Source organism: Oncorhynchus kisutch, linkage group LG12 (assembly GCF_002021735.2).
Source record: "Oncorhynchus kisutch isolate 150728-3 linkage group LG12, Okis_V2, whole genome shotgun sequence".
In the NCBI taxonomy this organism is placed as follows: Eukaryota; Metazoa; Chordata; class Actinopteri; order Salmoniformes; family Salmonidae; genus Oncorhynchus; species Oncorhynchus kisutch.
The window spans coordinates 16,062,925-16,187,685 of NC_034185.2; the positions used below are offsets into that span (position 1 = coordinate 16,062,925).

At 43.8% G+C, this 124,761-nt stretch overlaps 1 protein-coding gene across 4 annotated transcripts; it reads left to right on the forward strand.

The window, feature by feature from the left end:
• The first annotated feature begins 70,506 nt into the window (after positions 1-70,506).
• LOC109900595 (probable E3 ubiquitin-protein ligase RNF144A-A) lies at positions 70,507-115,519 on the forward strand. 4 transcript variants are annotated; one of them, XM_020496293.2, is made up of 9 exons: positions 70,522-70,895; positions 95,334-95,496; positions 100,173-100,277; positions 100,556-100,616; positions 101,749-101,959; positions 103,518-103,665; positions 106,147-106,236; positions 112,494-112,582; positions 115,270-115,519. In XM_020496293.2, exons 2-9 carry the CDS (start codon positions 95,353-95,355, stop codon positions 115,403-115,405), a joined length of 984 nt encoding a protein of 327 aa, XP_020351882.1. In that variant the 5' UTR covers positions 70,522-70,895; positions 95,334-95,352; the 3' UTR covers positions 115,406-115,519. The 4 variants fall into 4 exon arrangements, with proteins under 4 accessions (XP_031692832.1, XP_020351882.1, XP_031692833.1 ...); XM_031836972.1 differs by lacking the exons at positions 112,494-112,582; positions 115,270-115,519 and adding an exon at positions 108,346-111,044 and having other exon boundaries at positions 70,507-70,895; XM_031836973.1 differs by lacking the exons at positions 112,494-112,582; positions 115,270-115,519 and adding an exon at positions 108,217-111,044.
• The last annotated feature ends 9,242 nt before the right edge of the window (positions 115,520-124,761 follow it).

The window sequence follows — 124,761 nt, forward strand, 5'->3', positions numbered from 1 at the left end:
TTTTTCTGAAGCACATTCAGATTGGCTTAAATCAAAATCAAATCAAATTTATTTATATAGCCCTTCGTACATCAGCTGATATCTCAAAGTGCTGTACAGAAACCCAGCCTAAAACCCCAAACAGCAAGCAATGCAGGTGTAGAAGCACGGTGGCTAGGAAAAACTCCCTAGAAAGGCCAATACCTAGGAAGAAACCTAGAGAGGAACCAGGCTATGTGGGGTGGCCAGTCCTCTTCTGGCTGTGCCGGGTGGAGATTATAACAGAACATGGCCAAGATGTTCAAATGTTCATAAATGACCAGCATGGTCGAATAATAATAAGGCAGAACAGTTGAAACTGGAGCAGCAGCACAGTCAGGCTTATCATCCTGGGGGCCAGATGCAAATTCCTATTTGCTCTCTTGCACTAGAAATATAAGTCCTCTGTACAACACACTCTCTGATCAGGCAATACCGCAGGTGTTCGGCGCTAACCATTGAATCTAGGCCTAAGGCCTTTTTACCATCCATTCTTCTATCAGAGGTGTCATTGACTCCCTGAGTTATCTCCCAGTACCCCCCTGTTCATGTAATCATATTGGCCCTGATTCCGACCCAAGTTAAGAGCGCGTAAATGGAATTTAATTCCCTTTTTTATGCACTTTTCTCTCTATGCGTACTCTGACCTTGAACTTAAGCATGAGAATAGCATGCTATTCACCTGCTATTCGTTCAAGGTGGAGATTTAAGATGTGAATACAGGGTATGTGGCAGAGGTGTGTCTACAGATACGCTGTTTTCTGACATTGACTTAACTCCATTATAATTCCACCACCTTCACGCGCGAGGAAACCATGAATAAGGTCGAGTGAACCTACAGGTTCCAAGTGGAAATAGCGTCTCCTTTCTTTTTTCTAATAGAAATAACAGCATTCTCCATTCACTGTAATTTATACACTGATAAGCTATTTATAATAGCTAGGTAAATTAGTAATCTGTCTTGGAGAAGGGGATTGTAAATACACATAATTGTTTTAGATGATTTTTCCTTATGATCCCAGGAGACGAATGTGAAACCAGTCATATGGAAGTGAAAATCATATCAACATGACATCAAATCAAATGTTATTTGTCACATGCGTCGAATACCACGTTTTGACCTTACAAATAGTCCAGGTGGCCATTTGATGAATTGTTCAGCAGTCTTATGGCTTGGGGGTAGAAGCTATTATGGAGCCTTTTGTTCCTAGACTTGGCATTCAAATACTGCTTGCCGTGAGATCAGTCTATGACTTGAATGACTGAAGTCTTGACATAACTTGGGCATTCCTCTGACAACACCTAGTATAGAGGTCCTGGATGGTGATGTGGACACCAAGGAACTTAAAACTCGATCCGATCTACTTCTGCCGCATCAATGTTAACGGGACCTTGTTCAGCCCTCCTTTTCCTATATTCCACAATCAGCTCCTTTGTCTTGCTCCCACTGAGGGAGTGGTTGTTGTCCTGGCACCAAACTGCCAGGTCTCTGACCTCCTCCCGATATGCTGTCTCATCGTTGTCGGTGATCAGGCCTACTACTGTTGTGTAATCAGCAAACTTAATGATGGTGTTGGAGTTGTGCTTGGCCACGCAGTCGTGGGTGAACAGTGAGTACAGGAGGGGACTGAGCACGCACCCCAGTGTTGAAGATCAGCATGTCAGATGTGTTGTTGCCTACCCTTTCCACCAGGGGGCAACCCATCAGGAAGTCCAGGATCCAGTTGCAGAGGGAGGTGTTTAGTCCCAGGTTCCTTAGCTTAGTGATGAGCTTTGTGGGTACTATAGTGGTGAATGCTGAGCTGTAGGCAATGTACTGCATTCTCACATAGATGTTCCTTTTGTCGAGGTGGGAAAGCGTAGTGACCCAAGCTATAGGTTTCTGTAGGGCTGAATCTGCTGAGTTGATGAAATCTGGAGACCCAAGCTATAGGTTTCTGTAGGGCTGAATCTGCTGAGTTTATGAAATCTGGAGACCCAAGCTATAGGCTTCTGTAGGGCTGAATCTGCTGAGTTGATGAAATCTGGAGACCCAAGCTATAGGTTTCTGTAGGGCTGAATCTGCTGAGTTGATGAAATCTGGAGACCCAAGCTATAGGTTTCTGTAGGGCTGAATCTGCTGAGTTGATGAAATCTGGAGACCCAAGCTATAGGTTTCTGTAGGGCTGAATCTGCTGAGTTGATGAAATCTGGAGACCCAAGCTATAGGTTTCTGTAGGGCTGAATCTGCTGAGTTGATGAAATCTGGAGACCCAAGCTATAGGTTTCTGTAGGGCTGAATCTGCTGAGTTGATGAAATCTGGAGACCCAAGCTATAGGTTTCTGTAGGGCTGAATCTGCTGAGTTGATGAAATCTGGAGACCCAAGCTATAGGTTTCTGTAGGGCTGAATCTGCTGAGTTTATGAAATCTGGAGACCCAAGCTATAGGCTTCTGTAGGGCTGAATCTGCTGAGTTGATGAAATCTGGAGACCCAAGCTATAGGCTTCTGTAGGGCTGAATCTGCTGAGTTGATGAAATCTGGAGACCCAAGCTATAGGCTTCTGTAGGGCTGAATCTGCTGAGTTGATGAAATCTGGAGACCCAAGCTTATAGGCTTCTGTAGGGCTGAATCTGCTGAGTTGATGAAATCTGGAGACCCAAGCTATAGGTTTCTGTAGGGTTGAATCTGCTGAGTTGATGAAATCTGGAGACCCAAGCTATAGGTTTCTGTAGGGCTGAATCTGCTGAGTTGATGAAATCTGGAGACCCAAGCTATAGGCTTCTGTAGGGTTGAATCTGCTGAGTTGATGAAATCGCTTTAGAATGTTTTAATTATATATTTTATTTTACAATTTGTATCATGTTAAATAGTAGCCACTATCAGGAGCCACCTTCAGTAATACCCATACATTTATAACTGTCACTTTAGTGTTAGTTTTCTTCAATTCGTAGCTTACATTTTGCATCATTCAATTCCGTTTACCTTTCTTTTCTCTGTCAAGTCCGCGTAAGCTGTTCCTGGAGGTTGCTAGCATTAGCAGATCATGTTAGCCTAACGTTGTGCAATAATTAGGGACATTTGAATCATTATAAAACTCAAACCACACTAGCAGGTTAAACGTGGAGCCTAGTGCACGGTTCACCACGACTGGACCGTTGTCATACAGTTCCATGATTAGTTAGAATCAGGGCTGATATAGAAGGATTATTAGCCGCTTTTGAACTTGAATTTGAATCAAACCACACTTTTCTGTATTCATCAATATACAGTATTTCTTGTGTAAAGGCTCTCCAAATTTTTTTTTATTGATTCATACTTTCATAACCTTAAAATATCCCTAAATAATCTACAAGATCAGAGTATTATTAAATCTACCAGTTGGTGCTGAAACGCAGACGAATACGCATAGAGGGCTTTCTTTCATTGATCCCTATATTCTGAACCCGATCTCTCGATGTATTCTATTGAGTCTGTCGAAAATGATAATTAAAGGTACTGAAAGCTCTATTGAATGAAGTCTCCACGAGAGAATCTGTTGGCCAGCAAGTGGGAGGGCTTTCAGTGGTTGAATGAGATTTATTCAGAAAGCGTAAGGTAGCCACACCTGCAGAGCACCTCATGCAAATGAATAAGGTAAGTCCGAATACCAACTACTGAGAAGTGCATAGGAAAGGCGTGCGTGGTGAAGGCATGAATTCCTATGTCGGAATCAACCCCATTGTGATCTTTTAAAGGCAAAACTGAATCAAGGTTCCGCACTCCTACTCTGAAAAACATGATACAAATGGCCGCTGGTGCTAGATCTGTTTGTGAGTATAGGAGTTGTCAACTCAAGACAGAACAAAGAGATCTGGGACCAGGCTATAACCCATTCAATGAGATACTTTGATAATCATCTCCCAAATATCACTATTTTTAAACAAGCCATAGAATGTTGGTTGAAATGTCTATTTAATCCACCAGAAAAAGCAGAACAAATAATAAAACAAATATTATGGTTAAACTCAAATATACTAATACATTTCTAAAAACGTTATTTATAGATTTTATAAATATTTTTAAGTATAATCTCTGTAAACGATATCATGAATAGGACTGGGGGAGTTATATCACACATGCAGCTAACACAGACCTATGGGAATGTCTGCTCTACCCAAAATTACAACCAACTAATTGCAGCATTATCACAAAAATGGAAGAGGAAAGTGGAAGGGGGAAAAGTAGGGAACTTGTCTGTCGGCATTAAAGACCATCATTGGTTAAAGAAAATGGTGATGAATAGAAAAGTATACCAGTTTCATTTAAAGACCAATACATTTACAGCTGTGCCATATAGATTGCAAAATAGTTGGGAAGAGATTTTCAGCACATGGATAATGAACAGATATGCAAAACTACTCCGGAATCAAAACTTGGAAATTGTAGACCTCCACAAGTCTGGTTCATCCTTGGGAGCAATTTCCAAATGCCTGAAGGTACCATGTTCATCTGTACAAACAATAGTACGCAAATATAAACACCATGGGACCACGCAGCCGTCTCCTAGAGATGAACTTACTTTGGTGCGAGAAGTGCAAATCAATCCCAGAACAACAGCAAAGGACCATGTGAAGATGCTGGAGGAAACAGGTACAAAAGTTTCTATATCCTCAGTAAAACAGGTCCTATATCGATATAACCTGAAAGGCTGCTCAGCAAGGAAGTAACCACTGCTCCAAAAGAGCCATAAAAGCTCCAGACTATGGTTTGCAGCTGCACATGGGGTCAAAGATCATACTCACAAATGGGTCTTCCAAATGGACAATGACCCCAAGCATACTTCCAAAGTTGTGGCAAAATAGCTTAAGGACAATAAAGTTAAGGTATTGGAGTGGCCATCACAAAGCCCTGACCTCAATCCTATAGAAAATGTGTGGGCAGAACTGAAAAAGTGTGTGCGAGCAAGGAGACCTACAAACCTGACTCAGTTACACCAGCTCTGTCAGGAGGAATGGGCCAAAATTCACCCAACTTATTGTGGGAAGCTTGTGGAAGGCTAGCCAAAACGTTTTTCCCAAGTTAAACATTTTAAAGACAATGCTACCAAATACTAATTGAGTGTATGTAAACTTCTGACCCACTGGGAATGCGATGAATTAAATAAAATCTGAAATAAATCATTCTCTCTACTATTATTCTGACATTTCATATTCTTAAAATAAAATGGTGATCCTAACTGAACTATGACAGGAAATTTTTACTAGGATTAAATGTCAGGAATTGTGAAAAACTGAGTTTAAGTGTATTTGGCTAAGGTGTATGTAAACTTCTGACTTCAACTGTATGTATAAGCTGGAAGTAGAAGCCTAAGCGTTCTTGTTCACTTGTTTATGCCAATTGGGGGAGGGGTGGTAGGGTTAGAAGTTAATAAAGGAAAGTATTTTTTTTAAATGTGCGTATGTATATATGTATGTATGTATGTATGTATGTATGTATACAGTAGAGTAGATGGTCTCAGTAGAGTACCAGCTGGTTGAGAGAATGCCAAGAGAGTGCAAAGCTGTCAAGGCAAAGGGTGGCTATTTTGAAGAATCTCAAATATTAAAAATATTTAGATTTTTTTGGAACACTTTTTTGCTTACCACATGATTCAATATGTGTTATTTCATAGTTTTGACATCTTCACCATTCTATAAAGTAGAAAATACAACAACAACAAAAACTTGAATGAGTAGGTGTGTCCAAACTTGACAGGTACTGTATATATATTTGCAAACAAATATATGGGGGATTGGAAGTGATGCAAGCAATTACATTGATGGCAGCTACAATCTATCTGCAATATTAAAGCTGATATTCCCCTAAAGACATAATAATAATCAAGGTACTTGTAACGGCTGTTGGAAAGAGAGGACCAAGGTGCAGCGTGGATGTGTTCATAGTTTCATTTGAACTGAACACTGAAATAACAACGAGAACGAACGAAACCGAAACAGTTCTGTCTGGTGCAGACACAAAAACAGAAAACAACTACCCACAAAACACAGGTGGGAAAAGGCTACCTAAGTATGGTTCTCAATCAGAGACAATGATAGACAGCTGCCTCTGATTGAGAACCACACCCGGCCAAACACACAAAAATACAAAACATAGAATTCCCACCCCAACTCACGCCCTGACCAAACCAAAATAGAGACATAAAACGGATCTGAGGTCAGGGCGTGACAATACTTCTATATGATTTACAGTGTCAGAGGGTCAGTTGGTCTACAAAAGATCATCTGAGTATCTGAGTAAAATCACCTACAACATGTTTTTGTTGACCTGTAAATCAGTGGTGTGATTTTGTTGACCTGTAAATCATGGTGTGTTTTTGTTGACCTGTAAATCAGTGGTGTTTTTTGTTGACCTGTAAATCATGGTGTATTTTTGTTGACCTGTAAATCATGGTGTGTTATTGTTGACCTGTAAATCATGGTGTATTTTTGTTGACCTGTAAATCATGGTGTGTTATTGTTGACCTGTAAATCATGGTGTGTTATTGTTGACCTGTAAATCATGGTGTGGTTTTGTTGACCTGTAAATCAGTGGTGTGGTTTTGTTGAACATTCATGTCAACAATTAGAATGGATAATCACTTGGTTATAATTGGCTAGACTTTCTGGTTAATTGGGCTGTGTGATGGGTGGCTCTAGATTTGGTCCATGTGAGTCATTTGATAAGGTCCATTTGACGCTGGCTGAGGCACACACACACACACACACACACACACAAACACCCTCTCAGGCTGCTCAGGGAGACCTCTGGGACAGTCTTGTTATTGATTGGAGAGCCATAAGTGGGTCAATGAGAATGAGTCTGTGTTCTAAATGGCACACTATTCCCTACATAGTGTACTACCCTATGGGTCCTGGTCAAAAGTAGTGCACTCTAAGCCTATGGAGAATAGGGTGCCATTTGGGACACAGCATCATTCTCATTCTTGGTCAGCAGCCAGAGAGAGAGAGAGAAACTCTTTCCCGCTACAGAGACCATCTACTCTAATGGCTGGGCTTCATCCTCAGCATGCACCAACTGATGGCCCCTCCCCTCCCGGTTGGGGGGGGGGGGGGGGGGGGGGGGGGGCGGTTACCCAGCTCTCCTTTAGAGTGGCAGACCTTTAACAAGAAATACATTGCCATCAACCACTCATTACCAGCACAGATATATTACCTTCAAAAATATATGCCAAGTGTATGACCCCGAGGTTACAGGGAAGTTTGGCTCAGAGTACTCCTGCTTGCATTCCAAATGGCACCCTATTCCCTATTCCCTTTTGACCAGAGCCCAGGGAGGTTGAATAGGCCCTAAGAGAGGTAGGATAGGCCCTGAGAGAGGTAGGATAGGCCTGAGAGAGGTAGGATAGGCCATCTGCCCTGATCAAAAGAAGTGCACTATATAGGAAATAGGGTGTCATTTGGGATGCAACCATGTACAGAACCTACAGTCTCTCTCTCTCTCTGGTGTCTTTGAACTGACCCAGATTAGAGAAAATGAAATATTTCCAGACCTGAGAGTTGAGAGTGATTACAGGACAGGTAATCAACTATCCCTAATGACTGAAATTTAATTGCAGCACTCAGTTAATACCCATCCCTGGCTGTGTTCCCCTTTGGCCTCCTATCTTTGATCCAGCCTCTCTGCCTCCCCTTTTCTCACAGTGTTTGCATATTTTCAGTGTACGGCGAGAACTCTTCTTATCTTAACTACTGAGATGTAAAAGACAGCAGAGCAGCTGGCAGGCAGGCTCAGAGTGTATGTGAGAGAGGGAAGTGTGTGTGTGTGTGTGTGTGTGTGTGTGTGTGTGTGTGTGTGTGTGTGTGGCCTGCTACAGAAATATGTGCAGGGCCCAGTTTATTTAAAGTTATCTATCTGCACCCTTTTTTAACTACCGTATTGACATTTTTAACAGGTTGACTATCATGCAACAGCATATACTGCATTGCTAAGAAGAATCATGTTTATTGAAAGATCCAGGTTAATAAATCATGAGTTGTAAATCACCAGGGGCCAGTTTTTCGAAAGTTATCTATTTTGATTTTGTCTATCGGTTAGGATTAAATGCATAGAAATATAATGAATATAAACGGAGCCCCCATTCAAGTCAATGATTTGTCCGTTCTATTCATTCTATTTCTAATGCTGTTGCTGTCACGCCTTGGTCTTAGTGTTTTGTGTTTTCGTTATATATTTGGTCAGGCCAGGGTGTGACAGTGGTTTCTGTTGTTGTAATTTGTATTGGGGTTTGTAGTATTTGGGATCGCGGCTGATTAGGGGTGTTGTATAGGCTTGGCTGCCTGAGGCGGTTCTCAATCAGCAGTCAGGTGATTCTCGTTGCCTCTGATTGGGAACCGTATTTAGGTAGCCTGAGTTTCACTTTGTATTTCGTGGGTGATTGTTCCTGTCTCTGTGTAGTGTTCACCAGATAGGCTGTAATAGGTTTCACGTTCCGTTTGTTGTTTTCGTATTTATTTAGTTATTTCATGTATCGCCGTTTTCTTTATTAAAGATCATGATTAACCACCACGCTGCATTTTGGTCCGACTCTCTTTCGACAAACGAAGAACGCCGTTACAGTTGCATGATACAGTCAACCTATTAAAAATGTGAATAAAGTGCTGTAGTTAAAAAAGAGTGCATCTCAGGGTGATTCCCAAATGGAACCCTATTGACTTCATAGGAAGCCGATTCTAGATTTAGTTTTGGATTGGAAATGCTTAACGTGAGTCTGGAAGGAGAGTTTCCAGTCTAACCAGACACCTAGGTATTTGTAGTTGTCCACGTATTCTAAGTCAGAACCGTCCAGAGTAGTGATGCTGGACGGGCGAGCAGGTGGGGGCAGTGATCGATTGAGTAGCATGCATTTAGTTTTACTTGCATTTAAGAGCAGTTGGAGTCCATGGAAGGAGGGTTGTATGGCATTGAAGCTTGTCTGGAGGTTAGTTAACACAGTGTCCAAAGAGCAGTTGTGCACATAAGGCTCTGGTCAAAGGCTATGCACTATATAGGCAACAAAGCATCCTTCACTCATGCTGCCAAACATACCCTCGTAAAACTGACCATCCTACCGATCCTCGACTTCGGCGATGTCATCTATAAAATAGCTTCCAACACTCTACTCAACAAATTGGATGCAGTCTATCACAGTGCCATCCGTTTTGTCACCAAAGCCCCATACACTACCCACCATTGCGACCTGTATGCTCTCGTTGGTTGGCCCTCACTTCATACTCATCGCCAAACCCACTGGCTACAGGTTATCTACAAGTCTCTGCTAGGTAAAGCCCTGCCTTATCTCAGCTCACTGGTCACCATAGCAGCACCCACTCGTAGCACGCGCTCCAGCTGGATATCTCACTGGTCACCCCCAAAGCCAATTCCTACTTTGGTCGCCTTTCCTTCTTGTTCTATGCTGCCAATGACTGGAACGACCTGCAAAAATCACTCAAGCTGGAGACACATATCTCCCTCACTAGCTTTAAGCACCAGCTGTCAGAGCAGCTCACAGATCACTGCACCTGTACATAGCCCATCTGTAAACAGCCAATCTATCTACCTCATCCCTATACTGTATTTATTTACTGCACCCCAGTATCTCTACTTGCACATGTATCTTCTGCACATCTACCATTCCAGTGTTTAATTGCTATATTGCTATATTGCCACCATGGCCTATTTATTGCCTTAACTCCCTTATCTTACCTCATTTGCACTCACTGTATATATACTTTTTTTCCTACTGTATCATTGAGTCTATGTTCTGTTTATTCCATGTGTAACTCTGTGTTGTTGTATGTGTCGAATTGCTATGCTTTATCTTGGCCAGGTCGCAGTTGCAAATGAGAACTTGTTCTCAACTAGCCTACCTGGCTAAATAAAGGTTAAATAAATGTAAACATTTTTAAAAAATCACACTGCACACTCCCCTATCCCATCTGGACAAGAGGAATACCTATGTAAGAATGCTGTTCATTGACTACAGCTCAGCATTTCACCCTCCAGACCCTGGGTCTCGACCCCACCATGTGCAACTGGGTCCTGGACTGTCTGACAGGCCACCCCCAGGTGGTGAGGGTAGGAAACAACATCTCCACCCCGCTTATCCACATCAATGGGGCCCCACAAGGGTGCGTTCTCAGCCCTCTCCTGTACTACCTCTTCACCCATGATTGCGTGGCCTTGCACGCCTCCAACTCAATGATCAATATTGTAAATGACACTACAGTGGTAGGCTTGATTACCAACAACAACGAGATGGCCTACAGGGAAGAGGTGAGGGTCCTCGGAGTGTGGTGTCAGGAAAATAACCTCTCACTCAACGTCAACAAAACAAAGGAGATGATTGTGGACTTCAGGAAACAGCAGAGGGAGCATCCCTCCATCCCATCGACGGGACAGTAGTGGAGATTGTAGAACGTTTTAAGCTCCTTGGCGTACACATCACGCAACAGCACCTCTTCAACCTCAGGAGGCTGAAGAAATTTGGCCTGTCACCGAAAACAAACTTTTACAGATGCACAATCGAGAGTATCCTGTCAGGCTGTATCACCGCCTGGTATGGCAACTTCTCCGCCCACAACCGCAAGGCTCTCCAGAGGGTAGTGCGGTCTGCACAACACAAACTACCTGCCCTCCAGGACACCTACTGCACCCGATGTCACAGGAAGGCCAAAAAGATTAAGGACAACAACCACCCTGCCTGTTCACCCCGCTACCATCCAGAAGGCGAGGTCAGTACAGGTGCATCAAAGCTGGGACCGAGAGACTGAATAACAGCTTCTGTCTCAAGGCCATTAGACTGTTAAACAGCCATCACTAACATAGAGTGGCTGCTGCCAACATACAGACTCACATCTTTTGCCACTTTAATACATTACATAAATGGATTTAATAAAGGTATCACTAGTCACTTTAAATGATGCCACTTTAATGACTACATATCCTACATTACTCATCTCATATGTGTATACTGTATTCTATACCATCTACTACATCTTGCCTATGTCGCATGGCCATCGCTCATCCATATATTTAGATATACATATTCTTATTCATCCCTTTACATTTGTGTGTTTAAGGTAGTCATTGTGAATTTGTTAGATTACTTGTTAGATATCACACTGTCGGAACTAGAAGCACAAGCATTTCGCTACACTCGCATTAACATCTGCTAACCATGTGTACGTGACCAATAACATTTGATTTGATTTGAGGTTTGGATGTTTCTTCACATCGTAATTTCTGTCTGCTGGATACTCATTGTGAATATAATGCCTCACACGTTTCTCCGGTAATGTACTGTGCTGTGACCTCTTGGTGACATTGTTTTCCTATTCCCTAAAAGTCTGTGGTTGACTCCAGCAGCTCCACAGCCTCCCTCAATTATTCTGATCAGAATCAACTGCTTTATCTGGGAATCAGCACCACAATGACTGAGACTGGAAATGATTAAATGAATTGTTTATGCATGCGTGATCTACGAACAGGATTTTTGATTTTATAGACAACTATATGAACCATATTAAATGAAAACGGCGAGACAATAATTTGTATTTCCGACTGATAGCACTGATTGTAAGTATATGTTAGCCTACAGACGCAAAGAATGAATTTGAGTACAATTGCATAGTGTTGTCTGTAAAGAAATCATACAAGTTCTTCCTATCTCATATCTTAGAGGCAGAGAGAGTAGATGTTGTAGTTTGGTTGAATTGTTGCTTGTCCAACCATTTGAATCCCCAGGTGGATGTGGTCTCCTACAGACAGGTCCCCTCTCTCCCCAAGTCCCCAGGGACAGCTTTCCCATGGCACGCATAGATGGGAAGAAGAAAGAACCATACAGCTTCACCTTCTCCATACTACTAACTAACATGCCAACCTAGTCCCTATTTATACACAAGGACACCAGCCAGGCGACTAATAAAATTTGAAACTTAAAAAATGCATAGTCATATGTACAGGATACACATGGTATACACAGAAATGCTTACTTGCAGGTTCCTTCTTAGACAATGCAACAGCAATAAGAATATGAACATAAAGTTAATGTCTCAGTAGAATAGAATAAAATGTTTAGCATCAGTATAATACAGGAAGGCACAATTTATAGTCCAGTGTTTACATGTGTTTTGGGGATTGGGAGTCAAGTGTTTAAATTGGGATTATCAAAAAATAATGATAAGGGAACATATATGCTATACATGGCCAGACAACACAGTCACAAATAAATGAACACTGTCACAAATAAATGAACACAGTCAAACACATTAACACAGTCACAAATAAATTAAATCAGTCACAAATAAATGAACCCAGGCAGAAATAAATTACTCGAAAGAGGAGTGAATTTCAAACAACCCAGGCCTACATACAGCTATAGATTGCATATGTCTGCACAGGGTCTTAGTCATTGGTCCACATGCAGGGTCAGAGAGAGGGAGAGGGAGACGTGAGGGGTATTGAGGACAGGAGAGGGGGATGGGCGAAGGAGGCGGATAGAGGAGAGGAGGGGGGGGGTGAGGGAGGGGGGTGGATGGAGGAGAGGGGGATGGGGGAGGCGGACAGAGAAGATGAGAGGGGGATGGGGAGGGAGGCGGACGGAGGAGAGGGGGATGGAGGTGGATGGAGGAGAAGGGGATGGGGGAGGGAGGGAGGCGGACAGAGAAGAGGAGAGGGGGATGGGGGGAGGGAGGCGGACGGAGGAGAGGGGGATGGAGGTGGATGGAGGAAAGGTGAGGGGATGGGGAGGGAGGGAGGAGAGGGGGATGGGGGAGGGAGGTGGATGGAGGAAAGGTGAGGGGATGGGGAGGAGAGGGGGATGGGGGAGGGAGGTGGATGGAGGAAAGGTGAGGGGATGGGGAGGGAGGTGGATGGGGCAGGGAGGGAGGCGGACAAAGAAGAGGAGAGGGGGATGGGGAGGGAGGCGGACGGAGAGGGGGAGGGGGTGAGGGAGGTGGATGGAGGAGAGGAAAGGGGGATGGGGAGGGATGTGTAAGTAAGGTGGACAGGAGAGGGGGATGGGGGAGGCAGACGGAGGAAAGGAGAGGGGGATGGGGGAGGGAGGTAGATGGAGGAAAGGAGAGGGGGATGGGGATGGGGAGGGAGGTGGACGAAGGATAGGAAAGGGGGATGGGGAGGGATGTGTAAGTAAGGTGGACAGGAGAGGGGGATGGGGGAGGCAGACGGAGGAAAGGAGAGGGGGATGGGGAGGGAGATGTGAGGTGGACAGAGCAGAGGGATGGGGGAGGCCTGCATATAGATCCATGTCTGGGATGGAGCGTCACATGATCAAAGCCCCAGACTGCTCTTACGTTGCTAGAGAACTCTCAATAAGACAGGCAGAGATGACAGAGAAAGAAGATAAGGAACGAGGGAAGACCTAGAAGGAGAGGAATAGAGGAAGATAGAGGCGGTTGTGATCAGGAACAAGCTTATCAGTGGCATTGATTAGGCCGTTCGTGGTCAATGTGCGACGGATTAACAGATCACCTCCAAGTCCTGTGGTGTCTGTCTCACACACACACACACAGAGAGAGACACATACACACATGCAGATGCACACAAACAAACACAGCCCAGCACTCCAGCTCTCCCCATGTCCAAACAGCAGATGGACAGCTGATATTTGCCATTGATGTTCATTACCTAGCGTGCCACTGGGGGACATTGTAAAGTCAATGGTGTAGGAGAGGCAGTATCCATGAAATACATATTATAGATATTGGTGGCTCTGGTCAAAAGTAGTGCACTATATAGTGAATAGTGTTCCCTTATCTCCGTCTAGCTTCATAAACAACCACTTCTTCACAGATTAGCACAGTGTCTCCTGACCCCTCCTGTCTCAGCCTCCAGTATTTATGCTGCAGTAGTTTATGTGTCGGGGGGCTGGGGTCAGTTTGTTATATCTGGAGTACTTCTCCTGTCCTATTCGGTGTCCTGTGTGAATCTAAGTGTGCGTTCTCTAATTCTCTCCTTCTCTCTTTCTTTCTCTCTCTCAGAGGACCTGAGCCCTAGGACCATGCCCCAGGACTACCTGACATGATGACTCCTTGCTGTCCCCAGTCCACCTGGCCATGCTGCTGTTCCAGTTTCAACTGACCTGAGCCCTAGGACCATGCCCCAGGACTACCTGACATGATGACTCCTTGCTGTCCCCAGTCTACCTGGCCATGCTGCTGCTCCAGTTTCAACTTCCACCTGACTGTGCTGCTGCTCTAGTTTCAACTGTTCTGCCTTATTATTATTCGACCATGCTGGTCATTTATGAACATTGAACATCTTGACCATGTTCTGTTATAATCTCCACCCGGCACAGCCAGAAGAGGACTGGCCACCCCACATAGCCTGGTTCCTCTCTAGGTTTCTTCCTAGGTATTGGCCTTTCTAGGGAGTTTTTCCTAGCCACCGTGCTTCTACACCTGCATTGCTTGCTGTTTGGGGTTTTAGGCTGGGTTTCTGTACAGCACTTTGGGATATCAGCTGATGTACGAAGGGCTATATAAATAAATTTGATTAGCCCCAGATTAACACGTCCGCTGGGAGATTGTCCCATGGTTGGGGAGGATATTTAGTCTTTATTGATGTCGTTAAATCCCATGGACTAGCATCATAGTAAACAATAGGGGAGGGATTTTTCACTCTCAGAGTTGACAGGCGAAGAGATATGGTATGAATCATGGCCAGTCTACTCTGTGACTGTGTGTGGAGAGACTGTATGGAGATTGTATCAACTGCTCATGCAAAACTATTCAGAGAACACATAACACCTTCACATCGTCACTCATGTCACCATAGAAACCTGATAACGACAGCATAACATTACTTAAATAATGTTGGAACACTGTGTAAGCTGGGAGGCGGTCTACTCTAACAAGGCTGTAATATAAACATACTTCTAAACAGTGAAGACAGACAGACAACCCTTCTGTCAGTTATTGTTTTCCCTCCATCTTATTCATTGTATTGAGATTGAGGAACAGAAATGACATGAACAACACATTTGGCCAATTAGTAGATTAGGTAAGCATTTTCCCATCCATTTTCCTTCTCTAAGCAGCAACAGGACAGTACGTGGTGATACTGAGAGCTGAAACTGGTCTCCCTGGTTTCTCCTCTCCTGTCTGGCTGTTGCCTGAGGTTTATGAGAGCTGGGTTTCCAGACGTTTGAATTTGAAGCGCTTGGCTAAACGCCTCCAGAGCGGCACTACAGCTAGATGACTTGAGCGCCACCTACTGATTGTATTATCAGCATCCATGTCATCTCGGTTTTGGTCCATTCACATTTCCTTATACCTCTTCTATTTTTCTAGACAGACAGAATATTGACTTTTCCACTGGGCAGGTTAGTGTTAGCAGTCTCAGTTTCTGCTGTGGTGTCCACAATGTCTCTTACTAGTCCATTCCTCTCTCCAATGTTGCCAAATAGGGGTGGAGGTCAAACGTCCCACAGCTCCCTGAGGTCAGTAGTATAAAGCAGCTCCATCACATCAGAGCTTAGTGATAGAGCGTCTTACATCTTAACCTGCTGAAGAACAGCATGTACTTAGCATCCACTCAACATACCCCAAACAAACACACAGAGAGAGACAGAGACAGAGAGACAGAGACAGAGAGACAGAGACAGAGAGACAGAGAGAGAGAAAGATAAAGCCCCATTTGAATTGAGAGAGAGAGAAGGAGGGAGAGAGAGGCAACAACAAATTCAATCCCTTTTAGACAACTCCCTGGACAAAACGTTCCACTGTATTAGTGAAGGTGTAAACTTGGCAGTAGAAAACCTAAACAGTATTTTTGATCTCTCAGCTTCCCTATCAAATCAAACATTTCTAACAGAAAACCGAAGAAAATTAACAACAATGGCAAATGGTTTGATGAAGAATGCAAAAACCTAAGAAAATAAATTGAGAAACCTATCCAACCAAAAACACAGAGACTCAGAAAACCCGAGCCTACACCTTCACTATGGTGAATCACTAAAACAATACAGAAATACACTATGGAAAAAGAAGGAACAGCACGTCAGAAATCAGCTCAATGTATTTGAAGAATCCATAGACTTAACCTCTGAGAAAATTGGAAAACAAACAGCATGAAGAGTTATCAATCTAAAATGGAGATGAACGGGTAAACCACTTCTCCAATATTTTTGTCCTTACATCAAAGAATAAACCGCAAAAACATATACATGATCAAATACAAATCTTAGAATCAACTATTAAAGACTCCAGAACCCACTGGATTCTCCAATTACATTGAATGAACTACAGGACAAAATACAAATCCTCCAACCCAAAAATGCCTGGTGTGTTGATGTTATCCTCAATGAAATTATAAAATATAAAGACAACAAATTCCAATTGACTATACTTAAACTCTTTAACATCATCCTTGGCTCTGGCATCTTCCCCAATATTTGGAACCAAGGACTGATCACCCCAATCCACAAAAGTGGAGACACATTTGACCCCAATAACTACCGTGGGATATGCATCAACAGCAACCTTTGGAAAATCCTCTGCGTTTTCATTAACAGCAGACTCATACATTTCCTAGGTGAAAACAATGCACTGAGCAAATGCCAAATTGGATTTTTACCAAATTACTGTACGACAGATCACGTATTCACCCTGCACACCCTAAAAAAATAAAAACAAAGGCAAATTCTTCTCATGCTTTGTTGAATTCAAAAAATCTACTTTCTACTCAATTTGGCATGAGGGTCTGCTATACAAATGGATGGAAAGTGGTGTTAGGGGAAGAACATACGACATTATAAAATCCATGTACACAAACAACAAGTGTGCAGTTAAAATGGGGGGGTGGGAAACACATTTCTTTCCACAGGGCCGTGGGGTGAGACAGGGATGAAACTTAAGCCCCACCCTCATAAACGTGTACGTATATCAACGAATTGGCGAGGGCACTAGAACAGTCTGCAGCACCCTTCCTCACACTACTAGAATCTGAAGTCAAATCTCTACTATTTGCTGATGATCTGGTTGTTCTGTCACCAACCAAGGAGGGCCTACAACAGCACCCAGATTCTGCACAGATTCTGTCAAACCTGGGACTTGACAGTAAATTTCAGTAAGACAAAAATAATGGTGTTCCAAAAAAGGTCCATCTGCCAGGACTACAAATAGAAATTCCATTTACACACCATTGGCCTAGAGCACACAAAAAACTATACATACCTCGGCCTAAACATCAGCACCACAGGTAACTTCCACAAAGCTGTGAACGTGTAACGTCTGTTGTCGGGAGAAGGAGAAGACCAAGGTGCAGCGTGGTAAGTATTCATAATACATTTTATTCAATGCGAATACTTGAACAAAAAAAACGACAAACGAACAGTTCTGCAAGGTGCAATACACAAAACAGAAAGCAACTACCCACAAACCCATAGTGGGAAAACAGGCTGCCTAAGTATGGTTCTCAATCAGAGACAAGGATTGACAGCTGCCTCTGATTGGGAACCATACCAGGCCAAACACCTAACACAGAACAAAACATAGAACGCCCACCCCAACTCACGCCCTGACCAAACTAAAATAGAGACATAAAAAGGAACTAGGGTCAGGATGTGACAGAACGATCTGAAAGACAAGACAAGAAGGGTCTTCTATGCCATCAAAAGGAACATAAAATTCAACATACCAATTAGGATCTGGCTAAAAATACTTGAATCAGTTATAGAACCCATTTCCCTTTATGGCTGTGAGGTCTGGGGTCCACTCACCAACCAAGAATTCACAAAATGGGACAAAAAACAAATTGAGACTCTGCATGCAGAATTGTGCATAAGTATCCTCTGTGTACAACATAAAACACAAAATAATGCATGCAGGGCAGAATTAGGCCAATACCCACTAATTATCAAAATCCAGAAAAGAGAATTTAAATTCTACAACCACCTAAAAGGAAGCAATTCTCAAACCTTCCATAACAAAGCCATCACCTACAGAGAGATGAACCTGAAGAAGAGTCCCCTAAGCAAGCTGGTCCTGGAGCTCTGTTCACAAACACAAACAGACCCCACAGAGCCCCAGGACAGCAGCACAATTAGACCCAACCAAATCATGAGAAAGCAAAATGATAATTACTTGACACATTGGAATTAATTAACAAATCAAATGAGTAAACTAGAATGCTATTTGGCCCTAAACAGAGTAGAGAGTGGCAGAATACCTGACCACTGTGAATGACCCAAAATTAAGGAAATCTTTGACTATGTGTAGACTCAGTGAGCATAGCCTTGCTTTTGAGAAAGGCCTGTCTCTCAAGGGAAGACTTCCTAACCTCCTGCCAAATGTATGGCCATATTTAAGAAACATATTTGTAAATACAACACATACTTATTCTTTATGTATTTTCCCTTTTGTACTTTAACTATTTGCACATAATATGACATTTGTAATGTCTTTATTATTTTGGAACTTTTGTGAGTGTAATGTTTACTGTTAATTTGTTTTGTTTATTTCCTTTTTGTTTATTGTCTAGTTCACTTGCTTTGGCAATGTTAACATATGTTTCCCATGCCTATAAAGCCCTTAAATTGAAATTGAATTGAAACTGAGAGAGAAGGGAGAGAGAGAAAGAAAGAGAGAGAGAGAGAGAGAGAGAGAGAGAGAGAGAGATGAGAAACTCCAACAAGTGACTTTGCAGTCTCTCTGTAAACTCATTGGTTTCACTCAGTGGGGAGTGGGCTCAGGGCTGTGGTTTATTTGACTGTTTACTCCCCCAGCAGGCCACAGTGTTCAGTCAGAAGACCGCAGGTCAGTCTAGCCACAATTGGTCACAGTGGATTGATTCAGACTGTTTGTCTGCTTCTCCCTCTGGTTCGCTCTTTTAATCTCCAATCTCTCTCTCTCTCAATTCAATTCAAAGGGCTTTATTGGCATGGGAAACATATAATTACTTTACCAAAGCAAGTGAAATAGATAATAAACCAAAGTTAAATTAATAATTCAAAATTATCAGTAAACTTTACACTCAAAAGTTTCAAAGGAATATAAACATTTTTAATGTCATATTATGGTTATGTACAGTGTTATAATGATGTGCAATAGTTAAAGTACATAATGGGAAAGTTAATAAACATAAGTATTTACAATGGTGTTTGTTCTTCACTGGCTGCCATTTTCTTGTGGCAAGAGGTCACAAATCTTGCTGCTGTGATGGCACACTGTGGTATTTCACCTAGTAGATATGGGAGTTTATCAAAATTAGATTGTTCTGGAATTCTTTGTGGGTCTGTGCAATCTAAGTGTAATGTGTCTCTAAATGGTCATACATTTGGCAGGAGGTTAGGAAGTGCAGCTCAGTTTCTACCTCATTTTGTGGGCATTGTGCACATAGTCAGACCTGACTCTCAAGAGAAGACAGGCTATGTCGGCCTCTCTCAATAACAAGGCTATGCTCACTGAGTCTGTACATACAAAGCTTTCCTTCATTTTCGGTCAGTCACAGTGGTCAGATATTCTGTCAATGTGTACTCTCTGTTTAGGGCCAAATAGCATTCCAGTTTGCTCTGTTTTTTGTTAATTCTTTCCAATGTTCCAAGTAATTATCTTTTTGTTTTCTCATGATTTGGTTGGGTCTAATTGTGTTGCTGTTGCTTTCCTGGGGCTCTGTGGGGTCTGGTTGTGTTTGTGAACAGAGCCCCAGGACCAGCTTGCTTAGGGGACTTTTCTCTAGGTTAATATCTCTGTAGGTGATGGCTTTGTTATAGAAGGTTTGGGAATCGCTTCCTTTTAGGAGGTTGTAGAATTTGACGGCTCTTTTCTAGATTTTGATCATTAGCGGGTATCGGCCTAACTCTGAGTAATATACTCCTCTACAGTGTGGTATTGGATTCCAAGAGCATATCGCTCTCTCTCTCTCTCTCTCTCTCTCTCTCTCTCTCTCTCTCTCTCTCTCTCTCTCTCTCTCACTCTCTCTCGCTCTCGCTCTCGCTCTCGCTCTCTTGCTAGCCCCTCTATCATTTTTTAACTCTTTGTCCTTTACATTGTCTGTTGCTGTTTTCTGTTTCCTGTTTCCATGTCCTCACTCCCTACCATTTCTCTTTTTCTCCCTCCATCTCACCCTCTCTCTCTCTCTCCCTCCCTATCCATTGATATGCATGGCAGGAGCCCTGGGCAGGAGGTGGGGGAGGAGATGAGGAGGCTGGGTTTGTATAAAGTGTTTGTGCATCACCACAGGAAATTCCTGCTGGTGTGTCGGCAGGCTTTATCACAGCCTGACAGAAGCCAGTGCCCGGGGTGAAAGCGGGCAGGCACCCCTGCCGTGGGGCTCAGCGGCATCCCTCCCTTCAAGGCCCCATGGGTTGCAGTGAGTCACAAATTAATCGGGCACCAGGCTGGGGCACCTCTAGAGAAGGCAGGACCCGAGAGTAGGGGAGCAGTGGATGGATGAAAGATTTGGGTTGGAGCAATGAGCTGAAGGTATGTGACTAATGGCTTGTATAAGCAAAGTTAAATAGAATACTGTTAGAAAGGAAATGTGTGATGTGTCAGCATTTGAATTTATAGAGGACCTTGAAGTGCATGAAGAACATCTCATTGTCTAACATTGAAATCAAATGTATTAACTTCTAAGGCATACCACCATTAAATACTATTGCAATAGAATTACAGTATATTTCCCTCTCTGTTTGGTTATCTCACCTCTCTCACTCGACATATTAGCGAAAGTCTTTTTCAAGTTGTCGTTATCAAACACACCGACTTCTTTCCTTTTAGAACTCTGTTGCTGCTGCGTGTCCCAGTGGTTCCCCTCCCCTGGTGTTGGCTTCTGCAATCACAGTCCCTGCCTGAGTCCCACATGGCACCCTATTCCCTACATAGTGCACTACTTTTGACCAAAGCCCTATGGCACTATATAGGTAATAGGGTGCCATTGGTGACGCATACCCAGCCTCCCTCTAATCTGGCTCCTGTGTTGCCAGGCACCAGGGGCCCCAGGAGCCCCTCTCTCGCTGCCCAGGGCTTCCCCTCTTACTCCGGAGCTCCTTTGGGGGCCAGGGAGGGGAGGCTGTTGCTGAGGCTTATCTGCTCCCTCTCAGCAAGCCCCCCCCCCGCCCCTGTAACCTAGCTAGTCCCAGCCTCAAGAACTCTGTATTTCAGTCACAGATCAAACATCAGCCCCAGCAATAGTCCCAACCCAATAGCCTCAGTCCCTGCCAGTCTTAGCCCCAGCCAATCTTAGCCCCAACCTCAGCACTAGCTCAAGCCCTAGCCTAATCTATACCCAGCCTTAGCCCCAGCCAACCCCAACCTTTCCCCTCTAAACCATGTCTAGCCCCAGCCCCAGTCCCAACCCCAGCCCCAGCCCCAGCCCCAGCCCCAGCCCCAGCCCCAGCCCCAGCCCCAGGACTATAAACTGCCCCACAGCCCTTTCCCCAGTACCAGCCTGGTAACACAACCCCAGCCCCCAGCCTGGCCCACAGACCCAGCTCCCCATGCAGCTCTAGCCTGAGCCCCATCTGTACAGCTCGTCACTGAGCCAGGCTCCAGCTCTGTCTGTGGCTGGTCCCATCTTAAATGGCACCCTATTTCCTATATAGTGTACTACTTCTGAACATAGCACTGTGGGCCCGGGGGTCAAAAGTGGTACACTATATAGGTAACAGGGTGCCATTTGGGACACAGGTGCTGTGTCTGCTCTGTCTCCACCCAGACTGGCACCAGGACCAGTCAGGCAGGGCACTCCTCTCAGACACACCCTGCTGCTGCCTCCCTCCATTACCCCGGACAAGGCCTGGACGACGGGCAAGCAGAGGAGTTGGCACCTCCAGCTGCCCCAGCCTGTCTGGGCTAGTCAGACCACAGAGCCAAACCACAGAGGCAGCAGTAGGTGCACTTCCATTCCCAAACAATGTGAGAACAGAGAGAGAGAGAGAGAGAGAGAGAGGGTAGAGAGAGAGGGTAGAGAGGAGACAAATCAGAGAGGGAGGAGAGAGGAGGAGAGAAAGGGGGTAGAGAGGAGACAAATGAGAAAGGGAGGAGAGAGGAGGAGAGAGAGAGCAAGTGAGAGAGGTGAGAGGAGGGAGAGAGGAGGAGAGAGAAAGCAAGTGAGAGAGGAGAGAGAAAGAGAGAGGAGGGAGAGAGAGGGAGGGAGAGAGGAGAGAGAAAGAGAGAGGAGGGAGCAAAAGGAGGTGAGAGAGTAGAGAGAAAGGAATGAGTGAGGAAGAGAGAGGGAGAAAAAGGCAGAGCAGAAAGAGAGAGAGATTATCAGTGACCTCATCTATGTCGTAGTGTAGTTTAGAGGAAATAACAGTAATCAGTGTGTTTGGTTTTGTTGTGTTTACTCTTCAGCCTTGTGTTGGATATATTTTTCAACACTACTGCTCTAATTACAACCCAGAGGATCAGAGGTCTTCAAGGAGAGACTCATCTCTCGTATACTGTACTCTCTGTACCATTAGAAAGTACACTCTTTGAATTTTTTCCCCCGAAAGGGTTCTTCGGCTGTCCGCATAATCCTTTTTGGTTCCAGGTAGAACTCGCTGTGGAAAGGGTTTTACATGGAACCAAAAGGGTTCTACCAGAAAGTAAAAATTGTTCTTCAAAGGGTTCTCCTATGGGGACAGTACAATAATTATTTCAGGTAGTAGATACCATTTTTTCAAAGAGTGTACTGTAGTTGTCAGGCCTGGTACTGTTGTGTTGTTGATTATCTCAATCTCATCTCTTACCATTACGTTTACTAATCTCTTTATCACTAATATTATCTCAATCTATGCTGCACTTTCAATCTATACTTCCCTCAATCTAACTACTGCATAACTAACTGTATATATAGTGGGTTACAGAAGCAGGAGAGATTGATAGATTTACCCACAACTTGTGACATTTACTTGTATTTGGTCAATGACAAGGTAATGCTTTCGTAACCTACATTCATCTGCAATATTCTGTAGATTTGTGACTCCGCTTTTGTAGATAATAAGTCTATGTCAAGGCCATGGTCCCAGCTGGGGGTCTCTCTAATGGTCATTCATGAACCAAAGATAGTCATTGAAGTATGGTTAGCACTGCCCGTCTGTGAACTTTAAGACATAATTATACATTATATCTCCCTAATGAGAGTCATTCAAGACCCGTATCGTTTCACATACGACTGGCATACACTTCTTCATAGTCTGCATCCCAAATGACACCCTATAGGTGCCCATTGGGCTCTGGTCAAAAGTAGTGCACTATGTAGGGAATATGGTGCCATTTGGGATGCACCCATACTGAAAGAACTGGACCATTTTATCCATACTGAATTTTAAAAGGACTACAACCTCCATGAGTCATCGACTACCTTCTGCCACTTAGCAACTGTAGGTCCGATCCCAACCAGTTAAACAGGCCATCCATAGGTTAGGAGCAACCTATTAAGAGGAATCATGCAAGCATTACAGGTTCCATTAAAGAGCTGTCTCCTTATCGCAGTGTCCCTGGGGCAGCATCCCAAGTGGCTCACTATTGCCTATATAGTGCACTATTTTTGACAAGAGCCCTATGACCATCTCTAATACTTCTGACCATCTCTAATACTACTGACCATCTCTAATACTTCTGACCATCTCTAATACTACTGATCATCTCTAATACTACTGACCATCTCTAATACTACTGACCATCTCTAATACTACTGACCACCTCTAAAACTACTGACCATCTCTAAAACTACTGACCATCTCTAATACTACTGACCATCTCTAATACTACTGACCACCTCTAAAACTACTGACCATCTCTAATACTACTGACCACCTCTAAAACTACTGACCATCTCTAAAACTACTGACCATCTCTAATACTACTGACCATCTCTAATACTACTGACCACCTCTAATACTACTGACCATCTCTAATACTACTGACCATCTCTAATACTACTGACCACCTCTAATACTGACCACCTCTAATACTACTGACCATCTCTAATACTACTGACCATCTCTAATACTACTGACCATATCTAATACTGACCATCTCTAATACTACTGACCATCTCTAATACTACTGACCATCTCTAATACTGACCATCTCTAATACTACTGATCATCTCTAATACTACTGACCATCTCTAATACTACTGACCATCTCTAATACTACTGACCACCTCTAAAACTACTGACCATCTCTAAAACTACTGACCATCTCTAATACTACTGACCACCTCTAATACTACTGACCATCTCTAATACTACTGACCACCTCTAAAACTACTGACCATCTCTAAAACTACTGACCATCTCTAATACTACTGACCATCTCTAATACTACTGACCACCTCTAAAACTACTGACCATCTCTAATACATCTCTAATACTGACCATCTCTAATACTACTGACCATCTCTAATACTACTGACCATCTCTAATGCTAGTGACCATCTCTAATACTACTGACCACCTCTAATACTGACCATATCTAATACTGACCATCTCTAATACTACTGACCATCTCTAATACAACTGACCATCTCTAATGCTAATGACCGTCTCTAATACTGACGACCTATAATATTGTAATTGTAATTGTAATGCAGACCACTCATTTACTAACTAGATTTATCTCTCCAGGCCCTGCTCTATTAGCAGTACGTCTTTTCAAATTGTGTGTAGTCAACAGGATTGCAGTTTACTCCCAGTGTGTGAGTGCGTGCTCCTCTCTGAGTCAGTGTGGATAAAGTTTTTCAGACACACTCAGTTACCCTGGGGGCCAGGCTTTTTATGCGCTGCAATTACCCCCCCCCCCCCCCCCCCCCCCCCCCCCGCTCTTTCTCTCTCTCTCTCTTGCATGCTGCTCTAATCGTGTGAATGGTCTCGGCTGTAGGGCAGTGGGTGACTGACTGCAACCTATAGTCTTCATAAATACACAAATAATTTGAGCACAAAGGAGAGAAAAAGAGGAAAGTCCCTCTTGTGGCTTTTGGGAGAATCAAAGGTACAGCTGGCCTATTCTATCCTGAAGCATGGCCTGTGTTAGCCTGGCCTGTGTTAGCCTGGCCTGTGTTAGTATGGCCTGTGTTAGCATGGCCTGTGTTAGCCTGGCCTGTGTTAGCATGGCCTGTGTTAGTATGGCCTGTGTTAGCATGGCCTGTGTTAGTATGGCCTGTGTTAGTATGGCCTGTGTTAGCATGGCCTGTGTTAGCCTGGCCTGTGTTAGTATGGCCTGTGTTAGCATGGCCTGTGTTAGTATGGCCTGTGTTAGTATGGCCTGTGTTAGTATGGCCTGTGTTAGCCTGGCCTGTGTTAGTATGGCCTGTGTTAGCCTGGCCTGTGTTAGCATGGCCTGTGTTAGCATGGCCTGTGTTAGTATGGCCTGTGTTAGTATGGCCTGTGTTAGCATGGCCTGTGTTAGCATGGCCTGTGTTAGCATGGCCTGTGTTAGCATGGCCTGTGTTAGTATGGCCTGTGTTAGTATGGCCTGTGTTAGCATGGCCTGTGTTAGTATGGCCTGTGTTAGTATGGCCTGTGTTAGCATGGCCTGTGTTAGCATGGCCTGTGTTAGCATGGCCTGTGTTAGCATGGCCTGTGTTAGTATGGCCTGTGTTAGCATGGCCTGTGTTAGCATGGCCTGTGTTAGCATGGCCTGTGTTAGCCTGGCCTGTGTTAGTATGGCCTGTGTTAGTATGGCCTGTGTTAGCCTGGCCTGTGTTAGTATGGCCTGTGTTAGCATGGCCTGTGTTAGCATGGCCTGTGTTAGCATGGCCTGTGTTAGCCTGGCCTGTGTTAGTATGGCCTGTGTTAGTATGGCCTGTGTTAGCCTGGCCTGTGTTAGTATGGCCTGTGTTAGCATGGCCTGTGTTAGTATGGCCTGTGTTAGCCTGGCCTGTGTTAGCATGGCCTGTGTTAGCCTGGCCTGTGTTAGCATGGCCTGTGTTAGCCTGGCCTGTGTTAGCATGGCCTGTGTTAGCCTGGCCTGTGTTAGCATGGCCTGTGTTAGTATGGCCTGTGTTAGCATGGCCTGTGTTAGTATGGCCTGTGTTAGCATGGCCTGTGTTAGTATGGCCTGTGTTAGCCTGGCTGTGACACACTGGTCTGGGCAGGAGTCCGTTGTTATTGCAGTATTTGCGCAGAAGTTAACTTGAGCTTTGATCTCTCAAATGTTAGTAAAAAAGCACATCCCCTTCATTATCCACCGTGTGCCGTGTGCCGACAACAGCAAAATAGCCTTTCCAGACTCTAAAGTCAGGAGGACTCTGGGTAAAGTGCCAAAGACACCCACAAGTCAGGCTAGGGTACCAGATAGGTGGGAGGGTACCAGATAGGTGGGGGGGTACCAGATAGGTGGGAGGGTACCAGATAGGTGGGGGGGTACCAGATAGGTGGGAGGGTACCAGATAGGTGGGGGGGTACTAGATAGGTGGGAGGGTACCAGATAGGTGGGAGGGTACCAGATAGGTGGGAGGGTACCAGATAGGTGGGGGGGTACCAGATAGGTCGGAGGGTACCAGATAGGTGGGAGGGTACCAGATAGGTGGGGGGGTACCAGATAGGTGGGGGCCGAGTTTGGGAAACCCTTAAGGTAAAAAAGGAATAAGCAGAAATTCTCAGCTTTCCGCAGACACCCTGCTTTTGCAGATAGGGGCTACCAGTCTCATACCAGACTGCTTTGAATAAAACACATCTAATAGGGCCCACAAATATGAGGACTTTACGTTTAAGAGGTTAAATCACAGAAGAAATAAACAGGCTTAAGATTAATGTGACTAGGTTTCAACACACATTTTGCCCTTCTCTCTCTAGCCCGCAACTTTGTTTTCAATGAGTAATAATTTCAGGTAGTCTCAGTGTTAAATTACAGTTGCTAGTGAAAGTCTACACACCCCTTGTGCAGTCTTTACATTTTACTGCCTTAAAAAAAATCTAAAAAGCGATTGCATTAGATGTTTTTACTATCGATCTACACAACCCTCCTCCACATTTTCAAAGTGACAGAAAAATGATAGAACATTTTCCAAATGACTACAAAATAGAAAATGAGGATACATTGATAGTGTATGTCTTCACAGCCTAGAGTTAATACCTGGTGGAGGCACCTTTGGCAGCCATTCATAATATTCTACCACAACTCTACAATGTAGAGGAAAACCTGCCTCAGTATTCTGAAAACCTAACCCTGGGACAGAGCGGCACAACTACCCACATTTTAATGCCAAAGACACACTAAAATGGCTTTCCAGCAGTTGTGTAAATTATTTAAGTATAAATCCTTTAAAGTATTTAAGTCCATTTTTGAGGTATCTGTACTTTACTTTACTATTTGTATTTTTTGACAACTTTTACTTTTACTTCACTACGTTTCTAAATAAAATAATGTACTTTTTACTTCATACATTCTCCCTGAAACCCAAAAGTACTCCTTACATTTTGAATGCTTAGCAGGACAGGAAAATGGTCTAATTCACGCACTTATCCAGAGAACATCCCTGGTCATCCCTACTGCCTCTGATCTGGTGGACTCACTAAACAGAGAACATCCCTGATAGTCCCTACTGCCTCTGATCTGGTGGACTCACTAAACAGAGAACATCCCTGGTCATCCCTACTGCCTCTGATCTGGTGGACTCACTAAACAGAGAACATCCCTGGTCATCCCTACTGCCTCTGATCTGGTGGACTCACTAAACAGAGAACATCCCTGGTCATCCCTACTGCCTCTGATCTGGTGGACTCACTAAACAGAGAACATCCCTGGTCATCCCTACTGCCTCTGATCTGGTGGACTCACTAAAAAGAGAACATCCCTGGTCATCCCTACTGCCTCTGATCTGGAGGACTCACTAAACAGAGAACATCCCTGGTCATCCCTACTGCCTCTGATCTGGCAGATTCACTAAACAGAGAACATCCCTGGTCATCCCTACTGCCTCTGATCTGGCAGACTCACTAAACAGAGAACATCCCTGGTCATCCCTACTGCCTCTGATCTGGTGGACTCACTAAACAGATAACATCCCTGGTCATCCCTACTGCCTCTGATCTGGAGGACTCACTAAACAGAGAACATCCCTGGTCATCCCTACTGCCTCGGATCTGGAGGACTCACTAAACAGAGAACATCCCTGGTCATCCCTACTGCCTCTGATCTGGAGGACTCATTAAACAGAGAACATCCCTGATAGTCCCTACTGCCTCTGATCTAGCGGACTCACTAAACACATGCTTCATTTGTAAATGATGTCTGAGTGTTGGAGTGTGACCCTGTAAATAAAAAAAAACAAGAAAAAGTCTGCTTTGTTTAATATAATTAATTGAAATTATTTATACTTTTACTTTTACTTTTAATACTTAAGTATATTTGGGCAATTACATTTACTTTTGATACTTAAGTAAATTTAAAATCTAATTATTTCAGACATTTACTCAAGTAGGATTTTACTGGGTGACTTTTACTTTTACTTTAGTCATTTTCAATTAAGGTATCTTTACTTTTACTCAAGTATGACAATTGGGCACATTTTCCACCACTGCTTTCCAGGAGGTGTTGAGTGTTCTTAAATTGAAATACAGAAATATCTTATTTACATAAATATTCACAGCCCTGAGTCAGTACTTTGTAGAAGCACATTTGGCAGCGATTACAGATGTGTCTTTCTGGGTACAGTCTCTAAGAGCTTTCCACACCTGGATTCTATGACATTTGCATATTATTCTTTTCAAAATTCTTCAAGCTCTGTCAAATTGGTTGTTGATCATTGCTAGACAGCCATTTTCACGTCTTGCCAGAGATTTTTCAAGTAGATTTAAGTCAAAACTGTGATCCGTCCAGTGTAAATCTGTAAATGTAAAGACTGTGCAAGGGGTGTGTCGTCTTTCACTAGGCACTGTCAATATGGATAGGGGAAAAGAAAGGTATTTCAACGTGTGGAGAGCAACGGATGACCGTTGGCACCTTAATTGGGCAGGACGGCTCATTTTATTTTTGATTTATTAAACTAGGCATGGCAGTTACAAACAAATTCTTATTTTCAATGACAGCCTAGGAACAGTGGGTTAACTGCCTTGTTCAGGAACAGAACTACAGATTTTTACCTTGTCAGCACAGAGATTCAATCTTGCAACCTTTTTAATTTGATTTCACCTTCATTTAACCAGGTAGGCAAGTTCTCATCTGCAACTGCGACCTGGCCAAGATAAAGCATAGCAATTCGACACATACAACAACACAACACATGGAATAAACAAAACGCAGTCAATAATACAGCAGAACAAAACAAAACAAAACGTCTATATACAGTGAGTGCAAATGAGGTAAGATAAGGGAGTTAATGCAATAAATAGGCCATGGTGGCAATATAGCAATTACACACTGGAATGGTAGATGTGCAGAAGATGAATGTGCAAGTAGAGGTACTGGGGTGCAAAGGAGCAAGATAAATAAATAAATACAGTATGGGGATGAGGTAGGTAGATAGATTGGCTGTTTACAGATGGGCTATGTACAGGTGCAGTGATCTGTGAGCTACTCTGACAGCTGGTGCTTAAAGCTAGTGAGGGAGTTATGAGTCTCCAGCTTCAGCGATTTTTGCAGTTCGTTCCAGTCATTGGCAGCAGAGAACTGGAATGAAAGACGACCAAAGGAGGAATGGGCTTTGGGGGTGACCAGTGAGATATACCTGCTGGAGCGCGTGCTACGAGTGGGTGCTGCTATGGTGACCAGTGAGCTGAGATAAGGTGGGGCTTTACCTAGCATAGACTTGTAGATGACCTGTAGCCAGTGGGTTTAGCGACAAGTAAGAAGCGAGGGCCAACCAACGAGAGCATACAGGTCGCAATGGTGGGTAGTGTATGGGGCTTTGGTGACAAAACGGATGGCACTGTGTTGGAGGCTATTTTATAGATGCCATCACTGAAGTCGAGGATCGGTAGGATGGTCAGTTTTACGAGGGTATGTTTGGCAGCATGAGTGAAGGATGCTTTTTTTGCGAAATAGGAAGCCAGTTATAGATTTAATTTTGGATTGGAGATGCTTAATGTGAGTCTGGAAGGAGAGTTTACAGTCTAACCAGACACCTAGGTATTTGTAGTTGTCCACGTATTCTAAGTCAGAGCCGTCCAGAGTAGTGATGCTGGACGGGCGAGCAGGTGCGGGCAGTGATCGGTTGAATAGCATGCATTTAGTTTTACTTGCATTTAAGAGCAGTTGGAGGCCACGGAAGGAGAGTTGTATGGCATTGAAGCTCGTCTGGAGGTTAGTTATCAGTGTCCAAAGCGGGGCCAGAAGTATACAGAATGGTGTCGTCTGCGTAGAGGTGTCTCAGAGAATCACCAGCAGCAAGAGCAACATCATTGATGTATACAGAGAAGAGAGTCGGCCCAAGGATGGAACCCTGTGGCACCCCCATAGAGACTGCCAGAGGTCTGGACAACAGGCCCTCCGATTTGACACACTGAACTCTGTCTGAGAAGTAGTTGGTAAACCAGGCGAGGCAATCATTTGAGAAACCAAGGCTGTCGAGTCTGCCAATAAGAATGTGGTGATTGACAGAGTCGAAAGCCTTGGCCAGGTCGATGAATACGGCTAAACAGTAATGTCTCTTATCGATGGCGGTTATGATGTCGTTTAGAACCTTGGGCGTGGCTGAGGTGCACCCATGACCAGCTCTGAAACCAGATTGCATAGCGGAGAAGGTACGGTGGGATTTGAAATGGTCGGTAATCTGTTTGTTAACTTGGTTTCGAAGACCTTAGAAAGACAGGGTAGGATAGATATAGGTCTGTAGCAGTTTGGGTCTAGAGTGTCACCCCCTTTGAAGAGGGGGATGACCACGGCAGCTTTCCAATCTCTGGGAATCTCAGACGATACAAAAGAGAGGTTGAACAGGCTAGTAATAGGGGTTGCAACAATTTCAGCAGATAATTTTAGAAAGAGAGGGTCCAAATTGTTTAGCCAGGCTGATTTGTAGGGTTCCAGATTTTGCAGCTCTTTCAGAACATCAACTATCTGGATTCGGGTGAAGGGGAAGTGGTGGGGGATTTGGCGGATTGCTGTGGAGGGTACCGGGCAATTGACCGGGGTAGGGGTAGCGGTGGTGACAGTGTCTCCTAGCCTCAGAGCAGTGGGCAGCTGGAAGGAGGTGCTTTTTTGAGTTAGTACTACAGGATGCAAATTTCTGTTTTAAAAAGCTAGCCTTAGCTTTCCTAACTGCCCGTGTAGATTTGTTTCTAACTTCCCTGAAAAGTTGCATACATTTTTTGAATGGGGGATGCTTATTTAAGCATCATCTACTGACGGGATGAGGTCAATGTCATTCCAGAATACCCCGGCCAGGTCAATTAGAAAGGCCTGCTCGCAGAAGTGTTTTAGGGAGCGTTTGACAGTGATGAGGGGTGGTCGTTTGGTCGCAGACCCATTGCGAATGCAAGCAATGAGGCAGTGATCGCTGAGATTTTGATTTTAAACAGCAGAGGTGTATTTGGAGGGTGAGTTAGTTAGGATGACATCTAAGAGGGTGCCCTTGTTTACGGATTTGGAGTTGTACCTGGTAGGTTCATTGATCATTTGTGTGAGATTGAGGGTATCAAGCTTGGATTGTAGGATGGCTGGGGTGTAAAGCATGTCCCAGTTTAGGTCACCGTGTAGCATGAGCTCTGAAGATAGATGGGGGGCAATCAATTCACATATGGTACTAAGGGCACAGCTGTGGGCAGAGGGAGGTCTATAGCAAGCGGCAACAGTGAGAGACTTGTTTCTGGAAAGGTACATTTTTAGAAGTAGAAGCTCAAATTGTTGGGTGCAGACTTGGATAGTAATACAGAACTCTGCAGGCTATCTTTGCAGTAGATTGCAACACCGCCCCCTTTGGCAGCTCTATCTTGGCGGAAAATGTTATAGTTAGTGATTGAGATTTCAGGGTTTTTGGTGGTTTTCCTAAACCAGGATTCAGACACGGCTAAGACATCCAGGTTGGCAGAGTGTGCTAAAGTAGTGAGTAAAACAAACTTAGGGAGTAGGCTTCTAATGTTAACATGCATAAAACCAAGGCTTTTACGGTTACAGAAGTCAACAAATGAGAGCACCTGGGGAGTGGGAGTGGAGCTAGGCACTGCAGGACCTGGATTAACCTCTACATCACCAGAGGGACAGAGGAGAAGTAGGATAAGGGTACGTCTAAATGCTATACGAACTGGCCGTCTAGCACGTTCGGAACAGAGAGTTAAAGGAGAAGGTTTCTGGGCACGATAGCATAGATTCAAGGCATAGTGTACAGACAAAGGTACGGTAGGATGTGAGTACATTGGAGGTAAACCTAGGCATTGAGTAATGATGCGAGAGATATGGTCTCTAGAGACATTTAAACCAGGTGATTTCATCGCATATGTAGGAGGTGGGACAACATGGTTGGTTAAGGCATATTGAGCAGGGCTAGAGGCTCTACAGTGAAATAAGACAGTAATCATTAACCAGGACAGTAATGGACGAGGCATATTGATATTAGAGAGATGCATGCGTAGCCAAGTGAACATATGTATCCAGTGAGTGGTTGGGCTGACTGGGAATACATGGCGATTCAGACAGTTAGTAGGCCGATGCTAACATGCTAACAGTTAGTAGGCCGGGGCTAAACAAGCTAGCAGTTAGCAGACTGGTGCTGTCAAGCTAGCAGTTAGCAGACAGGGTTAGCAAGCAAGCAGTTAGCAGGGGCTAGCAGTTAGCAGACCAGGGCAGGCAAGCTTGCAGTTAGTAGATCGGGGATAGCAAGTTAGCCTTTGGGGGACGTCGAGATGGTGGTAAGTCTGTTTTTGCCTCTTCGTGCTTGCTCTGGGGTGGAAACGCCAGGAGTGGTCACCCAGGATTGCGGTTAGCTAGTTGCGAAGATCCAGATGAAAATGTTCAGAGTTTGCAGTAGGAATCCGGGGATATGGAGAGAAATAGGTCCGTTATGCTCTGGTTTGAGTCACGTTGTTTGAACTGGCGAGAGCTTTCCGAGCTAAAGGTTAGCTGATGACCGCTATCAATGGTTTGCTAACTGTTAGCTGGTAGGTAGTTAGCTGGCTAACTTCAGTTGAGGGATTCCAGATCCGAAGTAAATAGAAATACTTTATAAAAAAGCAGATCCAGGCCACATTGGGTGAGGCGGGTTGCAGGAGAGTATTTAGAAGTTGAGGTTTAGGAAAATATTTTTAAAAGATACGTGAAGAAAAATATGTAAAAAGATATACACAAGGGACACGACAGGAGAAAGACGTCTGACTGCTATGCCATCTTGGCTAATGGTTACTAGTGCAATGCTCTAACCACTAGACTACCTGCCACCCTCATAGTAATGGCTGGAACAGAATAAATGGAATTGTATTGAACACATCAAACACATGGCTTCCATGTGTTTGACACCATTCCATTTTCTCCGTTCCAGCCATTACTCTGAGCCATCCTCCCCTCAACAGCCTCCTGTGGTGGAGAGTACATTTTGAGCTCAGAGCTGTTCATCATCAGTGGACCTCCCACAGAGGGAGATTATTAAAGTGTGTGTGTGTCTCTTCATCAATTGCAATCAAGACCCGGGAGAGTCGCCGAGCTGGAGCATGCATCAAATATATGGCGGTAATCGGTGGCACCGCATTACTTATTTTAATATGCCAGCAGCAGTCAACACCCTAATGACATTGTAGAAGGGGGAATATGGAAATTAGGCTTTTGTGTGAGGGATTATGCAAAAAACGGTCATATTTAACACGGTGTAATTTACAAAACATTTGTAATTTGTTCAGAAATGTTTTACAAGTGTATTTTTCTCTCCCTGACACCTTATACAGTGTGGAGGTGAAAGTATGGACCACCACTCACACTGTATCATAGTTCCCCTATGCTTTCATTAAACTGCTGTTTCAATGTTCAGTCAAATCTCATTTCCTAAATCCAATCCAACCCTTCCTACTAAAGTCCACTCAGCAAGGTCCCCCTGCTCAAGCCAGCGCATGTCCATGCCCGTCTGAAGTTTGCCAATGACCATCTGGATGATCCAGAGGAGGAATGGGAGAAGGTAATTTTTTTATTTCACCGTCATGTGGTCTGATGAGACAAAAATAGAGCTTTTCGGTCTAAACTCCACTCGCCGTGTTTGGAGGAAGAAGAAGGATGAGTACAACCCCAAGAACACCATCCCAACTGTGAAGCATGAAGGTGGAAACATCATTCTTTGGGGATGCTTTTCTGCAAAGGGGACAGGACGACTGCACCGTATTGAGGGCAGGATGGATGGGGCCATGTATTGCGAGATCTTGGCCAACAACCTCCTTCCCTCAGTAAGAGCATTGAAGATGGGTCGTGGCTGCATCTTCCAGCATGACAACGGACCGAAACACACAGCCAGGGCAACTAAGGAGCATCTCAAGGTCCTGGAGTGTCCTAGCCAGTTTCCAGACCTGAACCCAATAGAAAATCTTTGGAGGGAGCTGAATGTCCAAATTGTCCAGCGACAGCCCGAAACCTGAAGGATCTGTATGAAGGAGTGGGCCAAAATCCCTGCTGCAGTGTGTGCAAACCTGGTCAAGAACTACAGGAAACGTATGATCTCTGTAATTGCAAACAAAGGTTTCTGTACCAAATATTAAGTTCTGCTTTTCTGATGTATCAAATACTTATGTCATGCAATAAAATGCAAATTAATTACTTAAAAATCTATGTGATTTTCTGGATTTTTGTTTTAGATTCCGTCTCTCACAGTTGAAGTGTACCTATGATAAAAAATTACAGACCTCTACATGCTTTGTAAGTAGGAAAACCTGCAAAATCAGCAGTGTATCAAATACTTGTTCTCCACACTGTATCTCTATCTCTATAACCTCCTCACCCAGACTACAAGAGCCCCTGATTGTAGCTGATTGGTGGTTGACTACAGACTGGCTGTCTGCAGCAGCTGTGGGAGATGCATGGATAGTACTCAGACACAAAGTAATTTCAATCCAGTTGATGTTCCAATCAGACTAGCTTTTATTTTTAATTGCCTCACAGCCTCCTCCAGTCCTATAGCAGGCTGCATCCCAAATGGCACGCTATATCCTAAGTAGTACATTAAATAGGGAATAGGGTGCCATTTTGGAGGCAGACTTAGAGATGGAGTGCAGACCAAAGAGAGAAATCTCAGAGAGAAATATCAGCTCCTAAAAACATGACACTTCTAGCTACGACTTTTCATAGCAGGTTAGGAGAACTTGTGCAGGTGGTGAGGTGGTGGCCTGTATTCATGGATGTCAAGGGAAGCCAGGCTTCCCCCAAAAATTACCAAGAAAAATATATAGTGCCTTCGGAAAGTATTCAGACCCTTTGACTTTTTCCCCAAAAAATCTGTTACTGCCTTATTCTAAAATGGATAAAATATATTTTTTATCTCATCAATCTACACACAATACCCCATAATGGCAAAGCAAAAACTGTTTTTTATAAATTCACATTTACTTAAGTATTCAGACCCTTTACTCAGTACTTGAAGCACCTTTGGCAGTGATTACAGCCTCAAGTCTTCATTGGTACACCGGTATTTGGGAATTTTCCCATTCTTCACTGCAGATCATTTCTGTTAGGTTGGATGTGGAAGAAGAATGATGGTTCCAAGAATGATGGATGCCACTGTGTTCTTGGGGACCTTCAATGCTGCAGACATTTTTTGGTACCATTTCCCAGATATGTGCATCGACACAATCCTGTCTCTGAGCTCGATGGACAATACCTTCGACCTCATGGCTTGGTTTTTGCTCTGACATGCACTGTCTCCTGTGGTCCCTTATTTAGACAGGTGTGTGCTATTCCAAATCATGTCCAATCAGTTTAATTAATCACAGGTGGACTCCAATGAAGTTGTAGAAACATCTCAATTCACTTGATGCATTGTTGTCTCTACCTTCTTGCCCTTTGTGCTGTTGTCTGTGCCCAATCATGTTTGTACCATGTCTTGTGCTGCTACCATATGCTGCTGCCATGTTATGTCACTACCATGTTGTTGTCATGTTGTGTTGCTACCATGTTGTTGTCATGTTGTGTTGCTACCATGTTGTTGTCATGTTGTGTTGCTACCATGTTGTTGTCATGTTGTGTTACTACCATGCTGAGTTTTCATGTGTTGCTGCCATACTATGTTGTTGTCTTAGGTCTCTCTTTATGTAGTGTTGTGGTGTCTCTCTTCTCTATTTTTATTTCATTTTTAATCTCAGCCCGCTGTCCCTGCAGGAGGCCGCTTGCCTTCTGGTAGGCCATCGTTGTAAATAATAATTTGTTCTTAGCTGACTTGCCTAGTTAAATAAAGGTTCAATTAAAAATGTAAAAAACAAAATGGATGATCATTGGAAAACGGATGCTCCTGGTCTCATAGCAAAGGTTCTGAATACTTATGATAATAAGGTCTTTTTTAAATGTATTTTTATACATTTGCAAACATTTCTAAAAACCTGTTTTTGCTTGATTGATGAGGAAAAAAATAAATATTAATTTGATCCATTTTACAATAAGGCTGCAACATAACAAAATGTGGAAACAGTCAAGGGGTCTGAATACTTTCCGAATACACCGTATATAAAATTATGTATCTTTCATCTCTCTGTGTTTCATTATTTTCCTTCAATTCGCAAGAAGCTGAACACGTCTCTCCGGAGAAAGCAACTGCGCACCTCTGTCCGTGTTTGTCTAGCCCATCTATCTCATCCTGTTGGGTCAAAAAGAGGATGACATTGTTGCCGCCCGTAGATTTGAATTCAAGGGAAAACCACGAGCAAATCATAGGTGATTTGATGATGTTGAAATGGTGAAGTGTAAATGGTGCTGGAATAGTGGAGGCAGTTCCTGTTTTCTTTGCGACTTGCGGTAACTCTCCCTGGTTCTGAATCAATAGTTGTTCAGTAGCCCGAAAATCTCGGAAACATTAACTTGCTTGACCGTGCTGTAGGTCGTGTGACTGTTTGCTACATGCGATATGCTTTGTGGACTCCACCGGACAGAGGTTGCTCTCCAGTTCTGTTGTTGAATATATCTGGTCTATATATATCACAGTGGCATATGAACTGACAGGTTATAGAGCAAACAAGGCCGTTACCACAACACATAGGTTGTAATATGACATTTTCTTCTGGCTTGGATTCCCCAGTGATTTTACCCATGCACAGCTACTGAGGTAATGAGAATTAATGTAGCAGGTTAGGATAATTAGGTTAAGTTTAGGAAAAGGGTTATGGTTTGTGAAAATGCTCTCCTAACCTGCTATGAAAAGTCACAGCTCTTAGTATGCAGACGTCCCTTCTCTCTATTCACGTCCTGGCTGCAGATGATTTCTGGACAAGACTGCTCTCTGAGTGTGATTTACCTTTTATTATCTTCAATGCCATATTTTTAAATCCGTTATCAGAAGAAAGGCTAAATATCACCCTGGTGTTTCTGTCTGTAAATACAGACATTATGAAAAATATGTTTACAGTTTACTCTGTACTACCTGTTTGCCCTGCTGTGGATTGGCTGAGCCTACTGTAAATCAAATCCTACCCCGTAACAGACAGTAACCAGGCAGAATTGAAGCCAAGCCATCCATGACAACTACCCACCACCACCACCACCACTACTACTGCTGTCCTACCCCATCCACATGCTGTTCTGTTCACACCTGTCATATCAGTAGGAGTATGAACACACTCTTCATAGTGACATCATGTGACAGATAACCTACATTATTCACTGGCACGCTGCCTGCCCTACATGTCCTCTGAGCCTGCCTGCCTGCCTGCCTGCCTGCCTGCCTGCCTGGCTGAGCTACGTGCCACATCTTTGACCCAGGCCAGACTGGTTGCGTGACACTGTCACTGTTTATCCCCTGCTCCCCTCTGGGCTACATAGTATTGAGATATACACAGAGGGAGCCAGCCAGAGGCCCAACTGGTGTCTTCCCCGTCCCCCATCTTAGCCTTCAGGTGAGCCCAGGGTCCATTGACATTAACCCAATACCCCTCCCTCCCACCCTCTCCTCCCTGACGGTGACAACAGACATTCAGGCCAGGGACGTCAACCGTGTCAGAGAGAATTACCGCGGCAATGGTTTGAACTCCATGCCGTGATTCCTATAACTCCTGTATGAGTGAGGGTGTGCTGCATTGTTGTTGTTCGCCATACCTCCTCCTCCTCGTGCCTGGCGGCTGTTTATGGTAGTGCCTCGGAGGGGGGAGCAGTAAGTCGTGGTGTGTCAGTGTTGAAAGGCTGTGATCAGAAGCGAGGGCCTGTCTCATGTGCTTACAGACAGAACTAAGTAGGAGTGAGACTTGTCAGCGTTTAAATATTAATGTTGGGGTCCGGGAGGTTCCATTAGATAGACTGTAGGGAAAAGGCATTAGCGCTCATCTGATTGCTCAACGCTCCACCACTTCACTAAAAGAGCTTTCCATTCCATCTATGTGTCTAATAACAGGTGTGCTGTGATGCAAAAGACAGAATGACAGCGTAAGAGACGATTACTAGCTACTCTACTGCTACGTCTCAAATGGCACCCTATTCCCTATATAGTGCACTACTTTTAATCAGAGTCCTATGGGCCCTAGTCAAAAGTGGTGCACTAAATAGGGAATAGGGCGCCATTTAGGATGAACACAGTAGTGTATTACAGTATAATGCAGTAAAGGCCTGAGATGGCTGACCAATGAAGTGAGGAAGTTATTACAGTAAAAAATACATATCTACATTTTCATTCAATTGATTGGATGCTCTGAACCGCATCCGTATAATGAGCCAACATGTATTTTAGTCCTGTCGGTCTACTGTCTAACCACAGCCCCAACAGATGAATTAATCATGGAACCTGCTAATCACATATTTCCCCCTATGCATTTATACTGTATGTACTGTACTGTACAGCTTGCATAAATTAATCATTATTTATGTTTTTACTCCTATATGCTGAAAGCCTTGGGTTTCATCCCAAACGGCACCCTATTCTATACATAGTGTACTACTTCTGAATATAACCCTGGCCCTGGTCAAAAGTAGTGCATAACATAGGGAATAGGGTGCCATTTAGAATGCAGATTCAACTTACCTGGTCAAAAAATAAGGGAGAGAATAAAATAAATAAAAAAGAAGGGATGATGGAACACCTGGGTGAATAGTGCACCTGTGGACAGCTGTCTGACCACTAGGAAAAGAACAGGATCCCTGTGCTCAGCTACCAGCCTTCAGCCTTAGTACTGTGATAGTGAAAGCAGAATACACTGCGTATGGATTCACTCTTACTCCTCTCACTATCTAGTAAGGTATCAGTCTCAAGAGCAACAACCCTCAGTAACTAACCGCCTGATGCTTCAGCTCAGTAGAAAAGCCTGTAATTCACTGTGACTAACCCCACTGGGCAGCCTAAAGTCATCCTATGCATAGAATACATAAGATATCAGCTTATCCCTCAGCATTTCTCCTGACGGAGATTCTGGTGTCAGTCCAAGTTTTGCTCCCCTTTCTTCTCCTCCCCCCTGGATGGCGTGCCAACCCCCCCACCCCCGCCTCCCACTATGTTGTCTCAGGGTCTACACACACATGCATGCATAGACACACACACACACACACACAATGCTGACGGTGTGTGGTGGGTTGATGGGTGTTTGCCTCAGGGCAGGGGTCTGTCAGTACTGTTCTGCTTCTGTCACACTACTGTAATTGGCGCAAGTTTGAAAGCACGCACACACCCACACACACATGCACATAAACACACACACAAATGACTAAAATGTAAATATATACTGTATGTACACACAAACACACACATATACACATACTCTGAAACTCACACACACCCTCACAGACACACACACACACACTCAAGCACATACTCTGACACACACACACACATACATAATCTGACACACTCAAACACACCCTCACAGACACACAAACACACTCACGCACATATTCTGACACACACACACACACCCTCACAGACACACACATACACACCCTCACCGACACACACACTTACTCTGACACACACACACATCAGGTGGCTGCCTATGCTCCATTCTCCTGGGCCCGTTCTCTCTCTTCCCCCTCCACGGGTCCCAAGGGTCCGTGTCTCTCAGGGGCCATGCTACTGATGGCCCCTGCCTGTCTAACAGACCCCATTTGAGCTTCAGACATGTACACTGAGGTATCGTCCCAAATGACACCCCCTTCCCTTTATAGTGCACCACTATTTATGCAGTCTGTACACTTCATCTTAGGGACAGATCAAAATTTACTGAGGAGGTGGTCCAAAGTAGGGGAGGGTTGATTGTGTTTTTTGGGGCACAGGGGAGGGTAGTGGGTTTTTTCTCTTGTTGTCACGATCGTCATATGGAGTAGACCAAAGCGCATGGTTAGAATACATTCTTTGTTAATGAAGAACACGAAGAACACTTAAACAAAAACAACAAAAACGAATAAGACGAACGTGACCGCTATATAAACAATGTGCTAACATGCAACATAACATAGACAATAACCCACGAAATACCCAAAGAAGATGACTGCCTAAATATGGTTCCCAATCAGAGACAACGATAAACACCTGCCTCTAATTGAGAACCAATCTAGGCAACCATAGACCAACATAAACACCTAGATGAAAACAACCCCATAAATCTACAAAAAACCCTAGACAGTACAAACACCCTAGAATAAGACAAAAACACACATATCACCCATGTCACACCCTGACCTAACCAAAATAATTAAGAAAAGAAAGAATACTAAGGTCAGGGCGTGACAGTACCCCCCCACAAAGGTGCGGACTCCGGCCACAAAAACCTAATCTAAAGGGGAGGGTCCGGGTGGGCCTCTTTCACAGACTGGCGGCTCAGGTGCTGGACGTGGACCCCACTCCACCATAGTCTTAGTCCGCTTTGTGGCCTCCTAGGAACGGTGACCCTCGCCGCCAACCTAGGACTGGCAACCCTACTAAAGGGCCCCACTGGACTGAGCGGCAGCTCCGAACTGAGGGGCAGCTCAGGACTGAAGGGCAGCTCAGGACTGAAGGGTAGCTCAGGACTGAAGGGTAGCTCAGGACTGAAGGGTAGCTCAGGACTGAAGGGTAGCTCAGGAATGAGGGGTAGCACAGGACTGAAGGGTAGCTCCTGGCTGGCTGACGGCTCTGGCAGCTCCTGGCTGGCTGACGGCTCTGGCAGCTCCTGGCTGGCTAGACGGCTCTGGCAGCTCCTGGCTGGCGACTCTGGTGGATCCTGGCTGACTGACGGCTCTGGCAGCTCCTTGCTGGCTGACTGCTCTGGACAGACTGATGGCTCTGACGGCTCAGGACAGACTGGCGGCTCTGGCGGCTCAGGACAGACTGGCGGCTCTGACGGCTCAGGACAGACTGGTGGCTCTGACGGCTCAGGACAGACTGGCGGCTCTAGCAGCTTAGGACAGACGGGAGACTCTAGCAGCTCAGGACAGACGGGAGACTCTAGCAGCTCAGGACAGACGGGAGACTCTAGCAGCTCAGGACAGACGGGAGACTCCGGCAGCTCAGGACAGACGGGAGACTCCGGCAGCTCAGGACATACGGGAGACTCCGGCAGCTCAGGACAGACGGGAGACTCCGGCAGCTCAGGACAGACGGGAGACTCCGGCAGCTCAGGACAGACGAGGCGCACTGTAGGCCTGGTGCGTGGTGCCGGCACTGGTGGTACTGGGCCGAGGACACGCACCTCAGGGCGAGTGCGGGGAGGAGGAACAGGGAGAACTGGGCTCTGGCAACGCACAGGAAGCCCGACAGGGGGCTGCCACCGGGGGGCTGGTGCGTGGAGACGGCACCGGATAGACCGGACCGAGAAGGCACACTGGAGATCTGGAGCACCGAGCCTGCCCAACCTTACCTGGTTGAATGCTCCCCGTAGCCAGGCTAGTGCAGCGAGGTGGAATAGCCCGCACTGGGCTGTGCTGGCAAACCGGGGACACCATGCTTAAGGCTGGTGCCATGTACGCCGGCCCGAGGAGACGCACTTGAGCCCAGATGCGTAGAGCCGGCTTCATGGCACCTGGCTCGATGCCCACTCTAGCCCGGCCGATACGAGCAGCTGGAATGTACCGCACTGGGCTATGCACACGCACCGGGGACACTGTGCGCCTCACAGCATAACACGGTGCCTGCCCGGTTCCTCTCTCTCCACGGTAAGCACGGGGAGTAGGCGCAGGTCTCCTACCTGACTTCGCCACACTCCCCGTGGGCCCTCCCCCAATACATTTTTGGGGCTGCCACTCGGGCATCCAGCCGCGCCGCCGTGCTGCCTCCTCATACCGGCGCCTCTCTGCTTTCGCTGCCTCCAGCTCTGCTTTGGGGCGGCAATATTCCCCTGGCTGTGCCCAGGGTCCTTTGCCGTCCAGAATCTCCTCCCAAGTCCAGAAGTCCTGCGATTGCTGCTGCTGTCCATTACCACGCTGCTTGGTCCTTGGTTGGTGGGTTATTCTGTCACGATCATCATATGGAGTAGAATACATTCTTCTTTATTAATGAAGAACACGAAAAACACTGAAACAAAAACAACAAAAACAACAAAAACGAATAAGACGAACGTGACCGCTATATAAACAATGTGCTAACGTGTAACATAACATAGACAATAACCCACGAAATACCCAAAGAAGATGGCTGCCTAAATATGGTTCCCAATCAGAGACAACGATAAACACCTGCCTCTAATTGAGAACCAATCTAGGCAACCATATACCAACATAAACACCTAGATGAAAACAACCCCATAAATTTACAAAAAACCCTAGACAGTACAAACACCCTAGAATAAGACAAAAACACACATATCACCCATGTCACACCCTGACCTAACCAAAATAATAAAGAAAAGAAAGAATACTAAGGTCAGGGCGTGACACTTGTTTACATCCGCTCTTCTGCTTGTATTTTCACTATGAACTATGGCTTGACTTACTTTCGATATTAGCCTAATAAAGTTTAGAAACGTTTATGAAGGTTTGTTAGCTACTGCAGGCCTATGATATGAAGGCAGAGTGCCCCGGTGCTCCAACTGATTCTGACAATTGAAATTGAGGTGAGGAAGACTGTTTCAGGCCTACCAGAGTTACTCCTATAATCTAACAATATAATGTTTATCTTCATACAAAATACTTGAATGGAAAATGTATGAATTCCTCCTTACATCTATATCTGTACAGCAGACGCAGTAGCCATCTGACATAAAGAAATGCTTGTCTGTGTTGTACCAAGCCACCGTTCCAAGATATCTCTCCTTCTGGGGTTAGGCCGAAGCTTCTCTTCCTTTATATAGGCTATATATATTTATTAAAATGTTCATATCACACAGTGGACACCAACTGTGAGCCTTAAGGCCTTTGCATGCAGTGCCCTGATACATTTAGTGCTCAAATCTCTGACAGCTGAACTGTGAGTTGGACAATTATAGTTTTAGGAAAGTAGCCACAAAATCTACAAAGAAATGGCCAATAACGTTTTGCGTATTCTACACATAGAAACACAAGGGATAGTGTTTATGTCATTTGTTATAGACTGTTTTTAAGGACACGTAAATATGGCTGATTTGGCCAACATCCCTCGATTTTTGATGGTGCCTAGTTGGATCTGAATGCATATGGATGTCCATTAAATGTCTCAAATGCCTGGTAAATTAGAATCTTCCCTGTCATGTTGTCCACATTTTCCTAAAGGAAACTCTAAAATGGCCTATTGTTTTTATGAAGATTTTAGAATATTCACATGAAAATCTGTCGCCAATTGGATTGAAACCTAGCTAGAGACCACCTAAAGACTCTGGCAAGTGCGCTAGACTCGTGTCTCTTTGATTATGCTGCACATCATGGTTCACCAGCAGCCCCAAACATCTATAGAATAAGCTACAGACCAGCCAAAACAGGCTTGTAAGAATTGTACTTAAACTCCCCCCTCATTCTCATCTGGATGATGAGCATTTTTTTTCCCGTCTCAATCTCTGCAATGTGTCTGTATCTATGTAATTGTATATGTATTTATGTCCCCAAAAAATTGGAACCAAAATGGAAATAAGTCCCTGACTTTATTGTGCAATCTTGGTCACTTTAAATAATCATTGTGAATGTATTTTTTAAATTGATGAATGGAAAGAGACTTCGTGAATGACATTTGGATACTGGGTGAACCTACAAGGTAGGGAGGGATGTATTTTCTGTTTGTTGAGATTGACAGTCTATTTATTGTTCTGTTGAAAACTCAAACCATGATATTGAAGTACCCAAAGTCAGTGTGCTTTGTTTATTGGTTGTGTGGTGCATCGGCACAGAACCCTGTTGGTGGAAAATCTCTGATCGTAGCGTAATGACACAGTCAAGGAGAGTGAGCTCGCCTGTGGTGGTCGGCAAACCCTCAACCTTCTAGCCCATGATGTGTGGCATCAACTGTGCCACAAAAGCATGCTGAAGTGGCACAGTCAATATCCATGTTTATAAAAACAGGGTCGCTACAGTTATTGTTATTTGTGGTTGTAAACATTATTTAGAGTTCATTCTGTGAGGGGGAGTTTGGTCAATTTATTTTACAGTACAACGGGAGAGTCATGTGAAAATATTTGCAACTTTGGGGAGGGCGATGCATTTTTTTTTATAACACCTTGAGTTGGACCAGCCCCTCCCCCCAGTAAAGGTCAATCTGTTCTTTACATCTTCCACTGGCTCTGGGTGGATTTGGAGGGGTTTACTCGTACTACTTAGGGGAGTTTAGTGGTCTGTTTATTTGTATGTGTGTTTGTTTAGTACAGTGACCAGAGCCCTGGTCAACAGTTGTGATGAAGGGAATAGGGTGCCATTTGAGATGAAATCAAATCAAATGTATTTACATCAGCAGATCTCACAAAGTGCTTATACAGAAGCCCAACATAAAACCCCAATCATCAAGCAATACAGATGTAGATGTACAGCGGCTAGGAAAAACTCCCTAGAAAGGCAGGAACCTATGAAGGGGTGGCCAGTCCTCTTCTGGCTGTGCCAGGTGGGGATTGAGAGTACATGGCCATTAAGGACAGATCGTTCTTCAAGATGTTCAAACATTCATAGATGACCAGCAGGGTCAAATAATAATCACAGTGGTTGTAGAGGGTGCAACAGGTCAGCACCTCAGGAGTAAATGTCAGTTCGCTTTTCATAGTCGAGCACTCAGAGGTCAAGACAGCAGGTGCAGTAGAGTGGGTGGGAGAGAGAGAGAGAGAGAGAGAGAGAGGGGGAGAGGGAAGGTCGAAAACAGCAGGTCTGGGACAGGTAGCACGTCCGGTGAACACGTCAGGGTTCCATAGCCACAGGCAGAACAGTTGAAACTTGAGCAGCAGCACGACAAGGTAGCACGTCTAGTGAACAGGTCAGGGATCCATAGCCACAGGCAAAACTGCAGCACGACCAGATGGATTGGGGACAACCAGGAGTCGTCAGGCCAGGTAGTCCTGAGGCATGGTCCTAGGGCTCAGGTCCTCCAGGAGAGAGAGAGATGAGAGAATTAGAGGGAGCATTTATTTATTTTTTACCTTTATTTAACTAGGCAGGTCAGTTAAGAACAAATTCTTATTTTCAATGTTGGCCTAGGAACAGTGGGTTAACTGCCTGTTCAAGGGCAGAACAACAGATTTGTACCTTGTCAGCTCGGGGATTTGAACTTGCAACCTTCCGCTAACTAGTCCAACGCTCTAACCACTAGGCTACCCTGCCGCCCCTCCAAGCAGGAGGGGCGGCAGGACACCATATAAGACAGGGGAATTTCACCAGATATAACAGACTGACCCTAGCCCCCCGGCACATAGACTATTGGAGCATAGATACTGGAGGCTGAGACAGGGGGGGTTGGGAGACACTGTTGCCCTGTCCGACGATACCCCAGGACAGGAACAACCAGGCAGGATATAACCCCACCCACTTTGACAAAGCACAGACCCCCCCCCCCCCACCACCACCACCACTAGAGGGATATCAACAAGCCAACAAATTACTACCCTGAGACAAGGCGGAGTATAGCCCACGAAAGATCTCCTCCCCCGCGTAAGCCCGAGGGGGAGCAAAACCCGGGCAGGAAGATCACGTCAGAGACTCAACCCACTCAAGTCAATTATAGCGAAAAAAGCCTGGCACGACGTGACGCACCCCTCCTAGGAACGGCATGGAAGAGCACTAGTAAGCCAGTGACTCAGCCCCTGTTGTAGAGTCAGAGACAGAGAATCCCAGTGGAGAGAGGGATTCCGGCCAAACAGAGACAGCAAGGGTGGTTTGTTACTCCAGTGCCTCATCGTTCACCTTTCACACCCCTGGGCCAGACTACACTCAATCATATGACCCACTGAAGAGATGAGTCTTTAGTAAAGACTTAAAGGTCGAGACACAGTCTGCATCTCTCACATGGGTAGGCAGACCATTCCATAACAATGGAGCTCTATAGGAGAAAGCCCTCCTCCAGCTGTTTGCTTAGAAATTCTAGGGACAATTAGGAGGCCTGCGTCTTGTGACCATAGCGTACGTGTAGGTATGTATTGAAAAAACAAAATGTGTACAATAGAGGGTTAGAAAACTTATAGTACACTTTTAGTACAACACTCTTTATCAAGCCAACTATGCTTTGAAATATACATTAATCCTATAGTTACGTGTATGTTGGGCTATGAATCCACCTGTTATGCTCTCTGCTGTAACACACTACAGTATCGTATGTCCTCAGGCAGACTAGGCGTATTGCATTTCCTTGGTTAAGCCGATGCCACATTCCTCTTCGTCTTCTCTATTTTTATGTCACACTCTTGGATCATATTCCTTCTTTAATGGATCCATCTATCCTCTGCCTAGCCCTCGACACATTGGCCTTGTGCAGGGGAGAAGGAAGGGACAAGGGAGGGAGAGGAAAGGGAACATGGCATCCACTCTCCTCCTAGCCAGGAAACCAGATCTCTAGCCCAGCTCGGCTGCATGGGGCTACGCCAGGGGCTGTGCGTTAATAATTTAATAGGAAACTCGACAATCCCTCCATTTCTTTTAAGAGCAAGATGGGACATCTCAATTACCCGTTGTTCAGCAAAACGTAGCTCCCTCTGACAGCCTGCCTGATTTGAGAAGAGAAGTGGAGGATGGATGGATGGAGGAGAGGAATGGAGGATGGATGGATAGAGGAGAGGAGTGGAGGAGAATCAGGCCGAAGAGGGGACAATGAAAGAAAGAGAGTACCCTGAAGTCAAGAGTTTGAACACTGAGCATTTATCTTCTGTCACATTGTTTTTTAGGGCCATATCCTATGCCTCGGGGGGTTGGCTGAGTGCCTGGATCTTAATCAGATTGTATCTTAGTGCACATCCCAAATGGCACTCTATTCCCCACTAAATGCACTACACTGGTCAAAGTAGTGCACTATGTAGGGAATAGGGTGGTCACGCCTGCTCCCGATCCTACTCTCTGGTGATCGAGGGCGCAAGGCTGCCCTTCATTACGCACACCTGTCACCATCACTACGCGCAGCTGCGCAATATTGGACTCACCTGGACTCCATTACTTTGTTGATTACCCCCTCTATATCTGTCTTCCTCAGTTTGTTCCCTGTGTCAGCATTGACGTCGTTATTTTTCCCCTGTCCAGACGCTGTTCCTGTTTTGTTTCATGTCCATTGTTTTATAAATGTTCTCCCTGTTCCTGCTTCTCGTCTCCAGGGTCGATCCTCATAAGGGTGCAATTTGGGATACAACCTCAGAGGCTCTATTCAATCCATATAGTGGAAGTTCAGCATTATTGCGTGATTGAAATGTAAAGACAATGTTCCCGCGTTAGTGGAGCCTGCACTCACCGTAAACGCTGCATATGTTGTCTCAATCGGGAAATTACCTTTAAGTTTCTATTGCGCAATCTGTAACCCTTAGCTGTATTCTTTACACACCTCTAAAGTCACCTGATTCACACGCTAATAATAACGGCCTCCTACTGTGATAAGAATCCTATCGGCAGTGAGATTCTCGGTGGGTTTCATGAAAAAATCTCACTGCCGATATGTTCTTATCAGTGGGAGGCCATTCCTTCTCTTGCTAGAAGAAAAGTGGTACCTGCTGTGTGCCGACACAGTAGTGACGAACCTGCCATTTTCTACATATGGAATCGCAATGCAGTGGCCAACAACTTGTCTTTGAGCCAATCAGAGAGCACGAGCCAACAGGAGTGACAACAAAAATAAAAATAATAGGGCATTCTCTGTACATCCACGGTTAAATCCATCCATGCAGCTGAGTAGCCTAGTGGTTAGAGCATTGGACTAGTAACCGGAAGGTTGCAAGGTACAAATCTGTCGTTTCGCCCCTGAACAGGCAGTTAACCCACTGTTCCTAGGCCGTCATTGAAAATAAGAATTTGTTATTAATCTGACTTGCCTCGTTAAATAAAGGTAAAATATGAGCCTGTCACACTGCATATCCGATGTGGGATGCTAGCTAAGTGCACAGACGCCACAGATGCAATGCACACAACACGAAATACTTCCTCCAAGCTAGCTCACCACTGTAGCTAGTATTGACATAATAATTAAATCAAAATGGATTAGCTAGTTTCCATGAAACAGCTGCCTGTGTTAGCTGCTGAGTTAGTGCAGTGCCCTTAGCAAGCTAGCGAATATGCTAACATTAGCTAGCTATCTAAACATTTGGTTATGGGCTGGCACTGGCAGTACGGGATTATGGAGAGTGAATTAAATTAGTAAATCTAGCTGAGGTCGGTGAGTATCAACAAGGGAATTCTATAGCAATATTAGAGCAGCTAGCTAACATTGGAATCTAGACCATAAACTAAGGAACACACAAGCATTGCCAAACAACGCTACTTTCTGGTTTGGAGTATTTGAACAAGGCTGAGTGGCTGACGACTTCAAGGTCTTTGCTGTGAGAACACAGACGAGATTGACTGCCGACACTCTGTTCAGAGGTGCTAAGTATTGTCGGCAGGCAAATGTTTGACAATCCCACCAGTGTGTCTGAGCTTTAACTTTCTACACCATGACACCATGGGCAGAGCTAGCATAGACACAATTAACATAATACAGACAGGCATACTGCACATACACAGACACAATATACATGAACTAGCACACACACACACACACACACAAGCACATACATTTCGAAGACACAAACACATAAACAAAAGATGTAACAGTCACCTTGCTGCTGGCTTGTCCTGCTTCACAATATTACTCCATTCCTCTCCTCTATAAAAGAGAGATAGATTGATAAAGACCTTAAATGACCCTCTTTGACTCCCTCTCCCTCTCTCTCTCCACTCCATCCAGTAGCCGGACAGTAAGGCCCAGTGATGTGAAGTAGAAGCGACACACTATTCACTTTATATTTGCATTGGGAGCTTAGCAGCTCTTTGACAAAGGAAGGCATCAGCCCCGCAGACACAGTGGTGTTGCTGCTCTAAAGCCCTGGGAGTTTAAAGGGATCCGTCTGCAGAGCTCACCGTCACGCCTGTGGATCTGTCACTGGTTACTACTCACGGCTGCGTCCCAAATGACACCCTATTCCCTATAGTGCACTAAAAGTATGGGAATAGAGTGCCATTTGGGATCTAGGCATGGAGCACAATGCCCTGTTACTCCTTAAGCCTGGTTCTAGTTGGCTGAACCATGTAGACCATAAGCCATAAGCTGTCTGTCACGGACTGAGAAACATTATAGACATACAGAACCAGTCAAACGTTTGGACACACTTACTCATTCCAGGGTTTTTCATAATTTTTACCATTTTCATCACTGTGGAATAATAGTGAAGACATCAAAACTATGAAATAACATGGAGTAACAAAAAAACATATCAAAATACATTTTAGATTGTAGATTCTTCAAAGTAGTCACCCTTTGCCTTGACGACAGCTTTGCACACTCTTGGCATTCTCTCAACCAGCTTCATGAGGAATGCTTCCTTGAAGGAGTTCCCACATGTGCTGAGCACTTGTTGGCTGCTTTTCTTTCACTCTGCGGTCCAACTCATCCCAAATCATCTCAATTGGGTTGAGGTCAAGAGATTGTGAAGACCAGGTCATCTGATGCAGCACTCCATCACTCTCCTTCTTGGTCAAATTGCCCTTACACAGCCTGGAGGTGTGTTGGGTCATTGTCCTGTTGAAAAACAAATGATATCGCTGCAGAATGCTGTGGTAGCCATCCTGGTTAAGTGTGCCTTGAATTCTAAATAAATCACTCACAGTGTCACCAGCAAACCACCCCCACACCATCACACCTCCTCCATGCTTCACGGTGGGAACCACACATGCGGAGATCATCTGTTCACCTACTCTGCGTCTCACAAAGACATGGCGGTTGGAATCAAAAATGAAACATTTGGACTCATCCGACCAAAGGACAGATTTACACTGGTCTAATATCCATTGCACATGTTTCTTGGCCCAAGCAAGTCTATTCTTCTTATTGGTGTCCTTTAGTTGTGGTTTCTTTGCAGCAATTTGACCATGAAGGCCTGATTCACGCAGTCTCCTCTGAACAGTTGATGTTGAGATGTGTCTGTTTGACTGACCTTCATGTCTTAAAGTAATTTCTTATTTGAGCTGTTCTTGCCATAATATGGACTTGGTCTTTTACCAAATAGGCTATCTTCTGTATACCACTGTGCCTTGTCATAACACAACCGATTGGCTCAAATGCATTAAAAGGAAAGAAATTCAACAAATCTCTTTCAAAAAAAGAAAATACAATATATGTAAATATATATGTATATACTGCTGATTTTGTACGTTTGCCCACTGACAAATAAATTATCAGTCTATCATTTTAATGGTAGGTTTATTTGAACAGTGAGAGACAGAATAACAACAAAAGAATCCAGAAAAACGAAGGTCAAAAATGTTATAAAATTGATTTGCATTTTAATGAGGGAAATAAGTATTTGACCCCCTCTCAATCAGAAAGATTTCTGGCTCCCAAGTGTCTTTTATACTGGTAACGAGCTGAGATTAGGAGCACACTCCTAATCTCAGCTTGTTACCTCTATAAAAGACACCTGTCCATAGAAGCAATCAATCAATCAGATTCCAAACTCTCTACCATGGCCAAGACCAAAGAGCTCTCCAAGGATGTCAGGGACAAGATGTAGACCTACACAAGGCTGGAATGGGCTACAAGACCATCGCCAAGCAGCGTGGTGAGAAGGTGACAACAGTTGGTGCGATTATTCGCAAATGGAAGAAACACAAAATAACTGTCCATCTCCCACGGCCTGGAACTCCATGCAAGATTTCACCTCGTGGAATTGCAATGATCATGAGAACGGTGAGGAATCAGCCCAGAACTACACAGGAGGATCTTGTCAATGATCTTAAGGCAGTTGGGACCACAGTCACCAAGAAAACATTTGGTTACACACTACGCCGTGAAGGACTGAAATCCTGCAGCGCCTGCAAGGTCCCCCTGCTCAAGAAAGCACATATACATGCCCGTCTGAAGTTTGCCAATGAACATCTGAACGATTGGGACAACTAGGTGAAAGTGTTGTGGTCATATGAGACCAAAATGGAGCTCCATCCCCACCGTCAAACATGGAACTGGAAACATTACGCTTTGGGGGTGTTTTTCTGCTAAGGGGACAGGACAACTTCATCGCATCAAAGGGACGATGGACGGGGCCATGTATCGTCAAATCTTGGTTGAGAACCTTCCCTCAGCCAGGGCATTGAAAATGGTTCGTGGATGGGTATTCCAGCATGACAATGACCCAAAACACACGGCCAAGGCAACAGAGGAGTGGCTCAAAAAGAAGCACATTAAGGTCCTGGAGTGGCCTAGCCAGTCTCCAGACCTTAATCCAATAGAAAATCTGCGGAGGGAGCTGAAGGTTCGAGTTGCCAAACGTCAGCCTCGAAACCTTAATGACTTGGAGAAGATCTGCAAAGAGGAGCGGGACAAAATCCCTCCTGAGATGTGTGCAAACCTGGTGGCCAACTACAAGAAACGTCTGACCTCTGTGATTGCCAACAAGGGTTTTGCCACCAAGTACTAAGTCATGTTTTGCAGAGGGGTCAAATACTTATTTCCCTCATTAAAATGCAAATCACTTTATAACATTTTTGACATGCGTTTTTCTGGATTTTGTTGTTGTTATTCTGTCTCTCACTGTTCAAATAAACCTACCATTAAAATTATAGACGGATCATTTCTTTGTCAGTGGGCAAATGTTCAAAATCAGCAGGGGATCAAATACTTTTTTCCCTCACTGTATATATATATATATTTATATATACACATATATAAACACTTTTTTGGTTACTACATGATTGTGATGTGTTATTTCATAGTTTTGATGTCTTCACTATTATTGTACAATGCAGAAAATAGTACAAATAAAGAAAAACCCTTGAATGAGTAGGTGTGGCCAAACTTTGACAGGTTCTGTACACTACACAATATACAAAAGTATGTGGACACCCCTTCAAAAGAGTGGATTTGGCTATTTCAACCACACCCGTTGCTTAGAAGTGTATAAAATTGAGCACACCGCCATGCAATCTCCATAGACAAACATTGACAGTAGAATGGCCTTACTGAAGAGCTCAGTGATTATGAAGTGGAAACGTCTAGGCGCAACAACAACTCAGCTACGAAGTGATAGGCCAAAAAAGCTCACAGAACGGGACTGCCGAGTGTTGAAACACGTAGCCCGTAAAAATCGCCTTTCCTCAGTTGCAACACTCACTACTGAGTTCCAAACTGCCTCTGGAAGCAATGTCAGCACAATAACTGTTGGTCAGGAGCTTCATGAAATGGATTTCCATGGCCAAGCAGCCGCACACAAGCGTAAGAGAACCATTCGCAATGCCAAGTGTCGGCTGAAGTGGTGTAAAGCTCGCCGCCATTGGGCTCTGGAGCAGTGGAAACATGTTCTCTGGAGTTTTTTAAATTTTATTTATCCGTTATTTTACCAGGTAAGTTGACTGAGAACACATTCTCATTTACAGCAACAACCTGGGGAATAGTTACAGGGGAGAGGAGGGGGATGACTGAGCCAATTGTAAACTGGGGATTATTAGGTGACTGCGATGGTTTGAGGGTCAGATTGGGAATTTAGCCAGGACACCGGGGTTAACACCCCTACTCTTACGATAAGTGCCATGGGCTCTTTAATGACCTCAGAGAGTCAGGACACCCGTTTAACGTCCCATCCGAGAGACGGCACCCTACACAGGGCAGTGTCCCCAATCACTGCCCTGGGGCATTGGGATATTTTTTAGACCAGTGGAAAGAGTGCCTCCTACTGGCCCTCCAACACCACTTCCAGCAGCATCTGGTCTCCCATCCAAGGACTGACCAGGACCAACCCTGCTTAGCTTCAGAAGCAAGCCAGCAGTGGTATGCAGGGTGGTATGCTGATGAATCATGCTTCACAATCTGGTAGTCCGACGGACTAATCTGTGTTTGGCGGATGCCAGGAGAATGCTACGGGCCCCAATGCATAGTGACAACTCTAAAGTTTGGTGGAGGATGAAGAATGGTCTGGGGCTGTTTTTCATGGTTTGGGATAGGACCTTCAGTTCCAGTGAAGTGAAACTGTGGCAACAGTTTGGGGAATGCCCTTCCCTGTTTCAGCATGAAAATGCCCCCATGACCAAAGGGAGGTCCATACTGAAATGGTTTGTCAAGATCTGTGTGGAAGAACTTGACTGGCCTGCACAGAGTCCTGACTTCAACCCCATCGAACAGCTTTGGGATGAACGCTGACTGCGAGCCAGAACTAAACACCCAACATCAGTGCCGAAACTCACTAACGCTCGTGGTTGAATGGAAGCAAGTCCCCGCAGCAATGTTCCAACACCTAGTAGAACGCCATCCCAGAAGATTGGAGGCTGTTATTGCAGCAAAGGGGGGCATACTCCATATTAATGCCCATGATTTTGGAATGAGATGTTCCACGAGCAGGTGTCCACATACTTTTGGTCATGTAGTGTGTCTATCAAAAGAGAACCAAGTTTCTTTATAAAAAAAAAGACAGTTTTGCCAGTTTGCTCAGTCAGACTAGTAATAAGTACAAGAAAACTGAACCTCATTAGATGAATACCATAGTACCAACATAAAGGGTTGGACAATTCCAGAAATGTTGCAACCCTACACATGTACTTACAGTAGTCCAAAACCTTAGAGTTAGACTTCATGGACATGCCTGCATATTGCTTTTAGACAAAATATGTTAGGCACAGTCAAGAATCACCTAAATCCAATAATGGAATCAATCACCTAGGGTTATTTGCTTTCCTAACTAGACATATCTTTACTAAGCTGCCAAGTAGACATATGTTTGTTTGCAGTGGGCTCGGTAGATGTATTCCCTTTCATTGGCAATCACTGCTGTTCTGAAAATGTGTGTGTGTGTGTGTGTGTGTGTGTGTGTGCCCGCGGGCCAAACTGAAGTCAGGTGTGACAACCTGGTCATTAAACATTCAAATAATCACTGAAAGGGATATAAAGAATCACACCCTTACTTCTATATATAGGCCACTTCAAATAACTTTTGACAAAATGGATGAAGACATAGATTAGTCTCTTGTGACAGACTGCACGCGAGAGTTCATCTGTGTCCAAAATGCCACCCTATTCCCTATGATTCCTGGGGAAGTAGTGCACAGAGAACAGGTTGCCATTTGGGATGCAGACTTGGTTCTGGGTTATGAGATAACCCATAAATAAAAGTCAATGTGACATGTAGGGCAATAAGCCTCACTTAGCCTGTGATTTAAACCTGCCGTTCAGCCTTAAGGAAAGCACAGGTAATAGCTTCCTCTGCACTAAGGCAGATCTTGATGTGTAACTTGAATATGTCAGCTGTTTTTAGTGCTGACCGTCTGGGGTAGTGCCTGCCGTTTGTGTTATGTCTGGGCTCACAGATGTCTGTTTAAGGGTGCTTCCTACTTGAAGGAGACTTCAGCAAGTAACTCCCGAAGTGTATTAACTGGCTCAGCTTTCCTGAGGTCCACTCAATACAATACGGTCCAGTATACTTCATCAGAGTAGAACAGATTAAGCCCTTACTTAATCATTTTTGTATTTCATTCTTTGATTGCTAACACAGAGATTATAATCCCATGTTTAAGCAATGAAATGATCAAATCTCTCCCTAACACTTCAATCTGAAATAAATCTTTGAATATTGGAACCAGGAAATGATTATGATAGATTTTGTCTGTGGGTCCTGCATACGAAAAAGGTAATAAATTATGATATTTATTTTAATTTATTCCCATGAAATTTGAATGCCTCCTGATCAAGCCCATGATCCTTGGAAATAGAGGTTAGAGGTCAATACTATTAGCACCCTGTAACGACTGTTTTCGGGTGAAAGAGAGGAGGACCAAAATGCAGCGTGATGATAATCCATTATATAATGGGATACTTAAACAACGAACAAAACAATAAACAAAGACGAAACAGTCCTGTACCGTGACCACTAACACATAGGAACACTGGTAACAGGAACAATCACCCACAAAATACCCAAAGAATATGGCTGCCTAAATATGGTTCCCAATCAGAGACAACGATAGACAGCTGCCTCTAATTGAGAACCAATCTAGGCAACCATAGACTTACAAAAACACCTAGATAGGAAACACCCTCATAAACATACAAAACCCCTAGACAAGTTAAAAAACTTACATCACCCATGTCACACCCTGACCTAACCAAAATAACAAAGAAAACAAAGAATACTAAGGTCAGGGTGTGACAGTACCCCCCCTCAAAGGTGCGGACTCCCGGCCGCACACCTAACACTATATGGGAGGGTCTGGGTGGGCATAAATCCGAGGTGGCGGTTCTGGCTCGGAACGTGGTCCCCGCTCCATTTCTGACTCGTCACACTTACTTAATGTCTCTGGAGCGGGAACCCTCACCGCCAACCACGGATTAGAGAACGCCACTGGACTGATGGTCGAGTCTGGAGTGAGTGGCGCCTCTGGATTGGAGGGAGACTCTGGCGGATCCGGACTGGAGGGAGACTCTGGCGGATCCGGACTAGAGGGAGACTCTGGCGGATCCGGACTAGAGGGAGACTCTGGCGGATCCGGACTAGAGAGAGACTCTGGCGGATCCGGACTAGAGGGAGACTCTGGCAGATCCGGACTCAAGGAGACTCTGGCGGATCCGGACTAGAGGGAGACTCTGGCGGATCCGGACTAGATGGAGACTCTGGCAGATCCGGACTCAAGGGAGACTCTGGCGGATCCGGACTAGAGGGAGACTCTGGTGGATCCGGACTAGAGGGAGACTCTGGCGGATCCGGACTAGAGGGAGACTCTGGCGGATCCCGGACTGGAGGGAGACTCTGGCGGATCCCGGACTAGAGGGAGAGTCTGGCTGATCCGGACTAGAGGGAGACTCTGGCGGATCCGGACTAAAGGGAGACTCTGGCGGTTCCGGACTACGACCCGTCGCGGTAGGTTCCGGACTGCGACCCGTCGCGGTAGGTTCCGGACTGCGACCCGTCGTGGTAGGTTCCGGACTGCGACCCGTCGTAGGAGGTTCCGGTCTATGGCCCGTCGTAGGAGGTTCCGGTCTGCGGACTATCGCAGGACGCTCTGGACTGGGTACTGTTGCCAGACGCTCTGGACTGGGTACTGTTGCCGGACGCTCTGGACTGGGTACTGTTGCCGGACGCTCTGGACTGGGTACTGTTTCCGGACGCTCTGGACTGGGTACTGTTGCAGGACACTCTGGACTGGCGAGGCGCACTGTAGGCCTGGTGCGTGGTGCCGGCACTGGTGGTACCGGGCTGGAGACACACACCTCAGGGCGAGTGCGAGGAGCAGTAACAGGGAGTACTGGACCCTGGAGGCGCACTGGTGGCCTGGTGCGTGGTGCCGGCACTGGTGGTACTGGGCTAGAGACACGCACCTCAGGTCGAGTGCGGGGAGGAGGAACAGGATGTACTGGGCTGTGGAGGCGTACTGGAGGTCTGGTGCATGGTGTTGGCACTGGTGGTACTGGATAGACCGGACCGTGAAGACACACTGGAGGTCTCGAGCTAATGGCCTGCACAACCCGTCCTGGCTGGATGGTGACTCTAGCCCGGCATGTGCGGGGCGCAGGCACAGGACGCACTGGGCTGTGCAGACATACGGGAGACACAGTGCGCAACGCCGGCACAGGATATCCTGGCCCGAGGAGACCCACTGGCTGTCTGGAGAGCAGGGCTGGCACCATCTGCCTTGGCTGGATCCTCACCCTAGCCCGGCAGATGCAGGGAGCTGGGATGTCATGAACATACAAAACCCATAGACAAGAAAAAAACAGCAACATCACCCATGTCATACCCTGACCTAACCAAAAAAGCAAAGAAAACAAAGAATACTAGGGTCAGGGTGTGACACACCCCACTGCTACAGTGCTTATATGAATCAGTGGGAAAGGAAGTGCTCACCACATTGTACATACATTCACAGCAGAGTCACCAGTCCTGGTCAAAAGTATTCCACTAAATTGGGAATAGGGGGCCATTTGGGATGAGTCCACTAAGAAACATTCCTCATGCTTTCACAGAATTGGAGCTGGAGGTGCACATGGGAAGTGTGTGTGTGTGTGTATGTGTGTGCGTGTGTGTGTATGTGTGTGCGTGTGTGTGCATGTTGTTTTACAGTGTGGATTATTAACCATACTTGGGTTAATAATCATCCACACGCTGACTGGACCCTAATCAGAGCTATAGGGGGCCTATGTTCTCTGACACTGGTCCTTGGGAAAGTGGTGACTCTGAGTGCGTCCCAAGTGGCACCCGTTTCGCTATATAGTGCACTACTTTAGATCAGAAGCAAATGGGGAACCCTATGGGCCCTGGTCGAAAGTAGTGCACTGTATAGGGAATGGGGTACCATTTGGGATGAAGTCCTGTGCTGAGGCTGTCCAGCTGCTAATCCAATCAGCAGTCCTGTGGTTACAATAATAATAACCCTCTCCTCTCTCTGTGTCTGTCCAGGGGGCTGAAGGCAGGCTGCAGCTGGACTGTGGAGAGGAGAAGAGGAGAGGACGAGAGGGGGATTGTTACAGAGGAATAACAAATCCTCACACAAGCCTTTTAATTCATCCTGCTCTTGGAGTCTGTCAACGCTCCAGACCTCTACTGTTCATCACCCAACATAACGAGGACTGAGAAAGAACACTCTGGCTGGGCCAGACACACACACCCACACTGCCTGTGGCTGTTAAAGCCATTAATTACAGTATAGAACAGTAAGACCTCAGGGTCCTGGGTATTGCCTACCCCATAGAGACTCTGGCCTGGATGAAGTCATGGGGAGAGAGTGTGTTTAAACCCTAGGAGACTGGAGGAGGTAGGGCTGCAGTTTGTAATCAGTGTGTGTGTGTGTGTGTGTGTGTGTGTGTGTGTGTGTGTGTGTGTGTGTGTGTGTGTGTGTGTGTGTGTGTGTGTGTGTGTGTGTGCGTGTGTGCGTGCTTGCGTGTGCCCGCACACAAATTTCTTATTTGGGTGGGAGGATGGTAGTAGGCCTGGAACATAATCCCACACAGGGCCGGATGGCCTGGCAGAACAGCTCGAGGTGATGGGAGTGGCTGATTGAGGGGGTGAGAAGGTCATCTGGACACTGTCCCACAGACAGACAGTCATGACCCCATCAGCCACAGCCCCGGCTCTAACCCTAACCCATACCTCACCCACCCATGACCTCTACAACCCATTCATCCTGGCCTGGCGGAAGGGAGGGGATGGGGTAAGGGGAGCTACTGGTGACATCATGCAGGATGGAGGAGGCGCTTTGGGCCAGAGCAGATGAAGCTGGGGATGACAGATCACTCTTTGTGCGGTCCTCAGCCAAACAGGGAGCAAATACAGAGCATCAGTTTTTGGGTTCTGTTCATCTCACATTCTGGTGCAGTCAGAGTTCTAAGTTAAAGCAAGCAATAAGGCCCCAGACCCCTGTCTCTCTCTCTCTTGCTCTCTTGCTCTCTTGCTCTCTTGCTCTCTCTCTCTTGCTCTCTCTTGCTCTCTCTCTCTCCCTGTCTCTTTCTCTCTCTCTTTCTCTCTCTCTCTCTCTCTCTCTCTCTCTCTCTCTCTCTCTCTCTCTCTCTCTCTCTCTCTCTCTCTCTCTCTCTCTCTGTCTCTTTCCCTTTGTAATGGGGAAGTTGCAAAATGTGGGCCATGACAGCAATATACCATTAGAGAGTTTGTGGGAACTGCTATTGCTACTGTTTGGCCTATTTATTTCCCTGTAGATATGACAGAGGAACTTGATTGAGACAAAGTTGGAGGATGTAGTCAAAACAATTCAATTCAGAGACATCCCTGACTGTTCTTATATTAGACATCACTGAGTCACCTTATATTTAATTAAGCAATAAGGACTGAGGGGGTGTGGTATATGGCCAATATACTATGGCTAAGGTCTGTTCTTAGGCACGACGCAACGCCTGGACACAGCCCTTAGCCGTGGTATATTGACAGTCTGATATTCCACGGCTGTCAGCCAATCAGCATTCAGGGCTCGAACCACCCAGTTTACAATTACTCTAAGCACATGTAGATAATTTGACCATTGATCATTCCATTAAGTAGATAGGGTAGAAACGCTTGAGGCCAGACAAAGTCTGCCTATTTAATAGTCCAGACAATACAACTGAAAATTCTAAGTCGGTAAAAAATGTAGACATCTTATTTACTCTAAGAGCATACCATGTAGAAGGTAATAGTCTGACCACACACGTCTCTCTGAGTACATATTCTGGGGAGTCCTTTCTGTTTTTATCTCTGGATATTCTCTCTCTCTCTGAGATGTGTTTAGAAATATCACAGCTAAAAAAATAAAAACATGTCTGCACTTCACTGTACGAGAAGAAGCTTTTTGTTTTGAAAGTTATGAAATGATACACTGTACTATATACAGTAATTTTTCACATTCACTCATGGCAATAAAGTATTTTTTCCCTCTGCTTTCCTGATTCAATTTTAAGTCAATGCGCTTTATTGGCAGAGCAAATATACTCTTGTGTTGCCAAAGAATGTACAGAACACACAAATAAAGCAATAGACAAAAGAAAGCAATATTCCTTGAGTTCCACCATCCATGTTATTGAACTATCCAATAAGAAGTTACAGAACCTCTCTCTCTCATTCCTCTCAGCAAGAAGTACTCTGCTTTTCATCTCAAAGTTAACCCTCTCTAAGTCTCTTTCTCTCTCTCGCTTTTTCTCTGAAGAGGCTTAGATGCTCTATCAGTTGGGGAATTCTAAGCATATTTTTCTTGGAGTTTGTGTTTGCATGTGTTTATCAATTTTTCCGTACATAGTTTTCACGATCAGTGGGATATTGTTGTGCTTCTTTCTCTCTAGTGCTTTGAGACAGAGTTATATTCATTTGAAAATTAAAATGAGCGTTTCTTATTGGTCAAGTCTAGGTAGTCCCTCCTTGTTTCAGTCCCCTTTCTTCCATTTTCTGCCTAATGAATACGACCCTGGTTCTTGTTGAGTTAAACCAGGAAACTGTTATAGCCTCCATTGAGCATGATATAGACTCTGTATTATAGGGCATGATACAAACACGTATTGAAGTCTCATGTGGATGGGGTTCACCATAGGTTCACAATTCACCACATCAAGTTATGACCCTTTTTTATGCAAAAAAATTAAGAAAAGAAAATCTTCACACATTACTATTCTGTTATGTCATAAAATATGGTTAGTCTCAAGAGTCAACACTAACAGTTTGAGTCCTAAATGGCACCCTATTCCCTACATAGTGCAATACTTTTGACCAGGGCCGTATGTGCCCTATAGTGTTTTGGTCAAAAGTAGGGCACTAAACAAGCTTTCCAACAAGCTTTCTCTACCCTTAACCTTGTTCTGAGCACCTACAAAACAAAGGGCATGTGTTTTGGCAAGAAGAATGGGGTAGAACGACTGATTTTTACCTTGTCAGCTCGGTTCAACACTCTAACCACTAGGTTACCTGCCACCCCATACTTGGGAGCTTGGCTAGATGGTGCACTGTCCTTCTCTCAGCACATATCTAAGCTGCAGGCTAAAGTTAAATCTAGACTTGGTTTCCTCTATCGTAATCGCTCCTCTTTCACCCCAGCTGCCGAACTAACTGTGATTTATAGATCGAAGGTAAGAGTGCTCTCGAGTGGCTAGATGTTCTTTACCATTCAGCCATCAGATTTGCCACCAATGCTCCTAATAGGACACATCACTGCACTCTATACTACTCTGTAAACTGGTCATCTCTGTATACCCGTCGCAAGACGGTTGATGCTTATTTATAAAACCCTCTTCGGCCTCACTCCCCCCTATCTGAGATATCTACTGCAGCCCTCATCCTCCACATACAACACCCGTTCTGCCAGTCACATTCTGTTAAAGGTCCCCAAAGCTCACACATCCCTGGGTCGCTCCTCTTTTGAGTTCGCTGCAGCTAGCGACTGGAATGAGCTGCAACAAACACTAAAACTGGACGGTTTTATCTCAATCTCTTCATTCAAAGACTCAATTATGGACACTCTTACTGACAATTGTGGCTGCTTTGTGTGATGTATTGTTGTCTCTACCTTCTTGCCCTTTTTGCTGTTGTCTGTGCCCAATAATGTTTGTACCATGTTTTGTGCTGCTACCATGTTGTGTTGCTACTGTGCCATGTTGTTGTTATGTTGTGTTGCTACCATGCTGTGTTGTCATGTGTTGCTGCCTTGCTATGTTGTTGTCTTAGGTCTTTCTTAATGTAGTGTTGTGTTGTCTCTCTTGTTGTGATGTGTGTTTTGTCATATGTTTATAGTGTATTTATTTTTCATTTTTAATCCCAGGCCCCTGTCCCCATAGGAGGCCTTTTGCCTTTTGGTAGGCCGTAATTGTAAACAAGAAATGGTTCTTAACTGACTTGCCTAGTTAAATAAATTCCTTCTCGGGAGGTGTTGCTATTGTAAATTGGCCTAAAGGCTCAGACACACCGGTATGATTGTCAAACGTTTGCCTGCCGACAATACTTAGCACCTCTGAACAGAGTGTCGGCAGTCAATCTCTTCTGTGTTCACACAGCAAAGACCTTTAACTCGTCAGCCACTCAGCCTTGTTCAAATACTCCAAACCAGAAGGTGGCAGTAGCGTTGTTTGGCATTGCATGTCTGTGTGTGTTGTTTTTCTGGTCTAGATAGCCAATGTTAGCTAGCAAGCCAGCTATCTACCAGTGCTAAGGGAGTGGTCGAAATGTACACAATTGTTGCCGTTACCTTGTGGGGAAAATGGGGGAGGGTCATGCTTTTTTGAGTCAGTGGGAGGGTTTAGCTTTTTTTAAATTTAGTCCATGGGAGAATTATGTAATTGGTAATGGGTTAAATTTCATATTGCTCAGGGTTTGAGAATTAGTTGTTTGTTGCAGTATCTCGATGTGTGCCCGATGCTGCCCTTCACCCCTGATTCTCTGCTGGGCGTGCAATATAAAGTGTGCCTAGTGTGGTCTCAATCAAATGATCCATAACCTACAGGCTATAGGCCTTGGCTATATGAAGAGCATGCTCGGAGAAGCACAGGGAAAAGTTATGTTTCTAAGAAAATGTATTTCCTTCCCAAGTTTTTGCACTGTTGGGATGGTGTACATAAAACTAGGCTGCACTGCATTACACAATGCAATGGATAGGCATTCCCAATCATGAGCCACAGCCTGCCCTGCTCTTGCTGATGTTAACCTTTTTGTGCTGCCTAACCAATGACCCTGCTGTGTATGGTGACACTTCAGGAGGTGAGTCAAAGGATTCTTCCAGAATAATTTTTTGGGGGCCCAAAAATTATTCAATAACTGTATGTGTGGACTAGACCTACGGATATCCTGTTCAGTTTGAGAGGGAGAGAGCGAAGATGAGGACTGGAGGTAAGCTTGCTACTGCTATAATAGATTTGAATGAAAACGATATGTTTCATTGCTCATAATGAAGCTATTTATCAGAGTTATTGACCTCATTATAAGTCATATTCAAGTAATTTACATAATTTACATGAATATGAAGCGACAGCCACGGAGATGGACAGCGCATGGGTGCTGAAAGTAGGCTAATTCCAGAAGGCCTAATTCATTTAAACAGTCTTCATTTTAATTTGACTTTTGGCTGCTAACAACAAGAGGGATCTGTGTCGGAGCCTATTTCTCCCTATTCCAGAAATAACAGGTAGACCTACCAGTTTGACAGAATGATAGTCTACCATCCATGGACTTTGTCAGCCAATCACTTCAGTGACCATGCACTCCTTAAATATCTGTGTCAGTGAAGAGCTTGCTGTGGTAAGTTAAAACCAGCTTGAATTGAGAAGTTATGTGAGGGTGTTGTGGCTTTTGTTAAAGAAAATGGCATAGGCCTACCCCTTGTTAGCATAAGAATTTGTAAAAAATGTAATGGACCTGATTATATAGCGCAATCTATAACGCCGCTTTAGTCCGCAGTTCTTTATGCTAGAAACAAGCTGTAAAATGAGAACAACTCAGATGCATATGTGATATTTTTGATTTGTCTCTATGACATTCAGAGGCTGCGCTACAACATTCTATAGCTGAGGAGACACAAACTGTACTTTGCTTGGGATGTAATGTGCTATTCTGTCACTAATTGACGTTCGACATTTCAAAAGGCTATTAAGCAAAAAACTAACTCTAAATCAGTCATGAGCAAGCCAGGTAGCCTAAATGAATCATTTAGGCTATATCATTATTATTTTAAGGCTATAGTCTGCCATTTAAGAAATCAATTGTGAAGCATTTGTGACACGCTTCAGGCTGGCAGGAGCACTCAGCATTTCAACAACACATCAACAACAGTACTTCAACAACATGCCTATACATTTCTCATTTAGGCGGTATAAAATGATGTCAAAAATAATAATGACTCAGAATTAAATAATAATGAAATGGAAAAATGCCTTATTAGGCTATACAGTGCCTTTAAATTCCCTTTTCTTCTTTGGTTTGAGGATCATGCGGTGAGGTACAGTATTAATGCCTAGTTTGTTAATTTAGCCCAGCAGATGCTTTTATATCCCCATACCTAAATTACTGTCAACACAAATCTATTTTGTAACAACAATGTCATGAAAAAAAGTTGAAAAAATATGTGAACACTACACGTGCCTATAGGCCTACCTGCTGTGTTAAACAACGAATGGCTTGTCTCCACTTCATTGATGATCAGATACTTCAGTTGTAATTGGTTCTGTTGAGCTCAACTTTTACTGTTGATAGACAACTTTATCGCTATTCCAAAATATGACTATCCTCCTAATAGCTTGTATAGAAATCAAAATATCTCTGGTGCTGCAACATGCGCTCATTTGTTGTAATGCTCTGTTGTGGTATTAAAAACGATTCTGCTTGTCTTCAGTCACGTAAAATGATGTAGAATTGAATGAAATGCATTAATAAAAGCAATTTTTTTCTCGGACTGCAAAGATGATATATTCATGCAGTGCTTGTCCACGGTGGACTGCGAATCCACAACCTTCTGGCTACTTTGCCATGTAATGCTTACAAAACGAAGAACAATTTCAAAAACTTCTGGTCTCCTACAAGTGAGGGTAAATGGGAGGCATGTTCTCTGCTATCCACTATGTTTTAATTATCATTTTAGGTATAGGGGAGGGTCACCTGTTTTTTTTTCAAGCATTCAGGGAGGGTCGGGTAAAATATATTTTACTGAAGAGCTGGCCATCTATTTTAATTTCAGATAGGTCCGATTTTCTCCAGGTATCTCTCATTATAAATAACGTACACTCCATAATGTTGCAATTGTGGTAAAAGGCCCTTGTTGATATTAACCAGATGGGCACACCTAGATAACTAGCTAGAAAGATGACAGGGAAACCATTAATTCACTCTCCATAATCGCATACAGCCCATAAATACATTGTTTTGCTAGCTGGCTAACATTAGTTAAATGGTTAGCATGATTCGCTAGTTAGTATCAAATCAAGCTTTATTTAAACAGCACATTTCAGGCATTGAATGCAACGCAATGTGCTTCACTGGAAAAATAAATGAATAAAAACAATTATAATTCAAATGGAAATATTTACTATACAACATTGTAATGAATAGTCAGGGAGAAAACGGTGTAGATTCACGCCCAGAGTGCGGCAGGTGTTTATTTCGCAGAAGGCAGGAATCGTGGTCACAGGCAGGCAATGGTCATACACAGGTAGGCAAACAGACAGGTGAATCAAAACTAGGACTGAAGGCTCGTTCTCACAAACAAGCTATTAAAACGATTAGTAGAGTCAAAACAAACAAAACCTCACAAAGGTACAAACAGAATGAACTGAACTAAATAAGGAGCTGATGAGACCAGGTGAGTAACTAACACAGGTGAAATCAATGAACAAAAATGAAAGACAGGGCTACGTTCAAGAACACAAAGAAACACGGCTACGTTCAAGAACACAAAGAAACAGAAGGTTGACTAGGAAACAGAAGGTTGACTAAGAAAATAAATACAGAACCTTACAAACATAAGAAGATAAAAAACTAAAGAATTAAAATAAAAACAGAATGACTAAAAAGCTAAGCTAAAAGGTGTGTTTTAAGATCCAGTGTTGCCCCCCCCCCCCCCCCCCCCCCACAACAGTAAGCTGTTGTGCTACCTAGGTAAAGACACTGCATTGACTCTCAGCAGCCAGCTCAGGCAGCTGCTTCGTGGAAATAAATCCATTGTGATTTAATTATAATGTTACTAGCTACAGTGGAGGAAGTATTTTGTGTTTTGTGCGTTGTGTCTGTGCACTTAGCTAGCTATTGTTGGGGCTTATTAAGATTTTCGCCATACCCTGTAATTACACCTGCAACCCTGTACATGTGACTATTAAACTTCTAATCTAATCTAATCGTGATCCTATATATTGCATATGAAGTGTGACTGGCTCATTTAGCAAGCTGTAAAGGGGTGGATGATGTCACCGGGGGAAAAAAAATCTACTTTCGGCTACACTTGTGCTTTCTGATTGTCTCAGGGAGGAAATGGCTCTCTACCGATGACATACCGTTTGACCATGAAGAAACAAAAGAGAATGTCGTCAGTCAAACGCCACCGGCGGGTGGTCCATATAGCACACCGGAACAAACGAAGAACGGTGCAGTATTCCTGGCAACTTCAGCTTGCGTTAGTTAATGAAAGCACTGGCCAAACCACAGAACACGACCAGGCCTACCTGAGCCACAGAGCTCTCCTCCATTTTGAACAATTGAGGTTTTGCAGGGTGGAGTGATTTTCTCCTACGCAGAACACACATTTATTGAATGATTATTGTAAAGTACACTGGAGTTGAGTGTGATATCTGCAAGAAGGGAAGGCTATGTGATGTGAATGGGTTTTGAAAAGTTCAAGAGCGTTGGGCCAGTAACTGAAAAGTCACTGGTTTGAATCCCTGAGCTGACTATGTGAAACATCTGCCAATATGCCCTTGAGCAAGGCACTTAACCTTAATTGCTCCTTAAATAAGAACATCTGAATAAGAACATCTGTTAAATGACTAAAATGTAAATGTAAAAATCAAGTGAACGCAAATGTTATCTTTTGCTAGTCTTTTTTCTTCATCTTTATATTCAATACTGGGATACTCCCTGTCACGTTCTGACCTTTATTTCCTTTGTTTTGCCTTTATTTAGTATGGTCAGGGCGTGAGTTGGGGTGGGCAGTCTATGTTTGGTTTTCTATGTTGTTTTTTGTGTTCAGCCTAGTATGGTTCTCAATCAGAGGCAGGTGTCGTTAGTTGTCTCTGATTGAGAATCATACTTAGGCAGCCTGGGTTTCACTGTTGGTTTGTGGGTGTTTGTTTCCGTGTGAGTGTTTGTCGCCACACGGTACTGTTTCGGTTTTCATCACATCGTTTATTGTTTTGTATTTCAGTGTTCAGTTCGTTTTTATTAAATCGCCATGAACACTTACCACGCTGCATCTTGGTCCGATCCTTACTCCTCTTCAGACGAAGAGGAAATCTGCCGTTACACTCCCAGATATGTCTTGATCCCCGACAACACAGGAAAAGTTTTAAAATGTTTGGTAATTTGGTATTCAAACAACAACAAAGTGGTCACACCATCATTCCACTGAGGGATGGAAATGGATGTACCAATCCCAGATTGCCCTTTAAACTACAAAAGTGTTGTAAAAATGCAGCAGAAAATCAGCTGAAACATAACATTATGGTGATGTCAATGACATGCTGTGGTGGGAGAAGCAGGTCAATCCCACCTCATAATACTTGCATCAACAACTTGGGAGGCTCTCTTTTGTCGTCGTGGTCTGTCTTCTTAAAAATTCTGCTGAGTTGTTTCACAGAAAGACCAGTGCATCCCAAATGGCACCCTAATCATGATATAGTGTACTACTTTTTACTTGGGCCCATAGTGCTCTGGTCAAAAGTAGTGTACTATATAGGGAATAGGGTGCCATTTGGGATGCAGACACCACCAGCTACTGTACTATTCAGCTAGGTGCCGACTGGCCACCTGGGTATGATTTGATATGCAGTGTTATCTCCTGCTCCTCTCTGGCTGTTGTTGGTTAAATTAAATATTGAAATGGTTGTTGTATAATTCTGCCTAGGGTCACTGATTCTCCCTTGTCCTGAGTGAGACATCAGCTCTCCAACAACTGGTCCTAGGTTGCATCCAATGGTACCCTATTCCCTATGTAGTGCAATACTTTTGACCATAGCCCTATGTGTCCTGGTAAAAAGCAGTGCACTACATAGGGAATAAGGTGCTTGGGACCTAGATTTGCTCTCCAATCTTGGCAAGAAGGCTGCCCATAATTAATACACACGAGCAGTTTTGTCTGAAAATGGACCAAGTTATGTTACACTAACTGGAGTGTTTTTTGTAATCATTAATATTTCATTTTCCAGTCTGTTTTTTTGGGGGGTAGTACAGTAGACAAGTAGCCTGGTCCCAGGTCTGTTTGTGCTGTGTAGACAACTCTTTCCATTGGCTGTACAGCACACAGCACAAACAGATCAGGGACCAGGCTAGAGTTGGCTACAGAGCACAGACGGATCTGTACCGAGTTTGATAAATGCTGTTCTAGGGCTGTGAGTGAACCCATGTCCTCATAATAAGCTATTTGGCACCATCTAGTGGATTAAAGCCTTCACGTCTTCAGTACAGAAATGCATCCAACTCCGGCAGCAGTGGAGGCTGTGGGAGGAGCTATAGGAGGACAGCCTCATTGTAATGGCTGGAATGGAATCGCTGGAACGGAGTCAAATACGTGGTTTCAATATTTTTTATGTGTTTGATACAGTTAAATTATTCCATTCCAGTCATTACAATGAGCCCATCCTCCTACAGCTCCTCCCATTAGTCTCCACAGCCCTGCAGTACTTCCGTACTCTAAAATAGTGACTCACAAATAGTGACTCACATGTACATGACATCCATATGGTGACAGTAACTTAACAAACATAATGTACACTCAATAAAGCTGTCATCAGCCCTTCAATTAATAGGGTATCAGGTGACAGAAAAACGTTGTATCGGTGTCTTTAAAAAGAAGAAGCCTTTCCTCTATATCAGGTGTAATATTTCAGAGATGTTGCTTTAGGTTTCAGTTTGTGATGTGTCTCTGACACTCATGCCCTAGGGACTGTTCTCTGGGAAATTCACCCAGCATCAGGTAGGGCTATGTCCCAAATGACACCATATTCCCTGTATTGTGCAGTACTTTTGACCAGTGCATAGGGACTAGGGAGCCATTTGGAACGCATCCAGGTAGAGTGAATCCAAAGACAACGCCAACCACCAATCATTATCTGCCTGGCAGCATTATAAGACACACACACACACAAACACACACACACACACACACACACACACACACTTTGGTGTGATTTATTTGATGCTCCTGATGGATCTGTTAGCCTCTGGTGATGGGAGTGCAGGGGAATCAATGTTCTTTAGGAAGACAGGAAAGGGAAGGATAGTAGTCCATCACAGGATTCAAAACACTGCCATGTCTGTGAACATTGTGACCTCTATGTAGACAGATATTTACCAAAGGTAAGCTACTGTAAAAATAAAACGGACTTATTAAAGACATTGGAGAAAGTATGTGAGCTGCTGCTGGTACCACTATTTGCCAAAAAGTAATGGTACAATTTAGCTGAGGAAAGACAAAGTAGCTAGTTTGATGTCCTTTGCACTTTGGTACTAGGGCTATGAAAACATGTATCAGGAAAAAAGGTTGCAAGGTTTTTTGTTTTTGAGGTTAATGTATTTATTTTCTTGTTCATATCTCCTAGTGCTTCTTTCAATTACAAAAGTAGAAACAGAGTGTTTGCCGTAGCCTACGTCCTCACTTCAGTTGTTGTCAGGAGGAAATTCAGCAGGTCTTGGAGAGAAGTCAGAAGTTGAAAAAAATGCTTCTTTATTGTTATTTGATTCAATTTATTTCATTCAAGACGGAATTATGCAGAATGCAGTTACATTTAAACAATACTTTAAAACTAAATTGTTTTAAGTAAAAACAATGAATTTCGCAGCTTTGCAGGTTTAACAGTTAGAGATGGAGGCTTTTATATTACAGCGACCTTAACCCAACACCTAGCGACCTCATCAAGGGCTTCAGACCTCTTGGCGTAATGGTTAAGGTGTTGCCCTGACAAACGCTGGTTTTGAGTCCTGGTCAGAGCTACCCCTGGAATTTGCTACCTTGGTGTGGGATGGGCTAGAGAGGTGTGTACATGCAAGGGACTCGGTGTAGAGAACCGTGGGGACATGCTCTCCTAAAGGAAGGGGGCAATGTAATGATTTAACACAACACCTTGCAACCTTATCAAGAGGTTTGGACCTCTTGGTGTAACGGTTCAGGTGTTGGCTTGACAGTTGCTGGTCCAAGGTTCAAATCCTGAGCCAGTCGCTGGTCCTAGGTTCAAATCCTGAGCCAGTTGCTGGTCCAAGGTTCAAATCCTGAGCCAGTTGCTGGTCCTAGGTTCAAATCCTGAGCCAGTTGCTGGTCCTAGGTTCAAATCCTGAGCCAGTTGCTGGTCCTAGGTTCAAATCCTGAGCCAGTTGCTGGTCCTAGGTTCAAATCCTGAGCCAGTTGCTGGTCCCAAGTTAAAATCCTGGTCGGGGCAACTACCCACCCGAATTCACTAATATATTTCCTCATGTTCAGGGTTCAAAAATCTCATAAATTGTTTTTAGAGGTAAACTGATCAATAGATTGTGGGTACATCGTGTTGTACTTTTCAATGGAAGGAGGTCATTTAGAAAAAATATATATAACATCCTGCTTAATTTCTCTATCTGTAAAACCCAACCCTGGCGAAGGCTAAGGGCCAAAACACATTTACTCTTAACAATTAAAAAGCAGTTTAATCAATGATTGCTAATATTCAGTGAGTCTTGTTGTATTGTCTATCCTACTGGTAAAAAATGTTTTACAGATTATAGGCCGATTTCTTCTATAAATAAACATTATTCCATAATACGACCCAATCCAAACAGCAGGTGGCAGTACTAGTATATGAATTGTTTTAGGCTTGTGTTTTTCCTTCCCAAACACTGAAAGGGATTACCTCATAATCAGGGAAAACCCTGTTCATGACGCCTTGTGCTCGACAGAGGGCTCTTCGCGTTGCCACATATCTCAGAATACAGCAATTCCCCCTCCTGGGCTTTTACGGCTCTATAACGCATACAAATGACATTTTTCCACCGAACAGTTGATTTTGATAAGCGCACCAACTACTAGAGCTGTCTATTATACTTTTTAAGAAGAGAGAGAGACATAAATGTTGATGTCCACTGACAGCAAGGCTGTTGTCGATAATACTTGAGCCAAACTGCAACGACTAGAAAAGGTCGTTTGAAAGGATAGTCTGGATGGAAAACAAGGCTCCTGTCCTTCCTCAAGAAAACTGACAAGCAATAGTCTGAATTCAAGGTAACCTGGATACATAACATCATGTTGTTACAATGTAAATGTTACAGATTAGCTGTGCGTGTTGTTTGGACGCAGCTGTTACGTGTTGTTACAACACATATCGAGGCAGTCTGTGCTCTGCTTGCGTCAACGGAATGTTTTGTTTGGTTTATGATGTGTTTTGCGTGTGTGGTCTGCTTTTTGTATTTTTTTATGTTTATAAAGGATTCTTATATTCCCTTAAGGGATGTAGGCTATAGCTGTCATGGAATGGTTTGTGAAGTAGGAAACTGACCTACACTACAATGATGTCTGTGGAGGTAGGCTGCACATACACTTAACAATTCCCAGCATGGCTCTTATCCGATTCAGTAGATCAGGGGTATTTCCTTGCACAGGGACCCCACCCAGGCAAACAGGTGACCAGGGACCCGTCCCGGGCAAACTGGCGATCAGGGACCCCATGATACCTTAGCGAACTATTTTTCTCATCATCAAGTGAATGATAATGGCAAGGAGAAATAATCAACATTTTTAAATAAATAGATTTGGTACATAGTTTTTAATTATTTTGACATCCTGACATTATAATTGGAAGAGGAAGTATAAACTATAACAGCCTAGTAGCTAGAAAGATACTTTTGTTCATGTAGTGTATGTGGACACCTGCTCGTCGAACATCTCATTCCAAAACCATGGGCATTAATATGGAGTTGGTCCCCCCTTTGCTGCTATAACAGCCTCCACTCTTCTGTGAAGGCTTTCCACTAGATGTTGGAACATTGCTGCATGGACTTGCTTCCATTCAGCCACAAGAGCGTTAGTGAGGTCGGCACTGATGTTGGGCGATTAGGCCTGGCTCGCAGTCAGCGTTCCAATTCATCCCAAAGGTGTTCGATGGGGTTGAAGTCAGGGCTCTGTGCAGGCCAGTCAAGTTCTCCCACACCAATCTCGACACACCATTCTGTATGGACCTCGCGTTGTGCACATGGGCATTGTCATGCTGAAACAGGAAAGGGCCTTCCCCAAACTGTTGCCACAAAGTTGGAAGCACAGAATCGTCTAGAATGTCATTGTATGCTGTAGCTTTAAGATTTCCCTTCACTGGAACTAAGAGGCCTAGCAGGAACCATGAAAAACAGCCACAGACCATTATTCCTCCTTCACCAAATTGGCAGTTGGCACTATGCATTCGGGCAGGTAGCGTTCTGCTGGCAGCCAAACCCAGATTTGTCCGTAGGACTGCCAGATCGTGAAGTGTGATTCCACTGCTCCAGAGTCCAATGGCGACGAGCTTTACACCACTCCAGCCAACACTTGGCATTGCACATTGTGTTCTTAGGCTCTAGGTACAGCTGCTCGGCCATGGAAACCTATTTCATGAAGCTCCCAACAAACAGTTCTTGTGCTGATGTTGCTTCCAGTGGCAGTTTCAAACTCGATAGCGAGTGTTGCAACTGAGGACAGATGATTTTTACATGCTTCAGTACTTGGTGGTCCCGTTCTGTGAGCTTGTGTTCCTACCACTTCACGGCTGAGATGTTGTTGCTCCTAAATGTTTCCACTTCACAATAACAGCACTTACAGTTGACCAGGGCAGCTCTAGCAGAGCAGAAATTTGACAAACTGACTTGTTGGAAAGGTGGCATCCTATAACAGTGCCACGTTGAAAGTCACTGAGCTCCTCAGTAAGGCCATTCTGCTGCCAATGTGGAGATTGCATGGCTGTGCTCAATTTTATACACCTGTCAAAATGTGTTTATTCCGTTGTTGCTGGCGATATTCATAAAAACATTGAACAAATAAATAAATGATCACTTTAAAATATTGTAGAACCCCTGCAGTACCTTGACCCCGGTTGAATACCCCTGCAGTACCTTGACCCCCGGTTGAATGCCCCTGCAGTACCTTGACCCCCGGTTGAATACCCCTGCAGTAGCTTGACCCCAGGTTGAATACCCCTGCAGTACCTTGATCCCCGGTTGAATACCCCTGCAGTACCTTGACCCCCGGTTGAATACCCCTGCAGTACCTTGACCCCCGGTTGAATACCCCTGCAGTAGCTTGATCCCCGGTTGAATACCCCTGCAGTACCTTGACCCCCGGTTGAATGCCCCTGCAGTACCTTGACCCCTGGTTGAATACCCCTGCAGTACCTTGATCCCCGGTTGAATACCCCTGCAGTACCTTGACCCCCGGTTGAATACCCCTGCAGTACCTTGACCCCAGGTTGAATACCCCTGCAGTACCTTGATCCCCGGTTGAATACCCCTGCAGTATCTTGACCCCCGGTTAAATACCCCTTGACCCCCGGTTGAATACCCCTGCAGTACCTTGATCCCCAGTTGAATACCCCTGCATTACCTTGATCCCCGGTTGAATACCCCTGCAGTACCTTGATCCCCGGTTGAATACCCCTGCAGTACCTTGATCCCCGGTTGAATACCCCTGCAGTACCTTGACCCCCGGTTGAATACCCCTGCAGTACCTTGACCCCCGGTTGAATACCCCTGCAGTACCTTGACCCCCGGTTGAATACCCCTGCAGTACCTTGACCCCCGGTTGAATACCCCTGCAGTACCTTGACCCCCGGTTGAATACCCCTGCAGTACCTTGACCCCCGGTTGAATACCCCTGCAGTAGATACTTTTTTGGGGGGACTCATAGGACATCACCTCCATGGCAGCACAGTGAACCCACCTATTTAATTGTGTCAAACTGTTCTTGAACAACACCCTTGTTTCTTCAAAGGCAATGTTTTCTTTTCCCTATTTTTTTGTTAAATACTCTTTGTTAACCATAATATCAGTCAGCAATTGAAGATCAGGCCAAATTAGGTTTTTTTCATGTTGTTGTGAATATGAATTGGCAAGCCTAATGAGCCTATGTAGGATCATGTCAACCAAATAGTTCTGCTGACGTACAGTAGTGGGCATTGCTTGTATAACCCTCTGCAGGAGGTGATTCATGTTTTGTAAATGTACAGGCTTAGTGCCGTGGGCTTTGGCTTGTTCTGGCCTTATATGATGAGAACCAGTCTGAAAGAAAGTAAGGATGTGTCCCAAATATCACTGTATTTCCTACATAGTAGTGTACTACTTATGAACAGAGCCCTATGGGCCCTAGTCAACAGTAGTGCACTGCACTATAGTGAATAGGGTGCCATTTGGGAGCTACCTTCCTGGAAGTTTTCACTCCAATCTCAACTATAACTAACCTGACTCAGCTTATCAGCCAGCTAATTATTAGATTATTAGGGGGCGGCAGGGTAGCCTAGTGGTTAGAGCGTTGGCTAGTAATCGGAAGGTTGCAAGTTCAAACCCCTGAGCTGACAAGGTACAAATCTGTCGTTCTACCCCTGAACAGGCATTTAACCCACTGTTCCTAGGCTGTCATTGATTTGCCTAGTAAAATATAAATAAAACAATTTAGGTATGTTAGATATGGAGTTGGAGTGAAAACCTACAGGATGGAAAAGAGTTGGAGAGCCCTGGGCTAGAACATGGTGATTATGGTGTTTTCCCTATGGCTATTTGTCATTCTTACCAGTCCAGTCACTCACAACCAGTGGATCTTTACAAGAGGAGATGCATTCCTCAAATTAGCCTCATTGTGTGTGAGCCACACTTAATTGAACACTTAGGAAGTTTGAGGTAAAATAGGGCACTATTTAGGGAATAAGGTTCCATTTAGGACGCACATTGTGATTCGTCATTATATCGTTACATCATGTCCCACCAGCCAGTGAGGTAACACAGCCCCTTACATTGTATGGCCCAGTGGGCACACATAGCAGAGCTTCTGAGTTAGAAGGCTCCTTCAGAAGCTCACTGTGATCAGACAGGCCTAGTAGCTGCTTGACAGGCCTAGTAGTCTGCAGACACAGAAAAGCCTCTTGACCCACCAGCCTAGTCTGACTGAAGGTATACTGAAGGTACAGCTGTCCAACCAAGTCTTTGATATGGGATTGTTACTCCAGTAGCAGCAATGACCCAAATATTGTAAGTTTAAAAATGTATATTCATATATCTTTGCACAGTATTTAGATCCTGAATTGTCTGAAAAAACGCCTTGATACCTATAAAGCAAGCAGATCCATTTTTATCTCCTGCTCACCTTACCTATCCACAGCTCCCATTGGGTTTGAACATACAACTACTGTGTGCCCCCTCTCTCTGAATCCCTCTAACAACCACCACACAGGTCCAGAACCTAGCTCTGGTCCAGGCTGTTATGTACGGCTTGCTGGCGCTGAAGGCTCCTAGTGCCCTGGACCAGAGCTAAGGAGAACCATTCTGGGTTGAGAGTGAAGGAGAGGGCAAGGTGCAGCTGGATTAGTGTAAATGGAGCTGAAGAATGTTTCTTTCATGAGTAGTGAGACGGGCCTGTAGGCCAGGCCAGGGTTCCAGTGCTGAATCCAGAACACTATGTGCCTGCCAGGCAGCTGGCTCCCAGTCTTCCTGCCCACAGCATAGCCGCACAGTACACTCTGCCCAGGCCAAGCTAGCCACAGCCACACACAGAGAGGTTTGTCTGTCTGCAGACAGCAGCAACCTGCTCTCTCTGCCCAGTGCACTGCCCTGTCAGGACAGACCCGTAGATAAAAATCCCAGAGCTGGCAGGAGAACGCTCATTCAGTAGAAAGCCATACGGTTGGTGTGGTTAGATGGACAGCACTGTTAGCTTTTGATGTGGTACATTCATATGAATGGTTTAGGAACTAATCTCTCGTGACGTGAACATTATTTGGTTCTGGGTGCCAAAATTAGAACAGGTTCTTCTAGCTTCTATCTCTGTTAGTTATCTGAATTCTGCATCTGAGATCAGAAGTGTTCGTTCTAACTAGGACCGGGTCTACTCCATAGCTGTGATGGTACTTCAAGGGTAAGTCTTCATAAGGATTTCTGTCTGATCAATGTATGATCAGTTCAGAAGCATTGATTGTATGTGTGGTGATGGTGAATGCTGATATATGTGGTAATCCAGGAAATGTTAAGAGATTTCATTTGTGTTCTATTCTGCTTTTACTCTGTTGTTCTGTTCGTGAACCTTGTGTCCTCTGGTAGACTGGAAGTCATTTCAGTCACATGTCAGGCCTGCAGGTGGAATGTGATGGGCTTAGTCCCGATTTTGTATTTGTATTTGTTAAATGTAGTGCACTATGTAGGGAATAGTGTGCCATTTGGAAAGTAACCATGGTGTCAGACTTTACAAGTAAACATGGTAAGTGTTCGCAAAGTAAGTCCTCTAAGCATCTTAAAGATGTCTGTGTGACTGACTGTGAAAAAATCCAGTGGAAAGTGAGAAATCCACCCAGCCCTCGCCAGCTGTTGAATTTGTGATTCATGTCAAGTTCAGCTTTAGCTCATTTGCACCTAGCAAACTGTTGTCTGACAGTAGGCTATGATTTGATTAGGCACCTTGAGAAAACACAAATTGTTGGGGATTGTAAGTGATCACTAATCCCCCTTGATCCCCAACCAAGCATTAATCTAATCTGGTGATCACTAATCCCCCTTGATCCCCAACCAAGCATTCGTCTAATCTGGTGATCACTAATCCCCCTTGATCCCCAACCAAGCATTCATCTAATCTGGTAAGTGTTTGTGTCGAGCTAGCTAAGTGGATCATGTCATTCACATGAAATGACATTCCATCTGATAGAGGCTCATCACTAATGTGGCAGTAGTATATGGAGTATCTATTGATCATAGACATGCACGTACTCATGTATATACTGTACATGCATATGTTTGTGTTTACTGTATGCTACACCACTGTTATTGATTCCTGAAAGGGGTATCTGTATAGGGTTATATTAAGGCATTTCCCTATCCCCTTACCAATTCCAATCTCTAAATACTGTGAATTTAAGTGAACTTGTCTTTCAGCTCTCCTAGTAGCCTCACCATTGCATGCCCCCCCCCCCCAGCATGCCTATATCCTGCCTGTGTGAATGGGGCCTTTAGGATTCAGCAGGCAGGGTGCCAGTTGTGTCTCGTGCCAACAACAGGAAATGCTGCGGTTTCCTCAGGCTGCTGTCACTTCCTTTCCTTGGCTCCCGGGTCCAGGACTCAGTAGAAGGCTACGGCGGCGTCCCAAATTGCATCCTATTCACTATTTAGTGCACAACTTTTGGCAATAGGGTTCTGGTCAAAAGTAGTGCACTATATAGGGAATATAGGGTGCCATTTGGGATTCAAACTATGTTTGGGGCTGGGCTATAATCTTGGAAAGAATAGGAATGAATCCCTTTCTAATGTTATCACTTCATTGTAAACAGTACTGGAGAAGAATACATTTTAGATGAGAAGAGCATGTTTGTTTAGAAATATAGGCTGAGCACTGAGCACAAAGGGAGGAACAGTCATATTTCATCTTGTGAACTGAACAAATTTTCTGTGTGTCCAGAATGGCACCCTATTCCTTATATAGTGTACTACCTTTGACCAGACACCTATTGATATTGGTCAAAAGTAGTGCACTAAATAGGGAATAGGGTGCCATTTGGGACAACCCCTATACCACTGCCTCTCCTCTCGTCCTGGGGCCAGCCTGTCACTCACTACTAACTCACTGGCTCACGTCCATGTATTATAAACACATACTGTACTGTGTTTCTTAACTGTACCTCTCCCTTTTCCCTCTACTCCCTTTCTCGTTTCCTCTAGTATTGTGTTCTCAATTTAATGTTTCAGCTTGCTCTCTCCTCCCTCTCTATTTCCCCCTCTCCCTGGCATGCAGTACAGTAGTAGTGTGTATTGTACCAAGGCAGAGCAGATGGAGCAGTGCTGTTCCTGGTGTAGGGAGGGCAGGTGATGTAATCAATGTAACCTCTCTCTCTCGCGCACTCTTTTTTTCTCCATCGGTCTCTTTCTCTCTCACTCCATCTTTTCATCTCGCTCACTCTTTCTCTCTCCCCATAAGTCTCTCTCCATATTTCTATATCTCCCTTGTATTCTCTTTTTGTTTCTCTGTCCCTTTATGTCCCTCTATAATTTCTTCAATTCAAAAGGCTTTATTGGCATGAGAAACATAGTAGGTACACCACCCTGTTCACAAAAATTATTCGCTCCTACAGACAGTGAGTCACGTGGCCGTGGCTTGCTATATTAAGCAGGCATCGAGGCATTCAGTTACTGTTCGATTGAACGTTAGAAGATGCAAAACAAGTGACCTAAGTGACTAACGGGGTATGATCATCGGTGCCAGGTGCGGCGGTTCCAGTATCTCAGAAACGACCTGCCTCCTGGGCTTTTCACGTACGACAGAGTCTACGGTTTACAGAGAATAGTGCAACAAACAAAAAACATCCAGTCAGCGGCAGTCCCGTGGGCGAAAACAGCTTGTTGATGAAAGGTCGAAGGAGAATGGCAAGAAACCTGCAAACTAACAGGCGGGCCACAAACAGGCAAATAACAGTGCATTACAACAGTGGTGTGCAGAACGGCATCTGGGAATGCAGAACTCCTCGGTCCTTGTCACGGATGGGCTATTGCAGCAGACAACCACACCGGGTTCCACTCCTATCAGCTAAACACAAGAAGCAGCAGCTCCAGTGGCCACAACAAAAGGGGAGACCACACATTACTTAAATGTAATAAGGAACACATTTAAACTATATAATAAATACAAAAATGTTGTATGGTGAGAACAGACCAAAAAACCAAAAGGTGGTGGAAGCCAGCATGCACATCCACCCAGACCAGAGACAACACGGCTCATGAAGTGCTGGAATGTTGCAGGTGTATTATGCAAACTAAAGTTCAAATCAAATCAAATCAAATGTATTTATATAGCCCTTCGTACATCAGCTGATATCTCAAAGTGCTGTACAGAAACCCAGCCTAAAACCCCAAACAGCAAGCAATGCAGGTGTAGAAGCACGGTGGCTAGGAAAAACTCCCTAGAAAGGCCAATACCTAGGAAGAAACCTAGAGAGGAACCAGGCTATGTGGGGTGGCCAGTCCTCTTCTGGCTGTGCCGGGTGGAGATTATAACAGAACATGGTCAAGATGTTCAATGTTCATAAATGACCAGCATGGTCGAATAATAATAAGGCAGAACAGTTGAAACTAGAGCAGCAGCACAGTCAGGTGGAAGTTGAAACTGGAGCAGCAGCATGGCCAGGTAGACTGGGGACAGCAAGGAGTCATCATGTCAGGTAGTCCTGGGGCATGGCCCCTGTTCAGACACTTTGCGCACCACCGTGGAAGGACCCGTGAAATTAGCCTGAAAAGGAGAACCTACAATAGGTAACAGAGCTAAAGCCTGGTCGCCAGGGCTAAATTGTCTATGTTCAGACCGACAGTCATAAATATTCTTCATCTTTACTTGTGCAATTTCCAGTTTCTCTTTTTGTCAATTTAACTTGTAGAGGGCAGTCTATTACGAAAACCATTGACATAATCAAGCACATTTAGTGGTGGCTCTATTGTTCTGCAGCTGTCCTGCAACACAGCCAGAGGGCCACGTGCCGCATGTCCAAAAAACAAATACATTTGACTAAATCCTGTACTCTCCTGACAACTTCTGGCTAACAGTTCCTTCAAAGATGGGTCATCCTGCTGTTCCTTCAACAAATCATCACAAGAAACAGATGGAGATGTTCAGGAAAAGGCTGGTCAAATGGTTCTGTAACAGACAGAATTATATTCAGTTACTGACACCTCATGGCACGTGTCACTGCACAAGCTGGATAGATAACAGGACTATCTGGAGAGTTCTTACTCCTCACTAGAAGAGAGAACAGGGGTTTGACTCCTCAGGTGCAGGGAGAACAGGGGTCTGACTCCTCAGGAGCAGGGAGAACAGGGGTCTGACTCCTCAGGAGCAGGGAGAACAGGGGTCTGACTCCTCAGGAGCAGGGAGAACAGGGGTCTGACTCCTCAGGAGCAGGGAGAACAGGGGTCTGACTCCTCAGGAGCAGGGAGAACAGGGGTCTGACTCCTCAGGAGCAGGGAGAACAGGGGTCTGACTCCTCAGGAGCAGGGAGAACAGGGGTCTGACTCCTCAGGAGCAGGGAGAACAGGGGTCTGACTCCTCAGGAGCAGGGAGAACAGGGGTCTGACTCCTCAGGAGCAGGGAGAACAGGGGTCTGACTCCTCAGGAGCAGGGAGAACAGGGGTCTGACTCCTCAGGAGCAGGGAGAACAGGGGTCTGACTCCTCAGGAGCAGGGAGAACAGGGGTCTGACTCCTCAGGAGCAGGGAGAACAGGGGTCTGACTCCTCAGGAGCAGGGAGAACAGGGGTTTGCTGTGTAACCACAAGGTGGTGGCACCCCAACCCAGACCTCTACACCAGCTAACTGGTTACCAAGAATGAGACCAATACCCTGAACTGGTAGATGAGGATGCACCAACACAAACCTTTCACAAGATCTGAGTCAAGTTTCAATGTATGCACAGGCACAGGAAAAACAAACAACCCCATCCCACAAATGAGTATAGAATCACCTGTATCTGACTCACAAACAAATTATTCCACACAGCCTGTGTCTCGCAAGATTTTGACTTGCACTTTCTCATCCTGTCCTACCAGGAAGATATATCCCTCAGAAATGTATGCAGCAAGGTCAGAAGCACTGGCTTTTCCAAAAGGATATGCATGCTAGTACTTGGACTAAGTGATATAGCTAGGCCAGAAAACTGTACTTTTGACTTGCCACCAGAATGTTTTGCTTTTGCTTTAAGGACAGGACATTCATTTTTGCAGTGTCCCTTACCTTGACAGTAGTTACATACTCTGTTTAGATAATTTCTACCTCATATGCCACAATCAACCTTAAAGCATTGATCTGCTCCAAACCTTAAACTTTTGGTGAGGGTAGCAGTACTCTAGTACGGGCAGTTTCAGAATGATGACCAGGATCCACAAAAAAGCTTTTATGAGTCAAGACATACTCATCTGATTGAACTGCTGCCACACAGACTTTTCACCTTGTGCTCACTAATATAAGTTGTGACACGCTCTGGAACTGAATTCTTAAACTGATCAAGTACCACCAGATCAGACAGTTGCTCAGATGTATCTACCTCTGTGACAGAGCACCAACGATTAAACTGAGACACTAAATTACATGCAAATTTTACGTAGGTTTGCTTGTCACCTCTCTTCCAATTTGAAAACGCTGCTTATAATCCTCAGGGATCAATTCGTAGGCTTTTAACGACACATTTTTCACTGTTTCATAGACGTGAATCTGCTATACTTAACCCTGAACAGGCCTCTTGAGCTTCACCAGTTAACACACAGTGTAGCAATAAAGTACGATTCGCATCAGACCAATCTCTAGATTCTGCTACTCGCTCAAAGGGAGAGAAACATGTTTCTTGGTCCTTTTCATTAAACTTAGGAAGTAAATGCACGTTTCTTATGTTCTCAGTTGGATAGTTTGTTACTGGCAAATCTGATGACTCGTGTCTAAGTTTACCCTCTCTGATTAGGTCTAGTTTATACTGTTCCATCTGTCTTTTTGCCAACTCAGTTTGTTTAATCTGCTATTTTTCTAGTTGCAGCATTAACTCGTTGCTCAAAACTTAAACCAGTGACACCTGGTGACACAACTGGAGTAACAAACTGTGGCTCTCGAACAGTTAGGATTCCTTCCTCAACTAGTTTGGCTTTTAGATTGGCCTTCATATTGTTTTTCAAATGCTTACGATCTAATTCAATATTGTAGTGCTCAGCAATCTGTGCCATTTGCTCTTTAGTGCACTGCTCTAGACGTGCTTCAGACGGGCACTCAACTTGTCCACATTATTAGCCATGATAAACTCAACTAAAGTACCAATTAGACTGTGACAAAAGCCTGTACATGGTGTACCCTGATAATGTGAAGGACAACCAACACAAAATTGACCCTCCCTGGCCCTAGTCTAATTAATATACCCATCTAACTGACTATTTAACCAAAAACCCTAGTCTTTGTGCAGACACTGGCTTTGGGTCAGTCACAGTGGTCAGGTATTCTGTTTAGGACCAAATAACAATGTTTTTTATCTCGCTCTCTCTCTATTTTGACGACTCTCTCTTTCAGTGTCTATCTTTCCTCTTTTTTGCTTTCACTCCATTGTTCTATCTCTCTCAGAAGCCAGCTACAAGCTAGAGAGGAACTATTAACTGACTACCTGATCACCGAATTGTATTCTAGTTTGCTGTTTCATTAACCTGAACTAGTTTTGTTATTTTCTTGGTGCTGGACGTCTCACCATTGGCCTTATCAAGTGAAATACCACAGTCTGAGGTTTCTGTTCCCTTTATGTAAGAGCCACTAGAGGAGATGTGTTGTATTACTGTACAAAAGGTTTGAACTTTAGCTGAACTTTTTTCTTGATTGAGGAGAAATGACTCACGCTCTGCAGTGTTTTAGTGATTCACAAGGGGAGAGATCTCACTTGACTGTACTTGGGTTGGTCTCTGAAAAGGCAAAAGAGCATCCGCAAAGTCAATTTGCCCGCAGACTCAAGAGAAGAGATGAGAACACCTTTTATAATTCAAATGATCTCTCATGAATTGCCTCTGGTATTTGTATCTATGTAGCTTACATTGTGCACTTAGTCTGTACTCAGCAATAAGTCCATGGAGTCTTGCTGTAGGCTAGTAAGACTCCACCTTGGACAGCCTCGAGACATAGAGATGGGTATTGGTTATTTCGCAAGTTGACTTCAGTCCTCTGTAGCTCAGTTGGTAGAACATGATGCTTGCAACACCAGGAAAGTGGGTTTGATTCCAGTGACCGACCTTATGTCAAATTAATGACTGTAAGTCTCTTTGGATAATAGTGTCTCCTAAATGGCATATATTATATATAACTGGACTGTTACTAGGAGACTGAGTTCTCCTCTAGTCTTTCCTGGTTATTCCACAGGAAAGTTCCCAGTCTTTCCCTATTGAAGAGGATTAATGTAGAGCACGTGTCAAACTCAAAGCCTGCGTGTGGAAAAGCAACCTCAGTCAACATTGAAATGACTAAAACCAAATCGAAACTGTGTAGAAATTATATTGGACCTACATTTTTATACAGTAGTCTCTTCACTCTTTCCATGTTGTTAAGAATCATCGAAACGAAAGCTGAATTGTCAGGGAGCGTCAAAAATAGAGGGCTATTTTTTGCTCATTTTGACAGCGAGGAAATATAGCACATTTTCAGTTTGGGCCTCCAGACCTCGGTGAAGAGCGAATGCGGTCCGTAGGCAACATTTGTTTGACACTCCTGATGCAGAAAGAGGGTGCACACACAACAAATATGAAATACTTATCATACATTTTGTTAGTCTTTACATTTATTGAATTAAATATAGTTCTATAAATATAGTTCTATAAATATAAATATAATGTTGTTGCAAAGGGTTAGAGCGGTAGCTAGCTTGGTAGCTTGTTCATTCTGACTGGTGTAGATCAGACATGTTCATTCTGACTGGTGTAGGTCAGACGTGTTCATTCTGACTGGTGTAGGTCAGACGTGTTCATTCTGACTGGTGTAGATCAGACATGTTCATTCTGACTGGTGTAGGTCAGACGGGTTCGTTCTGACTGGTGTAGGTCAGACGGGTTCGTTCTGACTGGTGTAGGTCAGACGGGTTCGTTCTGACTGGTGTAGGTCAGACGTGTTCGTTCTGACTGGTGTAGGTCAGACGTGTTCGTTCTGACTGGTGTAGGTCAGACGTGTTCGTTCTGACTGGTGTAGGTCAGACGTGTTCGTTCTGACTGGTGTAGGTCAGACGTGTTCGTTCTGACTGGTGTAGGTCAGACGTGTTCGTTCTCTCTCTCAATTCAATTTCGATTCAATTTAAGGGGCTTTATTGGCATGGGAAACATATCAAATCAAATCAAACTTTATTTTCCACATGCGCCAAATACAACAAGTGCAAGTGCCCTTAACCAACAGTGCAGTACAAGAAGAAGAAATGATTTACCAAGTAGGCTAAAATAAAAAGTAACACAATAAGAATAACGAGGCTATATACAGGGGGCACCGGTACCGAGTCAGTGTGCAGGGGTACAGGCTAGTTGATGTAATCTGTACATGTAGGTGGGGGCGAAGTGGCTATGCATAGGTAACAAACAAACAGCGAGTAGCAGCAGTGTACAAGGGGGGGGGGAGTCAATGTCAAGTGTCCGGTGGTGATTTTTATGAATTGTTCAGCAGTCTAATGGCTTGGGGGTAGAAGCTGTTGAGGAGCCTTTTGGTCCTAGACTTGGCGCTCCGGTAAAGCTTGCCGTGCGGTAGCAGAGAAAACAGTCTATAACTTGGGTGACTAGAGTCTCTGACACTTTTATGGGCTTTCCTCTGACACCGCCTATTACAGTGAGGGAAAAAAGTGGACTGGAAGAAAGATTTCTTCCAGTCCAAAACGATGTCCTCTCCGTTCAAAATATATTCCTCCATTTGGGAATCGCTAAATGAATCGTCCTCCAACAATCTCTGTCTCACTTTCCCGATCAATTTCTTCTAAAATTGTGTGTACATCTGTATATCTAGACTTAGATTTTGCTTTCCCTGACTTAGTCTCCATACTGATTGATATATATAAACAGCTGAAGATGCGCTTTACCAAAACAGTGCTGTGCGTAACATGCGTGGCTCCTTCCGGTATGAATCGTCAAAGGCGAATGACCCTCTTTACGCCGGAGTTTACTACATGGGTTGGTCTTCCAACACATAAACATTACATATTGCCGTTTACCTCAGCTCATTGGCTATCTACCCAGCTAGATTTGAAGACGATCAGTGGTCGTTGGGTTAAAATACAGACAATCAACGAAACAGCGGTCATATCATTCGTGCACAATGATGTCGTTACTTGTTGTCTTCAAATCGGTTTCTTTCAGTCAATATGTCCCGCGAAATGATCCATCATGTTTGGTTGTGTTACAAACAAACAAACCAGTTGATGGCAATGAAACCAAACATGACTGGAAAAGTCACGTTTGGTGTGTGTATTTACATCGAATGTGTCGTCGAAAATGGAACGAGACGGAATTCACGACACAAGCGGTTCACAAAATGTTTCGTGTTAGGCTATAAAAATGGATTTTATCAAACAAAATTGATTGTGTAACAATGAGCATTGGGATTGCAAACAGAGGAAGATCGTCAAAGGGAAACAATTTATTTTATTGCAGTTTGTGATTTTGTTACGCCTGTGCTGGTTGAAATAGTTGTTTTTTATGGGGCTCTATCCTCAGATAATCACATCGTATTCTTTCGCAGTAAATCCTTTTTTAAATCTGACAACGCAGTTGGATTAGCAAGATCCTAGGCTTTCGAAACTTGTGAGACACTTGTATTTTCATGAATGTTTAATATGACTATTTATATAGCGATCACCGTATGTTGTCGAATTTCATCCCGCTAACTAACGGGTTCGGTGCGCAGAGAGGTTAAGTTTGCCTGCATTAAAGTCCCCGGCCACTAGGAGCGCCACTTCTGGGTGAGCATTTTCTTCTTTGCTTATGGCCTTATAGTGTTGTTTGAGAGCTGTCTTAATGCCAGCTTCACTTTTGTGGTGGTAAATAGACGGCTACGAATAATACATATGAGAACTCTCTTGGTAGATAGTGTGGTCAACAACTTATCATAAGGTACTCTACCTCAGGCGAGCAATACCTTGAGACTTCTTTAATATTACATATGTTTAATATTAATATGTCTACGTTGCCAAAGCAAGTGAAATAGATAATAAACAAAAGTGAAATAAACAATACAAAAATGAACGGTCAACATTACTCACAAAAGTTCCAAAAGAATAAAGACATTTCAAATGTATATATACAGTGTTGTATCGATGTGCAAATAATTAAAGTACAAAAGTTAAAATAAATAAGTGTAAATGTGGGTTGAATTTACATTGGTGTTTGTTCTTCACTGGTTGCCCTTTTTTTGTGGCAACAAGTCACACATCTTGCTGTTGTGATTGCACACTGGTATTTCACCCAATAGATATGGGAGTTTATCAAAATTGGATTTATTTTCTAATTCTTTGTGGGTCTGTAATCTGAGGGAAATATGTGTCTATAATATGGTCATACATTAGACAGGTGGTTGGATCTCAGAGATCATCTTGTTCTACTGTAAGAATTGTCTCAGTACTGCTTCTTTTCCCCTGTGGAACAGACCATTACTTTCCTTTGTTGATTTCTGCTGGTCAAGCAAAGTGGATTACTCTCTCTCTCTCTCTCTCTCTCTCTCTCTCTCTCTCTCTCTCTTTCTCTCTCTCTCTCTTTCTCTCTTTCTCTCTCTCGCTCTCTCGCTCTCTCTCTCGCGCACGCGCTTATCTTCCTTAAAGACTGTTCTTCCAGACTCTCCTCTTTGGAAGCTGTGTGCTTTTCCTTGTTCTAATCCAATTATAGACACTAATTTAGGAGACCTACATTTCTACCTACAGTTAGATTCAGAAGCCAGAGATTCTCTCTGATCTCTGTGGACTTCTGCTAAGGAAAACAAAGACCTTGTCACTTCGTGTGCTGCGAAAGGGCCTTGAGATCGCTCCCATGATGTTTAACTTTATTCGAGAATGAACGTTTTATATAGCATGCATGCATGCCCTTTAACAATGACCAATCTCTAGTCTCCAGATAACGGTATAAAGAGATTGATCCACTTTTCCTCAGTTGTGTACTTGAACACAAAAATCCTAAATATACCCGCGATGGATCCCTTTGTAGAAACCTGTGGTTTACAGGTCAAACAAGGGCAAGTGAGCCATTAAGCAACATTGGGATACTTAATTAACGTTAAGAAAAAATCCCTAAACGGAAAATGTTAAGCACAGTGCACCAAACTACTACTAGCAGGTCCCGGTCATCATCATCAAGGGAAAACAAGGCAACAGTAAACAGTCTCCCATGAATGATGCAGCACCCCCTCTTGGGTCAATTGAGATATATCGCGTCTGACTAACACATTTCAGTTATTGTGTTACCACAGATTATCCATTATAGTGGCTGCTCTAACAATGAAAAAATAAAGTAAAAAATGGATAGCAGTTAGACTGGGTAAGTCTTTTCATTCTCAAACTCATTCCACGGAGGGCCAAGTGTCTGCGGGTTTTCGCTCCGCCCTTGTACTTGATTAATTAAGATCACTAATTAGTAAGGAACTCCCAACACCTGGTTGTCTAGGACTTAATTGAAAGAAAAAAAAGAAAAAAAACTGCAGACACTAGGCCCTCCATGGAATGAGTTTGACACCCCTGTTCTAGATCATTCTAGCCATTCTATCCAATGAGAGGGCAGATACGCTTGTGAACAACAGGCACAACACTGATATAGTGTTTTTTCAAAGTATCATACTTATCAGTACACTCGTAACAACCTAAGCACTACTAAACATCTATTCCATCAAATAAGCCATTACATTTTGTGGGGGAGGATATGTTTACTGTTGCTTTGTTTAACCTAGATGGATTATACATAAAAATAGTTTCCGTAAGCCCTTGATACCGACATTATGTAGCTACAGTATATGCTTGTCGGGACTGAAATGAAAGCTGTCCGTTCATTTAGATTCAGAAGACAGGTGCTTTTGACGGAGATCAACACTGACTGACTGCCTGACTGACTGGAGAAATGCTTACAATATTGATTTTCCACTACAGTTGTTGAGTTAAAGGGGAAATCTGTGATTCTAACAACAACAAAGTTGACACCTTGCCACTTTTTTGTTAAACAGGGGAGGGGATGGGGCTGGAATTAAACTCATGAGTCATTTATAAATTATTTTCTTCAATTTAGAATTAATTTAAAAGTCCAAAATGCACTCTTTAAGAGTGGTTTTTAACTAACAGATTCAGCCTCAGATTATATAAATCCAGTCTTTGTATTGTCAAGTATAGAATTTACAATCAAAATAGATTATAGGCTTCATTCTAGATATGCATAATGCTATCTAGTTGATCTATTTATCAGCAGTTTTCTCCTAGGGCTAGCAGCACAGGGATGTTGCTCTGAGCCGCTTGTCCAGATGGGTGGTTAAAGCAGGAGATGGGCTGGTAACAAGCTGGTCTGGTCTACCATGCAGAGAGCGGAATCAATCCCCATTTCTGACTCACAGTCGTCCATTAAATGAATGAGAACAAACAACTAAAATTGTCAATTTCCATACAGTCCATCACAAAAAATATGAGTGATCAACTAATAGCCAGCCATTATAGCATATTGGCTTGCCTTTCTGCATGTCAAAACACATATTTTGTAAGTGATGATAGAAGTGTTTCTTTCCACGCTTCGGACGAGGCAATAACAAGAGATTGACTCCTGTAGACAATCCTAATTGGCCTAAACATAGCTGGGGTGCAATTACAGGGTGTCACTATCAATTATACAAATGGCCAGTCAGTCAGAGAGGTAGTACCCACCTCACTGTTCTCTGTCTGTCACAGGGTAAAGAGACAGAGATTTAAAAATATATATATAACCAGGCAAGTCAGTTAAGAACAAATTCTTATTTACAATGACAGCCTACACCAGCCAAACCCTGACGACACTGGGCCAATTGTGCGCCACCCTATGAGACTCCCAATCACAGCCAGTTGTGATACAACCTGGATTTGAACCAAGGTATCCATAGTGACACCTCTAGCACTGAAATGCAGTGCCTTAGACAACTCGGGAGAGAAGGTAGTCAAGCCACCTCAAAAAGCACAAGAAAGAGGATTTCGACACCCACCATCTCATATTGTTCTGAAATCATTTCTGTAGTTAGAAACAGATAAGGTTAGCATTCCTGCAACATTATTTTGTTTAAATATAATTTTATCTCTGAGAAACTGATTGCTATTAAGCTATTTTAATTTATAGGATTCATATAATCTTCAATAAATATAGTACATAATATCCGATTTGGACCATAATTCTTCCTAACAATGAGTTAGACCTGATCAATTCAATAAAAGGATCAATAGCCACCCCACGCCAATCTCACCAGACTAACCAGTGTACAGTATCAGTTCTCTATGTCTGACAAGCAGTATGGAGCTGCTTCTTGGGGTATTGTTTCTTCATTCTATTTAATGTATTCCCTGTGAATCTGGGAATGTTTTTTTTTTTTTAAATAAGTCCCTTGCATTATTTACCATAAATGAGTGTGAAAGTACAACATTTTGCCCACTAGATACCGCTGTTCGTGCTACTGCCACCGCACCCTTTTATCCATGTTGCTGGTGTTTTGTGTTTAATACTGAACACAAATATAAATGTAACGTGTAAAGTGTTGGTCCCCATGTAACGTGAGCTGAAATAAAAGATCCTAGAAATTTTCCATACACACAAAAAGCTTATTTCTCTCACATTTTGTGCACAAATTTGTTTACATCCCTGTTAGTGAGCATTTCTCCTTTGTCAAGATTATCCACCCACCTGACAGATGGCATATCAAGAAGCTGATTAAAAAGCATGATCATTACACAGGTTGACCTTGTGCTGGGGACAATAAAAGGACACTCTAAAATGTGCAGTTTTGTCACACAACACAATGCTACAGACGTCTCAAGTTTTGAGGGAGTGTGCAATTGGCATGCTGACTGCAGGAATGTCCACCAGAGCTGTTGCCGGAGAATTACATTAACTGTTCATTTGTCTCCCGTAAGCCGCCTTCAAAAATAATTCAAAGAATTTGGCAGTATGTCCAACCGGGTAACCACGTCAGCCCCTCCACATCAGTCTTCTCCTGCGGGATCGTCTGAGACCAGCCACCCAGAAAGCTGATGAAACTGTGGGTTTGCAAAACTGAAGAATTTCTACACAAACTGTCAGAAACCATCTCAGGGAAGCGTGCTCGTTGTTCTCACTAGAGTCTGCAGTTCGGCGTCGTAATCGACTTCAGTGGGCAAATGCTCACCGTCGATGGCCACTGACACGCTGGAGAAGTGTGCTCTTTGTGGATTAATCCCGGTTTCAACTGTACCAGGCAGATGGCAAACAGCGTGTATGGCATCATGTGGGCGAGCGGTTTGCTGATGTCAACATTGTGAACAGAGTGCCCCATGGTGGCAGTGGGGTTATTGTATGGGCAGGCATAAGCTACCGACAACGAACACAATTGCATTTTAGCGATTTCAATTTGAATGCACAAAGATACCATGATTAGAACATGTCATTCATCTGCCGCCATCACCTCATGTTTTAGCATAAAATGCATGGCCCCATGTTGCAAAGATCTTTACACAATTCAGTCAGAAATGGCTGTAATTATTTTGCAGCTTCAGCATCACTGACAGTGCGATACACACTGCTGATGTTCTGTATTGGTCGCTGCAGCAGGGAGGAGAGAAACAACGGATGCTAGTCACACAGTCACTCGCTGTCTTCTTTTTACACAGCACAGCACATCTGAGCCCAGCCCGGCACAATCAAATCAATTGTGGTCGGACTCCCTCTAGTCATTTGTGTGTCTTAATTATTTCAGGAAACATTTCGCTTTAAGCATCAGACAAGCTAAGTGCATATAGTTGATTTGATTAAAACACATAGGATGTGTCTGTCTATACAATATATGAAGGAATTCACATTTAAACATTTCGACCAAATCGATTGGTCAATAGAACAGACGACTCTTGGTAGACTGATTGTTTTTTGTCAGGGACAGCCCTACTCTGGATCGAAGTGTACGACAGCGGGTTCCAGTTCCCACCAATATTCAGCAACTTTGCACATCCATTGAGGAGGAGTGGGAGAACATTCCTCAGGCCACAATCAACAGCCTGATCAACTCTGTGTGAAGGAGATGTGTCGCGCTGCACGAGGCAAATGGTGATCACACCAGATAATGACTGGTTTTCTGATCCACGCCCCTACTTTTTTTTAAAGCTATCTATGACCAAGATTAAGGTCTAATTGACTGATTTGTACTGTAACTCAGTAAAATCGTTGAAATTGTTGCATGTTTGGTTTATAAATATATATTTTTCTTTGCAACTTTGGGTAGAAAACCAATAACTTTTGCTCATGTTGAAAATAAATTGAATGGTCATCCTCACAATTCAAGCCAGTCCTCCATGAATGCAATTCAGTTTGTCCTCCTCTTAGGCATAATCTGTCAGAGAACTGCTACTGAATACTGGTTGTTGGGGTGGGATTGGTGTGGGGGCTCTGTGGGTGTCTTTTGACCATGTTATTGGATTCTTCTTGTCTTACTCAATGGTAGGAAAAAGTTTGGTCCAAATCGATTTTGGGGTACTATATTTGTAGAATATTATGTTTATCTTACAAATTAAAAGGGCCAATTTGGGTGCACACAATTAGCTTAAGAGAGAGATCAAATTAAATAAAAAAATGTTTCAGGAATGCTAATTATGTTTCAAACTACAGAAGCGATTTCATGGCTTGCTGAAATGACATGGAATGACTCGGCAGAGAGAAAGCCCGAGACCGAGAGAGCAAGCACTGAGGCATGCTGAGAAGTCAACTGAACTGACCTATTCTGCTCACTGGTTTCAACTCGCCTGGCAATGAAATGTCATAGTTAAGTAGGGTGCTGTACTTGAGTTTTCCCCCTTACTCTGCCAGTAGTTTAGGCCTTGCATATCCCAATAGCACCCTAATGTATTCCCAGGCATCTGGTCAAAGGCAGTGCACTAAATATGTTGCTAATTGTATCTTTATTTAACTAGGAAAGTCAGTTAAGATCAAATTATTTTTTACAATGACAGCCTACCCCAGCCAAACCCTCCAGTAACCAAGACAACACTGGGCCAATTGTGCAGTACCCAGGATTGAACCAGGGTCTGTAGTGACACCTCTAGCACGGTATGGCAGTGCCTTAGACCATTGCACCGCTCAGGAGTATAAAATTGTGACGCACCCAATGACTTAGGCTCTCACTGTTAAATGTTCCCATTCATTGTAAATGTTGTGTCCCATTCATTCTCACTGTTATGTGGCAGGGCAGCCTTCATCTGTACACACAGCATTCATTCATGTGATTATGGCAATGTTGATCAAATCATTTATAAATTAGCGATGGGCTGAACATAATATGTTTAATATCCAGTTTTATTGCTGCTGGAGTCAGCCTGGTAGTCTATGGTCATAATGGGTTTGTTACGAAATGAAAGACTCTCTCCATCCCACCCGCTCTGAACCCTCCCTCGCTTTCTGTATATTAATGTGACGAACATCAGTTAGGATGATATCTACCTTATTTCTGGATATATATTTTCTCATACCGTCTGGTTATTATACAGTAGAAACACTAAGCGTGAGTCCCAAATGGCACCAGATTCTCCACAAGTGCACTATTTTGCACTAAAATGCACTAGGGTGCCATTTGCGGCAAACCCACTGTGAGACATGTTGTCTGGAGTGATATCCATATGACACGTATTTTCTCATCTGTACTGTGTTTGGAGGAAAATGTTGTTGTATTGACACTTTGTGGAGGATGTGATACGCCATGTGCCCATGTGTCATCAACATGTTCCTTTTTATAGTTTCAGACATTCAGACACAGTCACATACTCTCACTCAGGTTCCTAATATTAGAGTGGTGGGGGTGGGAAGGAGGTCTGGCTGTGGTACAACTGTGTGATGTTGGTCATACACACACACACACACACACACACAGTCCTCCAGGAGGTCCTTCAGTTCCATCTGTCTCCAACCCTGTCGTCTCCAACCCTGTCTCCACACTACCAATCCACATGAATCATCTTAGGGTAGAAAAGAGGACTCACTAGCTGTATAGTCTAGTTACAGTAGTGACGCATGGCTCTGTGGAAGGCAAGCAACACTCATTTCCATCTTTGTTCATAAATAGTCACTTTAGACCATTGAGGTTTGAGGTTTAAACTTGGCTCTGCTTTCATAAATCCCTGTGGTGCCAGTTCCACAGTAGCTTGGCCCTCCCCATGAGGCATCCCTCTCACACAGTACAGAGTAGGGCCGTTTAAAGGCTTAACACAGTCATGGTGCCTGGTCAATCAATTCACAACTTCCATCTACTCTGTGTGAAGTGAGAGGAACGTGTTGTATATTTGCATAACGCTTCTCACATTCACTCACTCTAGGTTGAAATGAAGTCTCTGAAATGAAGCTCTCTCTCCCTCTCTCTGGAACCCGAATGGAGTGGAGAGAGGCTGGTCTGTGTTGTACTGTTCTGAACAGCTGTAGTGTCCTGTAGAGGCTGGTCTGTGTTGTACTGTTCTGAACAGCTGTAGTGTCCTGTAGAGGCTGGTCTGTGTTGTACTGTTCTGAACAGCTGTAGTGTCCTGTAGAGGCTGGTCTGTGTTGTACTGTTCTGAACAGCTGTAGTGTCCTGTAGAGGCTGGTCTGTGTTGTACTGTTCTGAACAGCTGTAGTGTCCTGTAGAGGCTGGTCTGTTGTACTGTTCTGAACAGCTGTAGTGTCCTGTAGAGGTTGGTCTGTGTTGTACTGTTCTGAACAGCTGTAGTGTCCTGTAGAGGCTGGTCTGTGCTGTACTGTTCTGAACAGCTGTAGTGTCCTGTAGAGGCTGGTCTGTGCTGTACTGTTCTGAACAGCTGTAGTGTCCTGTAGAGGCTGGTCTGTGCTGTACTGTTCTGAACAGCTGTAGTGTCCTGTAGAGGCTGGTCTGTGTTGTACTGTTCTGAACAGCTGTAGTGTCCTGTAGAGGCTGGTCTGTGCTGTACTGTTCTGAACAGCTGTAGTGTCCTGTAGAGGCTGGTCTGTGTTGTACTGTTCTGAACAGCTGTAGTGTCCTGTAGAGGCTGGTCTGTGCTGTACTGTTCTGAACAGCTGTAGTGTCCTGTAGAAGCTGGTCTGTGCTGTACTGTTCTGAACAGCTGTAGTGTCCTGTAGAGGCTGGTCTGTGCTGTGCTGTACTGTTCTGAACAGCTGTAGTGTCCTGTAGAGACTGGTCTGTGCTGTGCTGTACTGTTCTGAACAGCTGTAGTGTCCTGTAGAGACTGGTCTGTGCTGTGCTGTACTGTTCTGAACAGCTGTAGTGTCCTGTAGAGGCTGGTCTGTGCTGTACTGTTCTGAACAGCTGTAGTGTCCTGTAGAGGCTGGTCTGTGCTGTACTGTTCTGAACAGCTGTAGTGTCCTGTAGAGGCTGGTCTGTGCTGTACTGTTCTGAACAGCTGTAGTGTCCTGTAGAGGCTGGTCTGTGTTGTACTGTTCTGAACAGCTGTAGTGTCCTGTAGAGGCTGGTCTGTGCTGTACTGTTCTGAACAGCTGTAGTGTCCTGTAGAGGCTGGTCTGTGCTGTACTGTTCTGAACAGCTGTAGTGTCCTGTAGAGGCTGGTCTGTGCTGTACTGTTCTGAACAGCTGTAGTGTCCTGTAGAGGCTGGTCTGTGCTGTACTGTTCTGAACAGCTGTAGTGTCCTGTAGAGGCTGGTCTGTGCTGTACTGTTCTGAACAGCTGTAGTGTCCTGTAGAGGCTGGTCTGTGCTGTACTGTTCTGAACAGCTGTAGTGTCCTGTAGAGGCTGGTCTGTGTTGTACTGTTCTGAACAGCTGTAGTGTCCTGTAGAGGCTGGCCTGTGCTGTACTGTTCTGAACAGCTGTAGTGTCCTGTAGAGGCTGGTCTGTGTTGTACTGTTCTGAACAGCTGTAGTGTCCTGTAGAGGCTGGTCTGTGTTGTACTGTTCTGAACAGCTGTAGTGTCCTGTAGAGGCTGGTCTGTGCTGTACTGTTCTGAACAGCTGTAGTGTCCTGTAGAGGCTGGTCTGTGCTGTACTGTTCTGAACAGCTGTAGTGTCCTGTAGAGGCTGGTCTGTGCTGTACTGTTCTGAACAGCTGTAGTGTCCTGTAGAGGCTGGCCTGTGCTGTACTGTTCTGAACAGCTGTAAGCTTGTATGTGGAGGGGGAAGGGAAAAGCTCTTAGTGATATGGGCTCTGCACTTAAAAATAATAAAAAACAGTTCACTCTCGAAACCAGCAACTAAGGATGACAGTGTTACTTTCATGACTCCATAACACCTTCAAACGTGCTAGACAGATTGAATATTCATGACAAAATAACCTATATTAATTTTTAAACAAGCTGTTATGAAGAACTTGTTTTGATGAACCTTAGAAGAAACACTGTTCATTCAATGAAAAGTTGATGGACGATCAAATTGAAAGTCATCAAACCAGTGATGTCATTTGATGGTATTCATTTTCAAAGAAGCACAATAGAAAGATAATAATAATATAACAATAATAATTATATAATAATTATATAATAATAATAAGAATCTAGGCTGACTTAAAAAGTGTGTGTATATATATATATATATATATATACTTTTTACTAAGCAAGTCAGTTAAGAACAAATTCTTAATTACAATGACAGCTTACCGGGGAACAGTGGGTTAACTGCCTTGCTCAGGGGTAGAACAACAGATTCAGCCCAGGGATTTGATCCAGCAACCTTCCGGTTACTAGCCCAACACTCTAACCACTAGGCTACCTGCCAACTTGCTCGCAGACGTTCTACCATGAGTGAATGAATAATTATTACAATATTACTGATCTTATAACCGTCTGTGTTCCAGGTCACCTGTGCCAGACATCATGACGACGGACCAGTCTGCACGGTACCGTCCCACCTGGGACCTGGCCCTGGACCCCCTGATGTCCTGCAAGCTGTGCCTTGGGGACTTCCCCCGTGAGCAGATGACCACCATCAGCCAGTGCCAATGTGTCTTCTGCAGCCTGGTCAGTAGGTACAGCCAACACACCTGAATAGGTCCTGTTCATTAGGCACCAAACAGAAGAAAACAGACAGAATCACACACTTCACTAAGCACATATCTATTTAAGTCAGTAGCACACCTCTTTTGAGCTGTGGAGGAAAGAGCATTTTTAAGTTATGAAACAGATAGAGGCCATGGCTGTATTAAGACTGGGCTGTGTTAATTAAGTATCAAACAGAAGAAAACAGAGTGAAACAGTGAGGAACTACCTGAACTTGTCTAATAGGAAACACACATTTTCGTGTTCTGTTGCAAAACATTTTGTTACCGTGTGCCTTAATGATAAGACGGAAAGTGAAAATGAATGTTTTTTTATTGGATACTTCTAGGTAGTCCCTCCCCGTTTAAGTCTGTTTTCTTCCATTTGGTGCCTAATGAAATCAACCCAGTCTTAATGGATCCTGATATAGCCATGTACTCTGATTGTGCACTTTCTCCTAGTACCCCTACAAGTGTGCTGACTTAAGTAGAGCTGCAGTTAGTGAAGAGTGTGATTGAGAACAGGACAGCACTCAGCAGTGCTGAATGTACCGTACTTCAGAGCTCTGGTCAAAAGCCGTGCAGTATAAAATGAATAGGGTACCATTTGAAACACAGGACCTATTCTGATGAGGAGGAGCAGCTTGGACTGTGTTGATGTAACTGTTCTTGTTCCTCCTAAGTGAGAGTGTGACTTGTTAAGAGTGGATGTCAACATTATGTAATGTCTGCCTGCCTGTATCATCATGTAGGAAGACTAGAGGATACTAGAGAACTGGGATAAGTCTAGTCCTGTTCTGCCCTGTCCTTTTCCGACCTGTTCTGTCCTGTGCTTTCATGCCCTGTCCTGCCCTGTTCTGTCCTGTACTGTTCTATCCTGTTCTGTCCTGCCCTGTTCTGTTCTGTCCTTTACTGTCCTGCCCTGTTCTGTCCTGTTCTGCACTGTTCTGTTCTGTTCTCTACTGTTCTATACTGTCCTGTTCTGTTCTGTGCTGTCCTGTTCTGCACTGTCCTGTTCTACACTGTTCTGTCCTGTTCTGTACTGTTGTGCCCTATCCCATTCTGTACTGTTCTGTTCTGTTCTTTACTGTACTGTTCTGTCCTGTTCTGTTCTGTACTGTACTGTTCTGTCATGCTCTGTCCTGTTCTGCACTGTCCTGTTCTGGCCTGTTCTGCACTGTCCTGTTCTGCACTGTCCTGTTCTGCACTGTCCTGTTCTACACTGTCCTGTTCTGTACTTTTCTGCATTGTTCTGCACTGTCCTGTTCTGCACTGTTCTGTCCTGTTCTGCACTGTCCTGTTCTGCACTGTTCTGTCCTGTTCTGCACTGTCCTGTTCTACACTGTCCTGTTCTGTACTGTTCTGTCATGCCCCATTCTATACTGTCCTGTTCTACACTATTCGGTACTGCTCTGTACTGTACTGTTCTGCACTGTTCTGTCCTGACCCATTCTATACTGTTCTGTACTGTACTGTACTGTTCTGTACTGTTCTGTCCTGGGCTGTCATGTCCTGTCCTTTACTGTTCAGTCCTGTTCTGTTCTGTACTGTTCTGTCCTGTTCTGTACTGTCCTATTCTGTACTGTACTGTACTGTCCTGTTCTGCACTGTTCTGTCCTGACCCATTCTATACTGTTCTGTACTGTCATGTTCTGTCCTGTTCTGTACTGTCCTGTACTCTACTGTACTGTACTGTACTGTACTGTACTGTTCTGTCCTGGGCTGTCATGTCCTGTCCTTTACTGTTCTGTCCTGTTCTGTACTGTCCTGGCCCATTCTGTACTGTTCTGTACTGCCATGTTCTGTACCGCTTATTCTGTCCTGTTCTGTACTGTTCTGCTCTGTCCTGTTCTGTACTGTCCTGTTTTGCACTGTAATGTACTGCCCTATTCTGCACTGTTCTGTTCTGCACTGTTCTGTTCTGCACTGTTCTGTTCTGCACTGTTCTGTCCTTTACTGCCCTGCCCTGTTCTGTTCTGTACTGTCATGTCCTGTACTGTTCTGTTCTGTACTGTCATGTCCTTTACTGTTCTGTACTGTTCTGTCCTTTACTGTTCTGTCCTGTACTGTTCTGTACTGTTCTGTCCTGTACTGTTCTGTCCTTTACTGTCCTGCCCTGTTCTGTACTGTTCTGTCCTGTCCTGTACTGTTCTGTCCTGTTCTGCACTGTCCTGTTCTGTACTCTTCTGTTCTGTTCTGTACTGTACTGTACTGCTCTGTCCTGTTCTGCACTGTTCTGTTCTGTTCTCTACTGTTCTATACTGTCCTGTTCTGCGCTGTTCTGTGCTGTCCTGTTCTGCACTGTCCTGTTCTACACTGTTCTGTCCTGTTCTGTACTGTTCTGTCCTGTCCCATTCTGTACTGTTCTGCTCTGTCCTGTTCTGTTCTGTACTGTTCTTTACTATTCTGTTCTGTCCTGGTCCATTCTGTACTGCCACGTTCTGTTCTGTCCTGTTCTGTTCTGTACTGTTCTGTCATGCTCTGTCCTGTTCTGCACTGTCCTGTTCTATACTGTTCTGTACTGTCCTGTTCTGTACTGTCCTGTTCTGTTCTGTACTGTCCTATTCTGCACTGTCCTGTTCTATCCTGTTCTGCACTGTCCTGTCCTGTTCTGCACTGTCCTGTTCTACACTGTCCTGTTCTGTACTTTTCTGCATTGTTCTGCACTGTCCTGTTCTGCACTGTTCTGCACTGTCCTGTTCTGCACTGTCCTGTTCTACACTGTCCTGTTCTGCACTGTCCTGTTCTACACTGTCCTGTTCTGTACTGTCCTGTTCTGTACTGTTCTGTCATGCCCCATTCTATACTGTTCTGTACTGTCATGTTCTGTTCTGTACTGTCCTGTACTCTACTGTACTCTCCTGTTCTGTACTGTTCTGTCCTGGGCTGTCATGTCCTGTCCTTTACTGTTCAGTCCTGTTCTGTACTGTTCTGTCCTGTTCTGTACTGTACTGTACTGTCCTGGCCCATTCTGTACTGTTCTGTACTGCCATGTTCTGTACCGCCCTATTCTGTCCTGTAATGTTCTGCTCTGTCCTGTTCTGTACTGTCCGGTTTTGCACTGTCCTGTTCTGCACTGTTCTGTTCTGCACTGTTCTATCCTTTACTGCCCTGTTCTGTTCTGTACTGTACTGCCCTGTTCTGTTCTGTTCTGTACTGTACTGTTCTGTCCTTTACTGTTCTGTCCTTTACTGTCCTGCCCTGTTCTGTTCTGTCCTGTCATGTCCTTTACTGTTCTGTTCTGTACTGGTCTGTCCTGTACTGTTCTGTCCTGTGCTGCACTGTCCTGTTCTGTACTCTTCTGTTCTGTCCTGTTCTGCACTGTCCTGTTCTGTACTCTTCTGTTCTGCCCTGTTCTATTCTGTCCTGTTCTGTACTGTACTGTACTGCTCTGTCCTGTTCTGTCCTGTTCTGCACTGTTCTGTTCTGTTCTGTTCTGTTCTATACTGTCCTGTTCTGTTCTGCGCTGTTCTGTGCTGTCCTGTTCTGCACTGTCCTGTTCTACACTGTTCTGTCCTGTTCTGTACTGTTCTGTCCTGTCCCATTCTGTACTGTTCTGCTCTGTCCTGTTCTGTTCTGTACTGTTCTTTACTGTTCTGTTCTGTCCTGGTCCATTCTGTACTGCCACGTTCTGTTCTGTCCTGTTCTGTACTGTTCTGTCATGCTCTGTCCTGTTCTGCACTGTCCTGTTCTGTACTGTCCTGTTATGTTCTGTACTGTCCTATTCTGCACTGTCCTGTTCTATCCTGTTCTGCACTGTCCTGTCCTGTTCTACACTGTCCTGTTCTGCACTGTCCTGTTCTACACTGTCCTGTTCTGTACTTTTCTGCATTGTTCTGCACTGTCCTGTTCTGCACTGTTCTGTCCTGTTCTGCACTGTCCTGTTCTGCACTGTCCTGTTCTGTACTGTCCTGTACTGTACTGTTCTGCACTGTTCTGTACTGTTCTGTCATGCCCCATTCTATACTGTCATGTTCTGTTCTATTCTGTACTGCTCTGTACTGTACTGTTCTGTCCTGACCCATTCTATACTGTTCTGTACTGTCATGTTCTGTACTGTCCTGTACTCTACTCTACTGTACTGTACTGTACTCTCCTGTACTGTACTGTACTGTTCTGTCCTGGGCTGTCATGTCCTGTCCTTTACTGTTCTGTACTGTTCTGTCCTGTTCTGTACTGTCCTATTCTGTCCTGTTCTGTACTGTACTGTACTGTCCTGGCCCATTCTGTACTGTTCTGTACTGCCATGTTCTGTACCGCCCTATTCTGTTCTGTTCTGTCCTGTTCTGTTCTGTTCTGTTCTGTCTTTAGCTGTTCTGTTCTGTTCTGTTCTGTCTTTAGCTGTTCTGTACTGTCCTGTCTTTAGCCGTTCTGTTCTGTCCTGTACTGTACTGTTCTGTCCTGTTCTGTTCTGTCCTATATTGTACTGTTCTGTTCCTTACTGTACTGTACTATACTGTCCTGTCCTCTTCCATTCTGTACTGTTCTGTACTCTCATGTTCTGTTCTGTCCTGTTCTGTACTGCCCTATTCTGTACTGTTCTGTCTTGCTCTGCTCAAAAGTAGTGCACTTTATTGGAGATGAGGTGCAATTTGGGGGGGACACACTATCCATTGTATTTTTGTAATCAAGTTTAATTCCTCTGCTTCTCCCTTGCAGTGCCTGCAGCAGTATGTTGAACTTCTGATCAAAGAGGGCCTCGAAACCACTATTAGCTGCCCAGACTCTGCCTGCCCAAAACAAGGTCACCTGCTAGAGAATGAGGTATAGTAAAGTAGTTCTACCAGGCTTCCAATTGAACTCACTGAGCCTGTCCCAAATGGCACCCTATTCCCTATGTAGTACACTACTGTTGATCAGGGCCTATAAGTAGGGAATAGGGTGCCATTTGAGACACTGTCACTGAGATCTCCAAGTACTGTAGCTATTTGTCTCTATTCCCATTGAACCTGGATGCGTCTTCAACAGGTCAAGAGTGCAACAAGCAGGGTGATGAGAGACCCATATCTGTGTATGTCTCTACGTATGTCTCTGTCTTGCAGATTGAATGCATGGTGGCAGCAGGGAGCATGCAGAGGTACAGGAGGCTGCAGTTTGAGAGAGGTACGTACAGGCAACTTCCTTGACCTCTAACCCCTGACAGGTGACTCATGACCATTCACAAGCTGTGGTAGTAGAGAGAGCAAGTTATCAATGTGACTCCCTCCCGCTCTCCTCCACTGTAGACCTATCTTAACCTCTCAAAACATTATATAAGACTCACAGAGAGAAGAGACTGAGAGTGGACACAGGACAGGTCACAGCCCTGATCACTGACCCAGTAACCCTGACACTGACCATACAGGCTGTAGGAGTAGAGAAAAGGGAGACACTGGACTGTTTATTCAGTAATGTGTCTTCTTTCTCCTCTACTTTTAGACCTATCTTAGCCTCTGTTCAGATGACATAAGGCTCTCCGACAGAGCCAAAGGCTGGGAGCTTTTTCTCTCCATCTTAACTAATCAAATTCAGTTTCATTGGATTTGCGTAGGATTTAATTGGAAACCCCTTCAGATAAACAATCCTAAGACATCTGGCTCATGGATAATGGTAGATGAGAACTTTTTAGTGGATGCACACGCACACACACACACACACACACACACACACACACACACACACACACACACACACACACACACACACACACAGCAGTTGTTGTTAAATGTTCTGTACTGGATGTGTTAGGCTTTTATTTTTTACTCCTGACCACAGAAGAGTTCAAGAAGATTAGCATAATTGTGATGAGAGGGAGATCAAGCCAGGACACGGAATCATACTGTATTTCAGAATAGCTTTTATTGAGATGCCAAAGATGGAGAAGTGGAAATGGCTTCAGAAGCTGTGCTGGTAGCCTTGTTCTACATGTTTCTATTGGGTGTGCCGTTCCCACATGTTTCCTGTGGAGGTATGAGGTCCCAGGCATAGAAATACAATGACTAGTACGTGATTCCCCATTTTAAGTCAACGTTCTGTGATGGGTAGACCGGCGGCCATATTGACTGTACCATGAAGTCTGTTTCTGTGGTATCAGATAGCTCTGTCCATTTGTGATAGGAGGATAACAGTGGAAAATGGGCAGAAACAGGGAAAGATTACCTGAACTCATCCAATACAATGTTAGTTTTCCACTGCAAAACGTTTTGTTACAATGTCCTTTAATGAATACGACCCTGTCCATGTGTGTCTTCCACAGAGGTGCTGCTGGACCCGTGTCGAACCTGGTGCCCGTCCTCGTCATGCCAGGCAGTGTGCCAACTGAAGGAGGGGGAAGTGGCACTACCACAGCTGGTCCAGTGCACGGTGTGCAGGCTGGAGTTCTGCTCAGCCTGCCAGGCCAGCTGGCATAAAGGACAGGCCTGCCAGGACAACATGCCCATCATCACCTTCCTACCCGGGGAGACCAGGTAGGCTACAACATTACTACTACTACTGCCATTACAAACACAACTACAACACTACAACACAGCTACTACTACTACTACAACTACTACTACTCTACTACTACAGCTACTACAATACAGCTAATACTACAACATGCCTAGTACTACTACACACATACTACAACTATCACTACACAACAAAACAGCTACTACTACCACTACTAATACAATACACCTACTACTACTACAACACACCTACTACACACATACTACTACTAATACTACTACTAATACTACTACTACAACAACGCAGGTACTACTACTACACATACTACTGTCACTACTACAACAATACAGCTACTACTACAACTACTAATACAATACACCTACTACTACTACCACTAATACTACAATACACCTACTACTATTACTACAACACATCTACTATTACTACTACTACTACTACTACTACTACTACTACTACTACTACTACTACTACTACCGCTACTACTACTACAACTCATTTACTACAACTACTGCTGCTACTACTACACACCTACTACTAGTACCACTACTACTACAACACATCTACTATTACACACATACTACTACTAACTACTACTATCACTGCAATACACTACAATACAGCTAATACTACTACTACTACAACAACACACCTAGTACTATAACGCATGTACTATTACTACTACAACTACTACTACAAAACACCTACTACTGCTACCACTACTACGACTACTACTACTACTACTACCACTACTACTACAACACATTTACTACTAATATTACTACTATTACTATTACTGCTACTACTACTACTACTACTACTACAGAATTACTACTACTATTACTACTACTACTACCACCACTACTACTACTACTACTACTACTACTACTACTACTACTACTACTACTACTACTACAACACATTTACTACTACTATTACTACCACTACTACTAGTACAACATATTTACTCCTGCTATTACTACTACAAACTACTACTACTACTACTACTACTACCACACATTTACTACTACTACTACTACTACTACACATTTAGTACTACTACTACTACTTCTATTACTACACATGTATTACTACTATTACTACCAGTACTACTACTACTACTACACATTTACTACTACTACCATTACTACTACAAAACACCTACTACTACCACTACTACTACAACACACCTACTACTACAAAACACCTACGTACTTCTACTATGACACACCTTCTACTACTACTGCAACACATGTACTACTGCTGCTGCTACTACTACTACTACTACTACTACTACTACTACTACTACTACTCGCCTACAGTACCCTGGACCAGGGTAGGGTTCAGTAGGAAGGAACCGGTTTGAAACATTGTAAAATGGCAAGGTTCTATTTCAACGTGTCCAATGAGTTCACAGACAATATGAACACAACAAGGCCCAACACAGAGTCAATGATGGAGTGATGTTAAGCTGTTAGTATTACTCTTATTATCCTTGACAGTGCAGTATGTACTGGTCTATATATGTCCAGTCCCCTGATGATTATTGTCTTCCAGTTCCTTCTACAAGAGCGACGATGAAGATGCACCCATCAAGTGCTGTCCCAAGTGTAAGGTGTACATCGAGAGGGACGAGGGCTGTGCTCAGATGATGTGCAAGAACTGTAAGCACGCCTTCTGCTGGTACTGTCTGGAGTCTCTGGACGTGAGTAGAAGCCATAAACACTGAACACATACACAACCTTCTGCTGCTACTGCCTGGGCCTGCCATAGAGATACAGTCTAATACTCTAATACTTAGTAGTGTTCTATTGAATTGTGTGGAACCTGCACACAGTGACCAGAGCTTGTAAAACTTGTGATGCCACCGCCACAGTTTATTAGGTACACACCAACCCATTCACAAAAATAGTTTGTTCCTATAGTGAGTCACGTGACCTTGGCTTGCTATATAAAGCAGGCAGATAGGCATCGAGGCATTCAGTTACTGTTCGATTGAACGTTAGAATGTGCAAAACAGTCATATCAAAAAGGACTTTGAGCGTGGTATGACTGTCGGTGCCCGGTGCGCCAATTCCAGTATCTTAGAAACGGACGGCCTCCTGGGCTTTTCACGCACAACACTAAGGTTTACAGAGAATAGTGCAACAAACAAAAAACATCCCGTCAGCAGCAGTCCTGTGGGCAAAAACAGCTTATTGATGAGAGAGGTTGAAAGAGAATGGCAAGAATCCCGCAAGCTAACAGGCGGGCCACAAACAGGCAAATAACAGTGCATTACAACAGTGGTGTGCAGAACGGCATCTGGGAATGCAGAACTCCCCGGTCCTTGTCACGGATGGGCTATTGCAGCAGACAACCACACAGGGTTCTACTCCTATCGACTAAAAACAAGAAGAAGCAGCTCCAGGGGGCATGCAATCACCAACAATTAACAATTGAGGAGTGGAAAAACATCGCCTGGCCTGACGAATCCCAGTTCCTGTTGCATCATGCTGATGGCAGAGTCAAGATTTGGCGTAAGCAGCATGAGTCCATCGCCCCATCCTGCCTGGGGTCAACGGTACAGACTGGTGGCGGTGGTGTAATGGCGTGAGGAATGTTTTCCTGGCACACATTAGGTCCCTTGATACCAATTGAGCAACGTTGGAACGCCACACCTTGTAGAATCCATGCCCAAAAGAATTTAGGCTGTTCTGGAGGCAAACTACTCTTTTGTTGCTGTTTTTACAATAAACAAAAACATACATAGCAAAAACAATAGTCAAGTTAACATTTAAATACATTATTTTCAACAAACATTAATGACATCACACTTGCTTGGATGCACATGTTCCCAACGTATCCACATATAATGTTGTTTTCAATGCTTGTAAGAATTTGCCCCATATGACTTAAAATATTTGTTATGATGTTTCCGTCTGTAGCCAGTTATATTTAAATAATAAAGCATTCAATTTTTACTTTCTCTTAACGTTGGGGTATAATTTGACTTACAGTATTTAAGTAATGGCTTCTTCAATATAAGTGACAAAAATTCTATTGTCCAACCCATTGGGTATCTCACCTCCATATGCCCTGTCTTGAAATACTTTCTACAGATAGACAGATTAAAAATAACCCTACATTGTGAAACTTCTGACAGCCAGCATTCTAACTCATTCTTTTGTCTTTATAGCACTCCCAGAAGGCATTCATTATTCATGTCACGGGGAACTAGGTGTGTGAGGAATGGAATCAGGCGCAGAGAAATAGTGTACTTTAATATGGTACAAACAAACAAGCCCACAACACAGTGCGTGGAAATATATGGACCACCCAAAAACACAGGGTAACAGGTCCAGAACACGAACACACCTAACTAACGTACACACGTAACACAAAATTTATTCCGCACACAAAACAAGGGCGGGTAAACCTACTTTAAATAAGGAAGCCCATCAAGCACACACAAATAGACACAGGTGCAACTAATAAGACAAAACAAACAGGCAACGAAAAAGGGATCGGTGGCGGCTAGTAGGCCGGTGACGAGGACCGCCGAGCACCGCCCGAACAGGCAGGGGAGCCAACTTCGGCGGAAGTCGTGACAATTCAGTCATTGTTAGTTTTACACCTAAGACATGACTCTGCCATTGTGCTGTAGAATTTGTGAATTTTGTCTCTTTCAGTTTATACTGGATTAAACATAAATTTTTATTAATTGTAATTCTGTTCATTATTTTCTAACACTCCCTTCATCTTGTGCCAATATCAGTTATTTTTAAGTCTTGATTCCAATAGTTACTTATTATAGTTAAGGTTTTTTATCACATGAGTATCTGTTTCTGACTCAAATAGGATTCCATCAACATTGCTCTGATGTCCAAACGCTTTCAGGTTCATTTTCTCATTCTGTCATGGAAATAATTATATTTATGCAATTACCATGTCATTTACGGTTTCTTTGATTTTAGATTTCCACGTGGGTCATTTTATCGGTAAATTCTGAATGTATAATTCAATAGATAACAATTTGAACAGAAAATATCAAAACAAGTCTAATCTTAGTGTGTCTTATCAAAACGTACATATGATCTCGGCCAGTGTCCATTTTTCCAGTGGGCCTGCCCCCACATTTAACCCTGACTTTTAAAACATTTATTCCAGGCTTTAACCCTGATAGTGATTCTTTCTCTCTCTCCAGGACGACTTCCTCCTGATCCACTACGATAAAGGGCCATGCAGAAACAAACTGGGCCACTCCAGAGCTTCAGTGATCTGGCACCGGACACAGGTACTGTATTGTAAAAACTAGGCATTAGTTGGCTTTAGCTCAGCGGGCTAACATTCGTCTGGCATGCTGGAGTTCCGGGTTCGAACCCAGTCAGTCACACAGGTTAGCTGTGACAGCAGTATCTACAGTTGAAGTCGGAGGTTTACATACATTCTTCCAACAATTGTTTACAGACAGATTATTTCACTTAATATCACTGTATCACAATTCCAATGGGTCAGAAATGTACATACACTAAGTTGACTATCCTTTTAAACAGCTTGGAAAATTCCAGAAAATTATGTCATGGCTTTAGAAGCTTCTGATAGGCTAACTGACATAATTTGAGACATTTAATATATAACTGTTTGGCCATAATGACCATCATTATGTTTGGAGGAAAAAGGGGGAGGCTTGCAAGCCGAAGAACACCATCCCAACCGTGAAGCACGGGGGTGACTGCATCATTTTGTGGGGGTGCTTTGCTGCAGGAGGGACTGGTGCACTTCACAAAATAGATGGCATCATGAGGCAGGAACATTATGTGGATATATTGAAGCAACATCTCAAGACATCAGTCAGGAAGTTAAAACTTGGTCGCAAATGTGTCTTCCAAATGGACAAGGACCCCAAACATACTTCCAAAGTTGTGGCAAAATGGCTTAAGGACGACAAAGTCAAGGTATTGGAGTGGCCATCACAAAGCCCTGACCTCAATCCTATAGAAGATTTGTGGGCAGAACTGAAAAAGTGTGTGCGAGCAAGGAGGCCTACAAACCTGACTCAGTTACACCAGCTCTGACAGGAGGAATGGGCCAAAATTCACCCAACTTATTGTGGGAAGCTTGTGGAAGACTACCCGAAACGTTAGACCCACGTTAAACAATTTAAAGGCAATGCTACCAAATACTAATTGGATGTATGTAAACTTCTGACCCACTGAGAATGTGATGAAAGAAATAAAAGCTGAAATAAATCATTCTTTCTACTAATATTCTGACATTTCACATTCTTAAAATAAAGTGATGATCCTAACTGACCTAAGACAATTTTAAATGTATTTGGCTAAGGTGAATGTAAACTTCCAACTTCAACTGTATGTAGACCAATCCCCCACCTGCCTGTCCAGTTACAGGTCCTTGTTTTCATACTATCCACCTGTCACTGTAGAAGGAGGTCTTGGAGGAGGTCTAAGACAACATTGGGACAACAATTGTAAAAAAAATGTGTTTGAATGTGTCTGGCCACACTAGTTCCTCTGTAGGTCTTATGTAGGTTTAACACCTAACTGCTACATCAATATTTAAAAGGTGTTGTTGAAAGCTCTTATCCCATTAGACCCAACACTTAACACTACCAACACAATGATTTTTATAACAGCATGTTGCCTGTTTATCATCAAGGACACTAAGTGATGTATATATCTGTATATTCAGTGTCAGAAACCACAGGAGGTTGGGGGGCTCATGGTATTGGCTGTAGCGGAATCGGTGGAATGATATAAAATACATTAAACAATTGGTTTCCATGTGTTTGATGTCATTCCATTCACTCTGTTCCAGCCATTATTATGAGCCGTCCTCTCCTAAGAAGCCTCCACTATCAGAAACACTGTATGTTTGCCAATCCTGTCTGTCACAATGTAGATTTATATTTGAGGAACTACTGCCACCTTGTGGATATTAAGTGTACTACTTCATGGGCAAGTGAAAGATTGAATAATGTTGTGTTGATGCATCATTGTACTACTTACTGTACATCACTTCCCTCCGGTGTCTATGTGATGTCTGGGTTAAAACATGCACCTCGTGAATCCCATGTTACAACTGGTGACGTTAAAAGGGCTTAGATACACACATTAACAATCAACCAAATGTATGTTGTAAAATCATTCACTTCCACTTGCGCTCTCTCTTTCTCGCACTTGCTCTTTCTCTCTCGCTCTCTCTCTTGCTCTCTCTCGCTCTCTCTCACTCTCTCTTGCTCTCCCTCTCTCGCTAGTGTCTCTATCGCTCTCTCTCGCTCTCTTTCGCTCTCTCTCGCTAGTGTCTCTCTCACGCGTTCTCTCTCTCTCTCTCTCTCTCGCGCTACTGGCTCTCTCTTCCACTCTCGCTCTCTTTCTCTCTCCAGGTGGTGGGGATATTTGCTGGCTTCGGTCTGCTCCTACTGGTGGCTTCTCCCTTCCTCCTCCTAGCCACACCCTTTGTTCTGTGCTGCAAATGTAAATGCAGTAAAGGAGATGACGATCCTCTGCCTACCTAACCAACCCCGCCCTGGACACAGGGTCAGGTCAGCTCACCTGACAGACAGTGGCACCAGGCCTGTTGATGGACAGGGTGTTTGGTGTTTGGTTAGTCATCCACTCCTTACAGTGTTTTAATCCCGCACACCGGCCCAGAGGACTCTTAGGGATTGATGGGTTTGTCGCTGAGGCAGCACAGTGCAAGTGGATGAGGAACATTGACTTTGGGTGGAGCCAGCAAATTGGGTTGTGGGGACACTCTGAACAGTGTAGTTTTGATGTGATGTGTTAAGAAGGACCGGGTCTGCAGAGGCGAGGAGGACAGAACCACCAGTCAATGTTGGGCTGGGTTGGTTGTTGCTTCAGAGGTCAATCTGGGATTGGTGGTTATAGCTCTGTCTATGTGTGTCAGGTTCAAGGTTAAGGTTATTTGTACAACTGTCTTGGTGCTTTTTTGGGGGACTGCAAATATAATCTAGGTATATTTGGAGGGAGCAGCCTTGGCTATCAGCCACGGAATGTGGAAGTATCTCCTATAAGGGTAGATACTGTGTCCCAAGTGACAACGTATTCCCTATATAGTGCACTATTTCTGACCAGGACCCATAAGGCTCTGGTTAAAAGTAGTGCACTATTTAGGGAATATTTACTTACCAACCGGTTCTCCCTCTTCAGCTCTTGAGCTTTGTATAAGAACACAAACAATATCAAGGATCTCATCAGAGAAAACCATTTCAGATGATCCGTTTGTATCATGTAAATCTCTGAGGATTCACAACGTCCCTCAAATATATTTTGAACCTTTTGTTTTCTATTATAGACTTGCTGGGAAAGATTTGTCAGATAAAAGATGAGACTATTGTTCAACATAACCTACAGGATGCATGTCTACTATATGCTTGAGGATGTTATATAATCTTCTCAGATTATAAGGAGTCAATTTTACCACCATCTTGAATTTACTGCCCGTTCTCCCGAAGAAAAATATGTGTAAATATGCAAACTTCCTTTACAACTATTTACCATGGAATAATTTGCTAGAATCGAGAGTGAATGGTATAACATTGATCGTTCAGTATTTCTATCAACACAGTGGAATAAACAGCATACAGGCCGCCCAGATGATAGCAAGCAGGGTTGGAGTCGATTCCATTTCAGTTAAATCAATTCAGGAAGATAAATGAAATTCCAATTTCAATTTTCCTCATTGCTTCTTTATGAGAAATATTTGGAATTGGAATTTCAATTTACTGAATGAAAAGGAATTGACCCCAACCCTGGTCGCAAGTGCTAATGTCCACTGAATAACCCATTCTGTAGCAGCTCAACCTACTTCTGTTATATTTACTAGCAGTGAAACCCCTTTAATGAGTTAAACTAACCATCTTATATTAGACAAAGCACTTGAGTTGAGGTAGCCAAGGTGCCACAAAATGTCTTTCAAATCTACTTTGATATGAGTGTGATTGATTCACACTCCCTTTTTACCAAAATGCTCTTATTTGATATTGTACAATTCTGAACCCTACTGTTATTTATCCTACAATTTGTCACATGTACTACTAGCATTCTCCTGTTACGCTCCACACCAATTATGTTGAGAAAGACTTCATTGCTTGCGTGTTGTATTTTTGTGGATCGAAAAATATCAGAATAGTAAGCTTTACTTAAAAGAATTCTGTGATACAATGACAATGGTGTACATTCTGGGTTTTAAAAGTATTCTATCACATAGTTTTTTGTATACGGATATAATGTCATCCCCAGGTTCAAGTGCTATGACAGAGCGAGAGCCAGCAAGTGGACTAGATTAATATGGATGTATTTCCATAGTATGATTTAGATTTTTTAAATGTACTGCTTAATTGATAATTTCACGGTATTCTGTCACAAAACCTGACCAATTGAGTCAGACTCCAAATATGGGCTCAACACATCCTGGTCCAGTTTTATAGCAGCAATTGGGTCAATAGAGCAGGAGTCTTATCTGAGAAATTAGGAGGTGTGTGTGTTAGGGGGGGATCAGGCTAATAGGCTTATTTATAATTGGTGGTCAAGTTTTTGGAGTCAAATGTAGCCTAAATGATCCTTTAAGATGTCTAGGTCAGGACCACTTGTAGTGTGTGTTCACTTACATTTTAACTTCTTCATTTTGTTGTATTTAGGGGTTTTTATGTTTAAAGAATATTGCATTGCACTCAACTAATTATATTTAAACTGTATGAAGAACATCTTTTTTACTGTAGCATTTCTGCACATGAGTTCTGTTACGTTAAATGGATACTTCGGGATTTTGGCAATGAGGCCCTTCATCTACTTCCCCAGAGTCCGATAAACTCGGGAATAGTATTTTTATGTCTCTGTGTGCAGTTTGAAGGATGTTGCTATCTAGCGCTAGCGCAATTGAGCGCAAAAGCCTTAACACCATGCATGCTAGCAGATACCATAGACTTCTAGTCATTGCGCTAACGCTAGTTAGCATTGCCAAAATCCCCAAATATCCATTTAAGTTCTTGTTCAGATGTTTACGTACTGTACATTTGTTTGTAACACCACATACTTTAAATAAAAAGCACATTTAGCTTGTTCTGGTAGCAGGTATTCTTGGTTATGTGCTTTGAGTAAATGGAATCAAATGAAATCTAATTTTACCTGTCACTTGCCGAATGCAACAGGTGTTGACTTTACTGTGAATTCCTAATTACGAGCCATTTTCCAACAATGCAGAGTTTTAAAAAATAATATTAAATTGCTAAATAAAAAAGGTAAATAGTAATAAAATAACATTAACGAGGTTATATACAAGGAGTACCGGTACTGAGTCAATGTGCAGGGGTACCAGGTATAATATGTAGGTAGGGGTGAAAGTGGCTAGTCAATCAGGATAGAATATAAACAGAATAGCAGGAGGAGTATATGGGCCTCCTTTCAGACCCTGGGGATGGTACCAGAAATAATTGTAAAGTAACAAATATGTGTTAAAGATTCTCCAGTCAGAGGAACAGAAAAATGCAGCAATAAAGAATCAAGCACATCATCAATCAATTTGTTATACATCAATCTTGTGCAAGGCGTCTTGCACATCACTAGTAGAAAGTTGTTAAAATGAAAAGAAAGAACTGCAGAGGGAAAGGAAGATGTTTCGATGCAGTACTCTGTGGAGTAGCACAATATACAGTGGGACTACAAGTAATGTACAGTTAGACTATACTATTCAAACGTTATGGTAACATAGATGTTTTAATACCTGTTTTATGGAAACCACAATGTCACCACTCTAATAAGTAAACTATTACTGTTTATCCCACATTGAAAACTCAGTACACAGACATACCGCCATCCTCTGCCCCTCTACAGTTAATCATTTGAAGAGCAGACCTAACACACTCTGGACCTCTTGACACGAACAGGCTCCCCCAGCCCAAGACGGGGTGGCCGGGACCTCAACATCTGCTGTGTGTGGTCTAATCCAAGCATCTAGTTCTATGTCCCTGGACCACGCATGGTCTGGCACAGGGACCCGCAGGGGCAGGTGGGCAGCTGCCTCCCACGGCAACAGTTCAACACCAAACCTAATCAATTCATGTGCTTCTCCACCAACTACCTCGGCCATCTGTCCGGAACTGAACTACACACCACACAGGAACACAGCAGCGCTACGATGTTCACTCCGGTGCACACAGAACGACAGAACTCACGATCAGAGGCTAGATCCCATGTTGTTATCTAACTAGAGATGTTGAAGACAATGCTGGTACAAAGGAGTGGTGTGTTTACTGCCTCTTGGTTTCAATCTACTGAGTGAAATATTGAGGGTGGAAGTTGGGAGTAGGGAGCTGAAATACTGTTTTACTGCCACAAGAGGGCATCCTTAGTTTGGATTTCGTTATTTAACCACTGCATCTAACAATGTGCCCAATTGCTCACATGATACATTAACTTTGTGACTGTATAACGTTTCTTGTTTACTTTCTGTTTTTCACTAAAATCCCACTCAGAGAATATCTCTCCCTTTTATTCTTTCATCCATGTGCAGAATATCCTCCAACCAAAACCTTCACACCATTCACAGCAGAACAGCAGGAGAGAGCAGAGAGCTGGAACTGAGGGACTTCATATCCCCAGGTGAGCTGCGGGAGCCTCTGGTCAGCCTACCATTACAACCCTCCCTGGTTTGGCCTGAGTTCAAGCTGCCAGAGGTACAATTTGGCCATTGACTGTCATAGACTCTGACAAGCACATGTGAGAGAGGGGGGGGGGGGGGGGGTTACAAAGTGAACATGGATCAAAGCAGAGCATTTTATCTCCATTACAGAGCCCCTCACTACATTTTGTATTCTGCCAATCTGTTGAACCAGCCGGATTAGAAAACCTGGGTGGGCAGAGATGGAGGCAGTGTTTGGTCTTAAGGAATAAATAGCTGCGACAGAATGATACCTACTAAACAACACTAAACACATACTAAACAACACTAAACACACACTAAACTATAATAAACACATACTAAACACATACTAAACTATAATAAACACATACTAAACAACACTAAAGACATACTAAACAATACTAAACAATACTAAACACACACTAAACTATAATAAACACATACTAAACAATACTAAACACATACTAAACAATACTAAACACACACTAAACTATAATAAACACATACTAAGCACTAAACACATACTAAACAACACTAAAGACATACTAAACAACACTAAAGACATACTAAACAACACTAAAGACATACTAAACAATACTAAACATATACTAAACACATACTTAACACATACTAAACATCACTAAATACATACTAAACAACACTAAATACATACTAAACAACACAACACATACTAAACACATACTAAACAACACTAAATACATACTAAACAACACTAAATACATACTAAACAACACTAAACACACTAAACCACACTAAACAACACACTAAACAACACTAAACCACACTAAACAACACTAAACAACACACTAAACAACACTAAACACATACTAAACTATACATAAGTAAAGACTTTGATAACTGATGTGGAAGTGGTTCTTTAGTACCATGTCAGCCTTTAGATGTAGTTATGTAATACTGATTAAATTATATTTTGTCAATTAAATGACCTTAAATTATCCAATGACTTTTGCAACGTAGTAACAAAAAGAAGCTATGCAAAATGGCGATCCTGCAACGTGCAGCCCCGCAATTATATATTTGGTGAAGCACGCTGGATTGAGATTTTGCGTAGCTAATTGTATTCTTGCGTTGTGTACATACATAAGATGTAAATTAGGCTTAACAAATGCATGTAAAGCTAGCCTGTATCCTTATTGTCCTTTTTGTCAATCATGTATAACCAAACAGATAGGCAGTCTAACCTGTGTTGAAAAGCTCTCTGGGAAGCAGGTCTCTTGTTTATTCATACATTTTGTTATTTTGAATGACTCAGTGTATAGTGTTCAGTGTTGCAGTCAACCACTCTTACCTCCTCATTGTGTGGCAGCCACCATTCAGACTGCTGGTGGAGGCAGGTGCTGGTCATTCTGTCAGAGCCATGGCTTCGCTCTCCTCAGAGCCCTAGTGACACGATACAGCCTCCCCCAGTCTCTCCCAGTCTCCCCCTATTCTCCCCCAGTCTCCCCCAGTCTCCCCCTATTCTCCCCCAGTCTCCCCCTATTCTCCCCCAGTCTCCCCCTATTCTCCCCCAGTCTCCCCCTATTCTCCCCCAGTCTCCCCCTATTCTCCCCCAGTCTCCCCCTATTCTCTCCCAGTCTCCCCCTATTCTCCCCCAGTCTCTCCCTATTCTCCCCCAGTCTCTCCCTATTCTCCCCCAGTCTCCCCCTATCCCCCCCCAGTCTCCCCCTATCCCACCCCCCAGTCTCCCCCAGTCTCCCCCTATTCTCCCCCCCCAGTCTCCCCCTATCCCACCCTCCAGTCTCCCCCTATTCTCCCCCCCCCCAGTCTCCCCCTAGTCTCCCCCTTTGTCTCCCCCAGTCTCCCATAGTCTCTCCCAGTCTCCCCTTAGTCTCTCCTAGTCTCCACTCACCTCCCCCTAGTCTCTCCTAGTCTACCCTTAGTCTCCCCTAGTCTCCCCCTAGACTCTCCTAGCCTCCCCCTAGTCTTCCCCTAGTCTCCCTTAGTCTACCCCTTGTCTCTCCTAGTCTCCTCTAATCTCCCCCAGTCTCTCCCATTCTCCCCCTAGTTTTCGCCAGCCTCCCCCAGTCCCTACCTGCCTGCCCCCAGCTGCCCCAGCCTCCCCCAGTCTCCCCCAGTCTCTACCTGCCTGCCCCTAGCTTCACCCAGCCTCTGCCAACCGCCCCCCCTGGCAGATGGTACCAGGCTGAGGGTGCTTCTCTTAACCGTAATTACCAGCCAGGCTCCAGATGGAGCCATGCAGCCTCACTGGTCCCTTCATCCTCCATCCTCCCCTCCTTATCTCTTTTTTCCCTCTTTCCGTCATCCCCTCTGCCCATCGCGGCCCTATTTGTGCTGCACCGTGCCTTCCATCCCACACTGTATGCTTCTGTGCACACTGGCTACAGTATGGCCCCCAACTAATACTTATTCTTGACCGTTGAATATTGTGTAAATATTTCACATCCACCGCACTATTCACTTGGATTTTCCTTCAAGAAACATGATGGCTTTTTTCATTTATTTACAAAGCAATTCTTCACTGTTGAAAATGGGAAATGTTTTAGACGTGTATGACTCTATCCCTACTTGAGCAGCAGCTAACATGAAAGAGTTTGGTTCCTGAGTCCAGCTGTCTCTCTATCTCCTCTGTCTGAATGCCATGCAGGCTGGTGGCTGGTGCCACTGTGACATTCACAGATGGGGACTCAGAAGAGACTCAGAGGAGAGCGAGAGATGCGCTTCTCATCTCTGATGCTGTTTGCTTCAGAGTAACAGAACTACACGGAACACAGACACAGTGAAGAGCTGAGTATCAAAGACAAAACACCCCATCAATCTGTCAGAGTCAGAGCGAGGAAGTGACAATGTAATGTGCAGAATAAAAAAATAAAAGTACTTTATTAAAAGTTTTTTTTAAAGATTTGTGTCAAGTAAAAATAATTTGATATGCACCTGTAAAAAATGTATGTTTGTTTGTCACCAACATCTTCAATACTTTGAGATACACAACAATATGCCTATTCTTACTGTAGACTAGTTCCAAAATACAAACTGCTCATGATAAATGAAATCACTCAACATTTGACTTATTTCCTCCTTAACCCTTGCTGCTCTACATAGCAACACCAGATTCAGGTAACAGCAATAGACTGAAGGGGTTGGAGAGGGGGAGTACATGGGTGAGGGGGCGGTGGCCGGGGTGATGGTAGAGGTGACCTTGTTACCATTTCAGGCTGAATTGGCCTGGCTGGTAGGGCTCATACAGCAGCAGGAGGGTTGTGTCTGTGGGGAAAGGCAGACAGATGCTGTCTCTCTCTCTCGCTCCCTGTGGGTGAGATGCACGGTGGAGAATCTGGCCTGAGCAGCTGCCACCCTAATGATGAGCCCTGCTTCTTCTTTACAACCTACACTCAACTACTCAATGCTATGCTACATTCGCTGCACTACATTGCACTACACTACATTACGCTACACTACATAAGGCTACATTACTCTACATTAGGCTACACTACATTGCGCTACACTACATTACGCTACACTACATTAGTCTACACTTTGCTGCGCTACGTTACAGTACACTACATTTGGCTACATTACATTACACTACATAACATTACACTACACTACATTACATTATGCTACATTACACTACACTATATTACACTACAGTACACTACATTAGGCTACACTACATTACGCTGCACTATATTACACTACATTCGGCTACATTACACTACACTACACTACATTACGCTACACTACATAAGGCTACATTACACTACATTAGGCTACACTACATTGCGCTACACTACATTACGCTACACTGCATTAGTCTACACTTTGCTGCGCTACGTTACAGTACACTACATTTGGCTACATTACATTACACTACATAACATTACACTACACTACATTACATTATGCTACATTACACTACACTATATTACACTACAGTACACTATATTAGGCTACACTACATTACGCTGCACTGCACTAGATTAGATTACACTACATTAGGCTACATTACATTAGGCTACATTACATTAGGTTACACTACATTACGCTACACTACATTATGTTACACTACATTATGTTACACTACATTAGGTTACACTACATTACGCTACACTACATTAGGCTTCACTACATTAGGTTACACTACATTAGGTTACACTACATTAGGCTACATTACATTAGGTTACTCTACATTAGGCTACATTACATTAGGTTACACTACATTAGGCTACATTACATTAGGCTACACTACATTAGGTTACTCTACATTAGGCTACACTACATTAGGTTACACTACATTAGGCTACATTACATTAGGCTACACTACAGTAGGCTACACTACATTACGCTACACTACATTAGGTTACACTTTGCTATGCTACGTTACAGTACACTACTCATACACGTACATCATATTTTTCTTTTATTTAATTCAACTTTATTTTAACAGGGAGTCATACTGAGACCAAGGTCTCTTTTACAGATGAGCCCTGATTTATATTAATTACAGAAAATACACACATCAATATAAACACAAAATGCAAGAAGAAAGAAAAACACTAATACGGTCCTCAATCAGTTTTCTGAATTGTCCTAGAGGCACCAAAATGAACATATTCATCAGTAATATGGTCCTCAATCAGTTTTCTGAATTGCCCTAGAGGCACCAAAACGAACATATTCATCAGTAATACGGTCCTCAATCAGTTTTCTGAATTGTCCTAGAGGCACCAAAACGAACATATTCATCAGTAATACGGTCCTCAATCAGTTTTCTGAATTGTCCTAGAGGCACCAAAACGAACATATTCATCAGTAATACGGTCCTCAATCAGTTTTCTGAATTGTCCTAGAGGCACCAAAACGAACATATTCATCAGTAATACGGTCCTCAATCAGTTTTCTGAATTGCCCTAGAGGTACCAGAACATCACATTTAAAAACACAAAGAAGGTGCAAAAAAACGTAAAGCTGATTTACCTAACTGGGTAGAGACCAACGGAATTTCCAGAGTTAATCATCCCTAAGACCGGGGGACGGTGACTCATATGTCTTAAGTTTGCAAAAGATGTTAGGTACAGTGGAACTTTTTGCAAAAGGGGTTTAGAAATGAAAACATAGCAGCCAACCAACTTTCTGGTAGAGAATGCAGTGATGAGCACTAAAATAGTGGTCTGTAATAAAGAGCCATGCGTTATGATAAACTCCTCTAACAGCTTTAATGAAGTGGCAGTTGCTGAAGACACATCTTTACACCCCACAGAAAACTCCTCTAACAACTTTAATGAAGTGGCAGTTGCTGAAGACACATCTTTACACCCCACAGAAAACTCCTCTAACAACTTCAATGAGACACGCCACGCACATCAGCAGCCTCCATGTCAAAGCAGTGTTTCTGGTTATACAGTGACAAGTCATACTTTTTCAGGTCCTGGTCTTATGTCCTACTCACTTCATCCTGGTCGTATGCAGGAGCAGGATTTAGTTTCATGTATTTGAGACCATTTCATTTTCTCACTATATGGCACTCCAATGCACTCACTGGTGACTTTATTGATAGCGGCACAAGCCATGATCAGCCATTGGGATACATGGATAACACAGGAGGCTGCTGAGGGGAGGACAGCTCATAATAATGGCTGGAACAGAGTAAATGGAAAAACCCTGTGTTTGGTGTATTTGATACTATTCTACTGATTCCGCTCCAGCCATTCCTACGAGCCGATGGTAATAGCTGAAAAATGAATGAAAAACTAAATGTGTTAGGTATGTCAGAAAGTGTCTGTGTGTGTCTTTATGTTATCATATTATTTATTATTTATAAGTGAGTCTGTTGGACTGTGTTTCGGGGAAGGACACAGAAAGGGGGTAGAGGAGGGGGAGGTGCTGGCTAAGCCAGTCAACCCCAGCAGGGTGGACATCTGTGGAGCTGTCTTTCATCTCTGTACTCTCCTTCCATTCCCAAGCGAGATGACTGGGTACCTGGGCTGGGCGATGCGAGGCCAAGGGGGCCTGGAGACAACCCAGCAAGAGAAGAACTAACTACTGCAGCCAACCTGCCAGCCAGCTAGTTCCTAGGCTCTGCTCGGCTCTGCTCAGCTGAGCTCTCCCCAGCTGGGGCTGCTTCTTGCCCGGGGCCTACCTAGCCTGCCGCACAGCCATCCTGCTGCAACATCTGCCCTCTCTCCCAGGCCTGTTTGATCTGCAGCCCATAGCCCTGCATGTCTTTCTGTCTATCTGTCTGTCTGGTGCCTGCCTGCCTGTCTGTCTGCCTGTCTGTCTGTCTGCCTGTCTGTCATACTGCCTGCCTGCCTGCCTGCCTGTCTGTCATACTGCCTGCCTGCCTGCCTGTCTGGTCTGGTCTGGTCTGTCTTGTCTGGTCTGTCTGGTCTGTCTTGTCTGGTTTGTCTGGTCTGTCTGGTCTGTCTTGTCTGGTCTGTCTGGTCTGTCTGGTCTGTCTTGTCTGGTCTGTCTGGTCTGGTCTGTCTGTCTGGTCTTTCTTGTCTGGTCTGTCTGGTCTTTCTTGTCTGGTCTGTCTGGTCTTTCTTGTCTGGTCTGTCTGGTCTTTCTTGTCTGGTCTTTCTGGTCTGGTCTGTCTTGTCTGGTTTGTCTGGTCTGTCTTGTCTTGTCTGGTCTTTCTTGTCTTGTCTGGTCTTTCTTGTCTTGTCTGTCTTGTCTGTCATACTGCCTGCCTGCCTCCTTGCATTGTCACTTTAGGTTGGCATTATTGTGAGGAGAAGGCCTAACTGATTTTGGTTGCCCCAAATTATGATTCTATGTTATTTTCCCTTACCATGATATACCATCTCATCATCACAGACTAATTACCTGGAGAATGTAGACAATTATTTATTTTAAAATCAAATTAGATCAATTGAAGATAATATAATAAAATAAATTGCATAATTCATTTGATGTTTCATAAAGTCAAATCATAAATGACAGGATTACTAACATGCTAGTCAAACTTTTATGAGGTCATGTGTGTACATGCCCGTGTGTGTGGTCTGAGATTTTTACAGCTCCTTTCATACAGGGTGTGTGTGTGAGTCTGTCTTTACCGTCTGAGTGGTATGGATTACCGTCTGAGTTTCTGGTGTCTCTGTTAGCTGGCGTTGCCACACACATCTTTCTGGCGCTGCTCAACCCCCGGCTGTTGAGGAAGACCGGCAGGTGGATGATGTTTCTCATGTAGTCATGACCGTTGATGTTGGAGTCCCTGAGCACGCTGTTCAGGTTCTGGTTGATGGCCTTGATGATGATGTGGGGGTCACTGGCAAAGATGGAGATGAAGGGGCCTTTGGAGAAGATCAGTCTCAACTGGTGGAGAGAAGAGGAACAGGATACATATGTTTTCTAGGTCACTTTTTCAGGGGAGACTTAGCCAAGAAGGCAATAACTATGCAACTAGGCAACTACTATTTGTCACATGCACCGAATACAAAAGGTGCAGACCTTACAGGGAAATGCTTACAAGCCATTAACCAACAATGCAGTTTTAACCCTTGTGTAGTCTTAACATTCTGTATACTCCACTTGTTCTAAGCGTAAAAAATGACCCGCCTTCACTAAACCCCTAAAATAAAGAAGCTTAATTTAATTTAAGCCCCAAATCTATTTTGCATGAAGAAACAACCTGTCATTCATCAGAAACGTTGTGAATATCTGGGTCTTCTCTCTTCACAGTGCAGAAAGACTGCATTTAATCAGTGGACACTACTCGTTTGTATTACAACACACCTGTCATAATTGTTTTCTTTACTAAAGTAGAGGTTTATGATTATTATTGCTGAAGGTAATGCATAGGTGTGAACATTACTTTTAAAGCAAGAGACAGCACTTGTATAGCCTAAGAAAGTAGCAGAAATGTGTAGAAAGTAGTTTGGAATGCATTTTATTGAAGGGAAACTATAACAGTCTTGAACCTTTTTGGCAACATAGTGATATATTCTTATATACTGTACAATGAGGAATTCAACTACTAAATACTAGTCTTCTCCCATTTTGTTAACCATTGCCCCCACCCACGAGGTGTATAAACAACAACAATAAATAAGAATAAAACAAGATAATAGATACAAAACAAAACCTTGATGAACAGAAGTTTAAATCAATCAACTCTAATTAGCACATGTATGCAAGTGTGTGTGCATGGACTTTGCAGATGTATTTTTCACGTGCAGCACATAGTATTTGTTTTACAGTCCTTTTTTGAGGAATTGTCATCTCCTCCTCTTGCCTGCCCCAGCTGCAGTGTCAGGTGAATCAGGACAAGACTCAGCCCCCTGAACAGCTTCCACATAGTGCTGCAGAGGCTGCTGTGTGGGGGAGGCGCTCCCTTCTTTGAATGTGTGCGGTTACAAGTGTCTTTCCCAGCTGCTCCAGGAACACCCTCCTCTTGTTCCGCTTATCAGGCATCCAGGTAGGGTTGATCTTGTTCTATATCACGTAGGCATTGTATGAGGACACATCAATGGTGTTATGGAAGATGACCAGGGGCCAGCGGGCAGTCCTCCTCCTGCAGCTGTAAGTTCCAATCACCTTGTCCAGGAATTCCACACCTCCTTTGTTGTGGTTGTAAGTCCAGGATGACGGCTGGCTTCCTGTCCTCACGATCACTGATCTCAACCGTTTTGTGCAGTGTGCTCAGGAGGACCACATTCTTGTTCCTCTAGAATGGTAGTGGGAGTGAAGGCAAACTTTGATGAGAAGGCCTCTCTCCCCCTTGTTGTGAGGAGTGCAGGGAGGAGCTCAGGCTTGTTCTTTCTAACTGTGCTAACAATGGTGATCTTCCTCTTCAGGAGCTGCTGGCTGAGTTCAATCAGTAGCACACACAACCTCAATTTCTCATTGTGTGTGTCTTTGCGGTTTTGTATTGTGTAAATAATTTTTATAACTGCCGGGTCAAAAATGACCCTTAGACAATCTTTGGACCCTGGTGATGTACAGCTTGCATGGAAATATGAACAAAGGCAATGTTTCACTTTTTCTAATGTTGAGGTTACTCTCGGAAAAGTCATCAAATTTCAAGTTGAACAAATATAATTTAGGGCTTTTTCTCTGCTGTTAAACATACTGTGTCATGCCCTGACCTTAGAGAGCCTTTTTTATGTCTCTTTTTGGTTTGGTCAGGGTGTGATTTGGGTGGGCATTCTATGTCCTTTATTTCTATGATTTGTGTTTCTATGTGTTGGCCGGGTATAGTTCTCAATCAGGGACAGCTGTCTATCGTTGTCTCTGATTGGGAATCATACTTAGGCTGCCCTTTTTTCCCCCCTCCTTTCAGTGTGGGTAGTTAACTTTGTTAGTGGCACTATAGCCCTGTAAGCTTCCCGGTTGTTCATTTTGTTGGCGGCATTCCAAAATAAAGAGGAGAATGTACCCTCACCACGCTGCGCTTTGCCACTTCTTTTGACGGCCGTGACGAAGTGGCAGGTCATTTTTTACCCTTAAGACAACACAAAGGTTAATAAAAAAGAAGTATTTAGAAAGTATTTAATAAATAAACTGAAGTAAACAATAAATTAAACATTTAAATAAAATAGAAAAATAACAGATAATTAAAGAGCAACAATAAAATAACAGTAGCGAGGCTATATACAGGGGGTACTGGTACAGAGTCAATGTGAGGGGGCACAATTTCCAGATGTTTGTTAGAGGTTATGTTACTATTAATTGATAATATATGGAGGATTTGTGCAGTGTGTCTATAGTATTGACGGTCTTCCTACGAAAGGGTTACAAACCTTGGTGTCCAAAAGCCACAGGCCAGTCATTGTAGCAATAGGCTGGCTCCCAATGACTGTATGGACGATCTTGTTGAGGTTATGGCTGGAAATCATTTAGTCCTGGCTACAGACAATTGTGATATATTGCTGCAGCACCCACAGCTCCACTAACCCACAACTGAGTTATTCCTGCAAGAGAGAGGAATGTCATAACTTCATTCCAAATGACATCCAGAGTTAAGGATTCCTATTCAAGAACATATTCACTTTCATTTGATTAATGAAGCCAAGCCAACCATCATCAGCATATTTTGTCAAATAAAATGTGGGATTTAGCCCATCTAAAATGTATTTGCTTAATCGTGTTGTTATTAATGGAATGGCCTTATATTGAAACATCAACCAAATGTCACACCCTGTTTCACCTGTCTTTGTGCTTGTCTTCACCTCCCGCCAGGTGTCGCCCATCTCCCCTCATTATCCCCTGTGTATTTATACCTCCCCTTTCTGTTTGCCAATTGCCAGTCTACCAGCGTATTACCGTGTTCTAGTTATTTTGTTCTTAGTTGTCCCAGTGCTGACCTTGAACCTGCCCACCGTCCTGTCTGTCTCTGATTTGGATTACGACCCTTTGTCTGTCTTGACCTACCGATTGCCTGCCGTCCTGTACCTTCCTGATTACGACCCTTTGCCTGTCTTGACCTACCGATTGCCTGCCGTCATGTACCTTCCTGATTACGACCCTTTTGCCTGCCGTCATGTACCTTCCTGATTACGACCCTTTGCCTGCCGTCATGTACCTTCCTGATTACGACCCTTTGCCTGCCATCCTGTACCTTCCTGATTACGACCCTTTGCCTGCCATCCTGTACCTTCCTGATTACGACCCTTTGCCTGCCATCCTGTACCTTCCTGATTACGACCCTTTGCCTGCCTTGACTTACCTTGCCCCTTGAACTATAATAAACTCTGAGACTCGTACTATCTGCCTCCTGTGTCTGTATTTGTCTGGGCCGAGCCGTGAAACCAAAAGTGTTCAGTAGTTGGTATTCAGACACCTTATACACGTGTGGTTCCCTTTCTCGCTGAATACTTTGAATTCAACAGCTGAAAACCCTCCCACTGACTGACCAACAGATCTTCTGAGTTTTCATTCAATAGGGTTCAGTACGTTCATCTTAAGACATACCTTTAAATACGGTGTACCTTTCATTCGAATTTTGTCGACAGAATACATCGAGAGAACGGGTTCAGTTATAGGGATCAATGAAATGTCTGTTTCAGCACCAACTGGTAGATTTATAAATACTCTGATCTTGTACATTTTAGGGTTAGGAAAGTATGTATGATTCATAAACTAAAAAAGTTTTGGAGAGCCTTTACTCATAAAATATATTGATGAATAAAAATAGAGTAGTTTGATTTATCCTGAAGGTTGTCATATTCAAGTTCAAACCATGAAATATTGGAAAGTAGAAAAAAGTGTACAATAGAGGTTAAATAATAGTCCTATAAATCTACCTTAATCCTCACTAATCATGGAACTGTATGACAATGGTCCAGTCGTGGTGAACCGTGCTCCAGGCTCCACGTTTAACCTGCTACATGGTCTGAGTTCCATAATGATTCAAATTATTACACAACGTTAGACTAACATGATCCACTAATGCTAGCGACCCTCAGCAACAACTACACAGACATGACAGAGGAAAGGTCAACCGAAGGGAATGATGCAAAATGTAAGCTACAAATTGAAGAAAAGTGCCATTTATAAATGAATGTGGATATTACTGACGATGGCTCCCGATAGTTGCTAATATTTAAAATGATACAAATTGTAAAATAAACTAAATACAATTTCCTCACGCATAAATGTGGCGGAATTATGAAGGAATTAAGGTCAAAATACGGCGTATCTGTAGACCAGTGGAGGATGCTGGGGGCAGGACGTCTCATAATGTATGTGCCTCCTGTATGAGCCGTCCTCCCCTCATCAGCCTCCAATGCTGTAGACACACCTTCATTTCTTAGATCTACACCTTGAGCAAATAGCGGGTGAATAGCATGCTACTCTCATGCTTAAGTTCAAGGTCAGAATACGCATAGAGAGAAGTGCATTAAAAGAGAATTATGTTCCATTTACTCGCTCTTAACTCGGTTCTGAATCGGCCCCATAGATCCTTGGACATTTACTGCACTGCCTGCAAAACTGACAGAAAAACCTTACACACAACAGCTACTCTGTCACCTCAAGTAAAAAGTCCTCTGGTTGCACCATGGAACATTGCAGTCACATGCAGATCCTGCAGACTGTGAAAAGGGAGCCTCCTTGCGCCAGCCAACTGTTTTCTTAAAGAGAAAAGAAGAGACATATTTATCTTCTCGTTAAGCTAATGGAAACAGACTCAACGCTA

Excerpts from the sequence above, each read along its gene's own strand:
- LOC109900595 (XM_020496293.2), top strand. The coding sequence starts at position 95,353 with ATGACGACGGACCAGTCTGCACGGTACCGTCCCACCTGGGACCTGGCC. Across the intron at positions 95,497-100,172 it reads AATGTGTCTTCTGCAGCCTG|TGCCTGCAGCAGTATGTTGA; the intron begins GTCAGTAGGTAC and ends TCTCCCTTGCAG. Across the intron at positions 101,960-103,517 it reads TTCCTACCCGGGGAGACCAG|TTCCTTCTACAAGAGCGACG; the intron begins GTAGGCTACAAC and ends ATTGTCTTCCAG.